The following is a 136,297-nucleotide window of genomic DNA, read 5'->3' as shown; positions in this document are numbered from 1 at the left end:
AAGGAGTCACTCGTCTGCACCCCTTCCATGGGGAGGCCTCGGACCAGCAGCCAGGCCCAGCTGGAGCCCCTAATATGGGGGGCCCAGCCTTCTCAGGGGGCACACGTCCAAAGGCAAGGAGCTCGGTGGGGGCTGTGTGGGTGTGGCCTTCAATCCTGACGGTGTCGCTGCCTAGTCCTGGGGCTTCTCTTGTGTTACACAGCCTTTCAGAGCTTCCGTCCCTTATATGAAATGGGTCACCAAACTGGCCCCATGAGCGAAGATGAAGCTCTGTGCACTCAGTGCCCTGCCCCGTGACTCCGTCACCACGGATCTGACTCTTCCCTCCCTTACAATCACCTTTCTGATGCCACGGCTGGGTCACCTCGTAGGGACTTTGTCTTCTGCCTGGGAGGATCTCCCATCACCCTGGGCCCACAACCTTGGGTTGGGGCCAGCATGCAGACCCCGGGGGACCTTACCTGGCTTTTGCTGGGTGCTGACAGTCAGGTTCTGGTGTAGAAGCACATTCTCGATGCAGCAGCCAACGTTCACGTTGGGGGTCTGCCGGATCCTCAGGACACTGACCACGTCATACAAACCCCGCGCGTTTAGGGAGACGGTGTTATTCTGCAGGGCCTCGTCCAGCACGCTGTTGTCCGTCTTATTGATCCAGTACACGTTTGGCCTGGGATAGCCATCCGTGGACGTGCACGTGAAAATGAGCTCCTTGTCCTCGGGGGTGCTGCTAGGGGTGCTGACCACGGGCATGCTGTAGTTTGCTGCAGGGGAGAAAAACGGGAGGTGAGGGATGCCAGGTTCTGAAAGTCAGAAATGGAGGGGTACCCAGTGCCCAGGGCCAGGTTAGAGGGGAGGTGGCCTGTTGTGCCCCTGACCCTGGTGGAGAGGCAGGACTAGGGCTGTGGTCTGGGCAGTGGGCATTGGCCCTGTTCTGCCCAAGAGTCACTCTCTCCAGCCCCAGTAGGGGAGCTGGAGCCTGGGGGCAGTGACTGGCACCCACTCCCTGCTCCAAAGAGGCTGTCTCATTTGCATCTAGTGACATGGAGAGCTTGCAGTCATCGGAAATGAACACAGTCCATCCCTGAACTAAACAGCGCCCTGAGCATCTTGATTGATTTTTAATTTCCCTCCTAAATTCTGACCTCAACACTGCCTGAGAGCACTCCTTCCTGATTTTATTTTAAAAAATCTACTTGGAGTTGAGCTGGCAAGTTCAAGGCAAGGACACCAAGATTAGGAGAATCTCTGTGAAACAGGGAGCTTGGGGTTACGCAAAACTTTCTTACAAGCTGAATGATGTTTCAGCCAACTCAGCTTCCTGCACAGGTAAGGAGAAGGCTGCTGAGACTGGGATTTTCTCCCTGGGAAAAAAAAGGTGAATGAGCCAGATAAGCGGGCTCGTTTATGCTCGCTCCAGGCTGGAGGCTGCGATGAAGTCGGCCGTCAGCATCCGAGCTCTTACCTGCCACGTGCAGCGAGACCATAACCTCCAGAACCCGCTTGAGGTTCCTGAACACCAGGCAGTTGAACTTCTGCTCATCCTGGGGGGTGATGTTGTGCAGATGCAGAGAGAAGTCGCCCTGCTTCATGCCGTCCAGTGACATCTCGGCCCGGTCCTGGTACTGGTTATTGGCATGGCCCACGGAGCTGTTCCCGGCTAGGTAGAAAGTCACAGTTTTTGGCTTGTTGTTACCAGGAACGCTAATTTGCCAATAAACATGAAGTTCATTTAAATCAAAACTTCTTTCTTCGGTGTGAATGCAGCTGAGCTTGACGTCGCTGCCCACTATGGCTCTGACTTCTTTCTCTTGAGCATCTGTGGTGATTCAAAAAGTACAACATTTGTTTTCTGAAGCTGACTCCTAGCCTGCAAAATTACTCACGGGGGGGGGGGGGGACACACACACACACACACACACGTCTCAAACACTAATTCCGACTCATTTCAGGAGATAAGGGATGTATCCATAAGATACACGTAGGAATGCAACGGTTTGAAAATTCAGAATTTGCGGTCTGCTCCTGTGATGTGCTGTCTAATGTTGATTTCCTGTCACTCTGTAAGAGGCCAGCGCTGGGAGAAGCTGGGGTGGGCACCGGGACCAAGCGGGATTCTGTTGGGAGTTTATAATGAATTCAAATGGGAAAGGTTTTGTAAAAATGTAGACATTTGAAAGAAAACATCAGTTTCTCAACAACAGCTTTATAATGCTGCTCGTCCTGTGCCAAGAAAGGCCCATGTGGTATGTCCAGACTGGCTTTACCATCAGTTTAGACACTTGGACGCCTGCAGGAAAAGTGGCTGGGTGCCCTGCCCTGCACCCTCTGAGTTGAAAGGCTCAGCAGGGCTTCGGTCTCCGCTGCAGCCTGCATCCCTGGTTCCTTGCTCTTCTGGAACCTGACTGGGGTGAAGGAAATAAGGAAGCTCCCAGCTCATCTGGAAAGCAGGGGACTGACACACAAGGGAGGAAGTGTGCTCCACCTACACCTATCCCATGATAAAACAAGAACTACTGTGTCTGGACAAGCGTCCCCTTTGTGGCCTTGGACCCCACACATTACCCGGCCTTGGAGCCCAGCTTTCTCACAGGGGTCCCTGGAAAAACATGAAGGGCCGTGGCAGGGCCCCTGCTGACACCTGCACCTCCTGGTCCCACTCTCCACACTGGGGGGCCTGGAACTGGCCTCCGGACCACGAGGGCTCTGGGACTCACCAGCTTGCAGGCCGCTGAGCAGCAGTAGGAGCAGGCCGGCACTGGAAAGGAACCAGAAAGGCAGGTGAGTCCCACTCCTCCCAGAAGGTGAAGGCTGCTTCTCGTGGGCAGGAGGGGACTATACCCATCGCAAGAAAGTGGACACATCCACTGACAGCCAGCCCACAAGCGAGGCCCCTGCAGCAGGGTTCACCCACCTCCCTGCCCAGAACAGCAAGTCCGGGGGGGGGGGGGCCAGCATCCCCTCCAACCAGCCAGCTCCTGTATTAACAACCCCCCAAAACACTGATGAGAGTGTGATAAAGGGTAGTGGAAGACACTCCCAAGGCCACAGCCTTCGACTCCTTGGTTCCCTAGGCATGCAGGGACAGATTCCAAGAAATTGAAATCAGAAAGAAACACTTTCAGAGTATTTATAGCAAGAGCTGCATTTAATTGGGGGAGAAAGAGAAGATCTAAGATGCCCAATGGTAGTGGGTGAGCTGCAGGACAACCCTCTGGGGAACTAACTCATTCTGAAACCAAACTGGGAGGCTCCTCCCACCTGCTGGGCAGCTGAGCTGCCAGGGGGAAAACTTCCAGACTTTTGAGAGTCCTGGCACCCTTTAGCCTAGCCAACCCCTCCTGCTGGCCTCCCAGGATGTCCTGTGCCCTTTGTTCTGGACAGAGACCCCGCCTCATCCCTGACAGCTCTCATTTGACTCTGCATAAAGACATGTCCCTTGCCACCGGGGGCTCCCCCACACCCCACAGAGGCCACAGCCTGCAGGTGGGCCTGTCCTCTCTCACTGTCCCTGGTGAGGTCACCATTCCTGTTTGTGGGGACAGCTGTGATAACCTGTCTCCAGTCCTGACTCCTCCAAACATCTTTCCCTGAGCCAGAGCAGCCTTCTAAAATACAAAGCTATGAAAACTCCTCTGTGGCCCCCATTTCTCTCCCATGGAGGCCACCCAGCGGGTGCTCCTGAGGCGCCTTGGCTGTGCTCTGGGTCCAGGGCTCCTGAGTGCGCCTGTCAGGGCCTCTTTGGGGCATCTGGGCACATGCTCTGGGCTCCAGCAGGGTACAGTGTGCCCTGGTCCTCTGTACCCCCTCCCTGGGAGGTCTTCTGATCCCTGCTGTCAAACACTAGGGACCACTTCCCCAGGCCCACCATCCCGGCCTGCATCCTGTCACCACCCTGCCTCTTGCCCCAGCCTACCCTCCTTGGGTCAGAGAGGAGAGAAGGCACAGACAGGGCCATGATCCCCAGGTGAGGGTGGTTGGTGGCTGACATTCTAGTACTTTTTTTTCTTTTGAGGAAACAGAACTGTGTAAAACTACCTACATTTCTAACTGGAGAGACTGGGCTGCAGGACCCAGGTGTGGGAAGGCCTTGGGGCTGTGTGGGTGGAAAACCTGGGGACCAGGTGCCTCACCAGTTTATCAAGGTCGTTAACCCTACAACGTGCCCTGAAGGTGGCGTTTTGGCAAAAAGCTAGGCTCAAAGCTGTTCACCCGCAGGCTTCCGGAGGCCAGGAGTGACGGCTGGACCCCAGCAGCTCCACCTTTCCTTTTGGCTCCGCTAATGGCGGAGGGGAAATCCCTGGTGTGTGGGAGGGAGCGGGCACCCGAGGGCTCGGGAGATATCACATCCCCCATTCTTCCACGTCTGGCAATCGTCTGGGAGCGGGGGAGGGGAGTGGGAAGGAGTGGGGGAGAGGAAGTGCGCGCTCTCCTTTCCCTTCCCTTCCCAAGGACCCCGCCCCCCAGCACTCCCACGCGCGGCCGCGGGTCGCGACGCCCGGTCCTCCCCGGGCGGATGCCACCGGCCAGCAGGTAACCGCGCCCGCCGGCCCCGCGCGAGGCCGCCCACGCTTCGCGCGGATCCCGCGTCTGGGCAGCCAAGTGAGCGGGTCCCCGGCCGCGGCCGCCAGGGCGCACGGGATGGGTCCCTCCCCGGCACCCAGCGCCCTGCGGTGGTGCCTCCGCTTCTTCCCCGGCTCCCGTCGGGCCCGACCGACAGCCCCTCACCTTCTCAGCCTCATGGTGGAAGCGAAGACCTCGGGGTGCGGGCGACCTCAGGGCGCAGGAGCCTTCAGGGCGCAGAACAACTCGGAGCGCAAGACGCCTGGCGCGGAAGGAACTCAGCACTGTCCAGAGTGACGACCGCGAGTGCGGCGGCCGGCGGGCTGATTGGGACTCGGCCGGCCCCGCCCCGCCCCCGTCCCGCCCCGCCCCGCCCCCGCCCCGCCCCCGCTCGGGCCCTGCCACCGGGCGGCCGGCTCCTCCGAACGAAACCTCCGCCATTCGCTCCAGAAGGTTAAGCCCTCTTTGGACCCGCGCAAATTGCGCCCCGATGGGCACAGGACCGCACGGGGTGCTGTCGGTGCCCGGGAAGTGGGGAAGAGCATGGTGCCCGGGAGAAGGGCGGCTAGGGGCGCTGTGGGAGGGCTCGCCCGGATGGAGGGGCCTTGGGCGGCTAGGTGATGCCCCGCAGTGTCGCGCAGACCGCCCCTTCGGCCCAAGTGTCCCTGCCCGGCTCCTTCCCTCCCTCCCTCCTCCCTCGGTACCTCCAGCTCTTAGGCGAAGTGAGAGCCCCACATCTGTTCTGGAGCGAGCGAACGAAAGAATGAATGAAGGAAGGAAGGAACGCATGAACGGAAGGACAGAGGGGAGGCAGGCAGGCAGGCTCCGCCGTCCAGCCCAGCCCCAGCTTTTCCCGCCCTGCCTCCCAGCTCTGCTGTCGGACCCCGTGCGGGTCCCGGGCCGCCGGTCGCAACATAGTTGCATATTGAAGGCTCTCGGCAGCCCGCCGCCTGCACCTGCGCTCCGCCGAGCGCGCAGCCCCGACGCCGTTCCCCTGCCTGGGAGGCTCCGCCGAGCGGCGCGCGGTGAACGCGCCTTCTGCCTCCTTCCCCCACCGCGCCCAGCCCTCTGCCCGCACCGGCCAGGCAGATGCCAGTGAGATGAGGGAGGTGGGGCACCGAGGGCATTGGAGGCCCTCCCCAAGAGGCCTCCGGGAAGGGCCTGGGGTCCAAGGCACGCAGCTCAGGCCCGGAGGCCCCAGTCCGCGTGGAGCGGGCGGGAGGGGTGTGTCCTGACGCCTCGGCTGATTCAGAGGCAGAGGCTCGCCCGGGGGTGGGGGTGGGGCCGGTGGAAGGTCAGGGCGGGGCCGGGGGGGGGCTCCCCTGACCCCAGCCACCTTCCGCAGGCTGTCCTTCACCCAACAAAGACTGAGTGCGCAACTGCTGCCGGCCCCGTGGCCCGTGGGACCCAGGATAAAAGCTTTTAAGAAGACGGAATCTCTGCCCCGTGGAAGTTAGCATTCCTGTGGGGACAAGAGCAAACGAGACAAGGGGGAGAAGGGATGGACTGGGACGTGGGACATGAGCTGTCAGGGGACTGGCCGAGCTGGGGGCCAGGGCTGCCGGGAGGGCGGGGGACTTGCGGTCTCAAGCCCCCGGCTCCACCCGTCTGGGTCAGGCTGGGAGACTGGTGTGGAGCATTCAAAGAGACCAAGCTGGGGCCCCCTCCCTCCCAGCCGCGGAGAGTGGGGCCAGGGCGCTTTTCATGTGTCCAGGGAGACAATCTGAATGGGGACAGGGGACGGTAGACAAGGGCAGGAAGGAAAGATTAGATTTGGCTAGGAGAGCAGAGCGTGTGCATAAACCAAGTGGGGTGGTGGGGGGCAGTCTCATAACGCCCCCCCCCCATTCCTGGAGCCAGAAAACCAATTCTGTCCAATGCCACAGCTTGAACAAAAGTAGCGGGGTACACTGCGGGAGGGAGGGGGCGGGGGGAGGGCACCTGGGGCGCCTTATCAACCCCAGTGGAGCTGGAGGAGATGTGACTTTCGTGGCTATGTTTCTTCTCCCCCTGGGCTGGAGTAGCTGTCAGAGGAAGACAGAGTTTGGAGAGGTCCAGCCTCAAGATCGCCCACAGGTGAGGCCGCAGGGCCCGACTGGGTGTGCCCCACCTCCCCCACCTGGTGGCCCAGCCCGCTCCCAAATCCGGGGATGCCTTCTGATTGGACAGGGTGCACTGATAGGCTGTGGCTTTATTCTCTCGCTCCCACGGAATCCCTGCTCTGCCGGACCTCAGGGATGCCGAGTGGGGAGGGGTGGACCCCACAGGCAGTCTCAGGGGCGTTGGAGAGGAGCGGCTCTTGGGAGAGAGGGAACCCCCCTTGTGTAGCTAGGAAAGGAAGTTGCCCTTCACTGCAGCCCACGCACTGCCCCGGGGCAGGTGGGAGGCAGGAGAGTGGGCTTGAAGGGGTGGACAGGCAGAGCCGGGAGGAGCTGAGGCTAGTGAGGGAGGGGCCAAGCTTTGTTTCCTGGGCAGCCCCCCCCAAGACCCAGAAAGCCTAGTACTGTTGCTGCCAGGTTCACCCAGTAGAGGGGCCTGGAGGGGGGGGGGGAATACACTATTCACTGAGCCAGCAGTGAAGTGGCCTGGAGTACAGCTGGGCTGGAAGCGGACATCCAGGGGAACTGGGGCCATGGAGGGAGGGGCGCCCCCAAGAGTGGGGCCAAGACCACCCCAGAAACCTCAGCCTTAGAAGTGCATGCTGGCTTCTCCCAGCTCTATGGTTCCGGAGGTGTGTGACCTCAGGCAGTTACATGACCCCTCCGTGCCTGCGCTTTCCCATTGGCGAAGTGAGGAGAGCTATGAGGTGTTCCTTATAAAGCAGCGGAGTGAGAGCATGGGTTACAACCAGAGTTTTAAGACAAACGGAAAAACAGACCGCAGAGGGGGTGTGGAGAGAGAACCCCCCTGGAGGAACACCTGGGCCAACCTGGGCACCCAGGAGGAGTTGTATTCGTGCCAGGGACTTGAAACTCTGAGCGCAGATGTGGAAGCAAGAAGCTGCACCCTGATGCTGGAGACGCAGGCTCCCCCTCAGCTGCCCCACAGCAGTTGCCCTGGGGTCCCCACAGCTAGGTGCCTGTGACATCTCAGGAATCAGTTGATGCTCAGAGCTTGACTGATCCCTGGTCCCAGGAAGCTCATGTGTTCTCTTAGTGTACCTGTGGGTGCCGTGAGTAATGACCGCAAACTTGGTGGCTCAAAATGACGGAAATACATCCTCTCAGAGTTCTGGGGGCCTGAAGTGTGCACTCAGTGCTCCCCCCTCTCTGCCTCCACGGCATGGCCTCCTCCCCTCCGCGAGGTCATCTCCCTCTGTCCCCCACAAGGACCCCAGTGATCACACTTAGGGCCCACCTGGATAGTCCAGGACAATCTCCCCATCTTGATTCCATCGCATCAGCCAAGCTCTCTTTTTTTCTTTTTAAATATCTTTTTGTTGATTTCAGAGAGAGGAAGGGAGAGGGGGAGAGAGAGAGAAACATCAATGATGAGAGAGGCATCGTTGATGGGCTGTCTCCTGCAGGCTCCCAACTGGGAATCAAGCCCGCAACCCGGGCACGTGCCCTGACTAGGAATCGAACCGCGATCTCCTGGATCCTAGGTCGATGCTCAACCGCTGAGCCATGCCCAGCCGGGCCAAGCTCTTTTTTGCCATGTGAAGTGACATTCACAGGTTCCAGGAATTAGGACAGGGACATCTTTTGGGGGTCATTATTCAAGCCAACCACAGAGGGTCCCAGAAAGGGGCTCTATGGATGGGATTTAAATACTTAGAGATGTTTGGAAGAGAACTGAATGCAGAAAGCTCTTCTGAGTGGCTCTGGGCCCGCTTGGGAGTGGTCTGATGGAAAGTGGACACTGACTAGGCTGGGTCCCACAATGCCAGTCAGCTGGAGAGGAAGCAGCCTGGAGTCGGCCCTCCAGGGCACAGCTGTCACCATGCCCTGTCCCGTCAGTTGCTGCCACAAGCACAGGTTTTTGCAGGCAGCTTGGATTCAGAGCTTGGCTGTCCAAGAAGGTCTTGTCTGTCTGGATGCTCCTATCTCCGCATCCCCACTGTGTTTCTGGGGCTGCCGTGGCCTCAGTTTCATTACAGCTCTTGCTAAATTAGCCCCTGGACATAGGACCTGCGACGTCAGAGCCCAAGATATCCTCCTGTCCAGCAGTAAGAGAAGGTTCACATTGACTCAGTGAAGACTATGTCTGACAGGGCTCCGGAGAAACAAAAGCAACAGACTAATATACATAGAGAGAAAACTTATTTCAAGGAAGTGGCTTGTGGTTACGGAGGGAAGCGTGATAAATCCCAAATCTGCAGGGTGCGTGGCCAGCAGAGACCCCAAGAAGAATTGTTAACTGGAGCCACAGGTGGTGTGCAGGACTCCTCGCGCAGGGGTGGTGGCCTCTGTTCCGGTCAAGCTGCCAGCGGCTTGGATGAGGCCCACTGTCTTGGTCCCCTTAGGCTGCTGTAACAGAGCACCACACACGGGGTGGCTTGTAAGCAACAGAATTGTATTCCTCACGGCTCTGGAGGCTGTAAGTGGGAGGTCAGGGTTCGGAGTCAGCTCCAAAGGCCTTGCCTCCTAACACCTTCATGGTGAGGGTTTGGATTTCTTTTTACTTTTTTTTTTTTTTTTTTTTTTTATTGATTTCAGAGAGAGGAAGGGAGAGGGAGAGAGAGATGGAAACATCAATGAGAGAGTCATTGATCGGCTGCCTCCTGCAGGCCCCCGACTGGGGATCGAGCCCCCAACCCAGGCATGTGCCCTGACCAGGAATCGAACTGAGATCTCCTGGATCCTAGGTCCATGCTCAACCGCTGAGCCACGCTGGCCGGGCAGGAATTAGGACTTCGACATATGAATTTGGAGGGGGGAACACACATTCCGACCATAGAACCCACCCACACTATGGAGGGTGGTCTGTCTGCTTTACCCCAAGTCCACCAATTTAAATGTTAATCTCACCCAAAAAACACCTGCACAGGAACATCCAGAATAATGCTTGAACAAATGTCTGGGCACCCTGACCCAGCCAACAGAGAAAATTAACCATTAAATGTCTCATCTACTTAAAGATATGTATTTTTTAATTTTCAAAAGATCCCATTTTAACCCAACCTTTCTTCCACAAAGCGCCTTACATCCCACTAACAGCTCCGGCGCTGGTCCCGAGGGCCCCTGAGCTCCAGCATCATGCCCGGGACATGCTGAGTGTTTAACGACCTCAGCCCTGGGTTTCGGGCTAATCTGGAAAGATCCCTTTGGGATTCACCCCGTGTGACTGGAATCGGGCTCGAGTCGAAGCTCTCCAGGGTTCGCCCTCCTGGGAGCCCCGGGGGAACGGGAAGTCTACAGGGTCACGCCTCTGTGCATCTGTCTCCTCCGCCCCTCCTCCCTTCACTCACCAAGCTCAACATCCTACACTTTGCAGAGGTTTGGGGCGTCCTGTGCGGCCGTCGTCAGGGTGAGTGGTTTCAGCCCTCGCAGTGAATGGCCGTCACATGACAGCGTCACTTCCTGCATGTGTGTGTGTGGCCAAGGGCAGCCGGCGCTGATGCAACACGTCAGGCCTGCATCTCCCCACACCCCCGCGACCCACAGCATGACACACAGGCCGCGCTTGTACACCAAACACCAAACATGACCAATGTCTCGCACCGTGAGTGTATTTAACTTCTCAAAGGGCACACACACATTTTCAGCAGCACACCGGGCACTTGAACTTCAGGATGCCATCCAGCCAGACGCGGGGCGCTTCACCCCCGCCCTCAGAAGGGCACGGGAAGGGCTGCATTTCCACTCCCCCAGGACAGATAGGTCTGAGGCAATTGTGGGAAATCCAAAGTCAAGCAAGTAAAATAATAATTTAAAGAGGAAAACGGAGACAATCTCAGGAAAGTTATCTTTGTTCTAAGAAAAGTCTTTTTTTCTTTTTTTGTGTGGTATAAATGACTCACTTATGAAGAGGAAGCGAGTTCTGTTGAAAATACTTGAAGTACTCTCTCAGGGGGAGAAAACAGCTCTTGACCAGGGCGGCGGGCCCCGGGGCGGGGGCCTTCGCTCTCCGCCTGTCCTGAGCCAGCAGGGAGAGCTCCTCCTGGGGCACCAGGGCCGAGTGCCGGCTGCGGAGGAGAGAGGAGGAGAGAGGAGGCTCGTCACCAAGGGAGCACCAAGCCCTCCCCCCCACCGAGGAGGACAGTGGGGGGAGCTGGCTGGTGCCAGGCTCTCCAGATTTTTCAGAGGTCTCGCAGGTAAACACCGGGTCCAGCCTGCATGTCTTGAGCACCAGGGGACGAGATGGCCTTGCACCTCCAGCCTCCCTCGGTCCTGTGAGGTGCAGGCAGGATGGTGGAGGGGAGAGGGTCCCAAGGACAGATCCTGGCCCACCTGGGCGGGTCCCCCCTTCAGTGAGAGGAAACCGTCCTGGAGAGACCCCAGGAGAAGGAGGGGTAGGACAGGGCGTGGGCTAAAGGTAGGTCAAACCGAATTGAATGTCATTCCCAAGGAATTATGTCATATCCAAGACAGAGAAGCCTGAGCATGTTCCCAGGGGTCCTGTGGCAGCCTGTGGCAGGTGGGTGCAGAGAGCAAACTTGCAATTTGATGCAACCCGTGGACCTGAAAGCTTCATGGACGCGGCGCCCGGCACTTCCGCCCCATGCCCCCGGGCCCCCACTGCAGTCAGGGAGCACCTTTGGTTTACTTTGGAGGGCCCGGAACGAGGCCCCAGGAACAGGCAGGGCTCCTCCTGGCACTCCCTGTACCACACCCCGGCCGCTCGGCTGGCAGAGGGGTGGCCATGGCGGCCCAGCGGCTGCTGCCCTTCATCTCTGCAGGAGCCTGATGCTAAACCGCCCTTCAAAGAAGCTGCTTCCAGCAATTTCTGGGAACGATGTGGGGGAGGGGAAAGCTGACCGGCAGGGCAGGGCGAGTAGCACACGTAAGCAGCCACCCAGGGAACGGCTGGCCGGGCTTCAGGGAGAACACACCCCGGGAAGCTGCCTCTCTTTAGCTGCACCTAAAACTCATCCAGGGTGTAGGCCTGGAGAGGGGCAGACGCTGGGATGGGGCAGGTGGAAGCCACTGTGGGGAGGAGACAGGACCCAGCTGTCCCTGAAGATGCGGCAGCATGGGTCACATGGGGCTGCACCTGGCGGGGATGTGAGCTGAGGGCAGGGGCACAGTGTCTGATGAGACCGCCAGAGCAGGTGTCCCCGAGGCAGAAAGTCTGCCTGGGGAGCAGGGTTGACAGGACCGGGGGCTGAGCATGTGGGGAGGAGGGTCGGGGGGTGGAGCACAGAGAATGATCATGAGCAGAAACAATCGGGAGAGGGGCCCGCGGCCGAGGACGGGTGTGCGTGAAGGCCTGAGGCCCGGTGTCCGAGGACGGGTGTGCGTGAAGGCCTGAGGCCCGGTGTCCAGCGAGAGGAGTTCTGTACGGCCGGTGCATCGTGGGTGGGTGGTGTGAGTGTGGGCTTGTGTGCGTGTGTCAGTGAGTGGGTGTGAGAGTGTGTGAGTGTGGGTGTGGGCGTGAGAGTGTGCATTGTCTATGTGAGTGTGAGGTTGTGTCAGTGAGCGGGTGAGTGAGGGGGTGAGTATTTGGGTCTGTGTGGGGCGGGCTGTGCTCCCTGAGGCTGGGGACGGGCACCAGGCCCATGGCACACGTGGCCGTGTGGCGGGTGGCTGGGGGTTTGGACTTTTTTCTTTGGATGCAGGGAAGCCCTGCAGAGTCCCGAAGTGAGAACCTCACAAGCACCAGTGCAACAGCTAGGAGAAGGTCCCCACAGTGGAAGGGATGTCCCTGACCTCGAGCGTGCCCAGAATTTTGGGGGTTGCCTCGAAGGCCCACCAGACATAGCCCCTGAGCTGGGCAGAGAGCTGCTGGACATGGCCAAGGTCCCTCATTGCTCCCGGAGGAGTCGAGCGTAGGAAATACCTCCTCACGGCCGGGATGTTGCTCCACACACGCACGGCGTTCCGGACGGCCCTGCCGCCGATGTCCCGGATGGTCACAGGGTCTGTCTGGGGTGGAGACATCAGCTGTGGGTCAGGGTGACCTGGACAGTAACCTCTGTTCCCTGCGGTGCCCACAGGCCTCACCCACTCTAGGAACCATGTGTGGCCCTCAGAGTTCAGTCAATAGCCTCCCCAGACTGACTGTGTCCCCCAATCCACACTGTTTCACATCACATCTTTTTAAAAATAAATCCCTTATGAGAAAAAAAAAAAAGCCAAGCTATTATTTCAAAACTTTTAACTGGTTGATTTTTGCTCCCACGGGTCACATGGCCCAGGACTTCCTGCCGCTCGAGCACCGGGTGGTGTCACTCAGATAAAGAGTCTGTGGTCTTTGAGCCACGGGGTGTTTGTCTCAGGGACCCGAGAGCAGTACCTTTGCTTCACGGCCCTTCTCAGGAGCCAAGTGGCTGCCTGGTCCTGGGGTCACTGTCTCCCTAAAAGGCACTCGAGGGATGAGGGAGGAGAGAGTGGGAGGCAGGACAGACCTTCCACCACTGGGAGGGGAGCCTCAGAAGGGAGAGGTGACCCGGAAATTCAGGACGAGGAGATGGGGACAGATGGGGTAAGGTGGCAAGGAAACAGTTTGCCTTAAGTTTGGATGTGTGTGTGGGGGGTCATCCTGTGAGAGTGGACACCAGGCTCAACCAGGGGCAGGGCTGTGTCTAAGGAGCGAGTGTTGGGAGGGACTTGGGTCAGCCCTGGGCGGGTTGTCACTGAGTCCTGGCTGCTCTAAGGGTCAGGATTCAGATACAGGGAGAGAGAAAACACGGCTGTCAGTGCCCGAGAGTATGTGTGAGGGTGTGTGATTACGTGTGTGGTGTGTGCACTTGCGTGCACTGTGTACAGTGGCGTGTGTGCATGTGTACATGTGCATGGATGGAGAGCGGGCCGGTGCTATATCCTGAGTGTAGCATGTAAGGGGACACTCTCTGAGGCCACCATGAAGGGTCCATGCTCTAGTGGCACAAGGTGACCCTCACAGTCCCTGCAAACTCTGAAAACTGGGGTCTCAGGGGTCAGACTCTAAACCACCTCCCTGATGAAGGCCGAGTGCTCCCTGGGGAGGCCCAGCCGGGCTGGCATCTGGAGCCTGTGCCCTGCACGCACCTCCAGGAAGCGTGTGGCTACGGCACAGTCGTCCTTGGTCAACACCAGGTTGTCCACGAACATCCAGAAGAAGGGCTGTGGGCTGCCGGGCTGGGGCCTCGAGTACTGCAGGACGCGGTGGAACTGGAACAGGAACCACCCTGCGAGGACCGTCCAGTGCATGTGGCTCTGCGTGGTGCAGGGACGTGGGGTGCAAGGGCACGGCTGAGGGGCTCCAGTTGGGGAGAGACCAAGGAAGGACCAGGCTCCATGTGGCCAGCTTGGGCCCCGGCGCTCACTCTTTCCAGGATAGTTCTGTCTCCCCAACAGCAACTGAGCCTCAGGGCCCAAGGCTCACTGTCACCCAAGGTGCAGAACCCAGTGTGCTGGTGTTAAGGGACAGAGGCAGTTAAAATGTGGCAGGGCTGGCAGGTGGAAGGAGCAGGGTCAGAGGGCACAGGGGCCTTGGTGATAGATAAAGTCCACTCTCTAGGATGTGGCAACAGCTCCACAGGGGACAGATGTCAGAAGACACCACATTGTACTCAATGAATATGGACATTTTATGGGTGTCAGTGGTCCCTCAATAAAGCTGTTTTTATAAATGCAGGCAATTTGCAATTCCTGCCCTTCCTGTGGTGGGTTAGTGGGTCATGGGGTGCAGGAACGAGAGGGCCCAGGTATTGGGGCACGGGGGCTCTCTTACCGGGAGGGCGGTCACAGGCCTGGCCGAGGGGAGGCGTGCAGCCATACACAAGGTCAAATGGGCCCCAGCTTTCCACCTGCAGGACATGGGAGGACACGTGCAGATGGGCCTGTCCTAGCAGCAGGCTCCTGTGTGCTGACTGTGGCACCACTCAGGTGGGCAGTGAAGCCACCAGATCAGACCCACCCGTGTCTTTCTCAGGCACCATGGGCCTGGGAGCACTCAGGGCTGGCTCTCATTGTTCAAGGAGAGGCTGGCCCTCCGCAGGTCCCTGGGAACCCAAGTCATTCCTGTGCCAGGTGTCACCCTGCAGATCCGCCCCTAGGAAGGTAGGCACACTGACTCCTGGGATTCATGTGGGTTTTTTGTGTAGCAGGAAAATACAAGATGGTCCCCTGAAAAAACAGCCAGCGGCTCCTGGCTGGATGGACACTAACAGTGAGGCTGTGCCCTTTCCTGGTGGGAGAAGCTGCGACCCAGCACTGGGGCAAGCGAGAGGCCAGCGTCCTCGGGCCCTGAGCCAACCAGAGGAGGCTTCTGGCCCTTTTTCCAGGTGCTGTGAGGAGCTTGAGGCCAAGCTCAGGGTGCCGCTGAGTCATCTGGGAGCACTTCCTCCATGACCACCATTCAGGACTGCAGGAAATAGCCTCAGGGGGAGCCAGGACATTTCTTGGTGGAAGTGTTTGGAAGGTGTTTTCAATCAGCCATTGTTTGTTTTAGGGGAGGTGTAGATTAAACCCCTCTCTGGGCAGCACCCTCACTAGTGGTGGAACCTGCCCCTGGATTGATTTCAACAAGTTGAATGGGAGGTGTGGCCGATCGCTCTGCTCTGGGCTACGGCCAGTGTGGGGACCACAAAAATGTCCCTCTCATCTCTCCTGCTGCAGGGCGAAGTGCCAGCAACTGTGAGGACCAGTGCCCATTCCTGTGAGGCCCGCAGGTGAGCCCCGACGGGGCCAGAGCTGCGCAGCACCTGGGCGCCCCCCTTCCCCGGGGACCCCGCGCACACCTGCTTCATCTTGGCGCCTGGCCGGTCACGCTGTACTTACGTCCCTCCTCACTATATTGGTAACATCGTGAAGATATCTCAGTCTTCCTGAGCCAAAAACATTTTCCAAAAAGCCCAAACTGGTCAGCTCTGGATGGGGGGAAAAAGCACAGGACACGTTGATGTTGAGCCCAACGGAAACCAAAGGCCGGCGGCTGACCAGAAAACTTGGGTGCCGCCGAGGAGCAAGCTTTATCTTTTTAATGCCGAGATGGGGAACTAATGACTCAACGAAGGTATGTGTTGATTATAAGCTAAGCAAGCAAACTCGTCTGAGTATTGGTCTGAGAAAGTCGAGAGATTTGTCGTGAAGCCAGCCTTCCTGGTGGTGATTCACACTCTGGGTTAGGAAATCCATCGGGCAGTGGCATCCACACTGATGTCACCCAGCCAGGGTTTGTCACACAGTGGGTGGGCTGCTGGAGCCCCGTTATGACCTTGGAGAGTCTGTGGCCTGGGGACAGGAAGAGGAGCCCAGGAAGGACCTTACAAATGGGACTCGGGGATGCGCCCTCATGAGGAGATGAAGGCAGGGCGGCCTGACTCCTGGTCCCTTCTGTAAGCTGTTAGCTGTGCGAATGTCAGGCCCCTCGTCCATGACATGGTGCCTGAGGCTGCAGTGACCAGTGCACAGGGCACGAGGAACATGCTGCACGAGACTAAGGGGTATTTTCATGGATTCGCCTCATGTCTGCAAAGCTCAGAAGAATCCATGATTTCCAAAGGCACCAGCAGGTGGGGGTCAGCTTGGGGTCCAGGGAGGCAGGACACCTGGGCAAGGCTGGAGGGCAGCAGGTGACCAGCAGAGCTCACGAGGAGTGAGGGTGCGGGCAACCCTGGGAGGGGTGGGATGGCCCCGCAAGGTGGCCCGGTGTGTGGTGGTATCCGAAGTGGGCTTTGGTGTTTGGTGGCCGTGGGCAGAGAGCCTGGCCGCACAGCCCTCATTAAGGGGACTTTACACCCGCTGTCTTGCTTTCTGCACTTTCTTTCCAAGGCATGTCTTCTGAAGGTGAGCTCCAGGGCTCCTGCACCCTCTCCCCCTGCCCACCCAAATGACCCTCAGCCCCAGATGCCTGGAGTCACCCCAGATGCTCAGCAAGTGGGACACTGGGAACATTCTAAACCCCACCCTCCGCCCAGGTTTGGGCAAGTGCGTCTTCCAGTGAGTTCTCTGGACGTCACTACACTCACCTTTCCCGATGTCTCCAAAAAGGGACAGCACCCGGACTGGCTCTCTCTTCCACACAGGCACAGTCTTATACATCTCCAGGGGGCTCTCCTATTCATAAAAAATAAAATAAAAATAGACGATGTTCTGGGATGTCGTGGTAACAGAGCCAGTGAGTCACACAGAGGCTGCTTTCTGGGCAGCAGGAGCATCTCCCCAGTGAACAGAGGGACACCTGGGACACCCCTGCTGAGGCGCTGGCCCAGCCCTGGCCGCGGTGAAGACCCTGCACACCCCTGGGCCGCCCCCTGCTCTGAACCTGCCCCAGGCCATCTCTAAAAGGAAAGGCAGGCGAGGGGTCTTTCCTGAGCGGGAAGGAGGACAAGTCCATGGGGGGCACGCCCTTGGTATTTCTCAGGGAGACGCTCTCACCTGGGCGTTCTGAATACATGCAGCAGCGGGATTCCCCCCATTCCTCTCCCTGTGTGGGCTCTGGGTGTGGTCCCAAGCCACCGAGCACCCCTGAAAGTTACCAGCAGGAGGCCCTTCCCAGGCCAAGGACTGGACGGAGACCTACTGTGCCAAGAGCCTGTGCCCCATGCTCAGCCACAAGGAAGCCATGCTGGGGACCCAAGAGTGGGAAGACCCATGGACGATGCCTGCCCTTCCCCTCCAAGACACCCAGGAGAGACTATAATCCGTTTGGGAAACAAGCCCCCCAGAGCCTCCTACCCCCAGGAGGCGCCATGTGGTGCGAGCCTGGCTGCCCTGACAGACTCTGTGGGACGCACAGCATGTCACCCCGCTGCACAGCGGGAACACAGCGGCTTCCCTCTGTGCCTGGCGCTGGGCTGGCGTGAACGGCATTTCTGAATAACTTCATTCTCTTTCAAAGCAAAACTGCAACTCGCAAGCATGGCTCACTCCACACTGAGATGACGGTTCCTGCCCCTCGATGGCCCGGAAGAAGGTTCTATAAAGGGTGCATGCGCCTATTCTCCGGAAAGCACCATAAAGACACCTGCCAAGGTTGTCGTAAATGTACAGGCTCCCAGCCCGTGGCAGGGAGGCAGTGGAACGGCACCCCGCCTGTGCGCCCTGTGGGTGCACCCAGCAACGCCATGTGGGAGTCTCCAGAATCCGTTCTGGCACTGCGCCCCTGCTGTCCACTGATGCCTCGCCAAGCTCTCAGCCTAGTTTCCAGGGCAACCACAGCGGATGGAAATAAACTGTGTGGCCACGAGTTTATTCAGGCCGGAAATCCTAAGTCCACGTGTCAGCAGCGCTGGTTCCCTCTGCTGGGTCTCAGAGAGGCTCTGTCCCAGGCCTCTCACCAGCTTCTTGCTGCAACCGGGCAGTCCTTGGGTCCTGGGCTTGTAGATCATCGCTCCAACCCCTCCCCCATTGTCACATGGCCACCCTCCCTCTATGTGTCTTTGTGTCCCCAATCTCCTCTCCTTTCTCTTGTCTGACACCAGCCATGGCATTCTGGGCCCACCCTAATCCAGGAGACCACATCTCAAGATGTTTAACTCAATCACATCTGCAAAGACCTTTTTCTAAAACAGGTCATGTTCTCAGGTACCAGGAGTCAGGATGTGGGCATGATTTGGGGGGACAGAGTTCATCCCACTGTGATGAGCCCCCGGCTCCTGCCTAGCTCCTGGTTCCCGGCCTTGACCCTCAAGAGGCCCTGGACTTGCTGGCTGCCCAGGCTTCTGCTCCCCACTGCTGGCCTGAGAGGTGCAGCTCTGCGGAGCCCCCTGCCACCTGCTACAAACGCCTCATTCCGGGGCTCGAACAAACAAAACCACCTGACAGCAATTAAGAAGCAGACCACCTTGTGGCACCTGCTGTCAAAGAGAAAAGCACATTTGCTTAAAAGCCCCTAACTTCACCATGTGCCGGAGCAGGTGGGCACCCTGCAGCTAGAGACAAGAGAGAACCCACCGGGCCGCGCCAGCGGGCAGCGGGCTGTCCTCTGAGTGTCCCCTTACCGACTCCTGGTCGTAGAAGGCCTTCAGCCGCTCCCGCCACTTCCTGCGCCGCTGCAGCAGCCCGCTTTGGGGTGAGGGCAGGCACAGGAAGCACACCCAGTTACTCACAGCCTGGACCTTCCCCGAGGTTCCCGGCCCCACGAGGGTATCCACGCACTCGAAACAGTAGCACCTAGAGTCAAACAGAAAACCACAGGGACTGAGATGACATTGCTTTGGCCATCAAGTGAAACCACGGGCCGTCTGCAGGCCGAGAGCCTGCCCCTGGCTTTGGAGTGAGCTGTGGGCCACGGAAGCCACAGTGGGGCTCCTGTGCAAAGACAAAGTTGACCCTGTTCATCTGCACAGTGGGAAGGCGAGACTGGATCAGGCAGGGGGACCAGTCCCTCTTAGGGACCTAGAGGGACAGGAACCAAGGCATCTGCAGAAGATAGCAGCTGTTTGTGGGCAATGACAGATTTCAAAGAACCCCCTAAGCAACCTGTCTCCCCCCAACCCTGGAGCCTGTGGAAACAGTTAAGGTCTCCCACCTGGGGAGCAGGCTGGGGAGGGGGAAGCTGTAAATGCAGAGATGGCCCCGGAGGACGTCGGAAGGGGCGGGGACCACCAATGGAGCTCAGGTTGGCAAGCAAGGAGGAAGGAACATGCCCCTGCTGGTCTCCCCCAATCCCCCGCTGTGACCAGCAGCCCCCAAAAGTGCAGTTTCCAGGACTTCCCTACATAATGACTGGGGGAGCAGCTACGCCTTGGCAATAACAATAATAAAATTAAAAATTGGAAACACAAATCTCCTGGCACCCCACCTGCCATACGTCAAGGCTCTACACCAAATGAAATATTCAAGATGGAAATTAAAAACTTTGGAGAAAGTCATCCTTTTAGGGGAAAATCCCCCCCCCCCCGCTCTGGAATGCGTGGCTCAGAAGGGTGGAAATTTCCTAGGCCCCTTGGCCCTCCCCCCCTCGCCTCACCGGGTGCAGTCGGGGTTTTCACAGATGAGCAGCGTCTCTCCCGCGCAGCAGATGGAGCAGTAGGACTGGTAACCATCGTCGTCATACAGGAAGAAGCAGTCCAGGAACTTGTCCTAGGAGAGGGACCAACCAGGGCAGTGTCTTCTGCTCCGGCCGAGGCCTCCACGCCGCCCCTCGGCTCCTGCTTACCTTGCAGGGAGCACACATCCCTCCCTCGAACAGAGGGTGCTGTGCATGCACCTGGAAGCTTCCGCAGCAGATGCACACGTCTAAGGGGGACAGCCAAAGTGCAACGTGTGTCCCGACACCGTCAAAGAGAGCGACAAACTTGGGAATAAATTTAACAAAAGGAGTGCAAGACCAATACACTGAAAACCTCAAAACACTGTTGAAAGAAAGATCTAAATAAACGGGACAGTGTCCCGTGTTCATAGATCAGAGACTGAATATTGTCAAAACGATGGGCCTCCCCAAACTGATCTACACGTTTCCCTCAAAATCCCACCTGACTTTTCGGTGTGTGTAAAAAATGGACAAACTGATCCTAAATGCAGATGGAAATGCAAGGCCTCCAGAATAGGCAAATCCACAGAGAAAACAAGTAAGTTTGTGGTCACCTAACGTGGAAGGTGGGGGGACAAGCAATAGGGAATGACACGGGAATGAGGTTTTTTGGGAGCTAATGAACATGTCCCAACGTTAGATTGTGGCAATGGCTGCACAACCCTGTGACTGTACCAACACCCTGAACTGTGCACCTTCGGGGAAGCCGTGGGGGCTTGGGCCTGGGGGGGGTGGCCATCAGGGCGCCGGCTGGATGGACACCTCTGTGGAGCTGCAGCGGTGGCTCCGGAGCTGGCCGACACTCCCCTCTACCTGGGTGCGGGCACCTTGCGACCACTCACCTTCTATGGCTCGCTGGTTGGCCTTGACTTCATATGCAATCAGATCTGGAAAAGAAAGTTAAGAAGTGGACCCTTCTTCCTTCCACCATCTGTAGCTCAAGCACAACCAAGAAGTGAGTGTCACAAGTTGATCCCCTGAAGTCGCAGCAGCCGGAGGACACCCCTCCCCTAACCCTCCACCTTTCCTGGAAGGTTAAATATCTAAGCTTGGGGGTGGGGGGAGACATCTGAATTAGGTGTGAATAGTCCAGAAACCTGGAAGCTTAGATGATGCCCAGGTCTGGGGTTGGCATCCTAAGTGATGGGTCCAGTACCCAGGTGAGCCCTCACCTCTGTGGAGCTCGGGCGAAGGGGGGGCTGACAGCTCGCTGGAGCCCACCAGGATGACGTCCATGCTGCACTCTGCCTCTGTGTCCGGGGCTGAGCCAGCTGCTTGGTGGCCGGCGCCCGGGAGACAGGACATGCACGAGCAGAGGGGAAAAGTGGCCCCTCAGCCTCTGCCCAGCAAGGGGGACGGAGCCCACCACCCAGCTCAGCCCCCACCCACCGTCCACAGCGACACCCACCCCTAGCGGGAAGACTGGCGGTGAGTGCCAACCCTGAGAGGGAGTGCGGTGTGGCCCTCTGGCAGGGGCCTCTCAGGAGGGGCCCCCCACAAGGTCGGGGGCTAGGGGTGGAGGAGCTGAGGTCCCCCGAAGCCCCTGCCTCCGTCCACCAGCAGCTGTGGGCCCCTCGGCCACCCCCATGCTCCCGCCTCCCACAGTGTCCCCAGACCTGCCGGGCCCTCCAGGCAGGAGGCGGGAGAACAAGGAAGGGCCTGACGGATGTCACAGGGCAGCTGTTCACAGGGCAGCCACCACAGCTCCTCTGCCAGCTGCCCAGCTGGGTGAGGGTCCGAGCTGTCCAGGGGCTCCCGGCTCAGGGTCCGGGGGGAGGAGAGGGCCATGAGACCAGGGGAAGGGGCCTCCCGGAAACCAGCAGGAAACCGCTCAGGTGGGAGGACTGGGGGCCACTGGGTGTGGGCGGCTGAGGAGCACGGGGGGAGGGGGTCCCCCAGATGTGCGGAGGTGGGTGGGCGACCTTCTGTGTGAGGGGTGTTGGGTGGAAGGGTGAGGAGCGCCTGCTGGCCACTCATAGGGGTTGGGGGATAGAAAGTTCCGGAAGGGGGGGAGGAAAGGTGGGGTGGGGTGAAGAGCTCGTGGGGGGCGGGGCCGGCACTCAGGGGCGGAGCTTGCGGGCTCAGTGCTCTGGGCGTGGGTGGGGTCGGTGCTCCAGGAGGAGGGGGCGCTCCACTGGGACTGCGAGCTGGGCGGGGGTGGAGGTGAGAGGGAGCTGGGGCGCGTTTACTGCCCTGGGATGGGCCCAAGGGCCCTCAGGGAGGGGTGGTGGAGGGAGGGGTCGGGGGCTCGGACAGGGGCTGTACTCCTGGGACAGATACGGTGCTGGGCAAAGTGGGGGGAGACCCTGGGGCATAATGTCCTCTGTCCCCGCTAGGGTGTGGGCCGGGCCTGGTGACTCCCAGGGGGACACCTGGCAAACACCTCTCCCTGGTGATCAAGGTCAACATCAGCAGTGGCCGGTAGAGTACCCAGATTAGGATGTGGTGGGAAGGGCACTCCTCTTCTGTGGGTTTCCCACCTCTACCCCTGAGAAAAGCACCGGAAAATTCCTGGAGAGGGACATCCGGCAGCACACCTGCCAGTGCCCCTTAAAACTGCCAAGGTCATCAAAAGCTAAGAAAGTGTGACAAACGCTCACAGCCAAGAGGAGCCTGAGGAGACGGGACAACTAAATGCCCAGTAAGATCCTGCGGCAGAAACAGGACATTAGGGGAAAATGAAGAAAATCTTAGTCAACTGTGGTTTATTTAGTTAGTTAATAATAATGTATCAGTATTGGTTCATTAATTGGAACAAATATATCACTAATGCAAGATGTTAATAAGGGAAACTGTGAGGTTCGTGGTAACTGTATAGCTTTGCAAATCTTTTAAATAAAAAACAGTTCAATTGTTTTTGTTTTTTTAACAATAGACAGTATTATTAACTATAGTCACCATGTGACTTATACATCCCCATGAGCTATTTTATAACTGGAAGCTTGTGCCTTTTGACCACCTGACCCCTCTTACCTCCCTCCCCCATTTCTACCCCTTTGGCAACCACCTATCTGTTCTCTGTATCTAACGAGATCAGGGTTTTTTGTTTTTTGTTTTTGTGGGTTTGTTTGTTTTTTTAAGATTCCACATATAAGTGAGATCACGTGGTATTTGTGTTTCTTTGTCTGCCTTATTTCACTTAGCATCGTGCCCTCAAGTTCCATCCATGTTGCAAATGGCAAGATTTCCTTTTTCACGGCTGAATAACATTCCACTGTATACACATATAGTAATTTCTTTATCCATTCATCCATCTGTGGACACTTAGGTGTTTCCTTCTCTTGGCTACTGTAAATAACGCTGCAATGAATATGGGGGTGCAGATATATTTTCTAGGTAGTGTTTTTGTTTTCTTTAGATAATTACCCAGAAGTGGAATTGCTGGATTTTACGGTACTTCTAGTTTTAAGTTTTTGAGGAACCTCCATATCATTTCCCATCGTGGCTGCACCAATTTACATTCCCAGCAACAGTGCCTGAGGGGTCCCTTTCCCCCACATCCTCACCAACACTTAATTCTTGACTTTTTTTGGTAATAGCCATTCTGGCAGGTGTGAGATGATATCTCATTGTGGTTTTGATTTGCATTTTCCTGATGATGAGTGATGCTGAGCAACTTCTCAGGTGCCTGTTGGCCACCTCTGTCTTCTTTGGAAAAATGTCTATTTACATTTTCTGCCTATTTTTTAATTGGATTGTTTGAGTTTTGGGGTTTTTTTTGCCATGAATTCTTTATATACTTTGGATATTAGCTTCTTATGAGACATATATTTGTAAATATCTTCTCTCAGTAGGTTGCCTTTTCATTTTGTTGATGGTTTCCTTTGCTGCGCAGAACCTTTTTAGTTTGATGTAGTCCCAGATGTTTATTTTTGCTTTTGCTTTTGGTGTAAATCCAATATCATTGCTAAGACCAACGTCAAGGAGTTTACTGCCTATGTTTTTATCTGGGAGTTTTCTTGTTTCAGGTTTATGTTCAAGTGTTTAACCCATTTTGAGTTAATTTTTGTGTGAGGTGTAAGACAGGGCTCTAAGATTCATTCTTTTACATGTGGCTGTCCAATTTCCCCACCACCATTTATTGAAGAAATTTTATTTTCCTGTTGTATATTCCCGCTCCTTTGTCATAAATTGGCCGTGTATGTGTGTGTTCATTTCTGGACTCTCTATTCTGTCCCACTGATCTGTGTTTTTAAGCCAATATCACACTGTTCTAACTACTACAACTTTGTAATGTAGTTTGAAATGAGGGAGTATTATGCCTCCAGCTTTGTTCTTCTTTCTTAAGATTGCTTTGGCTATTTGGGGTCTTTTGTGGTTCCACACAAATTTTAGGATTTTTTTTCTATTTCTGTGAAAAGTGTCATTGGAATTTGATAGGGATTGCATTGAACCTGTAGATTGTTTTGGGTAATATGGACGGTTATAACAATATTAATTCTTTCAATCCATGAGCATGGAATATATATTTAATATATACCTATTTAATATTTATTTAAATATATATGAAATATATACTATATATTTAATATACAATATAATTTATATATATAAATTATTTAGAACATATAGTCAATATATAGTCTAAAGAGTTAATTTGGTTTTTTTTTAAGTGGCGGGAAGAGAATTTTTTTCTTTGTAAGAGTTTATTTGGGCCAAACTGAGGACATATGCCAGGGAGCAATATCTCCATGTTCCAGAGAATGAGTCTTGCAGGGTTTTTTTCTTGATCAAGGTTTTAATTTTTTTATTTATTATTTAAAATCATTTCTTAATTTTTCAGTTATAGTTGACATACCTCATTATATTAGTTTCAGGTGTATACCTGACTGGTTAGACATGACATAACTTGCTAAGGGATCACCCTGATAAATCTCATACTCACCTGACACCGTACATAGCTATTAGAATATTATTGACTATATTCCTTATGCCGTATTTTACATCCCCCATGGCTGTTCAGTAACTACCAGTTTGTACTTCTTAATCCCTTTGCCTTTTCCACCCATCCCCCCAAATCCCCTCCCATCTGGCAACCGTCAAAACGTTCTCTATGAGTCTGTTTCTGCTTTGCTTGTTTATTTTGTTTTTTAGAATCAATTGCTGATAGATATCAATGTATTGCCATCTTATTGTTCATATTTTTTATCTTTCTCCTTTTTCTTCATCTTCTTAAAGAAGACCCTTTACATTTCCTGTGATACTGGTGTGGTGGTGATGGACCCCTAAAGCTAAAGCTTTTACTTGTCTCGGAAGCTCTTTATCTGACCTTCAATTCTACACGATAGCTTTGCTGGGTAAAATAATCTTGCTTGTAGGTTCTTGCTTTTCATTACTTTGAATATTTTGTGCCAATCCTTCTGGCCTTCAAAGTTTCTGTTGAGAAATCAGCTGACAGTCGTATGGGAGCTCCCTTGTAGGTAACTAATTGCTTTTCTCTTGCTGCTTTTAAGATTCTCTCTTTGTCTTAAACCTTTTGCATTTTAATTATGTGTCTTGGTGTGGGCCTCTTTGGGTTCATCTTGTTTGGGACCCTCTGTGCTTCCTGGATTCGTAAGTCTATTTCCTTCATCAGATTACGGAAATTTTCTGTCATTTTTTCCAAATAGATCTTTAATTTCTTGCCCTCTCTCTTCTCCTTTCAGCATCCCCAAGATGCAAATGTTGGAATGCTTGAAGTTGTGCCAGAGGCTCCTTACACCATCCTCATTTTTTAAAATTCTTTTTGCTTTTTGCTTTTCTCATTGGGTGTTTTTTGCTTCCTTATGTTCCAAATTGCTGATTTGAATCTCAGCTTCATCTACTCTACTGTTGATTCCCTGTAAATTATTCTTCATTTCAGTTAGTGTAGCCTTTTTTTTTTTTTCAGATTTCAGAGAGAGGAAGGGAGAGGGAGAGAGAGAACATCAATGATGAGAGAGAATCATTGATTAGCTGCCTCCTGCATGCTCCCTACTGGGGATTAAGCCTCAAACCCAAGCATGTGTCTTAGCCTGGAATAGAACTGTGACCTTCTGGTGTATGGGTTGATGCTCAACCACTGAGCAACACCAGCCAGGCTGTATCCTTCATTTCTGACTGGTCTTTTTTTAATGCTGTTGAAGTTTTCTCTAAGTTCATTGAGCACCTGTAGAACCAGTGTTTTGAATTCTGCATCTAGTAGGTTGCTTATCTCTATTTTGTTTTGTTCTTTTTCTGGAGTTTTGTTCTGATTTTATTTTATTTTATTTTATTTTATTTTATTTTATTTTGGACATGTTCCTTTGTCTTCTCTTTTTGGCAGCCTCCCTTTGTTTCTATGTATTAGGTAGAGCTGCTAGGTCTCCCAAGCTTGGTAGAGTGGCCCAATGTAGTAGGTGTTCTGTAGGGTCCAGTGGCAGAGCCTTTCCAATCACCCAAGCTGGGCACACCTTGGGAGCCCATGTGAACTGTGTACACTGCCCTCTTGTAGTTGAGCCTTGATTGCTGTTGGCATGTAAATGGGAGGGAATTACCCCCAGGCTGATCAGCTGCAAGAACTGGCTCCCACCACTGATCACTGACCTCCGAGCACCGGAGAGGATCAGCTGTACAGGGGCCCACCCCACAGAGCAAGGTTTACTTCAGCAGGGCTCTGGTGCCCACTGAGTCCACCCCTTAAGTGTGTCACTTGTAAAGGAGGTTGGGTGGTAACACTTCAACATGGTCTAGATATATCAACAACCTGTTGACCTCCAAGTGAACATCTTCAGCCAGACCTCCCCTGGGATTCTAGACCTTAAAGCCTCCTTGACATCTCCACATGGTGTCAAAAACAAAAAACTATAGGCCAATATACTTTGTGAATATAGATGCAAAAATTCTTAACAAATTATTAGCTAATCAAATTCAACAATGTATGAACAAATGAAGTTTATACCAGGGATGCAAGGCTGGTTCAGTATTCAGAAGTCAGTCCATGTAATAGACCATATTAAGAGGCTAAAGAAGAAAAATCATGTGATCATATCAATTGATACTGAAAAGCATCTGACAAAATGCAACATCCATTCTTGATAAAAACTCTTATAAATACAGAGATAGAAAGCGACTTCCTAAACTTGATAAAGAGTAACTACAAAAAACCTACAGCTTTCCACATAAGACCGGGAACAAGAGAAGGATGTCCACTCTCACCACTTGTATCTCACCACTGCAATAAGGCAAGAAAAGGGAATAAAAGGCATATAGACTGAAGGAGAACACATGAAACTATTCCTATTGACAGGTCGCATGGTTGTCTTTGTACAAAATCCCAAAGATTTCATAATACTTGCGAATGGATGGACACACAGATCAATGGAACGGAATAAAGAAGCCAGAAATAGATCCACAAAAATAGGCCCGAATGATTTCTTAAATTAATTTTATTGAGGTAATATACAGATAACATAAAATTTGCCATTTTAACCACTTGAAAGTTTAAAATTTGGTAGCAATTGGTACATCACAATGTTGTGTAACCATCACTACTGTCTATTTCCAAGACATTTTCATCATCCCAGTGGGAACCCCATACTCATTAAGGAGCCCCCCTCTATTCACCCTCCCTCAGCTCCTGGAAACCAATAATCTGCTTTTTGTCTCTATCGATTTACCTATTCTGGATATTTCATATAGATCAAATCATACAATATGTGGCCTTTTATGTCTGACTGACTTCATTTAGCATAATGTTTTCAAGGTTCACCCCTGCTGAAGCATGTATTAGAATTTCATCTCTTCTATGGCTGAATATATTTTATTGCATGGTTGGACCACATTTTATTTACCCAAACTAGGTGGATGTTTGGGTTGCCCCCCCCCCCACCGCATCCCTTTAGCTATTGTGATAGTCTGCTGTGAACATGCATGTAAAAGTTTTGAGGGTTTTTGGTTTTTTTTTTTTTTTACATGCTTTCACTTCTTTTGGGTGTACACTTGGGAGTGGAATTGCTGGGTCATATGGTAGCTCTGTGCTAACTTACTGAGGAACCACTGTTAGAGGAGCTAACAGGCTCTCTCCCTTTTGGATGAGAACAGGGCCTAGAGATGACCTACCATGCAGCAGGCACATGGCTGCACTCAGTGCCTCATGGAGAAACTGAGGCTTAGCCCCACCAAGGCAGTGACCCAGCCCCTAGCCCCAGGCCCCTCACCCCTCTGTAGGTCTCGCAGGCCAGCTTCACACACCCAGGCAGCTCCAGGTCAGCTGCAGTAAGGGGCTGTCACGGAAACCCCCACCTGGTGGAAAGTCCGGAATTCTACAAGAGTCTCTTTGCTAATCTCCAAGCAAGTGGCTGGGTGACGCGGGCATAGGTCAGGCTTGGCTGGATGACACAGGTGCACCTGCGAGGGGTTCGTGGCTTTGAAAAAGAGACGTGGGGAATGGTCTTAGAAGTTTTTAATTCCCCTTGAACCACTGTTTTATGGCCAACAGTCCTTCAATGAGCACTCAACCAATTGAAGGGGGAGAGCACCCATGGGTGCAGGGTGCGTCGGCGGATGATGCAGCTCAAAGGGAAGGAACGCTGAGGCCCTTCTGGAGGGACTGGTGGAGGCCATGCTCGCTAGCCACCCCTAAAGCCAAGCTTTCAGGGCACCCCCGGGAATCTGTGAGTCATTAGATGTGACACGGAGTGGCTTTGCTTTCCTGAGGCCAGACCCACACGGCTGAGGAGCCTGGGGACTGGGAGCACTGATTCAGAAGCTTCCTTTGCAAAGGAAAAGTAAAGCCAACAGATGGCTGGCAGGTGCGGCTGGCTGCGGACCGGCACATCTTCCTCAGTTACAGGGGCGTTTCCAGCCCTGCCCCTCTGGAAGCTCCCCCGGCTCCGATTGGCTTCGGGCAGCGCAGCCTCTGCTCTTTTCTCGGGAGAGTTCGGTATAACAGGGACCCAGCGCCCGGCGCTCAGCCCAGGTGTCCGCCCAGGTGTCCGCCCAGGTGTCCCCGGGGCTGGAGGCGCAGCAGGCAGACACGGCCCAGCCACCCCACAAGCCCGGCGGCACCCCGGGGCCACGGGACCCCAGGCGGGGAGAGAGGGCCCCCAGATCCGCGCCCCCCGAGCCCTCGATGGCAGGCGAGGCCCGCGCGGGCGGGGACGCGGCGCTGCGCCGCCTCCTGAGGCTGCACCGCACGGAGATCGCCGTGGCCGTGGACAGCGCCTTCCCGCTGCTGCACGCGCTGGCCGACCACGACGTGGTCCCCGAGGACAAGTTCCAGGTGGGCCCCAACCCCGCCCCGCGCGCCCCGCCCAGGAGCCCGGTGAGTGCGGGGGCGAGGAGTCCAGAGGGGTCCGCCCGCGCCCCTCCAGACGCTTCAGCTTCCAACGCTCCACTCCCAACGCCCCCGGCCTTCCCACGCCCCGCCCATGAGCCAGAGGGACGCCCGGGACTAGAGGTTGGTCCCTGCCCCCAAAGCCCTAGCCCTCTCCAAGCCCCAGCCACCAGCCTAGGGAATGGTCGCCGGGACAAATTCCAGGGGTGCCCCCAACGCAGATCCCCAAAGCCCCCTCTCAGCCCTCCCCAAGCCTATGTCCAAGCCAGGGGCATGGTCTCCCAAGATGAGTTCCAAGCGCACCCCCCCCCACCCCAGCACCCCCATGCCATCCTCAAGCCTTCCTGGAGCGGAGGAATGGACATGGTGCCCAGGTCTCCAGCAGCCTTCTCTGGGCCGGCATCAGCCCTCTAGCCCCACAGTGGGCGGGAGGAGGGGGTGCTGGGGAAGCACAGGGGCCCCCACGCGCTGCTCTTGCTCCAGGAGACCCTGCGCCTGAAGGAGAAGGAGGGGTGCTCTCAGGCCTTCCACGCGCTCCTCTCCTGGCTGCTGACCCGGGACGCGGGTGCCATCCTGGACTTCTGGAGGGTGCTCTTCAAAGACTACAACCTGGAGAGATACGCCCGGCTGCAGCCCATCCTGGACAGCTTCCCCAAAGGTGGGGGACAGCTTCCCCAAAGGTGGGGGCAGAGTCCCAGCCTGTCAGCCTCACTTGCTGGGGGCTGAAGCTCCTGGTTCTTCCACTGAGCCCCAGTGGGACTGTAAGTGGGAAGGGGGGGGGGTTAGGGAGACTCCGGACATCACCCAGCACAACCTCGAGTTCTAAGAGGCAGAGGCCTGAGACCTCCCCCACCTTGCCAGGAGGTCAGTTCTGGGCTTGAGGCCTGGCTCTGCTTCTGCCCACGCCCTGCAGATGTGGACCTCAGTCAGCCCCGGAAGGGGAGGAAGCCCCCGGCCGGCCCCAAGACCACAGTGCCACCGCCCAGACCCCCCACCAAGAGGAAGGCCTTGGAGGAGCCTCGGGCTGCTCAACCAGCAGCCCTATCCCCGAGGGGCACCTCCAGCCCAGGTACACAGTTAGAAGAGCAATTCTGGCTATAGATTCCCCTGGGAGGCCAACCCCCCCGCCTCCCCACTTTCTCCCCAGCTGCCTCTGGGAGCACCTGTCCCACCTAATGAGCTGGAGCCAGCCTAGCAAGGACAGTAGAGGTCCCTTTTGGGTGCTTAGTGGACACACTGGAGGCTGCCCCAGTGCCGTGAAGTAGGCAGTTGGGGGGCGTTTCCTTTTCACTGATGTGACCACCAGAGCCCTGTAAAGCAAGGGAACCCATGGGAGTTGGAAGATCACTCCCTCGCACCCTGCCCTGCCCTCCACCCTTCTCCCGGACTGGCTTGGGAGTGGAGAGCAGGGCCGGCTGCCTCAGCTCCCCCTACAGGCTCCCAGGTGAAGGCCAAACACCCCAAGAAGCAGGAGAGCACCGCAGAGCCACAGCGCCTCCCGCTGGGGAATGGTGAGCAGGCCCCAAGGCCCCTGCTCCTGGGCCAGGGTCAAGGGGTTCCAGTAGGGGGGTGGGGGTGGGCTGTCTTCTGAGGACCCTTCCTGGGAACTAAAACCATGCTGGCCTGACATCTCACCCCCAACCCACATCCAGATCTCGGGTCACCCCTCCTGTGCCTGTCCTTTAGGGCCACCTCAACTCTGCTTCCTCCACAGAGTCCTCCTTGGTCCTTCGGCTGGATTCAGCCTGGCCTTTTTCTATCCCCTCCCTGCCCCAGAACACAGAACCTCAGAGACCCTCTGTGGTCACCTGGTGGGACCTGGGGGCAGGCCCTGGGTACTCTGCGTCCCTCCCAGCACAGCCCAGGGCCATGTTCCAGGGTCCCTGAACATTCCTGCCTGCCATGTTCAGTTGGCTCACACACGCACAGGGCCTGTCTCTGCTCTGACATGAGGGCTGTAGGTGTGTGGAGCCCCCCTAAGGCCTGTCGCCCAGGTGCCTCTTGCTCCCCACTGCCCGCATGGAGGAGGTGCTCAGGGGCCATCTTCCCAACTGATGACCCCCATCTAGTGCTCCCTTCCCCAGGAATTCAGACTATGTCCGCTTCAGTCCAGAGAGCCGTGGCTGTGTCGTCTGGGGATGTCCCAGGAGCCTGCGGGGCTGTGGAGGGAATCCTTATTCAGCAGGTGTTTGAGTCAGGTAGACGGTGCTGGCCCTGGGATCCACGTGCCCCTAACTCTCTGGTGGCCCCAGAGCAGACAGGACTGTGGACGAGGCAGCCAGCGTCCCCCGAGTGGTTCTGCTGGCTCTGCAGAGGTGGGGAGCACCGAGGGCTCCCCACGGGGGAGGGATTCCTGGACAAGCAGGCCAGGGAACTTCTGAGAGGCCGGCGGTCCAGGACCACGCCCTGGATCACCTCCGTCCACTTGGATGGGCTGCTTCTGGGTCCTGGGCCCACATCCTTAGAATGTCCTCGCCTCGCATGTCTGCAGGCAGGCCTGTGTTGTCAGACCCTCTGGGGAGGGGCTGCTCTCTCGAAGGACAGCCTGCAGCACCCCCTTCCTCCACTACTCCTCCCTCCATCTGCTGTGCTGGGCGCCGCTCAGGACAGCCAGGTCCTGGTCTCTCACCAGGGAGGGATCCAAGGGCCCTACAGTAGTTTCTTAGGTCTGTTAGGACAAATTACCACTAACTGGGTGGTTTAAAGCAACAGAAATTCTAAAATCTCGATGTCAGCAAAGTCACTCTTGAGGAGGAGGCTCGAGGGCAGAGTCTGTCCTGCCTCTCCCAGATCCTGGTGGCATTGCGACCCTTGTTCCCTGGCTTGTAGTCTAATCACTCCGGCCTCTGCCTCCATCGCCACAGGGCCTCCTCCCTGTGTACTCTCCTCTTCTCACAAGCACACCAGTCATTGGACGTGAGGTCCAGTGTGAGCCCATTTTCACTACTGACATCTGCAAAGACCCTATTTCCAAACATGGTCCCGTAGTTACATTCCAAGCAGACATGGATTTGGGGGACACACAGCACAGTCCCCCAGCAGAGAACCCTCCTGTGCCTAGGATCCTGGCCCCAGACCTGGCTGGGGCGGTCGGGGAGAAGGAGCCCCCAGTTGCAGAGCTCAGGGCCTCTGCCACCCGCTGGCCACTGGCCTGGGCCTGCAGTGTGGCTGAGCAGGGCCAGCGGGGCAGGCAGCACTGCCAGTCAGCATCTCTTCCCAGGTGGCACCCAGAAGTGCATTCAGGTTGGGGGGGTTTACACTCCCAGCAAGTTTGAAGACCCCGGCGGGGGGAAGAACAAAGCCCGCAGTGGTGGTGGAGGCCTGAAGACCCTGGTCCGAGCAAAGGGGACCCAGGTTGCTGTCCCTGTAAGTGCTGCCCGACCGCCCCTAGGCAGAGCCCTTGGTGCCCCCTGCCCTCCAGTACCCACAGCGGGGGCGGAAGCATCGCTTCTGGGCCAGGAGCTCTGCCTGCAGCTGGGGGCTTCCTGCCTGGGCTTTCTCCCCTGTTGGTGACCCTGTCTTCTCCCTGCAGGCTGGAGGGGATCCCAGGGCAGGCCCACAGGGCAGGGGCCTGGCCCCTCCTACCCTCCTCAGTGAGCCCCAGCTCCACCAGGTAACTCCCAGACAGGGGTGGGGGGTGCCCCTCATCCCCATCACCCCAGGGCTTGCCACTTGTCCAGGGCACTCGCTTCAGTGGCTGCAGGACAAGGCCAAACTCCTGTCCACAGGGTGGAGCTCTTTCTTTTCCAGTGGTCTCTCTTTTCTGATAACACACAATTATAAAAAATCAAATAAGTCAAAGAAAGTGAGTCCTCCTGGGTTTTTAAAACCGTGGTATTTGGTTCAGGTGCCAGCTGCCCTTTGTCTCACAATTGGCCCATGGATGGGGTGGTGGCCCCTGCTGGGAGCCAGGCACCCAAGTGCCAAGCACATCCTTAGGCTCCCAGCTCCGTTTCTTTTTTTCCCCTCTAAGTATATCTTTATTGATTTCAGAGAGAGGAAGGGGGAGGGAGAGAGACAGAAACATCAGTGATGAGAGAGTCATTGACTTGCTGCTTCCTGCCACCCCAGACTGGGGATCAAGCCTGCAACCCGGGCATGTGCCCTGACCAGGAATCGAACCGAGATCTCCTGGATCCTAGGTCGATGCTCAACCACTGAGCCATGCCGGCCGGGCCCAGCTTCGTTTCTTAATGAGACAGAACTAGTCAGGAACACCTCCGGGCCTACCCCTCCTTGCCCTATGAGGAAGGGGCAGCGTGGGGGTGGGCGTGCAGTCTAGGGACTGTCTGGAGCACAGGTGCCCAGGAGCACCCTGGCTTTCTAAAGGTCCTTTCTTCCCAGGAGAGATGGACCCGGCGGGTGCAGGGACTGGAGTCTCAGATATGGAAGGGGTCTTGGGTGGGGCCAGGAGGCAGGCATCACCTGGCATCAGAATGGGCCATGGGACCTGGGTGCCCTAGGGAACCTGTAGTGGAGAGGTCTGGGGGCTCTTGGGGAGGCTGGGCCCGTCGCCTACCCCCAGGGGATGTGGTCTCTGTCTGCATCAGAAGAATGAAGACGAGTGTGCAGTGTGCAGGGACGGCGGGGAGCTCATCTGCTGTGACGGCTGCCCCCGGGCCTTCCACCTGGCCTGCCTGTCCCCACCTCTCCAGGAGATCCCCAGGTGATCTGGCGTGTTGGTCACCTCTGCAGCACCCCCCCCACCCGCCTGGCTTCACAGCCACCACCACCCACTGGCCCCAAGTGGGAGGCACCCAGAAGTCTCTCTGTTCCACGGGTGGGGAGCGAGGCCCACTTTTGAGGGAGCCCTGGTTCAGGTCGCTGGGCAGTGGGGCTGGGGACTGCGCTGCTCCCATTCCACCTGTCCCTGTGGTGAGGGTAAATGTTGGGCATCCTCAGCTCTCCTGCTGACTGGCTGGGCAGGCCCTTCCATTGTGGCTCTGCCCACTTCTTGCCTGGGCCTCAGTTTCCCCATCTGTAAAAAGAAAGGGTGATTTGAAGGAGGCCTCCCCTGAGTTTGGGGGTTTGGGAAACTACCAAACCTTCTGCCTTGCTCTGCATGCCTCTGGCTGGTGACAAAATGAGCAGTGGGACCTGGAGGTGCTCCAGCTGCCTCCAGGGAAGAGCCCAGCAGGACCTGCCCCGGGAGGAGGAGCCACCTGCGGAGACCCCAGTAAGCACAGGCCCACCCACTCCCAGGCCCTCTGTCCACCTGGAGCCCTGCCTGCTGGTCACTCCTGTGGGTCGCGCCTGCCCGGCCATTAAACCCCGTGCCCCCCACCCTGGCCTGGTCACATCCATTCAACTTTCTACTGTGGGGCCTGAGGGGGTGCCAGCTGCTGGACAGCTGCCCTTACAGGGGCCCCATTCCTCAGTTCTCAAACTGCGGGGCCTTGGCTCTGTCTGCCCAACACAGGGGTTGCACTTTGACCACTGATAATGTTCACCCCATAATGTTTTAGTGTCTGTTGCAGCAAAAAAATGAAGGCTATGACATGCCTGGATGGAGATGGAGTGTTTACTCTGACAGTCCTGAGGCCCTGGGCACCCCATCTTTAGGTGGGGAAGGGTGGAGGGCTGAGGATGACCATGGAGCTGGGACTGCACCTGGGCCTTTCCTCCCACCACACCGGCCCCCAGTTCCCAGCAGTCACTAACTCCCTGGATGGCGCTGGGCAAGTTCCTGCAGCCCCTCGGAGCACTGACCCTCTGGTTCCAGGTCATCCTGGGACTGAGGTCCTCAGGAGAGGAGGTGAAGGGACTGCTCAGGGAGCCCCCGGCTGGGCTGGACACTACAGTCACCTACAAGCACCTGCTGAACCCACCTCCAGGGGCCCCCCTGCCGGTACTGGACCCCTCAGCCCTACGCCCCCTACTGTATGTGGGCACCGAGGGGCAGCAGGTGAGGGGGCTAGGCCCTGGGGTCTGGGTGCCTGACTCCAGGGAGCTCAGGGCCTGCAGGGCAGCCTGAAATAGGAGGAGAGTGACCCTCCGACAGTGACTGGAGGGAGAAAGCGGGAGGAGTCTACTGAGGGCTAGGGGGTCAGGGCTCTGGGAGGCCACTGGCAGGAGCAGCCAGATTGGCCATGGGGAGGGCAGGTGGGAAGCAGCCGGAAGGAGGCGCAGGGGCTGGGCGCTATGGGGAGCACCCAGAACAAGGTGGGGGGCTCTGGGGGAGAGGGTTCCTGGAGGGATTCCTGCAGGGGTGAAGCATTCTCTCACTGTTCTTGAACCCCCCCCCCAAAAGAGGCAGGGCAATAAAAGGGTGTGGGAGGGCATTTTGGAGAGTCCCCAGGTTCCCCAGCTCCTCATGCCTCTTTTGGGGCGTCCCATTCCGGGGACCCTTTGAGCAGTCCTGAAGGGGCCCAGGCCCACCGAAGGGGGGGGAGGTCGGGGCACCTCGCTTCCCCGGGCGGCAGCCCAAAGGCGCGAGGCGCCGCTGCCCCCCGGGGCTGGGATCCCCAAGCCGCCCCTCGCCCGCGCGCACCCCACCCCGCGGCGCAGCCCCGGCGGGCTCCCGGGCCGGGGTAGAGGCGCGCGTCCGTCCGCAGGGCCCGGCTGCGGGCGCGCGGTGCGGAGTGTGCGGGGACGGCGCGGACGTGCTGCGCTGCGCCCACTGCGCCGCCGCCTTCCACTGGCGCTGCCACTTTCCCGCGGGCGCCCTGCCAGGGTGAGTGCGACGGCCGGGGGCGGGGGCACGCGGCGGCTGCGGGAGGGACCGCCCCACACCCCACAACCCCGGGCCGGGCGCGCGCAGCCCGCAGCTTGTGCTCCGCTCCTCGCAGGGTCGTCCTGCGCTGCAGATCCTGCTCCGGGGACCCCGCCCCGGCCCCCGCCCCGGCCCCGGCCCCGGGGGAGGGGGCGCCCGCCCCGAGTCCGGCGCGCCTGGCTCCGGGGCCCGCCAAGGTTAGTGCCGCAGTGCGGGGAGGGGTCCCCACGGGGTGGAGAGGTGGAGGGAGCGCGTCCCGAGAGGAAGCTCTGGCGCCAGCCCCGCGGGTTGGCACCGCGCCCCTCGCCACGTGCTCCTTATTTATGTGCGATGTTTTTAAGTCCGCGCCTATTTGGTAACTTAAATGTATCCAAAAGGAAACCCGCCTGAGCGGTGGTCACAGGCTGAACGCGCGGCTGTGCCCTGAGCTCCCCTACCCCCAGCGCCCTTTCCCTGGCCCGGGGGCGCGGGTGGGTGCGTGGGGTGAGGGGCGAGCGGAAAGGAGGCGCCGCGGTGGGGATGAGCACCCCGGAACCTCACCCCTGGCACCCCTCCCCTGTCCGCGAAGGAAGCCCAAACTTGTAGAGGACTTTTACAGAAATGTATCTGAGTCGAAACAGAGGGTAAGCCTGGAAGCAGGACCTCAGCAGACTGAGCAAAACGCTCTGCGGGGTCACGCCCGCAGCTAGTTCCCCGCATTTGGGATTAAGGGGGGAGGTGAGGAGGGTCGCTGGGGTGGGAGGAACCTGGGGAAGCGGGTCCCTGGGCGGTTCTAGCTCTCTGGGGGCGCGCAGGCTTAGGAGGGGCCTGAGCCTGAACGGGGCGTTTCTGGGGTGTGCTAACCGGATGCACAGAGACAGCAGAGGGGCAAAGGAAAGCCTTTTACCTAAAGAAGTCCTAGGCCTGGGTGCGAGCTGCCCGGTTGGGGATTTATGATCAGACAGCCCAGTGAGGTGACTTTCCCTAGAACCCCATTTCCATTGTTAACGTAAGAAATCATTCAAACCTGTGAAGAATTTTTGTGAGTTTATTTGAGCCAAATTATGGCCAGCTGCCGGGGAGCCAATATCTTAACGGGTTGAGATCATGCTCCGGGGAATGGCAGTTTTGCACCTCACTTTATGCGTTACAATCAAAGGGGGAGACGTAAGTGGGTTACACAGAATCCATTGTGATAGATTAGGGGGGTGGGAGAAAGCCAAGCGGGGAAACCTCTGGGATTGGGTAAAAAGTAAAATGATAGACACAGACTTCTTTTACGTGGGTGGGTACCGGATAGTTAACAGTTAACAAGATACCAATAACAATGAGAGGATCCCTGTTCTTGGCACCTGAGGGCAGGTGGGGAAAAGGGAAATTACTTTGTTTTGCAAAGGCCTGTGTTAATCAGATATGTTATCTCAGATGCAAAAGACAACCGACTGGCTTAGTTAAGATGAAAATTAACTAATTTTCCTCTGTTAGGGCAAAATACTGCCTTAGGGCTTGACTACCCACCCAACTGCTTTCAGTTAAAAAGTTTTCATTTCAGACCAGCCTTTGTGGTTATTTTAGGTCTCTGAGATTTTGAGGCCACCATGCATGCCTGCCCTGAGTTTTTCAGGTTTAGTATGTGGCCCCTTTTCATCCACACCGTCCACACCCCACTCCTCCAGCACCCCTGGGTTGGGACCCTTCCCAGCCCCATCCTGCAGCTGGGAGTCCCTGGGGAGAAGTAACTCTCCACCCTCATTTGTCCAGAAGGAAATGCAGCCAAGGCCCTAGCAGCTGAGCAGCAGTCATCCCGGGCTCCCTCGGAACCTGGGGGGGTCCCATGTGTCCCCCAGTCGGGAGCTTCCAGAGAGTGGTGCCTCTTGCCCTGACTGCCCAACATAGAGGCCCTCCTGACCATATCCCTGGCCTGGAGGAACCTGTGGGGGGCCCCAGGATGGTGACAAGTCCCTCTCATATCCAGGCCCATCCTGCTTCCTAGCTGAGCCTCAAGCTCCTTGACACACTGTGTGGGAGATGCCACCCCAGGTGCTGCATCAAGGCCCTGCCCAGGGGGGCCTCATGGGACCACCTGGCAGGGCTCACAACTGCCTGGCCCTGTTCCTGCTGCGGAGCCTCTCTCATGGTCCCCACCCATCTGTACAGTGTGCACCCAGGCCAGCTCACTGCCTCCTCCAGGCAGCCTTGGGGGATTCTCCCACAGGGGGCGCCTCCCTCTGGAATATGCTTCCTTTCTTGAAACCTGGGTGTGTTTTTTTTTCCTCTGGACAGCAAAGATTCTTTTCTTTGTGATGTAAAATGTCATGTCATTTCTGAGTAAAAAGTTGCAGCTCCATTTGTTCCCTAGCCCCCCCATCCTGCACAGTCACGTGACTGTGGCCCCCAGACCCTTTCCTGAAAGTTGCACACCTTGGGGCTGTGCTCTTCCCTCAAGCACCCAGGGCTGGTGGCGCCTGGCGGGGACTGTGTTTATCAGACCCAGCCAGGTGGAAGGGCTGGCATTTGGCTGTTTTGAGCTACAAACCTGGCAATTTCACTTGGTTCCGCTTAGTGTGAACTTCTCGCCTCCAGGCCGGGAGCCTCATTCCCTGCTTGGCCCCTTTTCCAGGGGTATGGTTGGCCCTGGTCATGCTTGTTGGATGTTTGAATGGCTGGCATTGGACCAGGCATTTTTCTCTCTGGGCTTCAGTTTTCCATCAGTGACCAGATTCTCTAAGTCACCTCACATTTCCCAGAGGGCCACCCTCAGCGTGTGGGGCAGGCAGGTCTGGGGGCATGGGGCAGCTAGCTTCTGGAGGTGTAGAGCCCTGGGCAGGCAGCCCCAAGCTCATTCATGCCCACCCTGCCTGTACCCACTGCCCCCTGAAGGAGCTAGGGGTTAGGATTCAGTTCTTGGGGTCCACCTAAAGATGCACTGGCAGCACCCTCACTGCTCTGGCACCTGTCACCCACTCCCAGCCCTTGATGCCTCTATAGGGAGTCCTGTTGCCATGGGGATGTCCCCAGCCCGGGTGTGCAAGTTGAAGTTGGGGTGACCTCCCTTTCCTGGGTTCCAGGCGGGGGACGATTCTACTGGTCACGAGCCCATTCTGCACAGGGATGACCTGGAGTCCCTCCTGAGTGAGGTAATGCATCACTTAGCCTCTGCCTTGTCCTTTGTGGCTCTCCCGAACCCCCACCCCCGAGCCAGCCAGCACCAGAGCCACAAGAGGGGCTAGGGAACGTTGCTCTGGGTGCTCCAAGCACCCCAGGGCAACGTGCTCCAGCATGGCACTGACCCTCTACACACGAGTGCACAAATGCACCAAGGGACCCCAAGCTGCTCCCCCTTCTATCTGGCCCCGAGGCCCTGGTGACTGGACGTGGGGGGCCGGAGGCTTCAGGGCCCCAGCAACAGGGCCATCAAAGCCTGACTTGGAGGCCATGACTTTCCCTTGGGTGGGATGGGTCCCCAGGAGCTCTGTTCTCTGTGGGTCTCTTGCTCTGGCTTTGAACCCAGGCCTCTCTGACCAGAGATGAACAGCCAGGTTTGCTGGGAAGAAAATGTGGCTTTTAGGGGCCTCATCTTCTTCGGACAGGAAGTGAACACCTCCAGCCACTCCCCTACCCAGGTGGCCAGATGTGGGCGGGGTGGGCCACCTGTCCCCGGAGGTTCTGGCCAGGTCCCAGTGCCCTCTTTCTGCTCTGTCCTGCAGCACTCCTTCGACGGCATCCTGCAGTGGGCCATCCAGAGCATGTCCCGCCCGCTGGCCGAGGCGCCCACCTTCCCATCTTGATCCAGGAGGGCCCAGGCCTGGCAGCATGCGAGGAAGAGGGGCTGAGTGAGATCAGCCCCCCATCCCTGCATCAGCGGACCTGTGAGTGCCCACTCCTGCTCATGGTGACTCTGCTCTGAGAGGGACAGAGGGGACAAGCTCCCTCACCCCTGGAGCTGTCCAGGTTAGGGCCAAGAGGAACTGAAAAGCTTGAAGTACTGTCAACGCCGCTTGTGAACACAGCCCATCTTTGTAAACACAAAGCCACCATGTGCACTAAATTAAAGTCACTTTTGTGTGAGGTTAACATGTCCTCCAGTGGCTGGGGTGTGCTTATTTTGGGGGTGGGAACTCCTGCGTTTCTGGTGTCTGAAGTGTAGGCCGAACTGGCTGGATGGGAACTCCCTGAAATGGGAAGAGAAATAAATGCCTGTGAGCAGGAATCACACTGAGAAGTGAACAGCGCTCCACCTGCCCCGGCGTTCCTATGCTGCCCAGGGCCCAGGAGCAAAGTCCAAGTCCCAGGTTGGTCTGGTCCCGCCCACCTCTGCCCCTGCCCCTGCAAGGCTCCTGCCCAGCTCTGTTCTCCAGGGGCCAAGTTCACCCCACCCCAGGGCCTTTGCAGGGCTGCTCCCTCTGCTCAGATTTCCTTCCCTTGGTGCTTCGCAGTCTGTTTCTCAACACTGAGAGCTCAGCTCCAGTGCCGCCTCCTTCATTCAGTCATTCATTCACTCAAGAAACCTGCCTTGTGGCTCAGAAAAGACTATTTCAGACACACACTCAGGGTAGCGAGGCAGGCCTGGCTCTCAGCTCGGTACCTGAACTGGCCTGAGTGCACGCCTCACGCTTCTGTAACTGGAGCTGTTGTCATCTGACTGTGGACTTGGTGCTCCGAGGACAGTTTTGAGAGGCTGCACATCCGTTAATTCTCCCAGGACTCTGAGAGGCCCACGGGAGGTCAGCGGCAGCCCCTCTGTGCCCAGCTGCAGCCCCCCAGCCCCGCATAGAGAGCGAGCTCCACAAAGGAACCCTTTCCCTAAGTGATGACGGCAGCTGCTCCCCAGTCTCAGGGAGGCTCCTGCCTTCTGGCCACGGCCTCCTCTCCATCCCTCCAGGGCACAGTCCCCTTTGTGACTTTTGTGGAGCTACTTGTTCACTGTCCATCTCTGATCCAGACCCTGTCACCAGGGGCAGGTACATGTTGCTGACGGTGCGGAGCCCGGGCTGAGCAAAGCCAGGCACAGGGGCCACTGGCAGACACTTCTAGAATAAGTGAGAAAGACTGAGAGTGAAGCTAACGTCCGTATTCAAGGAACATTTGAAAAATGTTATAGCCACAGACTGGGGTGTTAGCCAGACAATAAGAATGACACACACAAGCCTGGTGGGTAAACATACGTTATTACATTATATTTATTTATATAATACCTATGTGTGCACACACAGTGTGTATATATACATGTAGAGAGAGGTGTGTATAGTCTACCTATGTATAAAGAAAATGTGTGTGTATGTATACATTTATATATACATAAATATAGAAACAAAGACGTATGTACTTTGTCTACTGATTTATAGAAGAAAAACTGTATAGTTAGTATATACAGGGTGGGGCAAATATACAGGGTTAGTATATACAGTGGTGAGTGCTGGAAAGCTTATTCTTGTATATTTATTATTGTATTGTTTTCCATAGGAACAGCTGTAAGCCTCCTTTCGCCCCACTCCGCATATGGAAAGGAGGGAGAATGCATGTAAAGAGCATGTCTGTGTGCACATGCGTGTATGTGTACGCCTGTATACACACGTGTGTATGCCTAGGCGTCGGGCTGCGCTAGGGCCCAGCCGTTTCTAGCCCTGAAGAGCTCTGCTAGGCTGGGTGTGAGCTCAGAGCGCCTGGGAGATTGTGAAGCGGGCCTTGGATAAACGGGCGCCTTCGTCAGGCCGAACGGGTTTAGGACCTTAGAGCTGGCCGCGGTCCCCCGGGGCCGCAGAGCCCGCTAGTGCGGCGCTGGCCCCGCGAGCTGCGGGTTCAGGCGCCCGGGGCCCCGGGGACAGCTGCGGGGCCTGTCCGCGCGGGGGCGCTGGACCCCTCTCGGCGCTCCGCCCGCGTGGGCAGCGGTGACCTCACGCGGGGACGGGGGCGGGGCCGGCCGGGCGGGGGCGGGGCGCGGAGCTTGCGGCTCGGGAGCGGGCGCGGGCGCGGCGCAGGCGGAGAGCGAGCCACCAGCCTCGGCGGCGCCATGGCCACCGTGGACCTGGAGAAGCTGCGGATGTGCGGGGCCGGCAAGGCCATCGGCGTGCTGACCAGCGGCGGCGACGCGCAAGGTGGGCGGGACGCGGGACCTGTCGCGGGGCTGCGGGTGGGGGCGGCCCCCCGTCCCCGGGCCCTTGCGCGCGACCTCGCCACCTTTGGCCGGGACCCGGGGTCAGCGCTCCCGGCCGCGCGGCGCCTCCCGGCCCCGGGCCTCCCCGGGCGCCCGGGCGCTCGCCTACGTGCTGCGCGCCACGGCGTCCGCGCCCCGCCCCGCCCTCGCGCGCCCGCGGAGGTGTGTCTGCGCGCAGCGGTGGCGGGGACGCCGCGCGCGGGGCCGGCGCCCCTCCTGCCGACGCGGAGGCTCCCCGCACGCTTTGCGGGGGGCACCTTTCAGGAGACCCGTTTCCCCAAGGCCGCGCTCGGCCGTGCGGGTCCCCGCACACCTTGAGAGCCAGGCCCTTCCTGCTTCTGAACCGCACGACCTGGGGACACTTTGACTCTCCCAAGCATGGCCTCCAGGGCGGCTCTGACGCCGCGCCCTCCCCCCAGCCTGGCTGGCTGGCAGGGGTGGGGTGGCACACCTACCCAGAACAGCCAGCCTCTCAGTCTAATGTTGAGGCCTAGTGAGGACGAGGGTACCTTGGGGGGGGGTGGTGTGTGCGCTGTCTGGGGCTTGGGGAGTTTCTTTTCGCCCAGACTTGTTCTCATACCTTGTACAGGGGAAGCCCAAGGTGGTGGCCTGCCAGGGTCCTGCTGTTGGGCCTGGCAGAGCTGAGCAAGTGCCCTGCCTGGGGGGTCTGTCCCAGCAGCCCCCATCCTGGCAGCTTGGTCTCGTCCTGACTTCGGTTTTTCAGCGCCTCTGACCTGGGATGGCCAGTTTGGCACCTGCTGTGCTGGGCCATAGGGCTACACCCTGAACCCCAAGAGAGACCTCATGGAGATCAGGAAGCAGGACTGGAAGGGATGCCAGCACCTTCAGGCTGCACAGCTGGGCTTGGTCTGCCTCCCTCCAGGTCGGAGAGCGCAGACGCACACCTCCCCTCCTTGCCGCGGACCTGACTCTCATTCCCCACTCAGGGAAGGCAGAAAGAGTTGCCTCTGTGTCCTGGGCCTCCCTGCCGATTCAGGTTGAACCCTCAGGGCCTGGCTGGCTGGCAGTCAGCGTGCCCTTCTGCATGTCCACAGCGCCTCATGGCCAGAGCGCCTTCTACCTGTTTCTTTCTAGAGTGTGGCCAGTGAGCTCTGGCTGGGGTGAGGGGGCTTAGAGGGTGGCCTTGGGGGAGCATCACCCTGTGAGATTAGACTCTGAGAAAGGACACACCCTGAGAGGGCTGGACCCACCTCGCCAGCCAGGCACAGAGAGGCCCGTGAGGCCCCCAACTCCCATGGCTCGTGTAGGCAGAGCGGTCTCCACCCCAGGCTCCTGTCTGCACAGTGGAGACAACAGCAGCCGAGGGGGGGTTGAAGGGTAAATGGTGTGTGTTTAGATAGGGGTGTAAAGCCTGAGTTGTGGCCCTGCTGCCTCCCACAGAATGGGCAGTGCTTCCTGCTCACGGCTGGAGTGTGACCTGCAGTGCACCTGCTGGCTGACCGCATGCCTTTGTCTACAAGCGTCACCACTCCCCCAGAGCCCTGGCAGCCTCTGCTCCTCTCCTGTGCTCCCTCCAACCTGCAGGCATGGCAGCTGTGGTTTCTGGTTGGAGCTGCACTGAGGAGAGCTGCAGAAACGTGCCCAGGTCAGGGCTCTGCCAATGTGGCGAGGAAGGTGCAGGGCCAGTGGGTACAGTGCAGACCATAGCAGTTTAGGTCAGTAAGTGTGCCCCCCTCTAGCTCCCATCGTGACTCCTGTGACCCAGCTCCAGACGTGGGTGCTCAGGTTACCCTCAGGTGCCCCCATGTCCTTCCAAGTAAAGGCCGACCTCATAGCGACCTGATAGTACCAGGTATCTGCCTTCCTGGGTCCCATGTGTGCCCTCTTCTGTCTGCCCTTCTTTGTTCTTTGTGTGCCCTCCCCCGCCGGTTGGCGCTGGGCTGACAGCAGCTGAGTGAGTGGGAGCCCAGGTGTGCACTCACCTCTCAGGTGCTACAGTCTAGTCTGCTTGTTGGAATGTGTGCAAACCAGCCAAGTTCACAGAGTGGAGGGCCAGACCTGGGGCCTGGCTGAGCCGGTGTTGACCAGCCCTGTGACCTGACTCAAGCACTTCCCTTGGGCCTCGGTTTCCCCTTTTGTAAACAGGCAGGAGGAGGCAAGACAGGCCACCTGGCAGGTTCCTTCCAGTAGCCTGGAAGCGGCCTCCTCTGCCAGCGTGAGGGCCTCTCCTGACCACAGCAAGTGTCAGTATGTAAGGGACAGCAGTTGTTCAAGGATGTCTGAGGACTTCGTACAGAAGTAACCAGAGACTTGTAAAGTAGCCCAGCCCACCCACCATCCCACCATTCCTCGGTCGCCTCCTGTGGGTGCCTCCTCCCGGACCCTAAGGAACAGTCAGGACCCGTCTTTTCCTGGTGGATCAGTAGGACACTGATGTCCTCCTGTATTTGCAGGTGGGGATTTACCTTCCTAACCCCCTGCCCCGTCTTCTGTTTCCCAGCCGGGCTCTGTGTCTACATGACCCCTGGCAATGTAGTGTCGTGCTGAGGCTGGCGTCATCCCGTGATCACCCTCTTCCACGTTTTTTTCCTGGGAGCGGACTGTGATAAAGTCACAAATGCGTCCGCCTCACTTGGTTTGGTTGCATCGGGGGTTTCTTCCAACAGGAAGTCAGGGGATGCGCCTCCCTGGTCGTCTCGGAGGGTTCCGAGTCGCATGCTCCCTCCGCTGGCACACGCAGCTGCTCTCCTGCCCACTCTTCTCACTGGCCCAGGGTTGGTTTTGAGGATGAAAAGCAGATTAAAGGGTCATTAAATGCCTTTTTAAGAAGGCTACTTACAGCCCTGGCCAGTGTGGTTCAGTGGTTACCGTTGGCCCATGCACCGAAGGGTCCTGAGTTCCATTCCCGGTCGAGGGCATGTACCTGGGTTGTGGGTTTGCTCCCTGCCCCAGGTCGAGAAGTGTGTGGGAGGCAACCAGTTGATGAGTCTTTCTCACGTCGATATTCCTCCCTCCTCCCTCCCCCTCTCCCTCCGTCTTTCTCTGAAGAGCAATGGAAAAAAATATCCTGGAGTCAGGATTAACCAAAAAAACCCAAAACACAAGAAAAGCCTACTTAGAGCAGCTGTACAAGATAATCCATGCCCTCAGGCTGCCGTCCCCCTGGCATCCAGCTCTGGGCTGAAGTTCAAGAGTTTGCACTTAATGCTGCTCGGTGTTCTCCTGTGAAGGGCTGAAAGTGTTACCCTAACCCTGGGGTCCCTTGGGTCCACCGGGCTGGCTAGTGAGGTGGCCTTGGCCCCAGGTTGGCCAAGTCAGGGGCGGGTGACTGGAGAGACAGCTGGAATGGACAGTGGCCCTCTCCTCCACCCACTCTCCTTGCCCTGCTCCCAGCTGCTGGCCTCCCCCTGCCTGTCAGAGGTGGGGCTCGGACCTTCAGCCTGCAATGGGCCCAAAGTGGCCTCACCAGCGAGGGTGGCTGGGGGAGGCAGGTCCCCCAGAGTGAACCACCTGCTGCCAGGTCACGGCCACTGGGACGATGGTTGAGGTCGAGAGCGGGAAGCTTTACTCCTGCCCCGTCTTCCTCAGTGCCCCCCACCCACACCACAGGGGGCGCTGCCCTCTTCCTGCCTCACAGAGCTCACCGTTGGGGGCGTGGCCGGGCTGACGGTCCCAGGGCCAGCGGGCACCGTGCTCAGGGCGCTCCCTGAGCTGTCCCCAGGGTTGTGGTCGGGAAGCACAGTGGCGGCTGTAGGGGAGCAGGGATGGGGTGCGGCCTGAAGTGATGGGATGTTTGCACACCCTGGTGTCCGCGCTCAGGCTGAGTCAGGCCCGGTGGGAGTTTCCTGGTTTAACTCTGGGCGGCTTATTTCGACCGCTCAGAAGCTGAAATGACTGGGGTGCACCCTGTGATCTGGGGCTGGGCCCCCCACTCCTGGCTTGGCCGCCGCCCTGAAGAGGGTGGTCTCGGGTCCCGACACCGTGCACCTCCGCTAACGGCGTTGCCCTGACTCCCTCACAGGTATGAATGCCGCCGTCAGGGCCGTGACGCGAATGGGCATCTACGTGGGAGCCAAGGTCTTCCTCATCTACGAGGTAAGGCTGGGCCGGGAGGGAGACGCCTGCCCTGTCCCACCCACAGTGGTCGCTTGTTCAACTTGAGGCTCAGGCCAGAGGGAAGGGAGGGTGACAGGGAGGAGGAATGGGAGGGGGCCAGGCCCCTGCTCTGGGGTGTGGGTGAAGAGCCTTTCCCCCATTTGGGGTCCTGTGGGGTGGGCCATGTCCCTGGGGAGATAGGAGCGCATAAAGCTGCTGTCCTCTGAGGCGGGGACCTCAGCCCAACCTGTCGTCCTCCAGCCTGGTCCCCCTTCAACCCCAGCCCTCCTGTACCCCTTACACACACAAACCCTGGGTGACTCCCCCAGTAACAACAGCAAACAGCCCCCTTTGGAGTTGGTGTCCCCTTTGCCTCCCCCCACCCCCAGTCCGTGTCACATTTGGAGCAGGTGCGCGTGTGCACACACGAATTCCTCTACTGTTTTGTGGTTTTCTGGAGGTGTCGTTACTTTGTTTTCACTTTTTAGGCAAGAAGTAGCGACCCACAGCCTCTCTGCTCTCCATACCTCCCTCCTCGCCCTGTAGGCTGTCCCTGTCCCTGCCCCTGGCCCCAGGCTGGGCCGGGCCACACCCAGCCCTTGGCCGCAGGAAGGAATGAGCAGCAGTTTGTGGGCCTCTGCGTCCTGCAGGGCTCTGACCCCCAGACCAGGACTGGGTGGCTGGGACCCTGCAAAGCCCCAGGTTTTCTTTGGGGGGCAGATGTCCTGAGAGTCTCAGCTGCTGGGCAGGTGGGGCCCATGCCCTGATAATGGTCTAGAATCTTCTGGAGGACGGGAGATTCTCCAGGGGGTGGCCTGGGTTTGTGGCCTCTGGACAGGGAGAGGTGGGTCCAGGCCCTGCCTGAGGCTGTCCACAGGTGACAGACGCATTCCTTCACCTCCTTGACCCTCAGTGTCTCTTCTGTTAAGTAAGGGTGCCAATCCCTTCTTTGTGGGGATGTTAGGGCACAAAAGCCAGTGCAGTGTTGTGAGTTAAAGCACTTTCACAGCCGACACCGAGGAGGGCTCAGTGAGTGGGAATGGTTTTTGTTCACCCGGGAGCCAAAGCTGGACCTATGGGCTCAGAGTTGATATAGGAGAGCTGCCAGCGGTGCACTTGGCCTGCAGCCAGTTCTGGGGCTGCCTGGGGGCCTACTCGGGGGCCTACCCTGGGGATGGGGAAGGGAGAGGTACACAAAGTGGGGGGTGGTGTGCAGAGACATTTTAGAAGGTTCCCAGGCTAGGAGAGGAAGGTTGTATCTGTGAGACTTTTTTAAACTAATTTATTTTTCAATTACAGTTGACTTACAATATTGTATTAGTTTTAGGTGTACAACCCAGTGATTAGACGTTTATATAACTTACCCAGTGATCACCCCAGTGAAGCTAGTAGCCATCTGACACCGTACATAGTTATTACAATATTACTGCCTGCTGAGTCTGCCCTTGAGTGTGTCTCTCGCGGAGGTGGTTGGGTGGTGCCTTGGCGTGGTCCAAAGCTGTCCACTGGGTGCGCTAGCCCTGGGGCATCCTGGGAGGTGCAGGCCAGGGTCAGCTGCTGCTTGTGTCCTGCCGGGAAACACCCAGCATGGGCTAGTAAATAATCTGCACATGGCTGCCACTCGTGCTGGGCTAGGAGGTGCCCAAGTGTGGCCAAGCTGTGAACCAAGGCTGGCTACTGCTAGTGCCCGGCGTGGGGCCACTTCGTGAGAGGTATGGGGCGCCACGGGGCCAGATGCTTGTTTAAGAGATTTTAAGAAAGTCTGCAACATGAGGCAAGACAGGCTGTTTGTATGGAAAAGTCACCGGAAGTGGCTTGGATGGACCCGAAAGTTGGCTGGGGTGGGGTCTCAGGGAATCACCAGGGAGGGGCGAACAGTATTAACCAGGTTATGGAGACTCCGGCATGGTGCTCTCCCGTTGGCTCTGTGGGAGTGGGGTGGGCGCCCGGCAGAGGAGCAATGGCCTCTGCCAGCACGTCTGCCTGGGAGAAAGGTGCCCCTCTAGCTCTCACCCTGATGCCAGACAACTCAGTTCCTCCCTGTGTGTCTCCGGCGCCTGTGGAGCTGCTGGCCCAGCGCAGGAGCTCAGGCGGAGCGCGTCCGAGTAGGTCCTTGCGCCGCTGGCCTTTCAAGAGGAACGCCTGGGACTCCAGCAGCCTCCGTCTCGCTCAGCCACAGTCCCCGCTGGTTTCCACAGCCCGAAGTTATGGGGACTTCTCTTCCCAGCACGGGGTCGCCGGGCGAGGGGATCTGGTATGAGGCTGGGACCCCTCCCTCCTCAGGGACCTCCTAGGCCGGGATATCCCTCCTGATTGTTAACTGCCGCGCCTGGGTGTGGGGCAGTCCTCCTACCGGTCTTGACGTGGCTTCTTTATGTCCTTAGTTGTAGGACTTGTGTTCAGCGCGGTGTCAGGCGGTTCTGAGTGGCGGCTGTCCTGTAGTTCGGCTGTGATTCTGACGTGGTCGTGGGAGGGGGCGAGCACCGCGGTTCCCTGCGCGGCCGCCCTGACCAGAAGCTGCCGTCTCTCCTCTGCGTTCTGAATTCAGCAGAAGTGACAATCTGACTTACAGGCTGCATCAAAAGGAGCCTAAAGCTTTCTCTCTGGCCTCTTAGAAGGGATGTTTTGTGGGGAGCCGCCCCCCCGGGACAGGTCCCACTGCTCTGACACTGCTGTGCTGTGAGGGTAGCCCAGGCCGACCGGGCAGGGGAAGACCGATGTCTCGGCTCCAGCAGAGCTGGGTCTGTGGGACTTTGGTTGGAGCTGGCGCGCCGTGGGGCAGGGCCAGGCTGGCGCTGTGCGCGGGCTCCGTGCCTGGTCCTGGGTTTTGTAGACTGAGACCCGCCTGTTTTGTAGCTGCTTGCTTCTGGCAGTGCCTGCCGTGGATTTTCAGGTCATTTTCCTGTTTTTCTACTAAGAGCTGATGGTGGCAGGGCTGGCTTGTATCCTGGTGGCCACATTCCTGACCGGAGGGTGGAGGAGGGAAGGAGGGAGGGAAGGGAAAGACATAGCAAGGCTTGAGCCGCTCTGAAGGTAGCTTGGTGGTCCCCAGCCTGGGGGGCTCACTCCTCCTGTGGGCCTGAGAACCTTCTCCTAATTCTGATTTCTGACGGAATGGGAACCTGCCCTGCTAACTCGGGCTGGGCTGTGGGGCTGGTGAGGGAACCTGTTAGGTCCTGAGTTGAAGAAACATTCCTCCCTGGGACCTCACTGCGCCCTCTCATGTGTAGTGCCCCACCTCCACCCCCAGGGGTGAGAGCATTTGCCCTACCCGCCTCCAGGGCCTTGCTCGCAGGACCTTACAGACCTGGGTGACAGAACAGGGGTGGGACAGCCCAAAGGAAGGAGGCAGAGGGGGAGTAGCTGCCCTGAGCTAAGCTGGGCTCTAGCTCCAAGCAGGCACAGTGGCTCATCCACTAGTTCACTGGAGAGGCTGGAGGACTGCCTGGAGGAGGCAGCCCTGCTCATCTCAGCACAGTGGTGCTACATCTTTTCACCATTTATGAAATGCACCTGCTCTCTATCCAGACTATATAAAGAATTCCTACTGCTAAGGAAGGAGTAGTCACATGGTAGAGGAAATGGACAGGATACCTGACCAGGCATTTCTCACAGAGGCGGTCCAGATGACCAGTGGCTTATGTCATAGAAAAACAGTATTTGGTCACCAAGGAAATTCAACACACAGCCACCTGTAGGGACCCACATGCAGCCACCGGGGTGAAGACTGGCACAGCCTGGTGCTGTGGGGCAGAGCACCTAGAAGCCCGGCTGCATGGGTGGTGTGTGAGGAAGTTGACAAAGCACAGTGGGGGCCATGTGAGCCGCTGGTGGCTGCTCAGCACCCAGCACTCAGGAGCCCTCTTGCAGGAGACGTGTGTGTTCTTAGCAGCCTTATTTCTAATAGCCTCAAGCTGGAGGCCTCCCACAAGTCCATCATTGGTGGACAGATCATGCCTATGGGGTGCGCATGGAGGCCCTGGGGACAGCAGCAAGCTGAGACACGGCTGTGCACAGCCATGTGGGGTCTTGCAGACACCAGGTTGAACGAAAGCCAGACTCAGAGCAGACACTGCTGTCATTTCTGCATCTGATCGATGTCCTTAGGAGGCAGGACAGTGGGTTCCTCTGGGAGGGAGGGTCCTGGAAGGGCAGAAGGCTGTTGGGGACCAGGCTTCTGTTTCTGATCTGGGCACGGTGACCTGGTGTGGCCTGAGGAACAAGTGGGACACCTGTGATGGACACATTGCTTGTGAGTGACACTCTGTAACAAATAGATTTGCCAGCCCTGCAGAGGGGTTTCCGGAAGGCCCGTCTGGGTGCCCTGGCCTCTTTCCCCCAACAGCCTGTGACTCTTGGCCAACCCCGACTTCACCATCTAAGGCACTGGGGGCCTCTGTTGTCAGGATCCAGGAGCCTGCATCCTGCCGGATGGGGTTTTGGCCAGGCTCCCAGTACCCTGCTTGCAGACGAGGGTTCTGTCCAGCTGCTGTGGGTGCCCATCTCATGCCTGTGCTCTTCGGTTTCAGGGCTACGAGGGCCTCGTGGAAGGAGGCGAGAACATCAAGCCAGCCAATTGGCTCAGCGTCTCTAACATCATCCAGCTGGTAAGGCCTGTGGTGAGCCCTTTCTGCCTGTGAGCATGTGTGTGCGCACAGAGACACACAGACACTTGGAGACACACAGATGCAGATAGAGACAGAAAGAGACAGACACACATAGATGCACACAGAGACACAGCGAGACAGACACATGGAGACCCACAGACACAGATGCACGCAGAGACTATGCACGGAAGCACACCCCGCCCTGTGCAGGCTCGGCTCCAGGCCCACCACGTCACCTGGCTGTGTGGGGTTGTGGCGTTGCAATGGCCCCGGACGTCTCCACTACAAGGGCTCAGTCTGGCCTGTGCACACACACGTGTGCCCTCGTCTGTGTGTGTGTATGTGTGTGCACACCCATGCAGCCCCTTAGTTTTCAGAACCTGCTCATGTCGTTACCTTGTTTGAACTTCCCAAGACTGACAGGTAGTCACTGTCCTCATCGTATATTCCGAGAGAGAGCCAGGGAGGGTGACACCTGCCCAGGCTCTGGAGGAGGCCCTGGACTTCACCCTCTCAGTCCTGCAGGGCCCACCAGTCCCCTGCTGCCCAGTAGCAGGTCCCCTCAGTGTCCTTGTGGGGACACTGCCTTGTCAGCCAAGGCCTCCGTCTCCTTTGCGCAGGGCGGCACTGTCATCGGCAGTGCCCGCTGCAAGGCCTTCACCACGCGGGAAGGACGCCTGGCAGCGGCCTACAACCTGGTCCATCGTGGCATCACCAACTTGTGTGTCATTGGCGGGGATGGCAGCCTCACGGGCGCCAACATCTTCCGCAGCGAGTGGGGCAGTCTGCTGGAGGAGCTGGTGAAGGAAGGTGGGTTAGCAGCCAGAGCCGGCTTGGAGTGGGCGTGGGTGGGGCGCTCAGAGGCCACGGCTCCTGCCTCGCCGTGCTAGGCGGTGGGAATGGGCAGAACGAGGGGAGGCGGGGAGACCCTGCCTGGCCGCTGGCTGGGAGGAGTGGGCCTCGCCCAGCCTGAGGTCACACGATTCCCGGCAGCTGCAGAAGCTGTCCGCTGGGTTTGGCTGGTAGTGACGCCAGTGTTTGAGCTGGAGCCCCTGGAACCCAGCATCAGGGACCCCCAGGCAGGGTGGGCAGCAGTCCCAGCTGACTCACCCCACGCCGTGTGGACAGTCTTGTCTGTGATTGATTGCTGGATGTGGTTTATAGGCTTTGGCATAGTTCGTAGAAGCGTAATCCTTAACATTCGATAACACCCAAGATACCTAGTCCCAAGGTTGCCAGTCGGAAAGTGACCTCATGGTTTCAGTATGTGCTGCTCATGTGGGGCCTGGAAATGAGGGGCACAGCTCACTCTCTAAGACTGCCCTGGAGGCCTCCTGCTTGGGGCGCTGAGGCTACACTTAGCTTTAGGGGTTCAGCGGCCCTCTCACCCCTCAGGAGTCTTGCTGCAGGGCCTGGGTAGGGGGAAGCTGAGCCTTGGGACCTTCCCGGGCTGCTCTCCCAGGTCGCTGGGGGTGAGAGATGAGGTCTCTTGCCCCCTGTCATGGCCAATGGGGCCTCAGCTGCCCCCACTGCTCCTTCCCAGGCAAGATCTCGGAGAGCACGGCTCAGACTTACTCTCACCTGAACATCGCGGGGCTAGTGGGCTCCATTGATAATGACTTCTGTGGCACCGACATGACCATCGGCACGGACTCGGCCCTGCACCGCATCATGGAGGTCATTGATGCCATCACCACCACCGCCCAGAGGTGAGCGAGGCCTCAGCCCCCGCCAGCCCCACCCTGCCACCAGGTGGGCGAGCTGGGGATCCTGTTCTCCTGGCGAGGCTAGAGGCTGCCACTCTCCAGGGTGGGATGGTGCATCCCACAGGGGGGCCATCAGACTGCTGCTGGCTGGTGATGGCCAGGCCCAGGCCAGGTAAATGGCCTTCAGCCTTAGGAGAAGTCAGTGAAATGAAGCCTGGAAACCCAAGGTCACATTTTGCTCTGACACTTGCCCACCTTGGGAGTAGGAAGGGCAGTGTGTCCTTCCTCTACTCAGTGTTTAGCGTGGCCTGGGCACTCCCGGGACAGAGCTGGGCTGTGGGTAGTGTGGCCTGGCCCCTGTGGCTTGGGGGAGGTGGTTCTGCAGGCCTGTGAGGTCGGGCCTCGCAGTTCAGCTCCTGGAGGCCCGACACTGACGCCTTCTGCCTTCTCCGTGTCCACAGCCACCAGAGGACCTTTGTGCTGGAGGTGATGGGGCGGCACTGCGGGTAAGGGGGCTCCCTGGTCAGCTGCGGTGTGTGGGGGCTACAGGGGAGCAGGAGCCAGGGTGTGGCACCTCCATGGCACTGGGCACTGTGGGTGTGAGAGCAGGGGGTGGGGTGGGAGTCCGTCTCTGGGGCTGGATGCAGGGAGGACAAGGGAGGTGAGACTCAGGTGACCCGGGTCTGGGGTCCGGGGTGCTGGGTCCAGCCCTGAGCAGGTGGCCCCTCCCGCTCCAATAGGTACCTGGCCCTGGTGTCCGCCCTGGCCTCGGGGGCCGACTGGCTGTTCATCCCTGAGGCGCCCCCCGAGGACGGCTGGGAGAACTTCATGTGCGAGAGGCTTGGGGAAGTGAGTGGAAGGGTCTTCTCACCTGTGCCGTTTGCCCCGTCCCTGGCCTGAGGGCCCCCTTCTTCCCTGCTGCCCCCCAATTCCCAGGCCTGTGGCTAAGATCCCCCCCACTCTCCCCCCAGCCCCAGGAGGGCCATGGGTCCCTGTTGGCCCCTCCTCACTTGGGGGAGGGCTGGTGGGCGGCGGCTGTGTCAGGGCGCGTGTCTGAGGTTGCTCAGCCCTGGGTGTCTCTGACCCAGACCCGAAGCCGAGGGTCCCGGCTGAACATTATCATCATCGCCGAGGGCGCCATCGACCGCAATGGGAAGCCCATCACCTCCCGCTACGTGAAGGACGTGAGTGCAGGAGGGGCCCCCCAAGCTGCCTGGGTGGTGTGGGTGGGATGGGGTGGGGCCTCGGTGGGTCTGGCTCCCTTTATCTTCTGTCCCCAAGCATTCTTGCTGGGCTCCTTCCTCGCGCACAGGAGGCTCCAGGAGGGCTTCCTCGGTGACAGCCAGATGGGGGGCATGTGCGCTTGGGGCTCCCGGAGATGCTCTGGCCCCGGAGGTCAAGGCCCATCTGGAATTCCATGTCCACAGACTCACACAGAAACATACATAAACATACACCCTGTATACGGAAACACATCCACACTCACACGGAAACACACATGTTCACATACACAGAAACACCATCTACACACTCACATGGAAACCCACACTCGGGTACACAGAAACACATCCACACATTTACATGCTGTGGGCATGAACCCTGAGCTGGCTCTGTGGGACCGTGGGGCACTGACACCCCGGAATCCTCAAGGCCTGGCAGGGAGGGGTGAAGACCGGGGTTTGGGGCCTGTAGGGTGGTGGGGGGAGGGTGGGGGTGGGCAGTGAACCCAAGGACCCACTCATTCTTTCCCCATGAACAGCTGGTGGTCCAGAGGCTGGGCTTTGACACTCGTGTGACTGTGCTGGGCCATGTGCAGAGGGGAGGGACCCCCTCGGCATTTGACCGCATCCTGGTAGGTGGGGTGTTGCTCTGGTCCCTGTGTGTGTGTGTGTGTGTGTGTGTGTGTGGTGAGCGTGCCTGCATGTGTGGTGTGAATGAGCATCCCCTCCTGTGGGTGAGACTCAGTTATGGCCCCTCCGTTTCTCTGTGGGGGTGGGAAACGCAGACCTGGGGACCCATGCCTCCTGGCCAGCCCCTATCCCTGCCCCACGAGTCAGCATCTCCCTACCCTCCTGGCAATGGCTGTGTTAGATCCGTGAAAGGAGGGCAGGGTGAGCAGGGGCAAGGCCTGTGGCTCGGACCTCGTGGGGCCCGATGCCTGGTGGTTCCAAGTCTGGCCTAAAGCCCAGGCACCCCAGTCCTTATGCAGGGGGCAGCCAGGCACTGGGTGGGGGCGTGCTGGATTCTGGCCTGAGAGTGCCATTGTCATTCTGTTTACTGCTGGGTCTCACCTTGCCCCCTGCAAAGTGGGAATCGTGTTGCAGACAAATGGAGACAAGGTCTTGGACCAGGGAGGGCCCATGGGTGGTAATGTGCCTGCATGTTAGGGCTGGTAACCCTGGGGGTTGGGGGCTGGAGACAGCCCGGGCAACTGTGCCTGTGTGAGGCCAAATGATCTGCTCAACCCTCAGTGAGCTGAAGCTGCTGTACTGCACTAAGCCTTACCAGGAGGCAGCCCACAGTCTCCTCAGTCCCCCACAGAGCAGTGGGGACATTGGCCTCACAGAGGGGCCTTTCCCACCTGGCTAGGCACCTCTGCATCCTATGTGAGGCCTTGGGTGTGCTCAGGACAGCCTCCTGAGCGTCCTGAGACAGGGCCCAGCACTGACCCTCCACCAAGCCTCGGCAGCAGAGATGTGCCAGGGTGGTCTGGGGTCTCCTGGGCTTGCAAGAGAGCAGGCTGGCTGCTGTTTCATGGATGCTGGTGGAAGACGCGAAATTCCTGGCTCAGTTGTTAAAGCCAGAGCAGCAGCATTTTGTGCTGGTCCCTGAGCCCAGTTCCCACAGGGTAACACCTGCACACACAGTGTGTCAAGTTACAGGGGAGAAACCTGAGCTCAGGGAACCCCTGTCTTTGCTAATGAGCTACCACCAGTGCTCCTTGGGGGACAGGAACTTTCTTTTATGGCTGTTACTAAAACTAACCTGAGCAGTGGTGACTCGCTCACGAGGTGTGCAGAAAGCCACGGAGTTCCGGGGCACTGTCTGAGGGTGCATCCGGAGGCAGGGGCCCCGCCTGCCACATCCCACGGAGCAGAGCTCAGCGACCTCGGGCCTTGCTTTCTTGCACACCTGTCCCTGCTGGCTGTGCCAGGACCTGCATTTGTGATTTGTGTCCAAGGAGGGCAGTCCCTAAATGAGCTGGCCCAGCCCGTCAGCCCACATCCATCATTTGCTCACATGCCAGGAAAGCCCTGACAAGAAGGGGCCCCAATTGAGATCCCTTGTCATAGTGGAAAGAACCCTGGAAACCTGGTTCTGATCCAGGTTGAGGGACCGTGGGTGAGGCCTGTCACTGCAGCCCGGAGGTCCGGGGCCGGGCCACACTGTCCCAGCAGGGCTGCGCGAGACCCCATGAAGCGGTGCCTGGATGGGCTGTTGTGAGTGGTGGTCATATTAAGTCACTGTTTCTGTCGCCATTTGTTCTGGAAGCTTTGACCAGCGTACGTGTGGGGAGCTCTGAAAGTTGAGGGTTCGCATGTGGAATGGGGCCTGGCTCAGTGCGGCCCCAGAGCAGGGAAGGGCCAGGAGAAAGCGAGTGTGCGCCTGTGCCTGTATGCGTGTGTGCGCACTCCGGGGGGTCGGCTGAGCCCTTCTCTCCCACTCAGAGCAGCAAGATGGGCATGGAGGCGGTGATCGCGCTGCTGGAGGCCACGCCCGACACGCCGGCCTGCGTGGTCAGCCTGTCGGGGAACCAGTCCGTGAGGCTGCCCCTCATGGAGTGCGTGCAGGTGGTGAGTATGTGGCCTCGCCTGCCGAGGGCAGTGCCCTGGGGGCCTCTGTGGCTCTCCCCTGCCCCCAAACCACCTGTCCTTCCAGGCGTCTCAGGGCTGCCAGCGGGCTGTCTGCACAGACCCCTCTCCCAGCCTCACCTCCTCTGTGTTATGTGTCCCGACCATATGGGTGTGTTGCTTCCCCCGTCCCCCCAGGCTCACCTCGGTATCTGAAGCCTGCGATCCTGGGGAGGGGAGTAAGCATGTATGTACCCAATGTGGGGCGAGCTCCGAGAGAGGAGCTAAGCTAAGGTCAGCTCCCCAGAGCCAGTGGCTATGGACCTGCCTTGCAAACTGGGTGGTGGTGGTAGAATTTGGGGCAAAGATGGGAGGGAGGGGGAGGAGGGGTGGCTGGAGCCACTGCGTAAATTCTGGCAGATGGCGTGGGGGTCATTCGACGTGACTGGAGCAGGGGCCCCTGGAAGGGGGCGTGGGAGGTGAGAGCAGAAAGGCTGAGAGGCTGGGTGTGGGGATACTTGCCCTGACTCCACAGGTTTGGGGAACCCTGCAGCTGGGGAAGGCTGGGTGGGTAGGCAGGAGGGAGTGGGAGATTGGGCCTCCCTGATGCTTATCTTGGGAGAACCTCCTGCCCTGACTTCCACCAGCCCTGCTTCTGGGTAGGCTGGGTGTTGGCTGTGGGTCTGGGGACCAGATGGGCCTCAGCCTCTGTTCCCAAGGCCCTGGTGGGGGCTGAGGAGTGAGGGTGGCTGGGGAGGACTATTGGCCAGGCCTGGTGGGGCCTGCTCAGCCTTAGCCAGCTTTCCTGATTGCTGGCCTTGACAGTGACCGCTGCTGAACAGGTCTGGGACAGGCCCACCGAGGCAGGTGGCTGCTGTGTGCTCCAGGCCTCCCCTTTCAGCCTGCGCTTCTTGTTTTCTTTAAGACAAAGGACGTGCAGAAGGCCATGGATGAGAAGAGGTTCGACGAGGCCATCCAGCTCCGTGGCAGGTGAGGGCCTCATGGGCTCGGGGTCCTTGGCAGACTCCTGGCAGCTTGCACACGGCTGAGACCCTTCCTTCCACGTGTGTGTGGCTGAGCAGTCCTCAGTTAGGTGCGGGGCCTCAGTTGGCGCAATGAAAGAGGGGAGGTGGGGTGCACCATGTCCAGCTCCTTCGTGGCTGAACAGTGGGCCATGCGCTGAGCTTAGTTGTGTGTCCATGGGCTGTGGCTGTGGGCTAGGGAGTGGGTTGGGAGTGGGCTGTGGTTTTCGGCTGTGGCCATGGGTTGGAAGTAGGCTGTGGGCTTGGGCTGCATGATGCATGACTGGCTTTCGTTCCAGGAGCTTTGAGAACAATTGGAACATTTATAAGCTGCTTGCACACCAGAAGGTCTCCAAAGAGAAGGTGAGGTCTTGTGAGCAGCAGAGCCCACGGGTTTAGGGTCATTCCATGGGGTCTGCCTGCTGCCACCCACCTGGGGAGCAGGGAGTTTCAGCGGCCCCCCCTCCTGTGTGGGGTCTGAGCTGTGCGTTGTTGCTGGACCAGTGGGTGTCAAACAGCCAGGGTCTGGGCCTGGAGGTTATGGTGGCCAATCGCTTTTTAGACAGTTGCAAGAAATAAAGTCAGGCCTGTAGATTAGCTCAGGAGAAAAGAGAACGGACGTTTATGAGCCATTTAAAGACAGCAAAACCCTAGGAAATGGTTTAGCTGTCTTCAAGATAAGGGTGATGAGAGCAGGATTTGTTACTGAAGTCCTGGAAAGGGTCCCGTTAACAGTGTTGGATGGTGGGGTCCTGGATCTGCTGCCTCTGGAGCCACGGCTGTGGGGGTGGAAGCTGCCTCTTGGTAGAGGCTGTGGTGGTGTTAAATGCCTGTTGCTATTGTCACTGTTGTCACTGTCCTCACCATTTTGAGGAGACCCCTGCAGTGTGTCTGTAGCCTGGGGGTGGTCATCACCCTCTCAGCATCACCTTTTGTGGTCCCTCTCACCGGCCCCCATTTTATTCCGCGCACAGCAGAGTGGTCTGCACACCCGCTTCCAGAACTGGCTGGGGTGTGCCCGCCTCTGGAGCAGTAGGGGATGTTACCAGGACCCACTGGGACCACACTGCCTGGCAAACCCCTGGCCATGTGTGGCCATAGAGCACGTGGCATGAGGCCGGGTTCCAGGGACACAGTGTGCGAGGTGGATGTGAAATAGCCTGTTAGCAATTTCCTACATTGATTCCAGGTGGAGGTGATGATATTTTGGTTGTGTCAGGTTAAATTAACCCGAGAAGTGTTAATTGCTGCTTAATGTGGCTGTTAGGAAACTTATGATAGCAGTGGCCTTTCTCTCTGGTTCTGAACCACTCACCAAGGACTTTGGGGTGCCGGATGCTGACCCCTGAGTGTGGGGTGATTGCCGAGGCTCCAGGCAGGAGTGGACTCTGGCCTGAACCTGCCCTGCTGCCCCCGCAGGGGAATTAGGCCGCAGCAGCCACATCCTGCTAAGCCTGTGGCCAGCCCCAGCAGCGTGTGAGCGGGGCCTGCACTGCAGCCCATTTGCTCTCCCCCAGAAGCTTGTGACATCATGAGGACAGATACTTGTCATTCCTGGAAGAGTCAGGCCGGTGGGAGGACCTGTCATTGACTTGTCTGGTCAGCGGTCTCTCCCCAGCCCCGTGCTCATGTTCCTGTCCCTGTCCCTTCTCTGAAGACCCAGTTCTCCCTGGCCATCCTGAACGTGGGGGCCCCGGCGGCGGGCATGAACGCGGCCGTGCGCTCGGCAGTGCGCTCCGGCATTTCCCAGGGCCACACGGTGTATGTGGTGCATGACGGCTTTGAAGGCCTGGCCAAGGGTCAGGTGGGTGCCGGGCAGCAGGGCGTGCTGGTCACTGGCTGATTTATTTCTCCCACCTCCCAGCTTACAAACAGACCAGGGGCTCATGTGGCAACACGGGGAATGGCCAGTTAAGACCATAAAGAAAACGGATCAGAGGATGAGGGAGGGGGGTAGCTCCCGGGGAGGGGGGCGGTCCACGTTAGCCGCCCAGCCCAAGCACCTGGGACCCTGCTGTTGCCCTGTGGGCATGCTGTCCCTGAGCACAGGCCCGTTACCTGAGGAGGAATCGGCCAGCACCTCTGCCCCGTGTCCCTGCAGGTGCAAGAAGTGGGCTGGCACGATGTGGCCGGCTGGCTGGGACGTGGAGGCTCCATGCTGGGGACCAAGAGGTGAGTGGCTGGCAGCTGGCTGCCGTGGGCAGCTGAGAGATCCAGAGCGTAAGCTCAGCGAGGGGAATGGGGGGCTGCAAGGGGAAACCCAAACTGGGTCCTGGGCTAGGTCCCCCTTCTGGCTGGTGATCTGCCAGAGCGGGCTACAGACCCTCCTGCTTGAGCTTCCTGGCTGAGGGTTCACCTGAAGTCACCTGCATAGGGGAGGCTGCTAGGTGGCCCCACGCCTGCCAAGAGCTCATACAGGCCACAGGGGTGAGGGGCTCCTCCATCACCTGGCAAGGGCCTGGCAAGGGCACTGAGTGGGTGCCTGGCTGTCCCTCACCGGCAGGCCCCACATGCCTCAGGCACTGAGCCTCTGCTGCTCCCTGTAACCAGGAATTGTGCCCGCATAGGGCCTGCATTGTCCCGCAGTCAGGTGCAGGTCAGGCAGTGTGCGCGCTTCCTTCCAGCCTGCTGGTCTGTGCAGACGCTGAGTGTTCATCTCACTGTCTCCCTTGCAGGACGCTGCCCAAGGGCTACATGGAGAAAATCGTGGAAAACATACGCAAGTATAACATCCACGCGCTGCTGGTCATCGGAGGCTTCGAGGTGAGGCCACGGCAGGGGACCAAGGCTGTGGAGGGGACCTGAGAGCATCTCCCTCTCTTTGGGGGCTGAGGTGGCCCTTCCAGAAACCCTGTGTGCAGGGAGGTTATTGGCAGGGTCCAAGGAAAGTGATGCTTGGTTTTGGGAGGGTTTTTACCTCCTCCTGAGGCTTCGTGGTTCAGATTAAAGCTGGCAGCCCAGGCGCTGGGGGCGGGGGCGGAGCAGGGCAGCTCTGGCCCTGAGCCCCTGCCCGCCCCCACAGGCCTATGAGGGGGTGCTGCAGCTGGTGGAGGCCCGCGGCTCCTACGAGGAGCTGTGCATCGTCATGTGCGTCATCCCGGCCACCATCAGCAACAACGTGCCGGGCACGGACTTCAGCCTGGGCTCCGACACTGCCGTCAACGCCGCCATGGAGGTAGGGCCTCATGGTCCAGACTCCAATGACCCAGTTATTTTATTTCCTTTTGCTCAATCTTCTATTTAATGTTGTAATTTCCTTTCATACTCTGAACTGTTTGGGGTAGGGTGATTATTATATGTCGCATTGTCATTAGCATCTGAAGAGCACATGCCACCTGATTCCTTCTTCACAATGACCTACACTGGCAGCAGGGACCCTCCTGTTTACAGATCAGGGAGATTCTCTTAGCAGTGTCCCCGGCCTTCACCATTGTCCCCTGGGGGCAGAATCACTCCTGTTGAGGGCAATTCTGTGTGGCCTGTGGAGAGCTCATGGTGAGGGCTGCAACGCCCTGGGCAGGTGGGCGTGGGAGTGTCGTGGCCTCCTGCCCGCCCTCAGTCAACTTTGGGGAGAGAGCTGGTCTCTGCAGCATAGCGGGTCCCGTGGCCCATTGGGGAGGACCCTGACCACCCCTGGGCCCCCAGAGCTGTGACCGAATCAAGCAGTCGGCCTCAGGAACCAAGCGCCGCGTGTTCATCGTGGAGACGATGGGGGGCTACTGCGGCTACCTGGCCACTGTGACTGGCATCGCCGTGGGGGCTGATGCCGCCTACATCTTCGAGGACCCTTTTAACATCCAGGACTTAAAGGTGAGCTGAGCCCTCAACCTCCTCCTGCTGCGGGGCTGAGTAGGCCCCCTCCTGGCACAGAGCCTGGGCCTGGCCAGGGAGCCACGGCTCAGAGGGCTGGGTGCTCGCTGCCTGAGAGGGGACCTGGCCATGACCCCTGTGCCCCTTTCCTCCCGCAGACTCCCACTCTGTGTTCATGGCCTCATGGTCCAACTGATACCTCTCCACTCCCTCCTGCCACCTGCAGGCCCCCATGCCCCCCAGCAGCTCTTGGCCCCATTGGTTTCATCTATCTGTTAGTCTGGAATATTCCTGCCCAGACAGCCTGCCTCTGGCTGCAGCGGGGGCAGTGCTGGCTTCAGCCCCGACCCTGGCTTACCGTGTCCCCTGCTTCTGCAGGCCAATGTGGAACACATGACGGAGAAGATGAAGACGGAGATCCAGAGGGGCCTGGTGCTGCGGTGAGGCTGCGGGTGGGCCCGGGCGGGCGGGAGGGTCTGCCCCAGCCTTGGAGGGGGCTTCCAGACCCTGGGCAGTGGGTCAGAACAAGGTGGGGGGGCTTGGAGAGGGGTAGGTTGGGTCAGCGTTCCTGAGAGGCCTGTGGCCTAGCCCAGCGGGCTCAGCATCAGGGGAGGCCTGAGGCAGCTCCCACTTCACAGTTTCCCTCTTTCTCTTCCCAGAAATGAGAAATGCCACGAGCACTACACCACGGAGTTTCTGTACAACCTCTACTCCTCCGAGGGGAAGGGCGTTTTCGACTGCAGGACCAATGTCCTGGGCCACCTGCAGCAGGTATGGCATGGGGGAGCGTGGTCCCTGGCCCCCTGCCTGTCTGCACCTGGCGGGGAGCCTAGGACACCGCGGATGAGGACCCTCTCTGTGCACATCTCTGTGGGGCGCCGGGTGTGGTCATTGGCTGCTTCATCCTCGCACCCCTGGGCAAAGTGCTCATTGTCCCATCACCCAGGTGGGGAGACCGTGCTCCTGTCTGCTGGGGCCTCCCCATTGGCTAGGAAGGCGTGGGGCCAGGACCCCTTTGGTCACCTCTACCCACCATGTCCCCACCGTCTCAGCCTCCTAGTGGCCCTGCAAGGAGCTAGAGCTGTGGGGTTTCCCAGCCTGATGTGAGGGCTGTGTGCTCCCCGAGGACTCACCTCTCCTGGGGGGTTCCTTGCTCACTGGAGTGGGACCTGCCTGCCAGATGCATAGGCCCACAGGGGCCACCCCATCTGGTGACAGTTAACCCACTGCCTGGCCTCTGGAAGTGGCTTTTAGGTCAGATTTGAGGTGGAGGTAGGGGCCAGGGGTGCTGCAGGCAGAGGGGATTGGGTGTCAGAAACTGCTTGGAGAGCTCACCGCGGGGCCGGGTTTTGGGACTAGTGGGAACCGGGCCTGCCTCGGCTGGGTCTCCTCCCTACAGGCTGGACTGTAGCCTCACCTACTGTGTTTCAGGGCGGGGCTCCAACCCCATTCGACCGGAACTATGGGACCAAGCTGGGGGTGAAGGCCCTGCTCTGGGTATCTGAGAAGCTTCGGGCCGTCTACCGCAATGGTATGTGGGGTGGCGGTGCGGCTCGGCCTGGCCTTGCCCTCTGCCATGGCCCTGGGGGTGGGCTGCAACACGTGCCTGTGTCTACAGGGAGGGTGTTCGCCAATGCCCCCGACTCTGCCTGTGTGATTGGCCTTCGGAAGAAGGTGGTGGCTTTCAGCCCTGTCACTGAGCTCAAGAAGGACACTGACTTTGAGTGAGTCCCTTGGAACTGAGGGTGGACTGCTGGGCCCAGACCTCCCGGGCGGGCGTGCTGGGACGGGAGAGGTAAGGGGCCAGCTGGACCATCAGATCTGAGTGCACACGCTCCCCATACTGTCCCTGGTGAGTGTGCTGAGCCCGTCCTGGCTGCAGGCCCCGGAGGGACGGGGGACCCTGGACACCACTACTGTGGGCCACTCATGTCAAGGGCCCGGTAGGGTCCAGGGTTCAGAGGAGGGGGTGCGGTCTCAGGTGGGGGCTGTGGCCAAGGTGGTGCCCTGAGCCCTGCCCTGCCCCGCCCTGCCCGCCCTGCCCAGGCACCGCATGCCCCGGGAGCAGTGGTGGCTGAACCTGCGGCTGATGCTGAAGATGCTGGCGCACTACCACATCAGCATGGCTGACTACGTGTCCGGGGAGCTGGAGCACGTCACCCGCCGCACCCTGAGCATTGACAAGGGCTTCTGAGGCTACCCCACCACCCTCTCGGCCGCCCGGCCCCTCTTTGCCCAGTTGCTGCCGCCTGGAGCCTGCGGGCAGGAAGGCAGGTGGTGGGCAGGCTGGTTCCCTCTCAGCTCTGCCCTGGGTTCTCATGGCCCCAGCCTCCAGAACAGAGCACCCTGGGCACCCACCTTCCGTCCCAGGGAGCATGAAGCATCCACTGCCTTTCCTCCTTGGACCCCCACATCGTCCTGAGTCTCTCCCCATGCTGGCCATTTACCCTCACCAACCCTTGGGGTCTAGCATCCTAGTCTTTGTGCCAAGGGGTATGTCCCCAGGGGCCTTGCTGTGACCCTGCTCCTGTGCACTGGACACTAGCTGAGCAGAGCTTGTCATCTTTTATAGAAATAAAATCACCCCAACAGTGGAGTGCTGTCGGTCTCTAGAAAGCTGGGCCCATGGGACTTGGCAGGGAGGTTGGGCTTTCCGGTGGTTGCAAAGGGGTTGGTTCTGGTGCTATCCTCTGGCTCCGGGGCCAGGGGGTCTCAGAGACATGCACTCTGAGCCACACTCACTTCCCAGGGCCAGTAGGCCCCTCTCTGCTGATAGGGGGACTTGAGCCTCCACTGGCCATCCTGAACCTCTCCAGACTGTCCTTAGGGGTGACCTGAGCCCCTCCAGGATGTCCTGAGGGGTGACCTGAGACTCCTCAGCCCTGTCCTAAGAGGTGACAAGCCTGGCTTCCCCCAGGATAAGGCTTTTTAGTCTGGTTCTGGGCTCCAAGTCTGACCTTGAATGGTCCCCCAGCCTTAGCCTGGGCTGGGGTCTCTGAAGCAGAGCCAAGGGTCCTGGGGCAGGTGGCTGATATGAGCGAGATTGCTGGGAGACCCTGGTGGGGGTGGGCATCGAGAAGGGAAGCAGCCAGAAACTTCACCACCACGGGCCATGGCCAATCCTCCAGAAGTTCTGGGGCAGCGAGAGCTTTGATCCACAGCATGGTATGGACGGGCACCCAAAGGGATGAGCTGAACTGGACAACATGGAGGTAAGCTTGGTGGGACCTGTCACTCCTGAGCTTGCTGCACTGCCCAGGTCTCTTCCCACAGCGGCTACCTGGGCACTTAGTCCAGGGCTGCTCAGCCTGGACTCCTGCCCTCAGTGCTGCAGAGGCTCAGGGTGAGGTTCTGGGACTTGTAATGTTTTGTGGGGAGGCCCTGGGCTTGGGAGGTTCACAGGCCACATGGGGCGGGGGTCCTCGGCAGAGGTCTTCTGGCTGGGCCAGGCTCGGTGGCTGTAGGGACAGGGTTGGGCCCTTCATCCCTAAGGCTGCCTTCATGTCCTGACAGACCTTGTCCGGGAGCCTCGGTCACTCTATGAGGACAGCAGGTGTGATGTCCCTGTGCCAGGGGCCCACACCAGCCTCACCTGAGGGCTCCTTGGTGCTCACCTCTGGAGCTGGGCCCTCGGTCTGCTCTGCCTGCTGTGAGTGGGGGCTGTTCTGAGCAGGCTGTGAAGCATCCTGGGTCTGTCCTGTCCTGTGTAAACGGGGGCTAACAGGACACACACAGGGTGTAATGCCAAGCCCTGCAGTGTTCAGGGTCACTTGGGAAGTTCAGCATGGGGACTGTCAGGTGTCCCTGTTGAAGACCAGAGGGTAAACATGCCCCCAGCATGAGGGCTTTGGAGGCCACTGAGTGAGCAGGTGGTGGGGAGTGCGGCCCAGTGAGCTGTCAGGGCCTCTGATCTGGTGGGGGACCCTGGTGGGGGGCGGTGAGGAGCCGAGGGGCTGAGGCGGGCAGCTCACCCTGGGGAGTCCAATTCCAGGGTCCCTGAGTGAGAAGCTCCAGGCTGTGGGGCAGGCGGGAGGGAATTGGTGTGAGCCCTGCGTGGTGAGTGGGGCAAGGGAGGGCGTTCGTAATTCATACAAACACCCCTAGCGTGTTCCATCCAAGGCACAGATTTATTGAGAGCATTGTCCCACAGTGACGAGAAGGGACACGTGAGGGCCCTGCAGCCACCCTTCGCAGACCACCCCACGCAGTGAGCCCTTGGCCCCCACTGCTCAGAGCTCACCTCCTTGTCCTGACAAACTACAGAAGAGCCCACGGATGAGGCACTGCCTCTGCTCGGGCTTCCCTGATCCCGCGTCCGGAGGTCTTCAGCTGCCTGGAAAGAGCTGGCTCCACGGTGCAGCTTCATGAAGGAGCCGTGGTCTTCTGGACGCTGTCCCTCCATCACTGGTGTCACATGCTGCGTCACCTCCTTGGTTCGTGCGGCTCACACACAAGCTGGCGCCCTCAGCTCTCTTGAGGATGTGGACACTCCCCCCGCAGAGGGCAGAAAGGGGCAGAGGGAAGAGCCTGTCTTCTCTCCAGTCGTAGCCATTTCCATAGCAGTGAGAAAGGACTGTCTCTCGTGGCTGGGGGGGGTCACGCTGCTCCCCTTCCACGTGGAGGCTTCCTCGGCTTTGGGGGCACTAGTAAGGCCCCCACTGGATACTGTGCACCACGGCAAGGCTGCGACTCCTCCCAGAGGAAGAACACGTTTCAGATGCAGTTTCCAGAAGGCTGTCCTGCCCCACTCGGCTGCTTCACCTGTGGCCACACCTGGACCCCCCAGACAGCTGCTGTGGGCCTGTCCCAGGCCTCCCACGCAGGGTCCACACAAACCTCTGCGGATGCTCACCCGAGGAGGGAGGCTGTGATTCTGGAAGGCTCCTGTGGCCCAGGAATCCACCCCATGGCCGAGTCAAGCTGACTGGGGAAGATGCGTGAGCAACGGCTCTCACCTTCACAAAGAACGCGAGGCCGTGTCTGTCATTTAGGAAACCTGCTTCCAGGTCAACTTTGGGAAATGTTTATTAGGGAGAAGGGTGGAGTCAAGGTGGGCCTCCCACACTGGAGGGCTTGGGAATGGGGTCTGCCCAGCCAGCGCCAGACGCCCCTCCTGCCCTTACCGGGTGCCATCGGAAGTAAGAGCTCAGCCTTCCAGGGTGGGCTGAGGCTTCCTGAGGACACAGCCCCACGCGCTGGGGCTCAGCCTGGGATCCAGCAGTGGCCATGGCCATCGCTATGGCAATCAGTCTCACCTCCTAGGTGCTCAGGAAGATGCTGGGACTTCAGCACAGGGTCCTGTGGAGGGCCTGGCAGTGAGGGGGTCCCCATTGGGTCACTCCATGTCCTGCAGCTCCTGCTTGTGCAGGGCCTGCAGCCGGCTGACCACAGTCTGGTGCACAGCTTCCAGCCCCTCCGTGTCCAAGTCCCGCAGCAGCAGCAGGATGGCAGTCAGAACGTTGTTCTGGGGGCAGAGAGAGGCAATGGCTGAGTGCCATGCCCAGCAAGGCCAGGCTGCCCACACCACTGCGTGCCCAGAGCCCTGGCCAGCAGCATGCCACGTCACGGGGGATCGGCCTTCCCGGAAACCAACAGGCCACACAGATGGAGACTCGTGCAGCCTTGGGTCCCAGCTCTGGTGTGGCACTCACTACCTGGGGACTCCTCTCATGCTCACATCCTGGAGGCCGAGTGGCTGAGCAACTGGCCCTCAGTCAGTGGCCAAGCAGGAATGAGGAGCATCTGAGCGGCCCAACATGTCATCCTTACGGAGAAGGCTCTGGAGCCACGGGGCCTGCTTCCCAGTCACTGTGAGGTGACATGGCACCGCCCCAGCCAGGACCAGGAGTCACCACATCTGACGATAGGCAGGAGGCCTCTGCACATCAGCAAACCTCAAAGGCTCTCCCTGCAGCCTCAGGCCCCACAGTCTCCACACGCAGGCAGCGGACACACAGGGCGGCTCCCCACCCCCTGGGGCCTGGCTTTGTTAGTCCTTGCAGTGTCTACAGTCCCCCGTCCCACTCCCACCACAATTTCCACACCCTGGGCAGAAGCAGCCATTGGCCACCACGTCACACTCACCCTGTTCTTGCGACTGCTCGCAGCCTCCCTCTGGGAAAAGGAAGGAAACCGGGCCGGGGGCTTCAGGCCGAGCTGTCCCTGGATGCTGTGGTGGGGGATGACGACAGTGCGTGTGGCTGAGCAGCTCAGGCCCCATCTCTGCAGGGCCAGTTCCCAGAGCCTTGGACCACAGTGAGGAAGACGCCTGACAGCAGTTCCCCACCCCCAGTATGAAGGGAAACGCCCACCACGTGACATCACTTCTGGAGGGACAGGAGCACCGCTTGGGAAGGTGGGAAGGTGCTCCAGCACCTATTTCTCTCTGGTTCCCTGGGGGCTGCCTTGCTCTACCCAGGGTCAAGGGTGGGGCTACTAGACACCAGTGATGCATGTGAGAGGCAAGGACAAAGCAGCCCCGCTGGAGACAGCCGTCTCTACAAGATTCACAACAATCAGCTCCCTCAGTGGCTGCTTCCCCTTCCCTGGAGGCTCCTCCAGTGGGCATTCCCTCCACCAGCTGGCCCCCAGGTGCCACTGATCCACTTCACCAAGTCCCACCTCCAGGCCACCCCCGCACAGGGCTGGTCCCGCACTTTCACACACGTGCCTTGAATGCCCTTTTGGCCATTGAGGGCCAGGTGAGAAAGAACCACCCAGGGCAACTCGCTTGCCTCCCTCCCCAGAGAGGGAGTGGCAGCGCGCTGACAGTCCCCAAGAGGGCGAACCCAGGACAGGCCCACTGGCGCACCTCGCCTCCTCCTCGCTGTAGCTCAGCAGGTCTCCTTGGGTCTCGGCGGTGGCATTCAGGGCATAGGACAGCTCAGGCCTGCCGTTCCCCATGCCTTCTCTGCTGGGGGCCGTGACCTCCTCTCCCTCCATCAACGCTCGGGACAGCTCCTCCTCAGTCACAGCTTTGAGGGGAAGGAGGGGCAAAAGCATCAGAGAGGCCTCCATGCACCGTGTCACTCAGCACAGTCTGCTGTAGAGAAAAGTGTGTCTGTCCATGCCAGCAGCCATCCCCAGCCTCTCATGAGCTAGATGCACAGCAGATGGCTAATGACTGCTTGGGAATCTGACTTTCAGCATTTCCCAAAAGCAAATACTCATTTAAAAAACCTCAAATTAAATTTTAAAAAGGAACAGCATACACTGCACTTACTCCATTTGACTTAATTGCCCTGGAGTTTATTTATATTAAAATTGTGCATTTGGGAGAAAATTGTGCACATAAGACAAGGCTCAGGAGCCAGCACATGGAGAATTCCAGACAAGCCAGAAACAGGGCCCAGCCCCTGGGAACAGGAGGAATCCGGAGGCGGGAGCACACGCGCACAGCGCCCTCAGCACAGGGCAGCAGCTTGCCTGTGGGTCAGGAAGGAGGTGCAGGTGGAACCCACACCCCCAGCAGGTAGAGGCCACACCAGGTAAGCCGAAGCTAGGAGCACAGGGGCATTTCTACCAGCAGCGACACCATTCGGCCCACCCAGACCTCCTCACGTGCTTGCCAGGGCACATGGATGAGGGAGTGGGGCAAAGTAGCCTTAACAGAAAAAAAACAGCCCAGTGTGTGCTGACAGTGTGGACAAACGAGTTGTGTGAGGTTAACCCAAGATCCTATGCTCTGCACGTGGGGCTGCACCCCTGTAATGGATCCCAGGGACACTGAAAGAAGCACAAACCCGGGGTTCCTTCTGGGAGACTGGGGGGGGGGCAGAGGAGGGAGGGCCCCCACTGGGGTGGGCTTGGTGAGGACACCTACTCTGGTTGTCCAGCTTCTGCAGATTCGGCAGGTTGCGCAGGACGGTCATGCGGTAGAGGTGGGGGTCGGCCCCGCAGCAGGGGTTCTCGGCCAGCCACAGCACCCGCAGGCGCGGCAGGCCCTTCAGGTAGGAGAGCTCGGCCAGGCTGGCAATGCGGTTCCTCCGCAGGTAGAGCTCGCTCAGCTGCTGGCACTGGCTCATGGGCTCCAGGGTGGACACGCTGTTGACGCTGCAGAGACCGTGCCGTAAGCATCTGTTAGTATTACCTTGTGTCACAGAGAGGGAAACCGAGGCACAGGGGTCTGAACTTTGCCCTGGGCACAGCTGTGAGCCCATTTGCTCATTCATCCCGTGAGAAGGCACCGACCAGAGGCTAGGCCAGGGCTACGGATGCCGTGAGCACAGAGTGGGCAGGATGGGCATCCACCAGGTGACCAAGGAAGGCGCAAAGGATGAGCAGAGGGATAAGTAGGGCGGCCAGCCGTGTGATGAGGAAGTTAAGTCACAGGTCTGCACAGGACCCAGGGCCTATAGTTCCAGAACCTTCTGAACTGCCATACAGGGAGTCTGCCTTCCCTGCAGAGCTCAGATCCCTGTCAGGTTTGACACATGGGGACCTATAGAAAGCTCGCCAGCACCAGAGCAGCAGGGATCCCCAGCATCGGCTGCTACCCTGCATCTAGAGTGGGCAGGAGGGCATTCGGGGCACACCCTCCAAGCTCCCCAGCTGCCTGGAATACGGATGATTTGGTTCACTCAGGGCTTCCTCAGTCTGTTAAAATGCCAGTGACTCAAAAAGACGCACCTTATCAATCAATGACAGAGTATGTGATATAAAGAAACTGGGAGAGTTCCCAGCAGTGATGGAACCAGGTCAGGAAAGGATGGGGCACTAAGGGCTGTTGGGGGCAGATGTGGCCGCAGTGACGGTAGCTGCTCATCACTGGGGGCTGCTCCCACTGACCCGCAGTGGAGGTGGGCAGGGGCGCAGCAGGGGGGAGGCCCAGGTGAAGCTCCAGAAAGGAGGGTGGAGCTGGGGCAGAGCCGAGGAGCCAGCGGCCCTCAGATTTTCCTGGGGAATTTACAGGTTATCTCGGTTCCCCTCCTCTTTCAGGCCCCAGTGACTGAGACAGCAGGCATTCTGGTACCTGAGGGTGATCACTTCCAGGCTGGGCATTTCCCGGCATATGGAGATCTGGGGAAGAAAAGGACATGGCTGTGGACACTGCTGGGCACTGGCTGGCGTCGTGGCATTGCTCCCATGAGCCTGGGTTGGAGCCACAGTCAGCTCCACCCCTTGGGCTTAAGTGGAGTGGCCTCCCCACTCTCCTCCCCTTGCTCTAGCGACACACGAGAGCACGCTTTGTGTTCCACTCCACTCTGCAGCCTAGATAGTCCCTCGGCCTGGAGGAGAAGTGCTCTCTCTAAAACTCAAACAGCCATCAAACACTGCTGGCTGCCAAGATGGAGCAGTCCTAATTTTAGAAGCCCTCTAAGGACACCAGGTAGGGGGACTTCAATGCCCCCCTATGCTGGACAAAGAACCTTTCCTCTTGCTGTCCCTGATGTACAGGAAAAGGAATGAAGCCCCTTCTTGCCAACATGGCTGGGCCAAAAGAGAGACAGAGTTGAAAATGGGTTCTCAGATTGTATTAACACTGTTTATTCAGTGCGAAACAGCAGCAAGGGGCTCAGGCAGGTCCCTCAACCTGTCAGGTTGTTGAGTGGTGCAGAGCCCAGGTATCTAGGTGTCTGCCATTCACCGGGCATGAAGCCAGATGGTCCCTGATCACAGCAAGCTCACCATCTGGTCAAGATGAGTCAGTGCAATGGATTTGTTTTTTGCTACAATGGTGGTGGTTTTTTCCACTAAATATATAGCTCTTCAGCTACCGCACGAGGTGGAATCAACTTTTCTGGATAGCCCAGTGGCTCAGCAGCATTCAAACTTTGTTTTTAAGGAAATGTACAGTACAAGTTACAAAAGCAGGTAAGAACTGAATGGCACTCAAACTCTGTGCAAGTTCGGGGCATTCATTCTAGGACTGAGAGAAAAAGGAAGAAATCTGTTCACAGACCCACAGCTCACTCAGCTCTGTGCACTGTCCTCCCAGGCCCCATCTCTTCCTGCCATTATGGGGGGCATGAAATGGATGTGACCCAGAGGAGGAGGAGCTGAAGTGAGGAACCTCCTCCTTGGTGACATGAAGTCTAGGAGCCCACAGAGACCCCTAGCCGAATGTAAGTCTCAAGTAAACCCAGCCCCCTGATTCCTCCCCAGGCCAGAGCAGGACTGCAGTGGGATCTGCTCCCTCTTCCGTGAGACCCACATGGACACAGGAGCCTTTCAGTGACATGTTTAAAGTGGATGTGTTTTTGGTTTTTTTTTACATCAGTGATTCTACCTTACAACAACTGCTAAATGAACAAAGTACCAAGCCAGGGCCTGCATGAATGGGTGCAGTTCTGCCAATTTAACAATTCCCTTGTGCAAGAGGCTAAAACTCTGGGGATCAGGGATCAGCGTAATACTTACATCTGTGAGGCGGCTGCCCCTGGGGAAAGAAAAGACATATGTACTTTAATTTTGTTAAAGGTTAATACAAAAAAATTAAAAAATAACTCCAAAAATTAACAACAAATGCCTACAAATTTTAAGATCCTATGATTTCAATGACAAAGTAAAAGCTTGTTCAGATAACTGTAAAAGGTGTCAAAAATTGTTTCATGGTTGATTTTCAACAAAACCATACATATATTTGGTGCCTGAGGGCTGCTTCTCAGACTCAGGAGTGGTAGCGGCTGTTCCATTTGGGGGACACAAGATCGACTCCTTCTCAAGGCTGTGGCAGGAGGATCATTTCCCTCGCCAACGTAAACAAACAAGGGAGTCTTTATAAGACGCCAAGTTCAAAGGCTAAACATGCAACTTATGAAACACTTTAGAAAGCCTGAAATAGGGTTGCCGTTTCTCCGTGCTTAGAGAAGGTATGATGACCCCATGCAGAACAGAGAAATGCATGATTGGAAACGAATGACGGGATGTTGTGGCCAGAGTACCAGGTGTGCCAGAGCGAGGAGAAAAGCTTTTTAATGGACAGAGCTCCTACCCTGCAGGCAATCCACTGCGGGAGGAAGGTCTGCTCTTGGCTGAGCTCCCTACTCCCCACCTGAAGTGTCCAGTTCACAGTCACGTGTGAAGCCTCACTCAGTCCCCAGTGGACACCTGTACCTCTTTCAGGAGTTCATGAAGCACTTCTGGTCCTGCCTTGGCCCAGTTAGACCACCCTGCCTTGGAGCCTGCACTAACCCCACAGCACCTATATCCCCTGGTCACCTCCCAGACACTGAGTGACCTGGGGACAGTTCCTCTCCCGCAGGACCAGTTACAGAAATGATTGTTAAATCAGAACTGAAGAGTCCCCTAGAAATGGTTTTAATCACCTTGATCTCCCGCCTCGTTAGCAGACTTGGTTCCCAATGACTGGCAGCGTCAGAAATCAGACCCACTAAAGCCATCTAGAAGCCCCACCGAGTCTGCAAGGTGACTCTAATTGTTCCCAGCCAGGACAGCAGGCGTGGAGCCTGGGTCTGAAACGCCACCACTGGGAAGGGTGGGGTGTGGGGGTGAGAATTCTGGAATGACCTTTGCCAATGGCCACCTGGGCTCGTGGCAGCGCCTCCCCGAGGCCGTGGGCCCTTGGGCCCGGAAGGCCAGCCTGGGACAGGAGCCAGGGAGGCTGGAGGCGCCTCCGCCGTGCCCACCGGCTCCTTCAGCGGCCGTTCTCGGCCCCGCCCCAGGGCGGAGGTGCCAGGAGGGGTGGCCCCCGCCCGGGGAGGCGGTGGCGGGCGGGGTCCCCCTCCAGGGCAGGGGTGCGGGCAGCGGGGAGGCCCCCGGCTTCTGAGTCTCACCAGCAGTTGAGCTTCCTCACGCTGTGCAGCTCCGAGGCCTTGGCCCTGGACAGGACCATCTTGCGCGTCAGCTTCATGGCGATGGGCCCCCGGGACCCCAGCCGCCAGCCGGGCCCAGGACCCGCCAGCCACCGGGGAGGATTTCGGCTCCGCCGCGGCCCGTCTCTAAGGGGCGGGGCCCGCGTCGTCAGGGGCGGGTACGGCGAGCACATTGGCCTCCCGGTGAGGGGCGGGGCGGCGCAAGCGCAGTGGGGCCGCCTGGGTCGCCGCTCCCCGCAGTGGCCCCGCCCTCTCCCGTCCCTCGCGCCGTCGCCGGGTCCTGCGCAGGCGCGGTGTGGGAACGCCGGGCTCTGACGTCATTTCGCGGCGACCGGAGACGCTCACGCTCTTGCGGTTCCGAGTCCCAGCCCCGGGTCCTGCGCTGCAGCCCCGACCTCCGGGCCTCCAGTCCCGAGCCCCGACCTCCGAGCCCCCAGCCCCCAGTCCCCACCCCCAAGCCCCGCGTCCTGAACCCCAGCCCCAGTTTCCAGGCCCCAGCCCCGACCCCGCTCCCGAGCCCCTGCCATCAGCTCAGCTCCCCTCCCAGCCCTGAGCGTGAGAGACGTTCCCTTAACTCTCCTGAATTACAACCATTTACACTGTTGAAATAAGAAAGAACAGCCCTAGGGCTGTCTGTGTGGATGTCCTCTCGCCCCCTTTCAGCATTTAAGGACATGAGGTAGGTGCCACAGACATGGGGCCAGCCCTAGCAGAGACCTAGCAAGTATTGAAACCTTTTAGAAATGAAAGGTTACCTGGGCTGCACGTTACATTAAAACAAGCATTTGGGGTGTCAGATGAGTTAGGGGTGACCACACCAAACTCGGAGACCTCTTTTCCACTAGGCCCCTGTCCTGGCTTTGGCCTGCGGGTCAGAGCTCTCAGGCAGACGCTGGCTTTCCCCGTGGCTTCCTGGGGCCCTGTCCCAGGTTTTGGTGGGAGAGGACGGCTCTTGCGTTGGAAGCTGCAGTCACAGAAGGCCAGGGTGTTGGTGGTGGCCTGCAGGGGCACTGTGGGTCCATCACAGGGAGGAAATAACCCAGGAATATGACGGCCTGGAGGCTGGAGAATGAGGAATGGAGGTGGAGATGAGTGGTTGTTGGGTCAGTGTAAGTTTTGGGAGGATAGGGCGTCTCAGAGCAGCGCGTTCCAAGTTCTTAGCTGGCAAGCGGGCAGAGAACTATCTGACTAATGAGGTTTGAGCGAAGAAAAATACTGACGCTGGGCTCAGCTGCACGTAGAGTGGCGGGAAGCTTCCAGCAGGCCAGGCTGTATGAGCTTGCAGAGGGTCTGTGGCTGTCCCAACTGGGGAACCACGCCAAGTTGACAGGGACAAAGCAGGGGCTGCCAAGAACAGTGGAGAGCACCAAGAGGTGGTGCAGAAGCATCCGGAAAGACTGTTCAAGGTGCAGATAAGGATGCTGCTGGCAGATAGAAGAAAGCAAGAGTGTGTGGGAGTTGGTTCTGGGGGAGACAGAGCAGGCATGTGACAGGATGAATGCCGCTGGGCTGGTGGCCGATGGGAAGAGGGCTTTAGGGCTGTTGGTCCCAGGCTTGACCCCACCTGACTGAGATGGCCCCTCCTCCTTCTACATGGACTGGTGTGGCTCAGGCAAAGGGACGAGTCAGGTTCAGAGCAAGCCATGCCAGGGACGGCTGTGGCCTGGGGCCCAGCTCTCTAGCCTTGCCAGTCATGAGAAGTGGCGTCTGCCCCCTGTCCGTTAACAGTGCCCAGGGGGTGGGCCTCCCCGCGAGAGGGCTGTGCCTGGAGGGTTTTGCTTAGGTGATGGGGTTGAGGGGGAGACATGTGGAGACCTCGTAGGTCAAGGACTTGAATTCAGGGTATGTGATTTTCCGGCACAGGAATCACTAGGGAGCAGGGACGGCTTCCCCTGAGTCCAGTGGCCTGAGCATCTGGCAGGAAACATCTCTTCTCAGCTGAAGTTGGGGAAGGGCTGATATCAGGTCTCACAGAGGTGGGGAGGACACAGATTTGCTCACATGGGCTGGTTGAGAGGGTGGTTGGGTGTGAATTAATTTGAGGTCCTGGTGATTCAGGTGACATTTGTAAAGTGAGGACTCTGCACAGTAAGTGTGCTGGTTTGGGTTGTGTGCTGTTCCTTTCCCAGGACTCCCTGTGTAGCTACAGGTGGACTTGTCCCAAAGAGAAACTGGGCTGCACTTTGGAAGGTGGAAGAGGAGGAGCAGCAGCCGTCACTCCCCGAAGGTCGTCCTGGTCAGATGGAAGAGACGGAGATGGGCAGTGGGGTTTCCCTGTGGCATGTGTTCTTCTCAACAGCGGCCTGCCTGGGGGGACTGCTCAGTGATTCCCTTTCCCAATTTCTCCTTTTGGATGTGTAAAGTCCCTAGCTTCTCCCACAGTTGTGTAAAGTCAAATTACTATATTTTGTATTTCATAATTTTCAGAGGGTTTTGATTCTCTAAATGAACCCTGAGAGACAGAAGTACAACCACACTTCCTTAAATCAAAACAGAAACCTCAGCTCATGTAACGGAGAAGCCAAGGGTATGGCTTAAACGCATGGCTTGATCCAAGGTCTCAATCTTCCTTATCAGGCTGCGCTTCTAACCACCCCAACCCCTCCAATTGCCACATCCTGCTGCTCCAGGACGCACCCTAACAGCGTCAAGTCCAGCGGAAAGAATGGTTCTCTCAGTGAGTCAGGTGCAGGTTTGGGGATTGGCCTGACTTGGGTCCCATGCCAGCTAGAACCTGTGGCTGTGGCTGGTTGCACAGTGCCCAACTGCTGGCCTGAGAGTGGAGAAGACCCAGAGGAACATCCAAGAAGAAGGGGAGACCACGGCTGCTTCTGGGCCTTAGCCAACATGGGAAAGGTGACCACTATACCCTTTCCTTGTGTCCCCTACTCAAACTGCATTATTCCAGTGGAGACTTCCCTCTCCCAGCGGTTGCTCTGGGGCTTCCATTCACAGAATTCCCACGTGGACTGTGCCCTTGGGTTGTCACTGTGGCCCTGATGGTCTCTGCTCTCTTTTTATTTTTTAAAAAATATATCTTTATTGATTTCAGAGGAAAGGAGGGAGAGAGAGAGAAAAAAACATCAATGATGTGAGTCGTCATTGATCAGCTGCCTCCTGCACGCCCCCAACTGGGGATCGAACCCACAACCCAGGCATGTGCCTTGACTGGGAATCCAACCATGATCTCCTGGATCCTAGGCCGACTCTCAACCACTGAGCCATGCCCAGCTGGGCTCTGCTCTCTTTTTAAAAAATAATTTAGCATCTCTAAAGTCCTTGCTGTCTAAATCCAGTTCTAATCCAGCTGAGTCATGAGCTTCGTTTCTGCCAACAACAGGTTCCCAGACCTGCGTGGCTCCCCCAGACCTCCCGAGCAGCATTTCCTATACATGTACCTCTAGCGTCTCCCCCTTACTGGCTCTTTGAAGCACTCGGGACTTCAGGGAAGTGGGAGGTGCTTCCTGTTGCCAGATGACCTGCAGGGTTCTGGGCCCCTGTGCAGTTTTGGTGATGGTGCTGCTCCAGCAGGGGTGACATGGACCCGGGGAAGGGGCCTGCTCTCCTCCCTGCTGCCCAAAGGCATGCCCGTCTGCTGATCACTGGTAGGGGCACAGCCCACCGGCCACCTGGCCTTGGGGAGCACCTGCTTGGCGGGTCATTGCCTGAAGCTGCTGGTCTGCAGAGAGCAGAACTCTGCTCTTTGCAGTGGGGTGGGTCCAACACTCCCAGGGGTTAAAGTACTGGGAAGGGGGTTTCCAGCAGTCATGACCAGGGGTGCTGGTGTTGGGAGAGGGCTCCACTTGGGCCCAGCTGGCAAAGGTGTTCTGACCACACAATGCCCACTCACCTCAGCCCAGGCCCTGCCCTGGGCCTCCTGTTTGCTCTACCCCCAACCCCCACCCAAGGTGGCCTTGTTCAGGCCACAGCATCTCATCTTTCCAACTGTACAGGTGGGTTACCAGTGGCTGTATCATGAACAGCCCCAGACTTGGCAGCTCAGGACAATGGACATTTATCATCTCAGTTTCTGAGGGTCAGCAGTCTGGGAGTGGCCGGGCTACCCACTATGGGCTGGGCTGCCATGTCTGATACCCTGAATGTGGTTTTCCAAGCCCATTCAGGCAGCTGTGCCCAGGAGGTTGTATTCTCACCATGGGGCTCCCAGGATGAGTGATGAGGTGGGTAGGGGGAGAGACAGAGAGAGGGTGGGTTCCCTTTGTGGCCCTCTGGCAGGTTCCTTAGTTGTCCTGAACCACAGCTCTCAGCAAACAGGTTGAGGTTTCCTGCCACATCTGGCCTTGACTGAAGACATGGGGAGGCCAGCATGATGCCTGGCAGGGAGAATGGGCGCAGGGACCTCCTCCAAGGACCTTGAGGCTGGTGCTGTGAGCTCAGGAAGGATGGACATACTTATAGAAGAGAAGAGCGACCTGCATTTACTGATTTCATTCAATGTCCTGAGACGAGGGGTCATTTCCAGCTCCATTCTCATCACTGTCGCTATGGAAAGGCCCCCTGTTAGAGAGTCCTGGGCAGGCATGCAGCAAGGAGTGTCCCAGTAGCTCCACCATGAGCTGGAGTCCATCCACACTCCTGTGCAGCCCCTTTGCTCCCATTTGCTTTTCCATTCCACAGGAAGTCTATTGCAAGAAGATCATTCTGGAATGCAGGCGACCTGTTGACTTCAGAGATTAAGAAAAACAAGGGTGTTCCCCAGCAGGAAGCCCACTTCTCTTGAGCCCTCTCTAGACCAGGAGTCAGCAAAGCAGCCCACAGGCCAGCCCCAGCCATTGCCTGTGTTTGTAAATAAAGTGTTATTGGCACACAGCCACACCCACCTGTGTGCTGCTAATGGCTGCTTTCTGGCTGCAGCCAGACTTGAGCAGTTGGGACCATGGACCTCCAAAGCCTGAATGTTTGCCACCCGGCCTCTTACAGGAAAGTACAGCCTCTGCGCTGGCTCTGGTGCCCCTTGGCCCTCCCGCCCTCTGCCCTGCTCCTGCGTATTACTCATGACCAGAGCATGTCGATGCCACGCGGGCAGATTGCCCATCTTACTAATTGCGGTTTCCCTCTGGCTGCCAGAGCGAGGGGCCTTTTATCTCGGGCAAGATGTCCCTACTGCGAAAAGGCCCTCTGCTTCGCACTGCCTTTATCTGAACTCGAACCAGCCCTCAATCAAGACCAGAGCAGGCTGCTTTGCAGTCGTGCCTTTTATTTTTATGGGAAGGACGTTTCATAATTGCAGTGGTGTCCTGGCAGGCGGAACAAGGCCTTCTTGTGCAATGTGTGGTTCTCCAGAAAAGGAAGGGGACAGCATGGGCACAGATGTTTTGTCAGAAGCCTGTTTCCTGAACCACTTCACCTCAAATGAGGTTCCCATGGGGGCTTGGGAAAGGGTTGGGGAAAAAGCCAGCCCGTGCGCCTGTCCATCTCAGTCTCATGAAATAATAACAGCCCCCAGCATGCTTTCTGTCAGTGAGATGGCCCCCCAGGGAGGGGGAATTGGAGGAGGGTCTGGACGCGGCTGCTAACACCCCGCCGCCCACGCCGGCAGGCCTCAGACCCCTCTCCGGCTCGTGGCAGCAGCAGCAAGCTCTCTCCGGCAGCCGGCGACCAGCTGGTGCTCAGTAGCGCCGGCTCTGCGAGTGCAGCAGTGATGGGCACAGGGCTGTGCCCTGCAGTGTGGTCCAGACGAGGAGCACACCGCGGCTGCCCATTCTGTCCTGTGGTGCTCACTGCTTTGCAGGAGGGGCTCCAGCTGCCTTCGTGCCTCTCAGTGTCTGAATAAATGATCAAGTGCTGCCCTGCACAGGGGCTTGGTGGGTTCTGGCACCTTCCCCACAGCTGCTGATCTCCGGATGGTGGGTTAGTGAGACAGGGGACATCTGCCAGCTCACAGACCCGGGTACTGCTAGCCGGCTCCTTTGGGGAGGGGGGGGCAGGGGAAGGATAGGGGCCTTCAGAGGAGGGTGCTCTGGGTAAGGTCTGGGCACTGGGTCAGCGAACCCAGGGGAGGAAATGGGGGGGCAGCTGGTCAGCCAGGAGTCAGCTGGCAGCCCTCAGGTCCTGATTGGAGAAGCCACAGGACACTTCACTTCCCTAGGCCCTGAGTAGGGCCCGTGGGGAATTCGAGCTGGCAGCCAGGAAGGAGAAGGCAGAGGGCCTCTGTGGGGTGAGAGAATCTTGGTTTGGACCTTTAGGGAAAGCTGGACCAACTTTTCAGGACTCAGTCCCTGCCAGTCCTCCCGACAAGGGGCTACCAGGGGCGGGCACCTGCCATAGTGGAGTGGGGGCCGCTGCAGAGCCTGCGGGGGAGGGGTCGTGGGAGTGGCTCACCCAGCCCTGGGTCTCGTGCCCCTCTCGCTGGCACCCCCTCCCCTTCCCTGCCCTCCCCGCCCCTCTTCGTGGGCTTAGGGCTTGAGGAGAATCGCTTTTAACTGGGAATCTCGCCATGAGCCGCCTGGGAGGCAAACGCCCGCTCGGGCGCCGGCCCGGGGGTCTCGGGGGAGGCCGGACTCCGCAGGCCAGGCGGCGGGGGTAGGCCGGGCTCCGCCGGCGCGTCCTTGGCGCTCCCCGCGGTGCGGGCCGCGCTCTCCAGCCGAGTGACGCAGGGCGCGCTGCGGGCCACGCGGTAGGTGCGGGGCGGGCGCGGGGCGCACGCTCGGCCGGGCTGCGGGCGGCCGTCCTGCACCGCGGGGCGGGCAACGCGGGCACCGGGCGCTCCCGGCAGGTACGCGCTCTGGCGGGCGGACACCACCGGGGTGCGGGGACCGGCTCCGGGCGGCCGCGGCGCGGGCGGGGGAGAGCGCGCCCGGGTCCCGGGGCGCGGGCTGGGGTGCGAGCGCCACGGGTGCGGGGACTTTGGCTGTGGCCAGCAAGGGCTTGACGCGGGGCGTGGCTGGGGCTCTGGGGAGAGTGCGGGCTCGCGGGGCGGGTGCGGCCAGGGCGCCGGGTCGTGGGTGCTGCGGCGGGACGGGCACGGCCTGGCCCGGTGTGCGGTGCCTCCACCCGGGGAGATGAGACTTCGCGGACCTTGGGGCCCGGACGAGACCACAGGACCCACTTCCTTTCCCCGGGTGTGTGGCTGTTTGTAGTCTCGAAATTGCTTCCACAGCCAGGGGTTCAGGGCACCTGGGGAGGCGGCGGCGGCTCCGCCGTTGGAGGAGCAGAGGCGGGCGCACTGCGAGCCACCGGCCGGTGTGCCAGGGCCAGCCCCCCACAAAGCCCGTGGCTCTGTTTCCTGGTGAGTCCTCTCGGCTGAGGAGGGTGGGGTACAAGGAGCCCCTGTCTCTGAGTTCCCACGGTCCTGGGCCCATGTGGCAGCTGCAGAAAGTTGTGCCTGGGAGTTTGCTTCCTTTGGTCTTGGCGCCTGCTCCCGGGGATGGGGTGGGTCACGCCGGGGATGGGTCTTCCAGCCCACCACACCTGGAGCACCGCGCCTGGCACAGGAACCCAGGCCCTGGGCTGAACCCCGCGTGGACTGCCCCTGCCCCGTGCTCTGTTCCTGTGGGTCCCCTCCGGACCTCTGTCCTTCGGAGATTGCTCCTGCAGAGCTCAGATTTAGACACTCCGCACGCCTGGGCCTTGGGTGGCAGCAGCTGCACACCCTCGTCAGGTGCCCTGTGCCAGGTGACATTCATGGGCGTGCATTTTGTATGCCAGGTTCTTCCCGTGTGTCTGTCCATCTGTCATCTGTCATCTGTCGGTCCTCTGGGAAGTCTTTGGTTTCAGCGTGCTCTCAACACTGTGCTGATGGGCAGCTGTCTGGGAAATGAGAGCGTGAACGAGGGCTTCTTAAGTCTTTTAAGACAAGGTCCTTCGTGGCACATACTTACGTCTGCCGCCCGGCCCACTTCATTCCTGCCATCCAGCGGCCTTGTCCTGTGCAGGGCCCACCCTGGACGGGGGTGGGGTGGGGGGCTGGGAACTGTCTCTAGTCCAGGCTCCTGAGAGCAGCTGTCTGTCCGCCTGTGAGATCCCGGTGCCTTCTTGTCCTGTCAGCTGGAAGCCTCTCTGGCTCATCTGCGCCACTCGGCAGCTGGCTGTGGGGCAGGCGGGCTGCTGCATAGGGTAGCAGGTGGCCCTGTGAGGGCCACGCAGGGGTAGGGTGTCACCTCCACGCGAATGCTGGGCCAGGACCCCAGTGGGACTGCCGAGCCTGCACCGGTTGCTGTGGTTCTGTCCCTTAGGGCTGCTTAACAGACACCACAGCAGCTCACACACAGCAGAAGTTTATTCTCACAGCTCTGGAGGCTGGAGGTTCAAGATCAGGTGTTGGCAGGGTTGGTGAGGGCTCGCTTCTGGGGTGCAGACGTCTACTATGACTTCACATGACAGAGGGTGGCAGGGAGCTCTCTGGGGTCTCCTTTATAAGGGCACTGAGCCCATCATGAGGGCTCCATCCTCACGACCTGGTCACCTCTCGAAGGCTCAGCCTCCACATACCATCACCTTGGGGTTAGGGCTTCAATACCTTGAGGGGACAGGTTCAGACCATAGCATTTCACTCCTGTTCCCCCAAAACCCATGTTCTTCTCACATGCAAAATACATTCACTCTGTCCCAGTGGCCCCCAAAGTCTTAACGCATCCCAGCATCAACTCTAAAGTCCAGATTCCCATCTAAACTTTATCTAAATCAGATGTGAGTGAGACTCAGGCAGATTCCTCCCGAGGCACGTTCCTCTCCAGCTGTGAGCTGTGAGCCTGTGAAACCAGATGAGTCACGTGCTTCCAAAACACAGCCATGGGACAGACAAAGGACAGACACTGGGGTGGGGTCCTGCCCAGGCTGGAACTGCAGGTCTGGGTCGCCTGTCCCCATGGCTCCACTGGGCATTGGCCTTGCAATGTCCCTCTGCCTGGGTCACGCTCCCAAAGATCTGGGTGCCCCCATCCTTCAAAACCTGGGTGAAAGGAGCCACCCCCAGGCTTGTGCACTCTTCACACAGCAAGGTAGGCTTTTTCTAGTGTCATCTTCCAAATCTCCCTGCCTCTGCCCATCATCCAGGTCCAAAGCCGCGTCCACATGTACACAGTTTGTCGCAGCAGCAGCCACTCCTGGTCCCAGCATTCTGTATTTTCACGGTGCCTTCATGGGAGGGAAGTGAACCTCCTCTGGGCAGGTCTGGGTCTGGGCGTGAGCCTGGCCAAGGGGCAGGGGGGTCGGGGGGGGATGCAGAGGTGAGGGTTGGCCTGAGCCCTGCATGCCACTGAGAGCGTTTGCCCAAGGTCAGGGGCCAGGTGGCTGCACTGCGAGTGCCCAGCGCAGAGCTGAGCCAGGTGAGGGCTGGGAGGGTCCCTCGCTTCCTGACAGGCCCCTCGCACCTCCCAGAGCATAGCGACCGCATGTAGAAGCTGGATGAGTGGGCGGGGAGGCTGACCATGAGTGACCATTGCGTGTGATGGAAGGTGATGAGGCGGGAAGGACTTCCAGGTGGGAGAGGGAGGTGCTGGGTGGGAGAGTGACTCCATGGATGACATCCTGGGGTGACGCCATGGGGAGACACTGCGGGGTGAGTTGGTAGTGACACTGTGGGACATGACCTCAGGCTTCGTGGCTTCAGGGAAATCGTCGCACGGCTCACTGCGGCCTCGGTGATGGAGACGGCGGTGTCAGCGCCGGGAGCAAAGGATCTGAGGGAAAGAGACTTGTCTTTTTAGGGACTTGTCTCGTGGGTGGACAGCTGTGCCACAATCCGAAACCACTTTGTGCTTAGTAGGCTCTTTTTTCTGTTTGGAAAATGGAAGTGGTGAACAGACGTCAGGAAGTGGGAGACAGGATGTGGTGTGTGCGCCGCACATGACCGGCACCTTCCCTCCTGGCTCCTGGCTCCTGGCTCCTGGCTCCTGGCTCCTGGCTCCTGGCTCCTGGCTCCTGGCTCCTGGCTCCTGGGTGTTGCTGGACGTGCTGAGCAGCAGGGGTGAGGAAGGAGCTCTTTCTCTGGCCCTTTGCAGTGACCTGAGGTTGTCACCATTACGAATGGGGGCCTGAGGCCTGGGGATACGCCTGTGATTCTAAACTGCCCGGGGACCCCAGCTGAGGGACAGAGTTTGGGCACACCCGGAGCCTGGGGGTCCCCTCAGGACACCTGCCTCTCCCCCCTGTGGTCTGTTTCAGCCCCCTCCCTGGTGTGTTTCCAGAACCCTCCGCCTCGCCAGTCCGAGCAGAGCCTGTCCTGGGAGGTGGGAGACTGTGGAGGCTGGAGCAGGGCCCTCAGAATGGAGCCCTCGGTCCCGACGAAAGGTGGCTCCAAGCAGGAGGAGGGTTTTGGGGTACAGTCCAGGAGGGTGACAGACCTGGGCCTGGGCCCCAACCTCCGGCAAAGCAACAGCAACCTCTGCAGAAGCCGGCGGTCGCAGTACCTCTTCAGCAGCTGTGAGAAGGTAGGCTGCCGGGGGCCGGGGGCCCACCAGAGCGCCCCTGGGGACCAGCGACCACAGAGGGGGCACATCCTGCTGGGCAGACTCCTGCCCTGGGGGTTGCAGCCGGGAAAGCCCTGGAGGAGAGAGAACCAGAGAGAGCAGAGGCGCGGGGTCTGTCCCCACATGCCACCCCCCGGGGGTTGCACAGTCACTTCCTGTTCTTGGTCCGATCAGGAAGCCCGGGGTAGACACTGCTGTCCTGGGCAGACTCACGGAAGGTTGTCACCCTGACCTCGTTGTGCAGTGACTTCCTGTCCTCTCTCTGACTAGGCAGCCCCAAGCACAAGTCCTGGGCGGGCTCCGTGGAAGGCCCTGGACGAGACCGTGTGCCCCGAGCACATGTGAATGTCACAGTCCCTGTCAGGTGGGAGCGAGGGCGTCTCAGCCTGCCATCCTGCCAGGACCAGGGCCAGTGTCTAGACCCTCACCTGCCACCTTTCCACCACACCGAGGTGTTCCCAGGAGGGCAGTGCTGACGTGTAGACTGTAAAGTGCTGTACGAATTCAGATCGGGCCCAAGAGGAAGGGCTCGCACAGGCTCCCTCCTCCAGCCGAGTGCACACCTGAGCGCCTTCCAGGCAGCTCCAGCCCGGGTGTGGGGGCTCCGTCTCCCTTTCCCGGGAAGAGCCCCTGAGCTTGTTGGGGACACAGCTGGGCCTCAGGGAGGCCTGGGGTGCGCAGGTGTGGGTACTGTGGTTAGGCGCCCGGGGATCTCCAAGTGCCGTGTTACCCCCAGCAGGAAAACCTCAGCTCCTGGATTCCTGAGAACATCAAGAAGAAGGAATGCATGTACTTCGTGGAAAGCTCCAAGCTGTCGGATGCCGGGTAAGGGCCCCTTTCTCTGTCCCCACACGGAGAGGCTGGTGAGAGCAAGACCGACCAGGGCTTCGGCCGGGGCAGTCCCAGGTCTGCCCAGGCCTGAGGTGCCAGGAGCCTTCCATCTACCCCGCGACCTGGCCGGGGAAGGAGGCTCGCCCCACCCAGCCTTGCAGACACTTAAGGGGACTTGTTCAGGGTCCAAACCTGGCCGCCCTGCAGCAGTGCTTGGCCCTGCGCAGTGGCCCGGGCTCCACGCTGCCCACCTGGAGGGCAGCGCATGCCCCTCGGGAACAGCGTCACCTGGAGAGCTCCTGTGTACCCCTGGGCCTGAGGCAGGTTCTGCCTCTGCTGTGGAGCCCTCCTTGGCCGCTCCCCCGGAGGAGCCTCTTCCTCCCACCACACGCGGTGCAGTTCCCTTTTCTGAGTTCTGACCTCTGACGAAGGCAGAGTCACATTTTACTTCCCGGGACGGGCGAATGGTCAGCATCCAGCTCACATTTGCTGAGCAATAGGGGAGGAGGTGCGTCCTGTGTGGAGAAGACAGGAGAGGATCCTGACCGGGAAACCGACGCGAATGATCACTGTCGTTGCTGAGATGCCGAGATATGCCCAGGGTGTTGTCACGAAAAGTGTCCTGTGGATGTGTGGGCGTTCACACCCTCATTTCTCACACATGGTCCTAGGACAGACTTCGAGTTAGAGAAAGTTGCCACCAACCTCCGGCTGATGGCTTTGTGGTTGGCGACCTTGAATATCCTTGCTGCGTGATCTGAGTTTTAGGACTACCGCATGTCCTGACAATATACTGAGGACTTTGCATTGAGTTCCGCAGCTTTCGTTATTTTAAAATAGGTTTATAAAAATAGCCTTGGAGGGAACTGGTGATACACAAGCTTCCCACATAGGATTCACTGATTTCAAAACGTTTTGAAGACTGTAACCTGGTTTCTAGTTTGTGGGGTTTAGGGGTGCCATGGGTTGGACCCTGGGCCCTTCTTTCCTCTGACCTCTGAACCAGTGGAGAAATGGAGACAGGGGCTGGCGAGGGCTGGGGGGAGGCAGGTTGGATCTGAGGCAGAAATGGGGCTTTGTGCTCCTTTAGTGCTCCTGTCCACTTTCAACAGATCGCGCTCAGTATGCTTTTGGTTCTGAAAAATTCCAGAAGCCCCTTTATTAGCGTGGGGTTCAATGCAAGGACCTGCTACAGGGAGATAACAGAGTGGCCTGTTGGTTCAGGTGTTACCCGAGAAGGTGTGCGTGTTTGTGTGCGTGTGCGTGTTTGTGTGCGTGTGCGTGTGTGTGGGTGTGAGACTGCCTGTAGCAGCTTCATCAGACTACAGAAAGGGCCCGATGGGGGGAAGGTGCTGCCTCCCACGGGGCGCTGGCAGATGTGTTCTCATTTATGCCCATCTAGGCCAAGCATTGGGAACAATTCTCTGGCTAATTTCTGGGTCAGCGGTTTCTGTTCAGTTTCCTGCCACATGTCAGGCTTGGAAACGCCTCATAGATTTAGGCTCTAATCTCATCAGGGGACAATGGTTTAGAGGAGGGAAGGGAGGCAGCGTGTCACAGGCTGCCTGTTAGAAGCGTGAGAATATTAGGGGCAGCCTTGGGCCAGGATGTGAGAGCTCGGGCCCTTGTCCCGGCAGCTCTCTTTGCCTGGGCCATGAGTTGAGGAGGCCACACAAGGTCCTTAGGTGTTCCCTAAGGCCCCTGCAAGTCTGAAAGTTCCTCTGTCTGCTGGAGGGGTAGTAGAGGAGGGTCAGATGGGTCTGTCTGTGCTCACAGCCCCGGACCCATGAGCAGCAGAAACACGGGCAGCAAGGGACCTACTTCATGAGCAGGTGACAGCCTGCGGGGACCAGGTGCACTTGGGCTCGGGGCATGCTGTGGGTCTCAACCCATCCTTGGTTCTCTGCGTGGTTAGTGAATCTGCATTAATAAAGTAACTTTAGAAATTATTACCCATCTGCAAGCTCATTTGGCCTCCACAGCTGTTGCAGGGTTGGGGCAGGGGATGTATTAGCGTTCCCATTTAATGATGGAGAACCTGGAATTCAAAGCACCTAAGATCACACACTTAGTAAGTGGCCAGAAACCCGTTGTCTGTCCGCTGGCCCCGTAGTCTGTCCCCTGTATCATCTGGCTCAGGTTTTAGACTTTCTTTTTCCTTCATTTTTCTTTTTTGTCTCATCTATCTCTAGTCTTTTTGGTCATTTGTTAACTATCAGAAAGTAGGAATCTAAAGTAGATTTCCAGTTAAACGAGGTGTAGTTGGCTGGGTGGCTCAGGGCTGCCTCCTTACTGCCCCCCCGTGGCCGTCACTGACACCGTGGCCGTGGCCGTGCCTGGTTACTGCTGGGTGGGGGTGGGAGTCCTGGCTCTCCACTGCCCCCCCCCCCGCGTCCTCGGGCACCTCGGGTCCTGTGGTGACGGTGGGTCTCTGCAGGAAGGTGGTGTGTGAGTGCGGCTACACGCGCGAGCAGCACTTGGAGGAGGCCATCAGGCCCCACGCCTTCCAGGGCGAGTGGGACCCAAAAAAACACGTGCAGGAGATGCCCACAGATGCTTTTGGTGACATCGTCTTCACGGGCCTGAGCCAGAAGGTGGGAAAGGTTGGTTTCATCGCCCCGCTTCCTTACTGAAGATCAGAGCCCCCCAGCGGTGACCCACAGTGGCCAGATTTCTGGGGTGGGAGGGGGAGGCTGGCTGAAACCCTGGGGCACAGAACCGTCCCAGTGTAAGGGACGGGGCGGGGCTTCGCATCTCTAACGGGACACACGCTGCTCTCGGTGTCCTTGGGTGCCACACAGCAGGCCCGGCTGCAGCCAGCCGAGGGGTGTGAGTAAATCCTCGCTGGGAGGCTCTGGACATTTTGTCAGGCCTGGGAGGGAGCAGAGGAGCATGCTGGGCTCAGGTGCAGGTGCTGGAAGACTGGGGGGAGGAGCTGGGAAGGGACCCCAGACCTGCGGAATCGGGAGCCCACTCACCCACATTTTAACCAGCCGTCTGGAGGCTTCTGTCGCAGCTCCTGGGCACCACTGTCCTGTGGGGTCTAGTGGAACCCTTGGTTCTGTGCTGGGTTCTGGAACCCTGAGTCTCATACTAGTTGAGTGACACCTTTCCCTCAACTCCTCTGAGTGGCTGAGGCCCTGCCCTTGTGGCCAGGGAGGTGGAACTAAGAGGGTCACCAGCCTCAGAGCCACCCTGCCTCAGCACCCTCACGTGTGGGTGCTCTCCAAGCCCCTGGCCCTTTGAGCTGCTCTCAGGCTGATTCCAGGCTGGTTGGGCCTCTAGCTCTACCGGGAGGAGGAGCCCCCGAGAAGTGGGGGGGGGCGGGGGTCCTCTGCAGCATGGGGGCTCAGAGCAAGAGCCAAGTGCCTGGACTAGAGTCTGAGGACAGCTGACCTCATGTGACAGCCAGGGTGTGGGGACCCAGGACAGGGGTGCTGGCGTGAGGAAGGTGGCACAGAGTGAAGAGAAGGAAAGACACCCCAGCGCCACATAAGAGGAGTCGGTGGCAGGCACAGCTCTTACAGCAAGATTGGGCTCAGGATGAGGGGCTCCCAAAACAGAGGAAGGAGAGGGAGCCGTGGCTCCAACCTGGGGAGCTGGGCCAGGGGGTGTGAGGATGAGAGGCTGGCTCCTCGGGCTCCTGCCATTCCCACCGGCCTCTCTCCTGGCCTCTGCCTCCCTCTTTTCTCTCTACCCCTGTCCTGCCTGGGTATGGCCACTTGTACTCACTGGACCTAGAGCCAGGGTGTGAGGTGCCCCCTGCCAGGCCGGGTCTCTCAGGCATGGCCAGGTCTGGGGATTCTGGGGGCTCGGGTGGTGCCTGCTGACCCAGGGGCTCCTCTGCTGTCTCTTGACTCCCCTGCAGTACGTCCGCCTCTCCCAGGACACTCCCTCCAGCGTGACCTACCAACTCATGACCCAGCACTGGGGCCTGGATGTCCCCAACCTCCTCATCTCGGTCACGGGTGGGGCCAAGGACTTCAATATGAAGCCCCGGCTAAAGAGCGTCTTCCGCAGAGGCCTGGTCAAGGTGGCCCAGACCACAGGTAGGACCAGGACACTGGGCCCAGACCACAGGTGGGCCCGGGACACAAGGCCCAGAGCACAGGTGGGCCCGGGACATAAAGCCCTGAGCACAGGTAGGCCCAGGACACGAGGCTCAGATGACAGGTAGGCCTGCGAGCGATGGGTGGGCTGAGGAGACAGGGCCAGGTGAGTGGGTCCCTGCGAGGCAGAGTAGGGCTTGGGACTGGTTGGCCATCAGGAGTCACCGAGGCCGCACCTGGCCAGGTGGAGAAGTCGGGGCAGACTCGCCCCGCCTGGCCTGCCTGCAGCTCTCCCCGCACCCTGCCGCCGCCCGGGCTTACTCAGTGGGCGGACGCGGCTCCACTCAGCCCCCTGCTGGTGATGCCCTGCTGGGCACGGGGAGGAGGCCTGGACACCCTGAGCCTCCACTGCCAGCGGGGAGAGGAGGCCGGAGGCACTGTTAACCCTGGGTGTCAGTGAGGGTTTCTCTGTTAACTAATCTCTGAGACTGACACCTGAAAACGGGCTTGAAAGCCCTGCTGATCCGGGGAGCGAGCGTGGGAAGCACACAGGGCCCTAGGTGTCAGGTGCATGTGCGGCGCCAGGGCGCACACCGGGACCGTGAGTCCACCCGCTCTACACTCCTTTCCTCAGGGGCTTGGATTATCACCGGGGGGTCCCACACCGGCGTGATGAAGCAGGTGGGCGAGGCCGTGCGTGACTTCAGCCTGAGCAGCAGCTACAATGAAGGAGAAGTCGTCACCATCGGGATTGCCACGTGGGGCACCGTGCACAACCGAGAGGGCCTGATCCACCCCGCGGTGAGCTGCTTGGCCGTCCCGGGGTGGGCAGGCTCAGAGGAGGTGCTGTTAGGATGCCATGGGTACCGCAGTGGACAGACCATCATCTGGGCACCAGCCTAAATGCATGGTAGAGGGAAGAGGCTGGACAGAGATGAAGGAGACCTGGGCTCAAGTCCCCCACTCCGCAGACCTGGTGACCCAGGACAAGTAGCTAACTTGGCTGGACTCGTTTCCTCTCTTAAAATTACAGGATAGGTTCATATAAAAGTCCCTGACTTGTCCCCACTGGCCACCTTGATGGCCTCTTGAATGTGAACTGGACTTAGCAGAAGTAGCATGGCCGAGGTCACACCGTGATGAGCACCTGCCATTCTCTGTGGACAACAGGGATGTGTGTGCCGGTCCAGCAGCCACCCCTTCTGGATTCATGTCCCAGGGCTGCCGTCATTAATGATTACAAATGTGCTGGCTTAAAACATCAGAAATGTCTTCTCCCCCAGTTCTGGAGACCAGAACTCTGCGATCAGTATCACTTGGTGAAAATCAAGATGCTGGCAGAGCCTTGATTCCTCCAAAGGCTCTAGGGAGAAGCCATTCCTGCCTCTTCCAGCTCCTGGTGGCTGCCGGCTTTCCTTGGCTTGGGGCCGCGTCACTCCAGTCTCTGCCTCTGTGGTCACATGGCCGCTCCCCTTCTGTGGGCAAATCTCCCTCTGCTTCTCTCTTAGAAGGACACTTATGGTGGCATTTAGGACCCAGCTGGATAATCCAGGGTAATCTTCCCATGTTAAGATCCTTAACTTAGTGAAAAATGCAGAGATTTTTCCGCACATTCACAGGTTCTAGGGAGTATGACATGGCTCTGGGGGTCATTACCAAGCGCCAGGCTCCCATTTCCAGAATTCACGATACAGAACTTCCTGTCCACGTGTGTGACTCTTCCCTGGTCACCCCCAGGGCAGCTTCCCTGCCGAGTACATCATGGATGAGGAAGGCCAGGGTCACCTGACCTGCCTGGACAGCAACCACTCCCACTTCATCCTCGTGGATGACGGGACCCACGGCCGCTATGGGGTAGAGATTTCCCTGAGGTCCAAGCTGGAAAAGTTCATTTCGGAACAGACAAAGGAAAGAGGAGGTGAGGGAGCTCGCTTCTGAGGGTCCCCGGGGTGGAGAGGGCAGCAGGCTGGTCACGGTGACAGGGATCCAGCTGGCCATGGCCAGGACATGCCACAGGTAGGGTGCCTGGGGCGCAGTCAGAACACATTTGGATTTTTTATGCTTGGTCAGGGAGGTCGTCTTCTCATGCTCCATGCAGCCCGGGGTGGAAAGTCAGGGCAGACCCTGGCTTCTCTGCTCATCCTCAGGTCAGAGGTCATCCTGTGGTCACTTGCAAACCTCAGGTCAGAAATAAGAAAGTGTAACATGGGGCCTGACATCCTTTCCCTTATGGGTGGGATGGGACGGATTCTAGGACAGTGGAGGTCCGAACACAAGGTTTTGCACCTGCTGTGAGGAGGGGGGTGGGCGGGACCTGAGCTCGCAGAGGTTCCAGCTCTGTACCTGGGCTCATCGGGCACCTGGAGAGCAGAGGTTTTCAAGCTTCGCTCCTCATCGGAGGCCCTTGGACGGCCTGTCAGTCACCCCCACCCCTGGGCCTACCCCTGGTCTCTGGCCTGGTCTCTGACTCAGGTCTGGGTAGGTGGAGCTTTTTCTAAGCTCCCTGGTAACACTGACTTGCTGGTTGGGAACCGCACTTTGAGCACCCTGCTTTGACCCAGAGTCTGCGGTGGGAGTGCTAGGGCCATGTGAGTGTGTGGGGACAGTGAGACTGTGTCGGCACCTAGAGAGAAGTTTGCTGCCCAGGAAAGATATTTCTAAAGTCTCACAAGACCCCTGGCTGCAGGCAGGATGAAAGGCTCACAGTGGGGACGAACATCTGGGCAGAGGACTGGGGTTTGGTCCCATGCTGTGCTCCTGGGCCACACAGTGTGCTATGCCCACCTGCTTGAGGTGCCCCAAGGCGTCCCCAGACTTGAGGCGCCATGAATGGGCTGCAGAGAAAAGCAGGGAGGTCATATGGCCTGCCAGGCAGAGAAGACCGGCTGGGGGACCCTGAGTGTTGCTCTGCCGCTCACAGCCCTCGCCTTCCTCTCCCACTGAGAAAGGGAGCAGGGGTGACAAGTGGGAGGAGAGGAGCCATCCCAGGCTCTGAATTTGCTCACTTACGGAGATAAAGCAGATGATGTGTGACTCCAGACTGTTAGCCTTTGAAAGCAGCTTGGCACCCAGGGCAGGTCTCCCAACTGATGCTTCCTTGAGCTTAGGCTGGAGCCGCGGGCATCCCAGGTGGAGGCTCTGAGCCCCACGTTCCCTGACTGGGCTCTGTGCTTCATCCTAGGCGTGGCCATCAAGATCCCCATTGTCTGTGTGGTGCTAGAGGGGGGACCTGGCACGCTGCATGTAAGTACTGGCCAGGGGGATGGGGGCCCTAGGGGGTTAGGTCCTGCTGCAGGTGGGACACTGACCCAAAGCGCTGTGACCACCATTCATTGGGCCATTGGCAAGAGAGGGCAAGGAGCTTGTCCCCATGAGATGGAGACAGGGTGGTCCACCACATGGCAGGGCCCACTCCAGGGAAGGGGGGAGGTCCACTAGCTTTGTCCCTGGGCGATTGACCAGTAAGAGGACTCCAGAGGGGACTGCAGCAAGGAGGGAGCAGATGGCCCCCTGCTTCCAGGACCCCGGGGCCGCCGTGGGAGGTTTCTATAGCTCTGCACCCACACTCAGCCCCGTGGGACCAGCAGCTGAACCTAACGCAGGTCCCTCAGTGATTTTAATACGTTGCCCACAGACTGTTATTCAGAACCCACTCTACGGTGGATGGCTCACCTCGTTTGTGAGCCTCTGCTGTAGGAATGTGCATGACATCACAGCCTGCCAATTTGGGGCAGGAGCATAGAAAATGCCACTTATGTTTAGTAATCCAGGAGGTGAAAATGAAACTCTGGGGTGTCCGGGGGAGAGGGAGACACATCTGGTCCCCACTCCCTCCATACTTGGGCTCCTCCTCACGGTTCTCCCACAGACGACACCCAGACTGTGTCTCACACCCAGGGTACAGCATCTGCTCATGTGCAGGCATTGTTCCTCTGGGGTCATGGGCCTTTCCTGAAGTTGAGATCACCCTGGGTCCCCCAGGGTCTTCCCTCGCCACCCCGGTCTCACCCTGGGCTTTAAGGAGGGAGTGAATCTCTGGCCCAGGCAGCGCCCTCTTTCTGGAGATGCTCTCGTGTCCTCTGATTGTGCTGAGCGATGGGCCTGGAGGAGGTGGTGCATCGGGCGTACACCCCTTAGCATCGGGATTGGCCTCCCCTTCCCGCTGAGCAGTGGATGCTGCTGCGCTAATCAGCATTTCAGTGAATTTCCGATAACCCGTTAGCCCTGCCACTGAGCACTGTCGGAGGTTTCCCCATTTCAGGAAGGGGTGAGAGCGGGTGAGGGTTCAGGTCCTGCTCACGGTTGGCCCCTGCCTTGCAGACCATCTACAACGCCATCACCCACGGCACCCCGTGTGTGGTGGTGGAGGGCTCGGGCCGTGTGGCCGACGTCATCGCCCAGGTGGCCAGCCTGCCCATCTCCGAGATCACCATCTCCCTGATTCAGCAGAAGCTTGCTGTGTTCTTCCAGGAGATGTTCGAGACCTTCACCGAGGGCAGGATCGTGGAGTGGACCAAGAAGGTGAGGCAACAGGCGCGCGGGTCACCGGGGGCGGCTGACTCCCAGGTGCCGGGAGCCTGGAAGACAGGACCAGGACACGGGGGACCCAAGACACAGAGGCCGCAGGGGCCTGGGGTGGGCACTGGAGTGATCTGCAGAGGGTGGGGGCAGGCAGAGGGCCCAGGGCAGGCAGACAACCTCACTGTCCTGCCAAGAGAGGGTGTGTCTTGAACCTGTCACCTGCAGAACTTCAGGCCTGGGCTGGGATACTAAGGTTTGAGAGCGCAGCTGTCCCAGGAAGAAGAGCGGCTGGATTGGAGGCCAGGGGGCTGGTTCTATGGCCGGGACGGGGGCAGAGGGGTGGAGAGCCGAGATTAGGGCAGCCAGGGTGCTGCCTGGCGATGGCAGCAGGCGGCAGGCTCTGGCCCAGCCTCAGACCCTGGGGAACTCAAGCATCCCACAAAGCCCGTGGCCAGCTGGGTGAGCTCAGAGGAGAGCTCCCTGCACCCCGATCCTCTGGTCAAGCTAACTGCTGTCTCAGGGCTGGGGGTCAGCCATCCTGAGCTCACATAGTCCCTGTTTCCAGGCAGGATTCTCAGGGGGGTACTCAGCACCTCTCTAATCCTTGTCTCCCCAACAACATGTTGGGGCTGCAAAGCCATCGGGGTCTGTATCTTTTATCCAGTTCCGTGAACGATGAACCGGGCTGTAAAAATTCCTGGAGATTCAGTTTTAAGTGCCTGATGTATACTTTCCAGGGCAAGTCTGTGGAGCAGCTCAGCCCCAACTATGTCTGATTTCAGGCCATATGGGTGGTCCATGCCCACCAGCCAAAGACCACGGGGACACATCGTAGGTGACCAGGTGTGGGGAGGACACTCCCCTGGGGAGCCGTGGTTTGGGGGGGTGCCGAGGGTCTGTGCCGTGCGGGGGCGGAGGCTCGAAGGCAGTGAGCTCACTGCGGAGGGGAGCCGAGGCCCTTCTGTGGGTGTTTCTGGTGGCACAGGGACCTGTCCTTGCCGGTGCCTCTTGTGGTCTCAGGGTGACCTTGTCAGACAGGGGTGTCCTGTGAGAATGCTTTTGCTGTGTGGTCAGGTCAGTTTGTGAAGATGCTAAAGTCCGGCTGTGTCAGCTCCGCTTCCCACGGAGCTGTTAGAAATCGGTGGGCAGGCCCCGGGGCCTTTCCCTGATTAGTTTATAAACTACTCAGGCAGAACTGAATCTCACCCCTGGTCCAGGGGAGCCTGTGCTTTTCCACTCCTCATCGCCAAGTCAAAGCCCCGAGAACGGTACTCATGCAGTGCAGTGTCAGGGGGACCCCTCGCTGTTACTCTGGTTTGAAGGAGGGGACCCCTAGCTTCGTGGTCATGAGCAGTGATTCATTCAGCGAACCCCAGAGTGTGGGTCTGCACTGCAGCGGGTGGCGGGGTGAGATGGCCCATGTGGACACCTGCCACGGGGTCACATCACGGGACTCACCAAGTAGCTGTGTCAGGACACACTTGCCCTCCCTCAGCGCCGCTGTTCTTGTCTGTGAAATAGGGACAGTGGTACTTACTCTTGGAGGACGGGACAGGAACTCCAAAAACAGCGCCGTCTGTCATGTGGACCAAAGGCTGCGAGGCCAGGGATTATTCTGGAATTGATGTGAAAGCTGCACCCTGAGGGGTGGGGAGGGGGGGGCTCTTAGGGGTGGAGGTGGGGTGTTCGAGGGTGCCTTCTAGGTAGGGAGTGGCCCATCCGAAAGCATGAGCAGGGGGAAGGAAGGGAGGCTGGGTGTGGCTGGCCTGGGGGCCTCGGGTGGCATCTGAAGCTTTGGGAGCCACGAAGGACCTGTGGAACATGAACCCTGGTCTCAGGGTGAGGGGGTTATGGGGAGCAGCAACTGGTAGCCGGCAGGAAATGATGTAATAGACACACAGACAAGTGACAGGCACATAGAGAAACAGATAGATCCATAGAAAGGTAAACAGGTAGATAGTGTGGGCAGGTAGGTAGATATGTGGACAGGCAGGGAGCTAGGCAGGTAGGCGGGCAGGTAGGTAGGGCGGGGAGAGAGGTGTGGATTCATGGAGAGATAGGTCAGTGGGTGATTGGATCGGGTGGATGGGTGGATGGGTGGGTGGATAGGTAGGTAGGTAGGTAGCAGGTAGGGTGAGGAATGGCAGGCCCAGGCGGGAGGACCGGCGGAGGTTTTAAGCAACACCGAGCGTTCAGCAGACACTACCTCATGGGCGGGGTGAGCATGCTTTACACTCAGGTTGTGTTTCCTACACCACAGACCACGCGCAGACATCACGTGTTTTGTCCCTAAGCGTCTTCATCTTCACTGTCCGGGGCACAGGGAGTCGAGGTGGTGGTCCTGGCCACCCGGGTGGGCGGGACTCATGCCCGCGGCTCTGGCTCCGTGTCTGGGGCCTCAGTTCTCTGGGTGCCCTTGGAGGAGGCCTCCGTGTCTGAGGACCTCACGTGGGGAATGTCTGTTGCAGATCCAAGACATTGTGCGGAGGCGGCAGCTGCTGACCATCTTCCGGGAAGGCAAGGACGGCCAGCAGGACGTGGACGTGGCCATCTTGCAGGCCTTGCTGAAAGGTGAGGGTCAGGCAAAGCGGGGACCCAGGGAGAGGCCGGAACAAGGGTGCTCAGGACCCTGAGTTCTAGTTGGTCAGACACACTGGTCAGAGAGTGGCTGGCAGGTGGGTGCCCATTGCCAATGTTGGGGTACAGGTGTCTTTCTCAACTTGTCTTTTTAACTGAAATCTGAGTGTGGTCCACACTAATTTATCCCTTTGTGGTCATCATAGTTTTAATAAAAATTTCAGGGTTAAAAGAAAGAAGCTGGGCACTCCTACTTCTGACGCCCCACACTCGGTCAGATGCTTGAACTCTGTTTCCCCTGCAGTAGAGTCAAACTCGGGGTCCTTGTGAACGACAGAGCTCCGGGCAGTCTCCATGGTCTGCCTTCTGCCCTCTGGCCACTCTTTCCGGGCCCACACTTCCCTCTTCTCTCTTCTCCCTCTGCTGGGGAGGTGAGGACTTCCCTGTCCTTCGCTGGCTTCCACATGACTGTGCTGGGCACAGGGCCCCAGGCAGACCCTGACACAGAGCGGGAAGCTTCCACGATAGTGTCCAACGTGGCCTTTATTTCTGTACACCCACTCCATGCCCCTGTCACTGACAAAAGGACCGAGTATTGCCCACAAAACCTCACCTCGCTGATGAGATTGTTAAAACTTAGACTAGAGACTTCTGTTTAAAGGCCTCTGTCTCGGAAGATTTTTGCTGGAACAGAGAAGAGCCTGGAAGAGCTGGTAGAACAGAATCAGAGCCGCTCCCTCCTGGTGGCAACAGACCAATGTGTGGGGCTGGGGTACGGAGCCGCGACTTGCTGCCTATCTGGTGGGTCAGGAGTCTAAGGGTGTCCCCATCACAGACGGGCAGTGGAAGCGTCTGTCTCTTCCCTGTCTTCTCTGAAGTGGCTGAAGGACCAAGAAGAGGGCCACCGAGCAGCTCATGTCTGGGGAAATCCAAGGCTGCTGTGGTCCTCAAAGGCCATGACAAAGGGCCCTTGGGAACACTGAGTCTGACCATCGGTGCACAGCACTAGGAGAGGAAGGACTCTCCTTGTGGCCCAAGATGGGCCCCCAGACATGGGGCACCAAGTTCCGGCAGCCTGTGCTCTCAGTGTGTTGTGACGACATTCGGAGCCAGCAAAGCTAACGCCGTGGCGGTGGCCCCTTCAGTGCAGGCGCTGAGTGCAGGGCTGGGAGCCAGCCTCTGGGCATTGGGGTTTCCATCTCCATCTTGGTGGTGGTTATGCGGTGCCAACGGCAGTAAAAAGCCAGCGAGCTGTGCATTTAAGATTTGTGCCCTGCAGAATTCCGCTGCCCTCAATCAAGGGTGGCTAACCTGCAAGGTGACTTTGGCCTAGCTCTGTGTTGTTACAGGTGTCGGGACTCGGCTTCTCTTTCTGCTGAGCTGGATTCTGTCCTGCGTGGTGGTCTGTCATCCAGCCATCTGTTGACGGACATTGTGGTTGCCTCCAGTTTGGGGTTATTAGGAACACAGCTGTGTGTTTTCATTTCTCTTGGGTCCACCTCTAGGCATGGGTGGCTGGTTCTTTAGGGTGAGTGTATATCTAACTTTAAGAAACTGCCAAGTCGTTTTCCAAAAAATCGTACAGCTTTACCCCTCTGCGGCCTCGCCAGGGTGCGGCATCGTCAGTCTCAGGCCGTAGCCGTCCCAGTGGGTGGGAGGCGACGTCTCCCTGTGGCCCCCTGATGACTAATGATGTGAGCATCTTTTCCTGGGCTTTCTGGACATTCAGACATCATCTTGGTGGCGTGTCTTTCCGATTGTTGGTTCATGTTTACCTGGTTATTTGTCCTTTTACTTTTGCATTGTAAGAGTTTTGATAGATTCTGATACAAATCCTTCCTCAGATGTATGTGCTGGGATATTTTCTCTCAGCTCCTGGTCTGCGTTTATATTTCCTTCAAGGTGTCTTTGAAGAGCAGAGGCTTAATTTTAATGCATTTTAACTTTTAAAAAAATCTTCACTCAAGGATATGTTTTATTAAATTTTTTAAATTTTATTTTAGAGAGAGAGGAAGGGAGAGGGAGAGAGAGAAAAACATCGATGTGAGGGAGAGACGTCGACTGGTTGCCTCCCGTATGCTTCCCAACCGGGATCGAACCCACAACCTAGGTATGTGCCGTGACCAGGAATTGAACTCGCAAACTTTCTGGTGCACAGAATGATGCTCCAACCGAGCCACCAGGCCAGGGCAAATTTTAATGCATTTTAATTTATCAGTTTGCTCCTTTATGGTTTATGTTCTTTGTGCCCCGAGAAATCTTCACCCAGCCCACAGTTGCAAACATTTCCTTCTGTCCATTGTGGCAGCTCTGTGGGCACAGCTCTCATGCTTAAGTCTACGATCCACCTCAGTTGGCTTTGTGTGTGGCGTGAGGTAAGGGTCAGAGTTCTTTCCTTTTCTTCCACAAGCAACAACCTAAAATGTTAAACCAGAAAGAGAGAACATAAACTAGTTGGACAAAATACTTGTACTGACACCCTGGATGAGGTGGTAGTTTTGCAACCGCGACACAAAAGGAAAGTGACCTCTCCATGGTGGTGACATTTGAATGTTCACGTAAAAGTGCCTGCCTTTGGAGACTGGGGACTGTGTGTTTCTAACACTGAGAGGAAAGCTTTTATAAAGGCATGTGCGCGGGTGGGGGTGATGACTTTGCAACAGAGTATGGTACTTATTTTTTTAAATTTATTTTTATTGTTGAGAGTATTACAGATATCCCCCATATTCCCCCTTTTAACCCCTCTACCCAGCTCCGCCCCCTCCCCATGAGTGGATAAAAAGCTGTGGTACATTTGCTCTGTGGAATACTATGCGGCTGTTAAAAAGGGATCTCTTACCCTTTGAGACAACATGGATAGACCTGGAGAGTATTATGCTATGTAAAAGAAGCCAGTCAGAGAAAGACAAATATCACATGAGCACTGTACTTGTTGAATTAAAATTCCTGAGAGCTGAGGCTGGGGACGAGCCTGCCTCTCTGGCTTTGTTAGACCACAGGGATGCTGGTGGCAGCGGCTCTGAGATGCAGGTTGAAGCAGGGGATGCTGGGTTTCTGACCTGCAGCCTCTCGGAGCCATGACTACTTTGGCCACGAGAACTGGGACCACCAGCTGAAACTGGCAGTGGCGTGGAATCGCGTGGATATCGCCCGGAGTGAGATCTTCACAGACGAGCGGCAGTGGAAGGTATGGGCTCTCCAGGCTGCCCTGGGGGCGGTGGGGCATCGCTGGGCCCACCTGAGTCGTGCCACGGGAGCAGGATGGCCTGGGTCAAGATCCGGCCCTTCCCTTGGTGGACGGTGGCCTGGCCCAGTTGCCTTCTCTCCAAATTGGAGACAACAGTCGCTCCTGTCCGGGGGTGTTGAGGCCGGGGTCACGGGAGGCGATGACCAGATGCAGCCCCACCCCCACGTGCGCTCTCTCAGCCTTCAGAGCTGCACCCCATGATGACGGCCGCCCTCATCTCCAACAAGCCCGAGTTTGTGAAGCTGTTCCTGGAGAACGGCCTGCGGCTGAAGGAGTTTGTCACGTGGGACACTCTGCTCTACCTGCACAAGAACCTGGACCCCTCCTGCCTGTTCCACTGCAAGCTGCAGAAGGTGCTTGCGGAGGAGCCCGAGCACGTGGTCTGTGCGCCTGCAGTGCCCGCCGTGCAGATGCACCACGTGGCCCAGGTGCTGCGGGAGCTGCTGGGCGACTCCACGCAGCCGCTGTACCCGCGGCCCCGTTCCAGCGACCGGCCGCGGCTCCTGCTGCCGGTGCCCCACATCAAGCTCAACGTGCGTGCTGGTAACATGGCCCCTGCTCGGCGTGGCCTGTGCGCTGGGCCACTGCCGTGTCCTTTCTAAAAAAAAAAAAAAATTTAGCTTGTATTTGTATTAGAAAAGAAATACACTCCCTGCCTTAGGCTGTTCAGCGGCCACAGCAAAGTACAACAGACTGGAGGTTCCACAGCACAAGTTTATTCTCTCACAGCTCCGGAGGCTGGAAGCTGAGACCGTGGCGCCAGGGGGTTGGTCTAAGAAAGACTTTCCTTCCTGGCTGCAGACGGCCTTTGTTCTGCTTGTGCCACGTAGAGAGAGCGGCCTATGTGTTGCTTCCTCTTATAAGGACTCTAATCCTGTTGGGTCAGGGCCCCACCCGTATGACCTCATTTAAACTCAACCAGCTCCTTAAGACCCTGTCTCACTGGGAGTTGGGGCTTCAACATGTGAATTTGGGAAGGGACATAACTCGGCCCATAACTCTCTCTTTCTAAAAATTTCGAATGAGACGAAAGGTTATGCGAGGTAGATGACCCTCATCAGCCCTGTACCCCCCCGTCCTGCTCACCAGGTGTAATTGTTTTTTGTGTAGTCGGGTCAGAATATTCCGCCCATGCCTGTGTGAGGTGCCAGCATGCGTGTCTCATCCCTGTCTCACGGGAATCCCGCAGCGTCTGTGTTAAGCGCGGCGCTGGTGCACGAGTCAGGGAGTGTTGTCTCCTGATTCATGAAGGTTTCACGAGCGCCTCGGTGCCGAGTTTTGTCAGTTGCCCTTCGAGAAGCTGAACTGCGCTTTGACTTTGGAGAATTATTTTAATAGATTTCCTGATAGTGAAATGTTTTTATTGCTGTTTTGACTTTCACCTTGATTGCAGTGCAAGATGTGTTTAATAGGACGTTGGATTCTGTTTCTAATGTTTTCAGGGTTTTTGCATCAGAATGTTTAAGGCTTTGGCTGTAGTTTTATTTGTCCGGTTCTGGTGCCAATTTTACGTTAGTCTTGTAAAATTCATTGGGAAGCCTTCCTTCTTTCCCTGCTCTGGAACAGTTTATGTGGCTGGAACTCACTGCTTTTTACCAGCTCAGCAGACTCCCCTGTGAGTCCATCAGGGCCTGGAGCCTTTTTGGGTAGTAGCTCTTCTGATAACATCCTCAGTTTCTTTCCTGATAATTTATTTGTTTAGGTTTCCTGTCTGTTGTAAGGTCAGATTGGGTTTTGTTTTTCTTTTCTGCTAGAAAATGACCCACTTCTTTCCAGTTTTCACATCTGTTCATTGTCCCAGGCAAGCTATGCCTGACCCCTGAGAAAGACGAGGCTGTGGCTCAGTTTTACATGTCCATGGTTCTGCTATTCTTGATTCCAGTGTATTTAAGGTACCCGGTGGAAGGTGCTTGAAAAGTGGAAGCTCACACTTAAGCATGTCTGTAATGTAAAAGATAAACTAATTTTTTTAAATAAAGATAAGCCTTCAGAAAATTTCCAAACCCACTTAAAGAAAGTGCAGTTTTGTGTGTGAGACGGAAAATGTGTTCTCTACCTCTGGGAATTGTTCCCGGACTGAGTATGTGTTTGCTTACTGACTGGCGCGGAAGCTTGGTTCCTGTGTCACTATGTAGGTTGAATGTGTCTGCAGCCCAGGTGTCCTCCTGTTCATGGGGAACCTGTGTCTGCTCAGCAGCTCTTTTTCTGCACCGTTTCTCTTTTACAAGACACTGTGTAGATCCCTGAGGAGCTCACAGCCATGACTCTGCTAACGGACTCCATGTTAGAATTTTTATTTGTAGAAAAAGGCTTTGATGCCGTCAGATAGGAGTGAGGAACCCTGAGCTGCCTGGAGTGTAACAGGATCTACAAGTGGTGCAGGAGCTGACTGGTATCTCACTTTCTGGATGTTTCTACGTGTGTCCAGAGTGATAGTTTTAGAATCCCAGTGTTCATGAGAACAGTCTAGGGTGTCGTTGAAAATGCAGGTCACGCCCTGGCCGGTGTGGCTTAGCAGTTGAGCATTGACCTATGAACCAGAGGTCATGGTTCAATTCCTGGTCAGGGCACATGCCCGGGTTGCAGGCTTGATCTCCCGTAGGGGGCGTGTAGGAGGCAGCCGATCAATGATTCTCTCTCATCATTGATGTTTCTGTTTCTCCCTCTCCCTTCCTCTCTCTGAAATCAATAAAAATATTTTTAAAAAGAGGCTCGCCCTTCAGGGACAGAGGTTGAGAAGATGTGGACTGTGCTCAGGACCTTCACCCCACCAGGCCCCCTGGGGAAGCTGATGCTGGTGGGGACCTCAGCGGGGGTTCTGAGTGTGTGCTGCTCACCAGGTGCAGGGAGTGAGTCTCCGGTCTCTCTACAAACGCTCATCAGGCCACATCACCTTCACCATGGACCCAGTCCGCGATCTTCTCATCTGGGCCGTCGTTCAGAACCGCCGGGAGCTGGCAGAAATCATCTGGGCTCAGGTAACCAGATAAGTGGCTGTGGATGGACCAGTGACAGGGCTCCAGCAGAGAACCTGGCCAGCGGGCCCAGGGCCGGCAGCAGGTGGGGTGGCGCACAGCTGTGGAGTGAGGACAGTGGGCGTCACAGCACCTGAAGGGACTCGGGGAGCCCGCTGTTGAGAACAGAGGGCTTGGCTCCAGGCAAGGAAAGAATTTTTCAAAAGGTGAGCCGCACAAACTCCTCTGGTCTATGCAGGGAGGAGGCTGGCCAGGAAGAGCCGGCCTCTGGGGCCCAGGTGGGTTCTGGGGCTCAGCGCGTGAGCTGTGGCCGTTCTGTCCCGTGGAGGCGCAGGGCAGGTTTCATCCTGGAGGGCCGCATCTCTCTCCTTTGGCTGCTGGGGATCCCAGTGGAGACCATCTCTGCCTTAGATGAGGGCAGGTCCCGATGCCCCTGCTCTGAGCCTGGTTCCAGCTGATTCGCCTCTTAAAGGAAAAGTAAAATTTTATAATTTTTTTCAGAGAGGCCCCTGTTTTAGTACTGGCATTTCCAAACTGCTCTTGAGGAGTTGGCTCCCTCCCCAGTGTCCCCAGCAGCGAGGCATTGGCGGGGGTTCTGGGAGGTTCTCTCCTGGGGGCATGGTGGGTCAGCGGCTGGGCCGGGCCTGACTGTGGCCTCGGGGTGCTCTGTGGGACTCAGACTCAGGCTCGGGCACCAGCCCCTTGTGCTGGGCCAATGCAGCTCCTAGACCCAGCACCTCCGGGCTGTGCTTTGAGAGCCTTCCTTGAGATTTTCTTAGTCCCACTCTGGTGCTTCGCACTGGCGGTGCCACTGAGGCAGGGAGCCCTGAGCCGGGACGGAGAGTCCCATGGGCCTGGGCTGCTTCTCCCCATTGGTGCTCTCTGACCCTCAGCCCCACACCCGGGGCTGACCAGGTGCTCCGGGAACTCTGGGCCTCGTGCCAGCGGGGCTGTGCTAAAGCCCTGGGGCCAGGCTGTGTTTTGGGTGGGCAAGCGGGCCTTCTGGCAAGCAGACCGCTCCCACTGCCAGTACTGGGCGAACATGGTGCTGCGGTTGACCCCAGTGGTTTGCATCGAGGGGCCGCAACAAGTAGTGCCCAGCGGCCCATGCTGTTCAGGGTCCCTGCTTCCACCGCCGCTGGGCAGTGTGTCGGGCTCCTGGGCAGGACCATGCGGGTCCTCACTGTGGCTCCCCCGCCCCAGAGCCAGGACTGCATCGCTGCGGCCTTGGCCTGCACCAAGATCCTCAAGGAGCTCTCCAAAGAGGAGGAAGACACAGACAGCTCTGAGGACATGCTGGCACTCGCCGACCAGTTCGAGCACAGGGCCATTGGTGAGCTCCGTGGGGCTGTGGCCTCCGGCTCGCCCAGCTCCCCGGGTCCCCCTGGGGTCCTCGCCTTGGTTTCAGACCCGCTCCTGTCCAGGCTATGCCATCTGGAGGGGCTCTCTGACCCTGTCCCCATCGTCAGTGACGAGGACACTGCTGCTGTGACCTAGATCTTCTGCCTCCGCCAGGGGTCTTCACCGAGTGCTACCGGAAGGACGAAGAGAGAGCACAGAAGCTGCTCATCCGTGTGTCAGAGGCCTGGGGGAGGACCACCTGCCTGCAGCTGGCCCTGGAGGCCAAGGACATGAAGTTCGTGTCCCACGGGGGCATCCAGGTGACCTTCTGAGGACCTGCTTCCAGACATAGCCACCCACGGTGCTGTCGGGGGGATGCAGCCTCCACTCGAGTAGATGGCACATGTGTTCACAAGTTTCAGGTCCTTGGGGCCCAGGGACGGTGCCTGACAGTCAGTCACGTGCTGCAGACCCCGCTGGCCCTCCCTCCTCCCTGTTTACAGAGGAGAAAATCAATGCTAAGTGAGAGCGGGTGGTGGGTCATGAGGGCCATCGGTCACCTCCACACGGAGTGTTCCTGCCTGGGAACCCCCCTCCAGCGGTCCCCCAGGAGGCCCTAGGAGCCAAGCGTCAGTCTCCTACCTGGGCCCTTGGGGAGAGGGTGGCGTGCTGTGGGCAGGGAGGTCCTCCACGTGCATTGGTGCCTGTGAAACAGCATTTCCTTGAGCGTGGCTCTGTGCTGTCACCGTGTCCATGGAGTGTTGTGTCATGCCGTGCTGGGACACGGTGGGGAGAAGTCCTGTCTCCCCCCCCCCCCCCCACGATGCTCAGAGGGGCCAGCTGGTGAGAGCCAGGGAAGATGGGCCCTGAGCCAGAAGCCCGGATGTGACACCCCTCTTCCCCGTTACCTTTGGGAGAGCCCAGCCTGTCCCACCTGGAGCCTCTCAGTTGGCAGGTGGTGGGGCCTGCCCTGTGCCACCCACTGAATTGCATGGTTGAGGGGCCCGGAGGGTGCTGTGCTTAGCGTGTGGACTCACCCTCAGGGGTGGGGCACAGGGTGGCCGAGGTCAGGGTGGGGTGCGGGGCCCACTGTCCTGAAGCTGGCCTCCTGTCTGCAGGCCTTCCTGACCAAGGTGTGGTGGGGCCAGCTGTCTGTGGACAACGGGCTCTGGCGGGTGATCCTGTGCATGCTGGTCTTTCCGCTGCTCTCCACTGGCCTCGTCTCCTTCAGGTGCCGCTGGTTGCGGGGCTGCGGGGCTGCAGGCAAGGCCCAGGGGCTCAGGACCTTTCATCCCAAATGCCCTTGCAGGGGGCAAGTTGCATGTATCCTCAGAGCGTGACTGGATCCTAGAATGGTGGGGATGCATCTGGGCAGGAGGCAGAGGGAGGGGCCCCACTTGTGTGAAGTCCCCACCCTGCTCGAACACCTATTGTCCCCAAGCATTCACCTTCCCTGAGCATCCATCTGCCCTGAGCTCCCACCTGCCCCGAGTGCTCTGGTGGCCTGAGGATTTGTCATGGCCCTGGCGGAACCAGGCTGCAGGCTCTGTGGGGTCCTTGCTCTGCGGGGTGTCTGGTGGGACCCTCTGTTGTAGCTGCATGTGTGGGCATAGGGGGGTGCCTCCATTCCCTGCCACATGGTGTGAGCACATGCGGGCACCCCCAAGCACACGGGCTTGGTTCCCGTTGGCCGGGCCCCTCACAGCCTCGCTGTCACCCAGGGACCGGAGGCTGCGTGCGGTGCGGGGCCTGGCGCGGGTCCGCGCCTTCTTCAACGCGCCAGTGGTCGTCTTCCACCTGAACATCCTGTCCTACTTCTCCTTCCTCTGCCTCTTCGCCTACGTGCTCATGGTGGACTTCCAGCCCTCGCCCTCCTGGTGCGAGCGCCTCATCTACCTCTGGCTCTTCTCCCTGGTCTGCGAGGAGTTGCGGCAGGTACGTCCCGCCCTTCCTCGCAGCCCTCGGGGACCCCGTCCACCGGTCCCCTCCCACCTGCCACAGGCTCGGTCGCTGTCTCACGTGGCCCGTGGCCCATTTTGCTCACACCGTGTAACCGCCACAGCCCGTCAGGACCTGGAGCAGTGGCAGGAGGTGCGGGCAGGTGGTGTGGCCGCCCTGTCTGCGGCCTCCCCCCTGAACTCCTCCCCCCACAGCCTCCTGCAGCCACGAGGGGCCAAGCTCCAGCCTCACGGGGTGGCCCCAGGACTGAGGGCACGCCCCTCTCCCTGAGTCAGTCTGGTGGTCCCGTGAAGAGACCTGGTTGTTCCCATGGGGCCACCTGCCTCACCCTGCAGCCGCCTAGGTCTGGGCTCTGGTACCCAGAGGGGCGCAGGGGGCCCCTGACAGGCTCCCATGGTCGCTCCAGAGGCTACCCCTCTTCTTGGAGCTGCTGCAGGAAGCTGGAGGGCGGGGTGAGCCGGCTCCAGGCAGTGGGGCAGGGCTGGGCTCAGGGCAGCCCGAGGAGGTGGTGACCCGCGGTGGCGGAAACCCCTCCCCTCCCCAGCTAGCCTTGCTCTCCAGGAAGGAGCCGGTGTTTTGCATGGGGTAAGGCTAGAGTGACAGCAGGCCAGGCCTCCCCTAACGCGTCCCCTCGCAGCTCCTCTACCACCCCGACGAGTATGGGCTGGTGAAGATGGCGCTCCTGTACTTCAGTGATTTCTGGAACAAGCTGGACATCGCCGCCATCCTGCTCTTCATAGCAGGGCTGACCTGCAGGTGGGCGTGAGACGCTCTCTCCCCTCGGGGAGCCCACAGGGTTCGGGACTGGGATCAAAACCGGCCACCTCGCGGGCTCAGCTACCTCTGTCACCCTGCCCACCCTGGGGACTGTGGGAGCAGAGGATGGCTCCTCATGTGCACAGGTGGGGTGGCTCCATTCTGCTGTGCCCTTGGCCTCTCCATTGCCCATGAAGGCCACGTGTGTCTGCCACCGTGCCACGGCCCACTTTCTCCGTCCTGCACAGCCTGGCTACCTGCCGAGGCTGGACTTCCAGAGCTTTCTGGAGAATGCCCCCCACACCTCCACTGGGGACTCTGCCCCCCGAGCTCACACCTAATTTTCAGTACCTTGGGGCCCAGGAGTCACCAGAGCCCTTTGCCTCCAGGGCACAGATGGGTTTGGGCAGGTGGGCGTGTGGCTGGGGACAGGCCCTGGGAGCAGCAAGCTGAGGTGCCCGCCTCTGCCCCGGGCCAGGCTGATCCCGGGACTGCTGTACCCCGGGCGCATCGTCCTGTCTCTGGACTTCATCATGTTCTGCCTCCGGCTGATGCATATATTCACCGTCAGTAAGACCCTGGGGCCCAAGATAATCATCGTGAAGCGGATGGTAAGGGGCGAGGGGCCCTGGCGCAGGTTGCAAGTGAGGTGCACCAGGGCTTAAGCACACCCCTCAGTTCCCACGTCCCTGCTTTGCTCCTGGGCTCCCGCCTCCTGTCTCAGGTCTTTTCCTGTATGTCACCCCTTCCAGGCACCCTGATCTGCACAGTGCATTCCTGGTCCCTGTTACAGCTCCTTTTGCTCCCCTCTGTGGGCCACGGTCACATCCAGCCCCTCCTACACATTGCGGGGTGCTCAGGACCCCACTGGGACACGGGGGCAGCCCCAGGGCTGTGTCCCCGGAGCTCCTGGCTCCAAGCACCTGCACAGTGTCCGCCGCACCCCCCTCCACTGCAGGGGCGCAGCCGGGAGGGCGGGGTCCGCCTGCGCCGGGGAGGGGCGCGAGCCGCTGCAGCCGGTGCCCTGTCCCCGCAGATGAAGGACGTCTTCTTCTTCCTCTTCCTGCTGGCCGTGTGGGTTGTGTCCTTCGGGGTGGCCAAGCAGGCCATCCTCATTCACAACGAGAGCCGCGTGGACTGGATCTTCCGGGGGGTCGTGTACCAGTCGTACCTCACCATCTTCGGGCAGATCCCAGCCTACATCGACGGTAGGCCGGGGCCCCGGCGGCTTGGCAAAGGGGCCCCCACTCCAGCGGGGGCCCTGCGAGCCCCGGGATGAGGAGGGGGCCCTGGGCGCTTCCCACCTGCTCGCGCTGCCCGGGCGGGAGCTCCCAGAGTTCCCCCGGAAGAGGGCAGGTGCACACGCTGTCCAGTGGGGGGCATCAGCTGGGGCGGCGGCCGCTGAGCTGTCCTCAAGCTCCGCCCGAGATCTGGGTGGGCTGAGCGTGGGGCGCTGGGGCACCAGCGACACCACCTCCCCGACATTGGTGCTTCCCCCAGTCAGACGTGGCTTCCCCCTGCCCTAGGTGGAGAGAACGCTTTGCATACTGAGTTTTTTCTTTATTTACTAATTTCAGAATCTAAAATTTAGTATCTACTTTTAGAATATTTGCAGCCCCCCCAAAAGACGCCCACTATGAATTAGCAGTCACCACCCATTCCCTCCTCCGCTCAGCCACCGGCAACCTCTGTTCCACGTTCCGTCTCTACGGAGAGAACGTCCTTTGTGGACACTGCGTATAAATTGGCTAATGTGATACGTAGTCAGTCTTTTGTGTCTTGCTTCTACTGAGCAGAATGTTTTCAAGATTCGTCCATATCATAGCCTGTATCAATATTTCATTCCTTTTTTGTGACTAAATAATATTCCATTGTGTGGATAGACCACCTTTTGTGTCTTCCTAAGTGAGTGAACACTCGAGTTGTTTCCACCTTTTGGCTGCTATGGACAATGTACCTATGAATAGTTATTTGTGAGTTTTGGGGTGGACATATTTTTATTTCTCCCGGATATATACCTACCAGTGAAACTGCTGGGTTAGATGGTACCCCATGCTTGACTTTTTGAGAAAACTCCATTCCACAGCAGCTGCGCCATGTTTATCCCACCAGCAGCTCACGAGGGGTCCAGTTTCTCCGCATCTCCACCTGCACTTGTTACTGGCTGGTGCCTTTTTTTGCTTCTAGCCATTCCAGTGGGGTGAAGTTCAGTTCGTCAGTCTTTTTTTATCATTTGTGCTTTTGGTGTCATATCTAAAAACCCACTGCCTAACCCAAGTCTGTGAAGATTTATGCCTGTGTTGTTATTGTTAGAGTTTTATAGCTTTAGCTCTTACTTGGGACCTTTGATCTACTTAAATTATTTTTGTATGTAGTGTTCTTTGGCATGCAGAGATCCAGTTATTTCTGGATATTTGTTGAAAAAATTATTCTTTCCCTGTCAAATTATCGTGGCATCTTTGTTAAAATCAATCAACCATTAATGTAAGAGTTTATCTCTAGGCTCTCAATTCTGTTCCATTGATCGGTATGTCTGACCTCGTGCCAGTACCACACTGTCTTGGTTACTGTAGCTTTGTAGTAGGTTTTAAATTCCAAAAGTCTGAGTCCTTCAACTTTGTTCTTTTTCAAGACTGTTTTGGGTCCCTTGGATCCACATGAATTTGTGGATCAGCTGATCCATTTTTCAAACAAACAAACAAACAAACAAACAAACAAACAAGGCATCTGGGATTTTGATTGTGAACATGGAATGTCTTTCCACTTATTTAGATCTTAATTTCTTTCAATAACATTTTGTAGTTTTCAGCGTATAAGTTGTACTACTTTTATTAAATTTATTCCTAAGTGTTTTACTCTTTTTCATACTATTGTAAATAGAATTGTTTTATTAATTTTGTTTGGGATCGTTTACTGCTACTGTATAGAAGTATACCATATTTTGTATCCTGAGGCCTTGCCCAACTTCTTTTTAGTGCCAGTAGATTTTTTAATGAATTCCTTGGGATTTGCTCTATAGAAGATCATGTCATCTGCAAACAGAGAGACCTTTACTTGTCCTTTCCAATCTGGATGCCTTTTATTTATTTTTCTTGCCTAATTATCCTGCTAGAATCTCTGGTACAATGTTGAATAGAAGGATCTTAGGAGGTGGGAAGCTTTCAGTCTTTCACTATTAAGTATGATGTGGTGGGTTTTCTGTAAATGTCCTTGATCTTGTTCAAGAAGTGCCCCTCTATTCTGGTTTCTTGAGGGTTTTTATTATGAAAGGCTGTTAGATTTTGTCAAATGCTTTTCCCGTATCTATTGAAGTGTTCATATGGCTTCTGTTCTTTATGCTATTAATACGGTGGCATTATATTAATTGATTTTCAGATGTTAAACCAGCTGTGCATTCCTGGGATGTGTCTCACTTGGTCACAGTGTATAATTCTCTTTATATGTTGCTGGGCTCAGTTTCCTTTAAACAGGATTTTTGCATTTATATCCACAAAGGGTATTAGTCTGTAGTTTTCTTGTAATGTTTTGCCTTCTTTTGGTATCAGGTGATGCTGGCCTCACAGAGTGACTTAGGAAGTATTCCCTCCTTTTTTATATTTTGGAAAAGTGTGTGAAATACTGGTTTTAATTCTTCTTTAAACATTTGGTAGATTTTCCCAGTGAAGCCATCTGGGCGTGAACTTTTAAAATTACTAATTCAATCTTTTTACCTGTTATAGGTCTATTTGTACTTTCTATTTCTTCTCCAGTCACTTTTGGAGGTTTACGTCTCTCTAGGAATTTGTCTGTTTTTCTGTTACCGAATTTGTTAGCATACCGTTTTTTGTAGTATTTCTTTATACTACAAAAAGAAAGATTGGTAGTAATGTTCCCTCTTTCGTTTATGGTTTTAGTAACTTGAGCCATTTCTTTTTCCCCCCTTGATCAGTATAGATAAAGGGTTGTAATTCTATCGATCATTTTCAAGAACCAGATTTTGGGTTTATTCATTTTCTTTGTTTTTTAAAAACACATGTATTTTATTTTATTTATTTGCTTTCTGATCTTTCTTACTTTCTCCCGCTTGCTTTGGGTTTAGCCAGCTTTTCTCTTTTTAGCTCACTGAAGTGGAAGGCTGTGTTATTAGTTCAAGCTTTTCTTTTTAGTGTAGGTATTTGTCACTGTTACAGTGAGTCTCCATCTCAGAAAACTAGTAACACTTTCAAAAAATATAATTACCACACAGTGCATACTCGTTGAAAAATTTTTAAATTTAAGGTAAGTATAAAGAAAAATGTGCTCCCTAATCTTACACCCCAGAGTTAACCGCGGTTAACGACTTGGTATGTTTCCTTAGGCCTGTCTCGCGCACGAGCTGAATCCCAGTGATGTTTTGTTATCTGGCCTCCCTTCTCTGCCGGTGTGGGGGCTGCGTTTGGTCTGTGGTCACCTGCTTGCCTCTCAGTGCATCGCCTCTGCAGCATTTTGTCGTCTCCTGTCTCTTTCTCTTTTCAATAGTTGTTCGTTTTTCCCTGTTGAATTCTCTCCACTGCATGGGGCTCTCAGGCTGGGAACCTGTGTGTCAGCAATGACAGCAGCCTTCCTGGAGCCGGCCCCTGCCCGGGGCCTCGGAAAGGGCTGGTGGGGACGGCTGGGTCCTGGGCAGGATCACGTGCCAGCCTGGAGAGGAGGCTGGTTCCTGGGGCTTCCCTTGGCAGCCACACTCCCCTGCCCTCAGAGGATGCTTGGGGGTGGATGACCACCTCTTTTTGGGCTTTAGGGCTGAGCTGCCAGCTGAGGTCACCCAGATGCGCAGGTGTCCAGGCCTTGTGACTGCATGGTTTTCTTTGCCCCCTGCCCCACCCCCATGCTAGGTGTGGACTTCAACCCGGACCAGTGTAGCCCCAATGGCACCGACCCCTACAAGCCCAAGTGCCCTGAGAGCGATGCCACCCGACGCCAGCCCATCTTCCCCGAGTGGCTGACGGTCATCCTGCTCTGCCTGTATCTGCTCTTCACGAACATCCTGCTGCTCAACCTGCTCATCGCCATGTTCAAGTGAGCGCTGTGGGGGGCTCGCTCAGGCCGCACAGCTCACTGTCCTCCTGTCACCGCCGCCAACGGTGTGGGTGGAGCCTGAGCCCAGACCCGAGACCCTGGTGCTCTGGGGCGTCTTGTTCAACCCAGGCTGGAACGTACCAGCCACTCTCCCTGGTCACTGCTGCATCTGTCCAGGGCTCTGCTGTCGCGGGACCAGCGGCTCTGGTCATTTCAGCCCATGGACCATGCTGCAGGAGGCCGTGGGGGGCTGGGGGTGGGCAAAGTCTCACTGTTCCCTGCTCCTGGGGTCCGTGGTGCTGTAGGAGTGGACTCCAGGTTCATGGTCAAGGAATCTCTGGGAGTCTCATGGAGAAGTCGGCCTCCCTGTAGGGGCTGGGGCACAGCCACATGCAGGGGGGCAGCGGGATTCGCATGCAGGGCTCTTGGGAAATACATTCAGCTTCGCTCAGCCTCTGTCCTCTCGGAGAAAATACTATTTTGCAGGTTGTCTGTGTGCATGAAATAGGATCCTGAGGGTGGGAGCTTTCTGTGCAGGCCTCCCTCCCACTTTGCAGATGAGGGAACCAGCTAGACAGGCAGTGGCCTGCCTGAGGTCACTCCTCAATGTGGAGAAACGCATGTCAGCACTTAGTAAAATGCTGCTCTCCCGGGCCCACGGGACCTGTGGCCCTTGTGAAAATCTGTACATTACTGGTTTGGGTGGGTGCCTCTCTCGTCCCCTTTTACCAGCTAACTTGCTGAGGTCGCCACTTTTTGATTTACTGTGACAGACCCTGGAACTCTGATACAGAGGTCAGAGGGGACCACCGGGCAGGGTTCTGTCCCTGTAGCGAGTAAACCAAGTGTGTTTCTGCCCTGCTGGCCTCCCCGGGGCCTCTGGCCTCCGGATCCGCCAGGCCCACCTGCAGGACTGCGGGCATGCAGAGAACAGAGATGCCAGCCTGTTGAAGACATGGTCCCTCTGTTTGTCAGGTCCAACCGATACACTCCTTTTAGAGTTCAATGCCAGGACATGTCCATCTCCCCTCACGCGTGTGCTTTGTTTTATCACCGACCGGGCGTGTAAGCGCCACGTGCAGGTGCCCCTTCTTCCTTCCCACCGCGGCTCTCAGGCTCGGAATCTGGGTCCGGCTAGTCAGTTGCCTTTTTCTGCCTCTAGAATCTCCCTCCTGGGACGTGTGTCTGTCTATGGGCGGCCCCCGGCCCCCAGGGCAGGGAGTGGGTGGGTAGGCGCTCTGGCCGTCCGTCCGTTGCCATTCTCGCGTAACCAGCATGCTCCTCGCCTCCCTCCAGCTACACGTTCCAGCAGGTGCAGGAGCACACGGACCAGATCTGGAAGTTCCAGCGCCATGACCTGATCGAGGAGTACCAGGGCCGGCCCCCCGCGCCCCCCCCCTTCATCCTGCTCAGCCACCTGCATCTCTTCATCAAGAGGGTCATCCTGAAGATTCCCGCCAAGCGGCACAAGCAGCTCAGTAAGCCGGGCCCTCCCAAGTATGTGTGCTCTCAGCAGTCTCGGGGACCAGGGGTGGGCCCAGGGGGGCGCTGTGGTGGCTCCTTCTAGAACCCTGGAAGCTTGGGGAGGAGGCAGACAGTCCAGTCCCCTTGGGGCTGGGCGTGGCTGAGCTCCTGCCACTGCTCAGGGGGCAGAGCCCCTCAGGAGGGCCCTCGAGTGGGCCGGAGCCTCCTCACGTGTCCTCCGCGCACAGAGTCTGGGTCCCTCCATCTGCCCCCCAGAAAACAGGCTGGAGAAGAATGAAGAGGCGGCGCTCCTGGCCTGGGAGATGTACCTGAAGGAGAACTACCTGCAGAACCAGCAGGCTCAGCAGAAGCAGAGGCCGGAGCAGAAGATCCAAGACATTAGCAACAGGTCCGGAGGCCCAGGCGGCCCCCTCGGTGAAACGACGCAGCCCCATTCAGTTCTAAGACATACTAGAGACATAGCCCACCTGGGGGAGGCCCAGCAACTGGTCACCTGGGACGGGAGACCTCAGTGCCATGGCCCCAGCAATGCTACCAACACGGGGCCCGTGTCTTCCAGCTGACCCACAGCCCTCCCTCTGGGTCCTGGGAAGGCCGCCTGTGCTGTGGGTGAGGCTGACCCTGGAAGGCAGGGGCAGGTGGGCTGGCAGAGGGGCAGGTGGGCCCCTGCAGGAGGCCAACTGGAGGACTGGGAGGGCGGACAGTGAGCGGCTCCCGCAGGGCTGGGGTAGCCCGCCCAGCGCTCAGGCCCACTCAGCACCGTCCTCAGCTCCTCCCACCCCACTTCCTTCCAGGGTTTGAGGTTGGTGTTGGGGGAGAAATCTCTCAGCTCCCTTCTCTCCACCCCACCCCTCAGCCCTGTGGGTACTGGAGGACCTGGCTGCCCTGGACACAGACATGGAAGAGTTGGGTCCTGCTGTTTGTGTGTGTCTCACTGTGGGCCAGGAGAAGGGAGGGGACATGGGGACATGTAGCTCTGGCAGCTCCTGCACCCGGCACAGAGGTTCCCGCAGGCCATGAAGAGGGTGTCCTTGGGGAGCAGCCAAGAGGGTGGGCTCCCTACCTCTCCTTAGAGATGGCGTCTGCCTTTCTCCACCTCTCTCAGCTCACCTGTGAAATGGTGACAGCGACAGTACCCGTGGCCTGGAGTGGCTTCCAGAGCACAGGGGAGCATGTGTGAGGCCTGAGCACTGCCTGAGCTGAGACTGCCGGGCACCCATCCGCACTGGCTGTGTGTGTGGCTTTATGGCACATGGCACATGAGTGATGACGATGGTGCTCCCACAGGGCACCTTCTCTCCCTGGGTCCACTCCCTGGGTGAGGGATCCGAGGCCCAGAGGCAGCACGGTCCCCTGCTGAGCCGACCCTCCTGCACCCACACCCTGGGGCACCGGTGTGTTGGTGATGGGGTGGGGCCTCGGACAAGCTCCATCTGCAACTGGAGACAGTCCCGGCTCATCATAGTGACTGAGTCACGCAGCCAAACACACACTGTCGCCTTCTCCCCAGTAGCCAAGCAGCATATTCACCAGGCTGGCTGGGACGGGCACGGGAAATTAAGCAATACATAACAAGGGCGAAAGTTACCTCCCAGCCTTCAGTGGATATTGTCTTCCCTTTCCCTAGATAACCGTTCAGAGTGGGCTGCAGCCCAGCTCAGCATTCAGTGCTGATAAAATGGTTGCCCACGTTATCACAGACCAGTCTATGGTTGGCACCACAGGAGACAGGACGTGAAGACACCTGGCCATAGACAGGGGCTGGGTGGATTGGGCTTGGAATTATTATTATTATTATTTTGTTATTCCTCACCTGAGGGTATTTTTTCCATTGCTTTTCAGAGAGCATTTAGGAGGGAGGGAGGGAGGGAGGGAGGGAGGGAGGGAGGGAGGGAGGGAGGGAGGGAGAGAGAGAAACGTTGATGTGATAGAGAGACATCGATTGGTTGCCTCCTTCACGCGACTCAGCCAGGGGTGGGGAGTGAACCCTCAACCCAGGTACATGCCCTTGACCAGACACGAATCTGCAATCCTTCGGTCCGCAGGCCAGTGCTCTAAACACAGAGCCACACCGGCCAGGGTACCATGGAGTTATTTTAACCATAAACACAGCCAGCCAAAGTTGGGTGAGATTCCCACGTTATAGCAAATCCGAGCAGTCATTCCCCAAATGACAGCACTGCCCCTCGTCCCTGCAAACCCCAGTGGTGCCCAGCGGTAGTTTGCTGGTGAGGGGCTCAGGCATGTGCGCACTCACGCCTGCCTCTCTCGCCCAGGATGCTCTGTGAGTGGTCAGTGGTGGCGGGAGCCTGGGGCATCCGCTGGCTGAGGTATTTCTGTCCTTGGGCACTGGGCAGCATCCGGTCTATACAGCAACGTGAACTGTAAATACTTTCAAATTAAGCAGAAGATGCCTGAAATTAAGGCTGGCGGAGCCTGGGCTGTTTCCTCCTATCCCCGCGGGCTCAGCTGTGCACTCTTTCAGGGTGGATTCCATGGTCGACCTGCTGGAAATGGACCGTCTGAAGGGCTCGGGCTCCATGGAGCAGAGATTGGCCTCCCTGGAGAAGCAGGTGGGCCTCGGGCTGGGGCCTGCATTCGTGGGCACAGATCTGATGGGCCTGGCTGGTCCCTATGCCATGTGATGGCTTTGAGAAGGAGTACACTGGGGAACAACCCAGAGAAGGAGTTTGCCGGGGCACCTACTGGGAAGAGGCTCCTTTTTTGTCCCCTGGAAAATCCCATCAGGGTTCCCTGGCCGAGCTCCAGCACCCTGCACTGCGAGGCACCACTCTCGTGCCCGCCTCTGGCCTCCTGCGACCTGTCCCGAGTCAGTTGCGGGTGCCCTCAGCCCTCCTGGCAGAGCCCTGCTCGTTTCCTCGGCTGCTTAGGGAGCAGGCAGCCAGAGGGGCGGGCCTGCTGTGTGGGGCAGGAGTTGACCAAATCTGTTTGGGACATAATTTCCAGGTGGCCCAGACAACCAGAGCGCTGCACTGGATCATAAAGACCCTGAGAGGCGGCGGCTTTGGCTCGGAGGGGGACGCCCCTGTCCTAGGTGAGTGGGTGGCCGTGTGCTTTTGAGTCCAGGGACGGGAGGAGAGGCAGCGGGAGGGCTCTTGCTGGGCCTGGAGGACGGCTGTCGCACAGTGCGAGTGCGGCCGAGTCTCCCCTGACCTGACCAGGTTGGGGACTTTCCAGGAGGAGGCCTGGCCCAGGGGGTCCCGTCCTTCTGTGCATCATACTCCAGAGGGGGGCAGCTCCAGGCGATACCTGAGACCCAGCCACATGGCCTGGGTGACAGAAAGCAAAGCCTCTGTTCCCGAATTTGTGACCAGCTAGAAACCAAGCATGAGGAGCCCTCCTGGGGCTGCTGGCCCCCAAGGAACAGAGGTGCCTCCTTCATTACACGGTTTTCCTGAGGGCTTGAGTCCAGCTAGTTACCAAGACCCCCACTAGTAGCTGCACACGGAGCGTGCCGGCGGGGGGCATGCTGCCGGACCCTGACCCCTGTCCTCCCAGGGCCACGGTGCTGGGGGCCCCTGGGAGGATGTCCCTTCAGGGCTGGTGTTCGGCCTAGGCTAGGGGAAGGGGAGGCAGCCCAGTTTGGGGAAAGGACTGTAGAGGATGCCCTGTTCTATGGGCCAGATGCCTGGGCCTGGCGAGCTTTGCCCACGCTCGAGTGGCTGTTCCCAGCATCCCAGAAGGTCTCGGAGGGGCAGGACCCAGAGCTGGACAGCAGGCAGAAGGAGGAGGACCTGGGTGACACCCACCACGTGAATGCCCGGCACCTCCTCTACCCCAACTCCCCCATCATGCGTTTCCCCGTGCCCAACGAGAAGGTGCCCTGGGAGGTGAGTGCCGGTCCTGGCTGCATCCCTGCCAGCCTGGGGTGGCCGGTGTTCTGGGAGGGAGCTGTCTTGCCCTGAACCCTCAGATATAGCCGGGCACCGGGGTGGGCTGGCCCACTGTGGCCTCACCGGGACACAGTGGACTAATGAGGACACTGAGTCGTGCAGGTCCACACAGCTAGAGGTGGCGGAGCTGAGACCTGAGCCCAGAGCGATCGGTGGGCCTCTGATCCACACAGAGCGCCGACTGCCCATCACCTCTAGTGACCCCACTTGTCCCAGGTCCCACTGTTCCCAGTGCATGATCAGTGCCCCTTTCAGAGTGCCAGGTGGGTGAAAGCATTGGAGAGAGAGGGAGGGAGAGCAAGGGAGACATAGGTGATGGCATCCACCCCACCCCCAGACTTTGTGTCTGGCCTTTCTGGAACATTCCGGGCTGTTGCTCCCCTCGCCTCCTCCCGTCCCTGTCAGTGGGAATCCTCACCTCTCAAGTCCAGCATAGACCCCACCCGACCTGGGGAGGTTCCCCCAGACCGCCCGTTCCGGGGCCAGCCCCAGGCGTAGGGTCCGCCCCAGCTCAGGGCTGCCATGGGCGCCTTGGGGTGGCCTTGGGGTCCCTGGCTGTGAGCACTTAGAGGAGAAGCGCTGCCTGCAGTTGTCTAGGTGTCGGCCTTGAGCTTTGGGGGGCTGACAGTCTGAGGAGAGCCCCTTGTTTTGTGCAGACAGAGTTCCTCATCTACAATCCTCCCTTTTACTCGGCTGAGAGGAAGGACAAGGACTTGGTGGACCCCTTGGGAAAGTGAGTGGGCTCCTTCTCGGCCCTCCCACCCCTTTCTCACACCCCCCCCCCCCGGGTGGAGGGCAAGGGGCCGGCCGGGTGCTCCAGGGTGGCCGCCAGGACCCCCCCAGGGCGAGGGGCTGCTTCCTGCCTGGACAGGTTGCTGTGCTGTTCCCAAGGGCTGGGAACATGCTGGGAGGGGCATGTGGCCGGGGGTGCCTGCCGCCCTGGGAGGGGCCTCCTGTCCTCTGCTGGGTGCCTGTCCGAGGTGTGGTCGCCCCAGCGCTCTGCCCCCACCTTCTCGCCTTCTCTGATCGGGACCTGACTGCTCGTTTCCTCCCAGCGCCCTGGACCCTCTGACCGGGGTCACCTACAATGCCGTGGATGGGCCCAGGGACCGCCGGAGCTTCCACGGCAGCTACATGGTTCAGGATGGGTTCCCTCTGTGAGTGCGGCCCTGTCCTGCCCACATTGCCGCCCTCATTGGGGCCTTTGGGGTTTTGCTTCTGGGATCAGGTTTCCTCTCTCGGGCAAACCAGGCAGCGGGAGCTTGGCGAAGGCTGACCATATGCCAGCCTGTGCCAGTCCCGAGCTCCTGGGGCAAAGGAGCCACCTGCCCTGGGCCTGAGGAGGAGGAAGGGACTGGCTGGGGTCCATCAGAATCAGAGGGGGACAGATGGCCAGGGACATGGGGAACCCCAAGGAGTAGGCGGAGCAAGGGGCCTGAGGGAGGGGGCAGTGGCGGGCCCCCTGGAATGTTCTGGGAAGGGGTGCCAGGATCTAGAGGACGGGCTAGACTCATGGGCTGGGACAGCAGGTCAGACGCGGATGATGAATTTCTCCGTGCTGTTTTAGTGGTGGATTCACATGAACCAACTCCAGTGTCCAGAATTTGTTATTCCTAAGAGGACCTGGCAGGGCGAAAGGAGGCGGTCCTGCCGGGCGGGGAACACTATCCCCGTGTTAGTGTCCTGGGCTCGGGGAGCAGAGACGAGCCCATGTGCTTGGGACCAGTCTTCCCCCTCGGGATCCAAGCTGGTGTCTGTGGCCACAGCCATTGGATGCCTCTGGGTGCCTGGTCCTGAACCTGCACTGCCCTCCCCCCCCAGACGGGGTGTGGCACGATGGGGCAGTCCTGTGCTCTCTGGGGGACACGAAGGCCACTTTAACCCCTTCTGCATCTACAGTGGGGCCAGACTTTTGCTCCCAACTGACCCCATAGTAACCTGAGGCCCCCACCTTGGGTTCCCAATGGACTGGTTCTCCGAGTGGCAGGTGGCAGGCTGAACAGACCCCTCTCCATCCCAGGAACCCCATGGGCCGCACAGGGCTGAGAGGGCGCGGGGGCCTCAGATGCTTTGGACCCAACCACACACTGCAGCCTGTGGTCACTCGGTGAGTATGCCAGTGACAATGACATGAAGTCACCCATTCATCTGAGGGACTCACCTCTGGGCCCCGCCCCATGTGCCCAGATTGCCCAGGGGACAGCTCTTATTTGGTACATGGTGGCAGCCTCCAGGTAGGGTCTGGGTAAACAAGATGCACCCCAAAACACAGGGCAGGAAGGTCTGTGCCCCCCTGGAAAAGCCCAGGCCCATTCCCTATCCCCACAGAGGCTCCCTTCCCTGCGGTCCCCTCCCTTAGAGCCCTGTGGGAGGAGAGCCAAAGTAACCAGGGCACCCTACCCCACATAAACTGAAAATACGGGGAACTCATAGGTGTGGACCAGGCAGGTCCCTAAAAAATATTCTCCCAGGAGCTGGCCGCCCTAGTGCTCCCAGTGGTCATGCGAGTGGGGAGGGCACCCTGATGGTTCTGACCGGAGCAGGTCCTCAGGAAGGGGGACAGGGCTGGGCCCCAGGGAGACGGCTTGGCCTGTGGTGCTGGCAGTGGGCTGACAGGCCCCGGGGGGAGGTGTGAGCTGGGTCCCTCTGCAGGTGGAGGAGGAACCAGGACGGAGCCATTTGCTGGCGGAGCATAAAGAAAGTGCTGGAGGTGCTGGTGGTGGAGGACGAACTCTCAGAATGCTGCGGCTTGCCTGGGGTGAGCCACCCGGCCGTCTGTCCATCCCTCGGTCATTTGTCCTTCTGCCATTCCATCCACTGGCTGAACGGCACCCACCTGTGGCCTCTGCCCTGGGCTGTTCTGGGTTCTGTCCCTGGTTCTTATGACAAAGCCAGGTACTGGGAATGTTCTGGAAGACCTGGTGCCGCAGGTCTTCAGGCCCCAACGCAGATTCCGGGGTGCTGGGCAGCTCTGGCCCCTGCAGCCGTGAACCCTGCAGCCATGAACCCTGCAGCTAGTGGGGGGGGGGGCTGCAGGGTTCCTCTAAGTCCGAGGCAGAATGGACATGGCATGGGCTGTGAGAGACTTTGAATAACATACAGGGTGCCCTAGATACAGGGGTTGGGGTGGGGCCGTGTCCATAGGCAGGTGGCCTTAGGAATGGCTGGAACCCAGGGTGGGGAGCAGAGGTAAGAGATGGGGTCTGAGGAACGCGAACAGTAAAAACACGGCCCGGGTGGTGGCCAGCTGGTGGAGGTCAGGGCGCTGGCACCTCCCAGGAGCTGAGAAGCACTGGCGCCCGCGTGCACCCCTCCAAGGCTGTGCCTTTGGCCTCACAGCCCTGCTGTGGAGCCGGCTGATGCGGGCAGTGGGCTCTGGGCAGTGTCACTCTGGCCCTGAGACAGGCTGCCAGACGCTTGTCGGCCTACGGCTCTGGGGGTCTGGCTGGCTGCCCAGCAGGGCTTGTGGCCAGTGGAGGTGGGTCCCTGGATGGCCTTGGGGACCAGCGTCCGCCTCCCTCTCTGCTCAGGGCTCCTGTGAACCGGGAGAGACGCTGCCTCGGAAGCTGAAGCAGGTCCTCCAGAGGGAGTTCTGGCCTGGCTTCGAGAACCTGCTGATGCAGGGCACGGAGGTAGGTGGTCCTGCTGTGTGTCCTGAGCCCCCGCAGTGCGCTGGCCGTGAGGGCTGCAGGGTGAGCCGGGGACACAGGAACCGCTCCGTCCTGCATCTCCAAGCTCCCGGTGGGGCCAGGGCACGTGGCCGCAGCTTGGGGCCTCCTCGCCTTCCCTCTCTGTCCCGATTGTCCTCTCTCTAAATCAAGGGGGCAGGCCTGGGGTCCGGCCTGTCTTCCCACACTCACCGTTGCCCTGAGCACAGCTGGCTCTCAGGAGGACCCTCAGCATCGGTGCCTCCCAGGGCAGAGGGGTTTGGGGATGCCAGTCCCCGGCTGCCAAGCCCTGTCGGGGACATGAAGCTGGGTCCCCACACGTTTGTCAGGCCTGCTTGCCTTATTGAATCCTTTCTGAATTACAAAAGCAACACGTGTTTGCTATGACACCCAAGGGCAGCAGGGTAGACAGTGAACATCGAGGCCGCCTCTACCCCAGCCTGGTGCGCAGGGCGCAGGCGCCTGGTCACTTCCTCTCGCGCTGTGTGGCGTGGCCCTGGCTCTGCCCGCGCTCAGGCTCACACACGCTCCCCCAGCAAGAGGCCCCGGGTCAGGCTCAGGCTCAGGCTCGCACAGGCTCCCTCAGCAGGAGGCCCTGGCTCAGGCCCCGGCTCAGGCTCAGGCTCAGGCTCAGGCTCAGGCTCAGGCTCAGGCTCAGGCTCGCACAGGCTCCCTCAGCAGGAGGCCCCGGCTCAGGCTCAGGCTCAGGCTCAGGCTCAGGCTCAGGCTCAGGCTCAGGCTCAGGCTCAGGCTCGCACAGGCTCCCTCAGCAGGAGGCCCCGGCTCAGGCCCCGGCTCAGGCTCAGGCTCAAGGCTCAGGCTCAAGGCTCAGGCTCAGGCTCAGGCTCAGGCTCAGGCTTGCACAGGCTCCCTCAGCAGGAGGCCCCGGCTCAGGCCCCGGCTCAGGCTCAGGCTCAGGCTCAGGCTTAGGCTCAGGCTCAGGCTCGCACAGGCTCCCTCAGCAGGAGGCCCCAGCTCAGGCCCCGGCTCAGGCTCAGGCTCAGGCTCAGGCTCAGGCTCAGGCTCAGGCTCAGGCTCAGGCTCAGGCTTGCACAGGCTCCCTCAGCAGGAGGCCCCGGCTCAGGCCCCGGCTCAGGCTCAGGCTCAGGCTCAGGCCCCGGCTCAGGCTCAGGCTCAGGCTCAGGCTCAGGCTCAGGCTCAGGCTCAGGCTCAGGCTCAGGCTCAGGCTCGCACAGTCTCCCTCAGCAGGAGGCCCTGGCTCAGGCCCCGGCTCAGGCTCAGGCTCAAGGCTCAGGCTCAAGGCTCAGGCTCAGGCTCAGGCTCAGGCTTAGGCTCAGGCTCGCACAGGCTCCCTCAGCAGGAGGCCCTGGCTCAGGCCCCGGCTCAGGCTCAGGCTCAGGCTCAAGGCTCAGGCTCGCACACGCTCCCTCAGCAAGAGGCCGCGCCGCCTCCTTTCTCTCCTCCTTGCTGTCCACGTCATTGGCCTTGGTCATATTTTTAGGTCCACATTTACAAATTTCCCTCTTTCTCAAGACTGTATAATGTTCTGTAGACTGTATGTATTTTGTGCCGTGATTTGTTTAAACAGTCCTCTAGGTGGCATCTAAGCTGCCCCCGTCCTGTTCCTGCCAAATGTGCGGATGTAACCGGTGATTGCTAGAAATTTCAGTTTTAACCTGCAAACCTGGCAGGTCCACATGGCTTGTCCCATGTCCCACGGTTTGTCCCTCTGGGACACTGCCATCTCCCTTTTCCTTACTTTGTAAAAATAATTAGTTTATTGATCGAGGTGATATTCGAACAGCATAAAATTAACCATTTTAAAGCAAACAGTTCAGTGGCATTTAGTCCACTGTCGGTGTTGTGTGACCGTCACCTCTATCTAATTCCAAAACATTTCCCCTCACCCCAAAAGGAGACGCTGCACCCCATCTGCAGTCACTTCTTCTCCTCCGCCAGCCCCGGGCCACCACTGATCTGCTCTCTGTCTCTGGGTTCGCCTGTTCTGGACGTTTATCTTAAGTGGAGCGCACAGCCCGTGGCCTTTAGTGTCTGGCGTCTTTCACTTGTCTGATGTTTTCAAGGTCCGCCTTCATTTTTAATCCCTCTGTGGACAGTCCAGGTGGGTCTGGATGCCAGGCAGAGGCCAGGAGGGAGATGAGGGAGCCTGTGGGCCCCACAGTGTGCTGGTCAAGGCTGAAGCAGTGTAGGGAAGCAGCTGGACAGACAGGGAGAGAGCCAGGCCAGGGGCTTGCGTGCTGTGGGCAGCTGTGCTCAGCATGTCCCAGGCCCGGACAGGGCTTGGGGACAGCGAGGTCCCTTGCTCTAGAAGAAAGCTGGCAGGGCTTAGGGTCCGATGGGTGGACCGGCTCACCCTGTGCTGCCTCCCAGGTGTACAAAGGCTACGTGGACGACCCTCGGAACACGGACAACGCCTGGATCGAGACAGTGGCCATCAGCATCCACTTCCCAGACCAGACAGACGTGGAGCTGAAGAGGCTGAACTCTGTATGGGGCTCGGGTTGGGGGAGGTGTGGGGCCTGCAGGGAGGGGGCTGATGGGCTCTGGGGCCAGGGCCAGAGCTGGCCAGGGACCCTGAGATGGGGCCCCCCTTTGGCCCCCAGCTTGCAGCGGGGGAGGCTGGTTTATATACCTTTTGGGGATATTGTCCCCTGTACTCACATGTCCCTAATCCAGAACTGGGACCAACAGGTCCAGGGCATAAACCCAGGACCTTATCTGCAGGACAGAACACTTCAGCGTAAACTGCCTGCCCTGTTTTCACTCGAGGGCTTTCAGGGCCCTGTGGATGTTTTCTGAGTTGGGCCTGAAGTAGGCGGTTTTGATCCCCTGTGATGAAAGCCCAGGCGAGACCACAGCAAGGCCCAGAGATGGGGGGGCATGTGACACTTGGGGTGCTGGATGGAGGCGCAGCTCCAGGTCAGCATTGCCTCTGTCCTTGCAGCACCTGCATGCCTGCGACCCAGGGGTGTCCGTCCGATGGCAGGTCGTGGACAAGCGCATCCCACTACACGCCAACCACAAGGCCATTCTCCAGAAGGTGGCTACTCTGTTTGGGGCTTACTACTGACCGCAGGCTCAGGCAGGGCTGGTCAGTCCCCGGCCCCTGGAGACTTCGGCTGCACGGATGCAGCTGTGGACCTCGGCAGACGAGGGCACTGGGTGATGTGGTTTGGGGATCTGCCACCCCTCACTGCCAACTTGAATCACCTACCAGACGAGTTTGTAACCAGAAGGCGGTGGCCAGGCGCCCTGAGAGGGGAGCCAAGGCAGGGGACAGGCTGGCTCTGGTCACACTGCATTTCCTCAGGGTTGTGGTGGCCACGGGACCCCACCAGCCATCACTGCCTCTCCTGAGCCGGCAGGTGGCAGGTCCAGGGACTGGGTCTCCTGGCAGCTTTGGCTCTGGCCAGAGTCAAGTCCTTCCTGCTGATGCTGTCGTGAGGAGCAGGTCCCCCACCAGAGGTGCATCGGCCTGAGGCTTGTGTTTCCTAGAGAGTTGGGGTTCCCCTGTGGCCCCCTTCTCAGGCTTTGCCTTCAAGATTGCCTCCACCATAACCTGACTCGGACCTTCCCCTGGCCTGGGCGGGCACCGTGGGAACCCCAGTCCACAGCTGGGTCACCATCAAAGCTGAGTAGGGGCAGGAGGCCGGTGAGTGCAGGCCTTCCCCAGAGACACAGAGGGTCCCTGCCTGTGCCGGCCTCAGGGTCCCCCCACAGGGCTCTCCTGCACACGGCACTCCCTCTGTGCCCAGGGAGGGTGGGCAGTGGGTGTGGGTGGGGGCACCCTCTTTAGTGTCAGCAAGTCACAAACCATCAGCATAAACCATCAGGAGCACCAGGAATGTTGGGAAACTGGACGTTACATCTGCTGTCCCATAGCACCTGGCCGGCTCTTCTGTGCTTCCTGCAAATAAAAATACAGACGGGCGGTGGTCGGGGCTGTGTCTTGGCCGCTGAAACCTCTGCCAACCCAGGGCCAAGCTTCCCGTGGCCCGAGGGCACCTCCTGTGGCCGTCTCCCCATGGCCACACTGCAGGCGCCTGAGGTCCAAACTCACGATCTGCCCCCAGCCCCCCACTCCCTCTTCTCCATTCTCCCCGGCCCAGGCCCCAGCATTGTCCTTGAGCCCCCCAAGCTGCGACTCAGCGTCCCTGTGCCCTTGCCCTGGCTCCCCCCACCCTGCAGGCTCTCAGACGCCGTGGGGCCTGGGTTTTTATCTAGAATCATATACCCAGCCAAACTAGAATTCGGGTGGCAGCACCAAATAAAGATATTTTAGACTAGTAAGGACACGGAAAGTGTGTTACTCACGTGTCCTTTCTGAAAGAATTTCCTAAAAATGAACTTTGGAAACTCAAACACACCGACTCAGCTCCGGCTGCTGTCACAGAAAACGGCCGGCAGGGTGGCTCAGACCACAGCCACTGATGCTCTCACAGTCCTGGGGGCTCAGACAGGGTGCCAGCAGGTTGGATGCCAGCAGGGCTGGTTTCTGGTGAGGCCGCTGTCCCCGTGTCCTCACACAGCCTTCCTCGTGCGCTCTCCTCTCATAAGGACACTGCTCCTACCCCTTCATGACCTCATCTAACCTCAGTCACTTCCTCGGCGGGCCCGCCTCGAATTCAGCCACGCTGGGGGTCAGGCCTCAACATAAGGACGTTTCGGAGGGACGCGGATACTCGGCCACTGCGCCGCACGTCCGCGCACAGACCGAGCTCCGTGGTCAGCAAAGGAATCGCTAACGTGGCTAAGTCTTGGCACTGCTGAGGCATAACCGAAAAAGAAAGCTTCCTGCCAGCTGAGAATGGCGGTCCCGCCTGGCCCACGGGCCGCAGAAGAGAGGACGCTGACCGCTGGCCGCTGGCCGCTGCCCCGCGTGGTGGCCTGTCCTGCAGGCCTGGGCGGCCACCGGGGCAGGAACGGGGGCACCGAAACATCCCAGGGTTAAAGGGAGCAAGAACGGGATCGGGAAGGGGAAATGCCAGTAGAGGCCGGTTGAATGGCATGAAGTGGTGGGAGGGAGTCACAGGACATCGGGGGCTGTGACACGTCAGCCGAGATTGTCATGCTGAGATAAAAAATAACAGCCAATTCCTCTCGTTCTCTATTTTTCTTTATCACCTAAGAGGCAGTAGCTGGCAACGCAGGGAAATCGCTCTGGGCAAATGCTTGCAAAGAGGAGAGCAAGTGTGTAAAGCAGACCAGTCGGGCTTGGGGCTCAAACCTGCTCCGTTAGGGGCAAAGGGAAGTATTTGGCAGAGGTAGAAATTCATGAAGAAGGTACCACATTTATAGGTTTTTAAATATAAGAAGCAAAATTAATAGAAATTCAATGGAGAAACTGACAAATTCATAGTAATCTACTTTCAGAAATCAAAGAATCCAGAAGCAGAAGGAAAATTGGGCAGAATTTGAATTACGCAATTAACATGACTGAGGTGACTCTGCCTGTGTATTTGTGCAGTGTGTGTATATGTGTGAGTGTGAGTGTGTGTGTGTGCAGGGAGAGCCTGCAGAGGGGACAGGCCTGGAAATCCCCAGGACAAACACTAGAGGAGGTAAAGGCAGGGCTCTGCTCTCTGCAGGGAAACTCGGCAGCCAGGGGGGCAGTTGGTTCTGAAGGGGCCTGGGGCAGGTCCCGGGGGCTGGGCGCAAGCAGAGAGCCACTGCTCAGCCCCTGTGCTCTTGGGAAGTGGGGAAAGGGAACCACTGCGGGCCTTCTTTTAGGTTTTTGGTCTGGGTTTTCAAGAGCAGACAGAGAGAACCAGGAATTCCAGGAGATCCAGGAATTCAAAGAGATTTAGGAATTTTCTGAATGTAGGGGGAAGCTCAGTGTGGCCAAAGCTGCTGGGGACAATTTTGCCAAAGGCCGCCCATCCATGAAGTTTCTTTGGCCAGCGTGGGGTCCCCAGCTTTGCCTTTTTGCCTCCCATGTGATGAGTGGGTTCCCGGCCAGCTGCCCTTGTCCTGTCTCTGTGCTGGCTGCGAGAGGACTGACTTCCACAGTGCCCAGCAGGCCTGGGGTTCTGCCTGAGGGTCCCTATAGGCAGGTGGGGCCGGTGCGGAGGCCGGGGCAGCAGAGGGCTGAGCCAGGGAGACCGGAAGGGCAGCGAGGGAGAGCAGCCGGCACAGGCCTGGACAGCTGGCTGTGGCCCAAGGAAGGGCCCACCCAGACCACTGCTCGGTCTCTGAGGGGAGGGCAGGGTTTGGGCCTCACCGGATGTTTTGTTCGTCTGCTTGATTTCATCTGGCCCTGGTGATGCTGCAGGCTCGGCCCCTCTCTACTCCCCAGAGAGAAGCACTCAGACCTCACCCTGCAAAGCAGCCTCCCTGATGGAGAGGCAGTTAACCAGCCACAGCGCTGCGTTCGATCCCTGGGGCCACGGAGCCCTGTTCTGGGTGCATAAATAGGTGAGATAATCAGCCCAATTACAGTAATAAGGGCGGCCCAGCGGGCAGACCACATGGCCGGGACGGCATTAGAAGGCTTCTGGTGTGTTTGGGAACATTAGCTCATGGGCCGAGCGGACAGTGAGCCAGGCAGGCTCTCACAGGGCCCCGTGGCCCGGGCCTGGCCCACGGCCAGAGCCTCCGGTGGAAGCTCTGACACCATCGCTGGTGAGGCAGGGCACAGAACCGAGGACCGGAGGACAGCTCAACACGGACACGGCTCTTCTCGAGCGCCGGAACTGATCGATCGGCACGCATCGATGTCGGAACACGTGGTCGGCCCTGTGCACAGTGCACCTGCTCGGCACGGTGCTCGGGGCACAGTCAGGAGCTCACGTTTGCGACCGCACACATTTTGAATGTGAGCAGCTTGATGGATTCTTTTACTTATGTTAACGAGCAGCACCCAGATCAAGATACAGAACACCCGGCCCCAGGAGCCCCCTCACGCCCCATCCCCATCCTGCCCTCCACGGTCCACAGGTGTTGCCTGTTCTTGAACTTCCCATAAACAGAAACGCACAGTGTGAGTGCTGCGCATCTGGCCCCTCCCACTCACCTGCACCCACACTGTAGTTTTCTTGGTGGTCACCACATAATTGGTTTAATTTAAATATCAAAAATAGTCCATAATTTGGGGGCTCCCTTTGGCACCTCTTCAATTGCCCAAACAATAGCATGCCAACAGCTTCCCGGCGCACAATATTTTAATCTCTTTAAAAGGTAGTTGGCTGTTGAAGGCAGAAACGATAATGTATTGCGGGGGTTCCTCCACGGGGAGGTAAACTGACCCCAGCATGGCCCCGAGGGGCCGGCACGTGGCCGCAGGGCGCTCACACTGGTGGAGTGGTCGAGGGTGACCTGGCGAAGGACTGCGATGAGAAACGGCGGCCGGACGCTGTCCCCTAAAGCAGGCACTGAAATGACACAGTGACAGTCACAGACAGGAGACAACTAAGGAGGGAAAATTCAATCCAAAGGAAGCCAGGAAAGGAGGGCAAGAGCCAGAAGGGGAAGGAACAGAGGCTGACAGACTGAAGCCTAACTGCCCCGATTATCCGTTCAAATGGGAGCTATGGAAGCAGGACGCCGTCCCGGTCAAACGCTGTAACCTAAACTGCCGGCCTTCCTCACGCCCCGGGCTTCTCCATTACTGCCCTGTCCGCTCCAGGGTCCCACCTGCGTTTAGCTGGCCCTCCTTCGTCCATTGTCCTTTCCAGCACGTGGCAGTGACTCAGGCCCTTCTCGTCTTCTGCTACCCCTTCGGTTTCGAAGAGCACCGATCATTCGCTTCCCCAAGACCTTTCAGTGTGAGTGTGTCGGGAGCGTTCTCGCGATTGCAGATTGTGCATTTGGGGCAAGAACACCGCGGAAGTAATGCTGTGCCTTTCTCAGTCCGCTGTATCAAGTGGCTGCAGGATGTCTGTCTGTCTTATTACTGACGATATTAACCTTGGTCACAAAGTAATGTGGTTTCTCCACTGAAAAGCTATTATTTCCCCTTTGTAGTTAATAAACACATTAAGGAAGACACTTGGATGCTTTGGAAATCCTGAAAAAAACTAAGATGCTTGAGGTTAAAAGTAAAAGGATGGAAGAAGGTAGCTGTGGTAACCTCAGGAACAGACAGCTGGAATGGCTGTTAGTGTCAGACAAAGCGGAGTTCAAGACAAAGAATCTGGGTATAAGAAGGGTCATTTCACAATGATAAGATGGCCACTTAATCAAGGGGGCAATCTGAATATAGGGTTTCAAAATGCACAAGCAAAAAACAGAACTGCAAGGAGAAACAGATAAATCTACAATCATAGTCAGAGACTTCAACACCCCTTTTTCAGTAGGTAACAGAGCAAGTGGACAGAAAGTCACAATATAGAACAATTGAATATCACACCATCAGCTGACTTGACCTCATTGACATTTCACTGAACAACAGTAGAATTCACATTTAGGTGCACACATAACAATTATTAACACAGGCCATAGTCTGGGCCATTAAATCAGTCTTAACAAATTTAAAAGGGTCCAAAACATATAAAGTATGTTCTCTGACAACAATAGATTTAAATTAATCAAAAACAGAAAGATCTCTGGAAAATACCCACATATCTGAAAACAAAATAACACACTTCTAAATCCATGCATAAAAAAATGAAATCAAAAGGCAAATCAGAAAATATTTTTAACTTAATGATTATGAAAATACAACATAACAGGATTTCTGGGATGCATCTAAAGCAGGACTTAGAGGGAAATTTATAGCCTGTACTAAAGAAGAAGTCCTCAAATTAGTGACCTAGCTTCCACCTTAAGAAACCAGGAAGAGAAAATTAAACCCAATGTAAGCAAAATAAAGAATACAGATCATAGTGGAAGTTGATTGAAAATGGAAAACAATAGAGAAATCAATGAAACAAAAAATTGGTTCTTTGAGAATATCAATAAAATTGACAAACTTCTACCCTGACTGACCAGTGAAAGAAAAGAGAGAAGACACAATATCAGGAATGAGAAAGGTGACATCATTTTACATGGAAAGATTAATAACAGAATATTATGAACAACTTTATGCTGATAAATTCCAACAATTCCTTAAGAGATACAAACTACCAACATTCAATCAAGGAAAAAAATAACCTCAGAAGCTCCATGTCTACTAAATAATTTAACAACATATAAAATGATACTATACCATGTCAGTTTGAGTTAGGCAAAGATTTCTTGTGATTTATCCCAAGTACACAAGGTTGACTTAACACTTGAAAATCAATCAGTATAATCTACCATATTAACAGATTTAAGAAAAAAGATTTTCAACAGATACAGAAAACATTTCACAAAGTCCAATATCCATTTCTGATAGAAACTCTCAAAAACTAATGATAGAGGACACTTCCTCACACTGACAAGGACAGCTACAAAAATCTTACAGCCATCATTGTTCTTAATGATGAAAGACTGAATGCTTTCCCCCTGAGATCAGGAGCAACGATATCTGCTCCCACCCTTGGTCAGTATTAAACTAGAGTCTCTAGTCAATGTAATTGGGCATGAAAATGAATTTAAAATACATCCAGACTGGAGAGAAAGAAGTCATAATCATTTTATTCACAGAGAAGGCGACTGTATATGTAGAAAATCCTAAGGTGTCTATTAAAAAGTTACTAGCACTAATAAGTGAGTTTAGCAAAGTTAAGATCAGAATACAAGAATCAATTTTGCTTCTATATATTAGTCATTAAAAACCAGAAACTGAAACAAAAATGCCATTTACAATAAATAAAACTTCAGAGATAAAGTTGACAAAGGATGTGCAAAATCTGTAAACCAGAAACTACAAAACACAGATGAAAGAAATAAAAGAAGCTCTAAATAAATGAAAAGATATACCAAGTTCATGGATTGGAGACTCAATATTGTCAAGATGATGTTAATTTTCTCAAACTGACCCCTAAAGTCAATGCAATCCCAAACTAAATCCCACTAGGCTTTTTTAGTAGAAGTTGGCAAGATGAGGAAAAGCAAAGGGTCTTGAATGACAAGAAAAACTTTATGAAAGAACAAAGTTGGAAAATTTACACCTCCTGATTTCAAGAATTATTATAAAGCCCCAGCAATGAACACAGCTTGGAACATTTGCATAAAAATAGGCAAATTGACCAACTGAACACAGAGCGTACAGAAGTAGACTCATACTTATATGGATCACTGATTTCTAACAAAGGTGCAAAGGTAATTCAGTAGAGAAAGAATAATTTTTTCAGCAAACAGTCCTGGAACACTTGATATCCATATGCACAAAAAATAAACGTGGAATAATATTTCACACCATATTTCAAAACTAATTCAAATTGGATATTAAAACCAAATGCAAAACCTAAACTATAAAATCCTTGTGAGTTTGATTTGGCAAAGATTTCTTACATACGACACAAAAAGCATGATCCATATAAGAAAAAACTGTTAAGTTGGACTTCCATCAAAATTTAAAACTTCTCTTTGAAAAGCTTTTAAGAGCATGGAAAGACAATCCACAGACTCACAGAAAATATTTACAAATCTGGTAAAAGACTTGTATCCAGAATATATAAAGAACTCTCAAAATGCAATAAGAAAATAATTCCCCCTGCTCGTGCGGCTCAGCTATTGAGCATTGACCTAGGATCCAGGAGATCGCAGTTCGATTTCCGGTCAGGGCACATGGCCAGGTTGCGGGCTCCATCTCCAGTAGGGGGTGTGCAGGAAGCAGCCGATCAATGACTCTCATCATTAATGTTTCTCTCTCTCTCTCCCTCTCCCCTCCTCTCTCTGAAATCAATAAAGACATATTTTAGAAAAAAAGACAATTCCATGAAAGGTGGGTAAAACAGAGCTCTTCCCTAAAGAAGAGAGATGGCAAATAAACAGATGAAACGATGCTCCCCATCGTTAGTCACCGGGGAAGTACAAATGAAGACCACGTTGAGATTCCACTGCACACCTACTAGAATGTCTGAAATGACAAGGCTGACCATGCCAAGAGCCGGGGAGGGTGTGAGCCTGCACTCTGGGCAGCAACGGAAAGCCCTGCCATCATTCTGTCAGTTTCTTCCAAATTAAACATACAGCCACGGGTGACCCAGCCATTCCACTCCTAGATATTTACCCCAGAGAAAGAAGTATTTGCCCAAAGGTTGTACACAATGTTTGTATCGCTTTATTTGTCATAGGCGACACCTGGAAGCCACGCGAATGTCCCTGAACAGGCACAGGGACGTGCAAACCGGAACATTCATGGGAAGGATGACCAGTCAGCACTAAGGGGAACAACTTGATAAACACGGGTGAACGCAAGGTAATCGTGCTGCGTGGGAAAGCTGGGCACGAAGGTACGTGCCTGTGAGTCCGTTTGCGTGAAGTATGGGAAATGCCGGCTGAGCCAGTGGCAGGGCAGTGCCTGCCCCGCGATGGGGGTGCGGCGGGGAGGGAGTGCCAAGGGGGGGCTGGGGTGTGGACTGCGTGGATCGCCGCGGTGGTTTCAAGAGTGGGCGCACGTGTCAAAACTCACCAAATTTAAATATGTCAATTAGACCACAACAAGGCTGCTTTTAAAAGGCCTAGGGCGGCGCGGGCCTAGCTTGGATGCCCGCCCCTCCCCTTCCCCACTCTCCAGGCCAACAGGCGCGGACCCGACCACTAGAGGGCGGGGTGGAGTAAGAGCCCTGGGGCAGGAGGGGACTCGGGTGGGCGGAGACCTAATCGCACCAACCAGCTCTCGGGGACGCTGCGAGGGGCGCACAGCCCGGGCTTCGCGCCCACCCGCGGGTCTCCAGGCCCCCCGCGCCCCGATGCCCGCGCCGGGAGGGGACCCGCCTCCCGCGCCTATTGGGGTGGGCCCGGGGGGCGGGGCTCGGAGTGCTCCCAGGCCCGCCCGCCCTCAGGCCCCGCCCCCGCCCCCAGCCCCGAGACACACCCATCCAGAAGCCCACTGGCCACGCCCAAGACCCGCCCCAGGCCCCGCCCCCCGAGCCCCCCGCCCCCGTCATCCTGGCCCCGCCCCAGGCCCCGCCCGCGGAGCGGCGGCGGAGCCCAGCAGACGTGGGCGCGGGCCTCGGGGGCGCGGGCGCGCCGGGGTGTGGCCCGGGCAGGGCTCGCGCCCCTGAGATCCTCGCTCGGAGCAGCCTCGGCCCGCGGCCCCGCAGGTAAAGCCCCCGCCCCTCCCGGGAGTGCGGACACCGAGTCCCTGTCCGTTGCTCACGCGTGGCTCCCAGGGTCCTAGGGGTCCCGGGGGTCCTGGGGGTCCCGGGGTCCCGCGGCCCGAGCCCCGCCGCCCAGGCCCCGCGCGGCCCCGCCACTGCTGCACGCGGCGCGCGCCCGGGGCTGGCTTTTCTCTCTTCCCATTTTCCTTCCTTTTCGAGCATAATTAAAATAAAAGGCGCCGACTCCAGGGCAGGTGCGGGGTGGCTGTTCCTATCAGCGCCCACAGAGAGGCGCTTTCTTTATTTTTGTAATTTTTAAGGGTTGTCAAAATCCGCAAAGTGAGCTTCCTCCGGCGGCTGGGCCCCGAGTGATGGGCGCCCCGCTGGCTCCCAGGGGCCGCGGAGGGGATGGGGAGGCGCTGCATCCGGTCTTCCTGGGGCTTCCTGGGTCCCAGCCTCGGGCCGGGAGCGGGCGCACCCCAGGCTGCCGTCTCCCGGTGCTGCCCAGGCCCCTGGCCCCCGGGTGTGTAGAGGGTGTGTCCAGGGTAGGCGACAGGGTTGTCCCACCATTTTGATGGGAAGCCTCCCCCCAACCCCTGGTCAGCAGAACCTGCCCTTGCTCCTCTGGTGGCATCGGGAGTCCCCCAAAATAAGTTACAGAGACCCCCACCGGTCAGAGGCTTCCATTTGCCTGGGTTATCTCCCAAAAGTCAAAGTGTGCCCGGGGTCCAGAGCTGAACAGCTGTGGACGTGCTGTTTGCTCCTGTGTTAGAGCTGAAAGAGATCCCTGTTTTCCCCGGCAGGCCAGGACCAGAAGTTCATGTCTGTACCCGAGGGTCACTCCGGCAGCAGCGGCCAGGGGAGTGGGGAAGAGCGTAGACCCACAGCACTGAGCCAGAGGAGCCTGCGGTCTGTGTCTGTCCCCAGGTGCGGTCAGGATGGGCCCCAAGGGCAAGCAGAGCCTCTGGCCCGGGCCGGCCCCCGTGGGAGGGCCATGCCTCCTCCTCTTCCTCTGCCTGCGCTTGGGCACCTCCTGCCCGCAGAGCTGCCGGTGCCCCGACCACGATGGGGCCGTGGCCGTCCACTGTAGTGCAAGCGGCTTGCAGGAGATCCCCAAGGACATCCCCGCCAACGCCGTGTTCCTGAAGCTCGATGCCAACAAAATCGCCCGCGTCCCCAACGGAGCCTTCCAGCACCTGAGCCAGCTGAGAGAGCTGGACTTGTCTCAGAACGCCATCGAGACCATTGGCCCTGCCGCCTTCTCCGGCCTGGCCGGGGGCCTGCGGCTGCTGGACCTGTCCCACAACCGCATCCGCAGGATCCCCAAGGACGCCCTGGGCAAGCTCAGCGCCAAGATCCGCCTGTCCCACAACCCCCTGCACTGCGAGTGTGCCCTGCAGGAGGCCCTGTGGGAGCTGAAGCTGGACCCCGACTCGGTGGACGAGATCGCCTGCCACACCTCAGTTCAGGAGGAGTACGTGGGGAAGCCGCTGATCCAGGCCCTGGACGCTGGCGTCAGCTTCTGCAGCACCCACCACAAGACCACCGACGTGGCCATGCTGGTCACCATGTTTGGCTGGTTTGCCATGGTGATCACCTACATTGTGTACTATGTGCGCCAGAACCAGGAGGATGCCAGGAGGCACCTGGAGTACCTAAAATCTCTGCCCAGCACCCCAGTGTCTAAGGACCCCCTCAGCCCTGCACCCTAGTGCCCACTGAGTGCCATCACTCTGTGGCAGGTGGTGACTGACTCGTGCTTTGAGATTCCCCCAGCCAGGTGGCAGTCACAGCTCCTTCTGTGCAGTGCACAATCTGGCCAAACACTTCCCTGAATTGCACTGAGTCACTCAGCACCCTTGGAGTCAGGCAGTGTCACCATCAGACCCTCCAGCGGAGGAAGAGACTGGAGCTTAGAGAATGGACTGACTTGCCCTTGGTGACACAGTCAGGAAACGATCCAATTGGGACTTAAAATCAGGCCTATTACGATATCCCTTCTACTCTGCGAGCCTCTCCCCGTGGTGCCCACGGGAGCGAATGCATTCAGAAAAGGAAGGACTTGTGTCCGTGAGTGTGAGTGTCCCTGGTGGGGAGGTTTAGGGTGCAGATTCATCTGTGGAGGTCACAGGTGACCCTACACTGAGGACCTGACTCACCACTGTCCCCCTGGTATGTCCTGAGCACATTTGACCACAGGACTCTTTCCAGAGCAAAGTTGTAGAGGCCAGGTTTTCCAGAAAGTGCAGTGAATGAAAGGCGTTACTCACACTAACCTCTGACCAACCGTGTTCGTTCTCAGAGTGTTGGTGAGGAGTCACACTTGTACCCAAATTTCAGCCGAGTGAGAGGGGAAAACCCCGAAACCTGATACCAAAACACCATGGAGAGAGACGGGAGAACACGTCCTGCCTGCCCGATTCCCACAGTTCTGTGTGGTCCGTGGGAAGGCCCGTCACCTCTGGTCGCCACCGTGCCTTGCTTTTCTACTCACAACACCTAAAGCAGCTCCTGTCAAAGGACAGGACTGATGCTTGATGTTTCAAGGCCAGTAAGCGGGACTCCTCTTTTTCTCCAACCTCCAACAACAGGTCCCCTCTCCACCTTTGCTGCCTGGGCTCTCAGAGCTAACCGAGTGCTCGATTTTCTCACCTATATAACTTCATGTCCAGGGTAGACGTTACCTCCACCTATATGACTCTGGCTCATCTTTCCAGTTTTATCTGTCGCTGTCTTTTGTATGAGCACTTATATTTTACACTACTTCCGATGTTGTCGGGGGAAGCAAATAGGGATACATTGCTATGAACTGCAGGTACAAAGGACAGAAGCCTCGTCGAGCAGAAGCTCAGAGACGATGAACATGGCGGGTTTGTACTTGGAAAGTACCGAGTGACTGGAGGTGGGAAACGGATGTGGGGTCACATTTACGCGTTGATCCGGAGACCCAGCGGCTGCACCAGAGACCCACAAGGCTCGTCCAGACAGGGCTGTGATTTCTCAGTCACGGTGCATTAAAAAGAAACCAACAGGTTCCAAATGCCCTCCCACACCCTAAGGCGCTGCGCCTGTGTTCACGGGGTGGGGACGGGGGGCGCAGCACATGCCTCGTGAACAGAGGGGCTCTTCTCTGCCAACCGCCCAGACCAGGAGCATGGGCATGGGAGGCGGGCTCCTTGGGTGATTTGGGTCCCCTTCCCCATCCCCATGTGCACATGGTGGGGACAGGGGTCCCACCACACCACCCAGTGGGCCTCCCTGATGGGTGTTACCCTGAGTTGGGAGAGAGCGGAACAAGGCCCAAGGTAGAGGGAGAGTGTCAGGGTCCTGCCATGACCTCGTGTCCTGTGGGTGTCGGTGACCTCAGCACTTTGGGGGGCCCTCTCCTTGCTGCTAGGGACTCCATTTGCTCTTGTGCCAAAGTCAGCCCAGAGCCTGGACACCACCACAGGTGGCCCTTAATGGGGCACATGGAGAGTAGGTGGGGCTTTTCCCCTCCCTGCCCCTTTGCTGGCCCCCAGCCTAAGGCTACCTTCCCCTTGGTGTGGACCCTGCGGGGATGGGGGGTGACAGGGACCTGGAGCTCTAGAGGGCCCTCTCCCTCTCATCCTGAGCCCAGTCGGGCTGCCCATCCTCCTGGCCTTTGGGGATTCCTTGCCCCTTATGGAGTCTCCCAGGGGAGGACACCTCCCTCGGAGGAAGACGATCAGGACCTCAGCTCCAAGACCCCCAGCTCTTTCCTGCCCATGGGAGCTCCCAACCCTGGTGCCTGAGAACCCTTTTGGGGTACAGCCCTCTCCTCTTTTCTGCTCTCCCGCCTCCTCCCCTCTTTTAGCCTCTCCTCCCCTCCCTTCCTCTCCTTTCCCTCCCCTCCTCTTCCCTCCCCTCTCCTTTAGATGACACCCTGCCTGAACCCACTGCATTCTTTGCTGCCGTATGTGACTTTGGACCCCTGGATGCCCCTGTGAGCCCTCGGGCTGACTCAGCCCTCACCACTCCCCACTGCACCACTGGATCCAGCATTTGACCCCATCTTAAATCTGCAGAGCTCAAGGTCAAGCTGGCACCATCAAGGGGACCAGTGTTAACAATGGCGGTGACAGTCAGAGGGCAGTGGGGTCAGTGGCCCCTGCTGTCTTTGCCATCCAGGTAACAGGCCCTTCCTTCACAGGGCCTAGGGGTCCAGGTGGGACTACTTTGGGGTTCCTCATGGGGCAGAGGGGCGTAGTGAGCAGGTAGGCCCCATCAATTGCCCCACCTCGGGGTGGGGGTGGTCCTCTCTTCCTTTCCACAGGAGTTGGGGGGCTCTTGCTTCTAAGGAGGCCTCAGGGCCAGAGGGGAGGGGAGAGGCAGTGAGGGGCTCAAGGGCCCTCCCCTCAGGGACCTGGTTTCCCTGCCTAGAAGCTCATGACTCCCGGTCCCTTGGCACCCCGGCCTCACCAGCCTCACCATGGATGCTCCTCATAGAACCCAGAGCCCCACCCCTGGCCCCAACCCTAGGAGGGCCTGTCCCATGCTCACAGCCTCCTGACACCCCAGCCTTCCCTTCTCGTTGGGTTTTAGGCCCCCAGTGGCCCACCCAGGCTCTCCCTTGGGTGGCCCAGCAGTGGAAGATGAACTAAAGCACTCCTGGGCCCCTGCCGGGGCGCCGGGCACCGGCCCGCCTGCTGGCTTGCCGCCCTCACTGCGCTCCCAGGCGTTCCCCGGCTCCGGTGCAGCGGGTCCTCAAGGAGCGTTTGCAAGAGACTTTGATCCTGGACTGAGTCACCCGGGGAGGCAGGGCTGCTGGGTGGTAAGGTGGAATGTTCTGGGCTCGAGGCAGCCCCGGCCATGGCAGGAGCCTGGAGTGGCTCCTGCAGTCGTCCTCGGGGACGTTCCTTCTATAG

The 136,297-nt window shown here is 57.8% G+C and overlaps 7 protein-coding genes across 10 annotated transcripts in view; 4 read left to right on the top strand and 3 right to left on the bottom strand.

The window, feature by feature from the left end:
• Window positions 1-4,870, bottom strand: part of ICOSLG (inducible T cell costimulator ligand) — a 9,165-nt gene extending 4,295 nt beyond the window's left edge. Inside the window, exons 1-4 of the mRNA XM_081138659.1 lie at window positions 4,726-4,870; window positions 2,715-2,755; window positions 1,463-1,816; window positions 462-761 (exon numbers count right to left, since the gene is read on the bottom strand). Coding sequence (XP_080994785.1) covers window positions 462-761; window positions 1,463-1,816; window positions 2,715-2,755; window positions 4,726-4,739 — 709 coding nt within the window. The 5' untranslated portion in view covers window positions 4,740-4,870. The remainder of the gene's footprint in view (window positions 1-461; window positions 762-1,462; window positions 1,817-2,714; window positions 2,756-4,725) is intronic.
• A 5,652-nt stretch (window positions 4,871-10,522) lies between these two features.
• On the bottom strand, window positions 10,523-21,437 carry DNMT3L (DNA methyltransferase 3 like; the record flags this gene model as incomplete). The annotated part of the gene is given in 14 exon segments (XM_081138826.1): window positions 10,523-10,548; window positions 10,551-10,687; window positions 12,502-12,587; window positions 13,692-13,831; window positions 14,377-14,452; window positions 15,426-15,514; window positions 16,616-16,703; window positions 18,590-18,761; window positions 19,561-19,673; window positions 19,750-19,829; window positions 20,466-20,510; window positions 20,796-20,957; window positions 21,032-21,045; window positions 21,134-21,437. Coding segments are annotated over 14 exon segments (1,506 nt in total). The 5' UTR covers window positions 21,412-21,437.
• Window positions 21,438-28,693: 7,256 nt separating this feature from the next.
• AIRE (autoimmune regulator) lies at window positions 28,694-39,557 on the top strand (the record flags this gene model as incomplete). Its single annotated transcript, XM_081139021.1, has 14 exons — window positions 28,694-28,843; window positions 29,381-29,555; window positions 29,811-29,966; window positions 30,334-30,408; window positions 30,982-31,095; window positions 32,118-32,263; window positions 32,430-32,510; window positions 33,448-33,563; window positions 33,989-34,073; window positions 34,620-34,802; window positions 35,452-35,570; window positions 35,686-35,806; window positions 38,663-38,725; window positions 39,296-39,557. 14 exons carry the CDS (start codon window positions 28,694-28,696, stop codon window positions 39,374-39,376), a joined length of 1,665 nt encoding a protein of 554 aa, XP_080995147.1. The 3' UTR covers window positions 39,377-39,557.
• A 1,959-nt stretch (window positions 39,558-41,516) lies between these two features.
• On the top strand, window positions 41,517-63,330 carry PFKL (phosphofructokinase, liver type). Of its 2 annotated transcripts, none has more exons than XM_081139020.1 (22): window positions 41,517-41,683; window positions 45,725-45,798; window positions 50,328-50,405; window positions 51,026-51,215; window positions 51,949-52,114; window positions 52,573-52,617; window positions 52,852-52,960; window positions 53,200-53,295; window positions 53,871-53,963; window positions 55,780-55,905; window positions 56,828-56,892; window positions 57,224-57,287; window positions 58,582-58,728; window positions 59,026-59,096; window positions 59,600-59,687; window positions 59,947-60,099; window positions 60,570-60,734; window positions 61,113-61,174; window positions 61,394-61,505; window positions 62,166-62,265; window positions 62,353-62,458; window positions 62,781-63,330. In XM_081139020.1, exons 1-22 carry the CDS (start codon window positions 41,599-41,601, stop codon window positions 62,926-62,928), a joined length of 2,343 nt encoding a protein of 780 aa, XP_080995146.1. In that variant the 5' UTR covers window positions 41,517-41,598; the 3' UTR covers window positions 62,929-63,330. The 2 variants fall into 2 exon arrangements, 1 of the variants encoding a protein (XP_080995146.1); XR_013998926.1 differs by having other exon boundaries at window positions 41,521-41,683; window positions 61,394-61,491; window positions 62,220-62,265.
• A 1,512-nt stretch (window positions 63,331-64,842) lies between these two features.
• CFAP410 (cilia and flagella associated protein 410) lies at window positions 64,843-72,652 on the bottom strand. Of its 2 annotated transcripts, none has more exons than XM_081139226.1 (7): window positions 72,470-72,652; window positions 71,094-71,112; window positions 69,706-69,752; window positions 68,557-68,786; window positions 67,546-67,708; window positions 66,819-66,978; window positions 64,843-66,198 (listed from the first exon to the last, which is right to left on the bottom strand). In XM_081139226.1, exons 1-7 carry the CDS (start codon window positions 72,544-72,546, stop codon window positions 66,070-66,072), a joined length of 825 nt encoding a protein of 274 aa, XP_080995352.1. In that variant the 5' UTR covers window positions 72,547-72,652; the 3' UTR covers window positions 64,843-66,069. The 2 variants fall into 2 exon arrangements, with proteins under 2 accessions (XP_080995352.1, XP_080995353.1); XM_081139227.1 differs by having other exon boundaries at window positions 66,819-66,903.
• Window positions 72,653-75,282: 2,630 nt separating this feature from the next.
• Window positions 75,283-123,572, top strand: TRPM2 (transient receptor potential cation channel subfamily M member 2). 2 transcript variants are annotated; one of them, XM_081138264.1, is made up of 34 exons: window positions 75,283-75,364; window positions 82,657-82,899; window positions 83,675-83,763; window positions 86,207-86,363; window positions 87,638-87,818; window positions 88,453-88,619; window positions 89,556-89,736; window positions 91,000-91,061; window positions 92,139-92,339; window positions 94,808-94,910; window positions 97,982-98,103; window positions 98,343-98,696; window positions 101,004-101,141; window positions 102,342-102,471; window positions 102,654-102,799; window positions 103,598-103,710; window positions 104,201-104,414; window positions 105,076-105,194; window positions 105,673-105,805; window positions 106,231-106,402; window positions 110,048-110,231; window positions 111,528-111,709; window positions 111,972-112,104; window positions 114,202-114,289; window positions 114,684-114,771; window positions 114,915-115,106; window positions 115,410-115,567; window positions 116,287-116,363; window positions 116,686-116,787; window positions 117,651-117,737; window positions 118,283-118,388; window positions 119,161-119,262; window positions 121,651-121,767; window positions 122,225-123,572. In XM_081138264.1, exons 1-34 carry the CDS (start codon window positions 75,356-75,358, stop codon window positions 122,348-122,350), a joined length of 4,776 nt encoding a protein of 1,591 aa, XP_080994390.1. In that variant the 5' UTR covers window positions 75,283-75,355; the 3' UTR covers window positions 122,351-123,572. The 2 variants fall into 2 exon arrangements, with proteins under 2 accessions (XP_080994390.1, XP_080994391.1); XM_081138265.1 differs by lacking the exon at window positions 75,283-75,364 and adding an exon at window positions 78,627-78,686 and having other exon boundaries at window positions 86,207-86,372.
• Window positions 123,573-131,322: 7,750 nt separating this feature from the next.
• LRRC3 (leucine rich repeat containing 3) lies at window positions 131,323-134,448 on the top strand. The gene is made up of 2 exons (XM_081138459.1): window positions 131,323-131,414; window positions 132,215-134,448. The coding sequence occupies exon 2, from the start codon at window positions 132,350-132,352 to the stop codon at window positions 133,121-133,123; it is 774 nt and encodes a 257-aa protein (XP_080994585.1). The 5' UTR covers window positions 131,323-131,414; window positions 132,215-132,349; the 3' UTR covers window positions 133,124-134,448.
• The last annotated feature ends 1,849 nt before the right edge of the window (window positions 134,449-136,297 follow it).

The sequence above is a fragment of the Miniopterus schreibersii genome (genome assembly GCF_964146895.1).
Source record: "Miniopterus schreibersii genome assembly, chromosome: 5".
NCBI classification, from domain to species: Eukaryota; Metazoa; Chordata; class Mammalia; order Chiroptera; family Miniopteridae; genus Miniopterus; species Miniopterus schreibersii.
This window is presented reverse-complemented; position numbering and strand designations above follow the sequence as displayed.

Excerpts from the sequence above, each read along its gene's own strand:
- CFAP410 (XM_081139226.1), bottom strand. The coding sequence starts at position 72,546 with ATGAAGCTGACGCGCAAGATGGTCCTGTCCAGGGCCAAGGCCTCGGAG. Across the intron at positions 67,709-68,556 it reads GCAGAAGCTGGACAACCAGA|CTGTGACTGAGGAGGAGCTG; the intron begins GTAGGTGTCCTC and ends TTCCCCTCAAAG. Across the intron at positions 66,199-66,818 it reads CGAGCAGTCGCAAGAACAGG|AACAACGTTCTGACTGCCAT; the intron begins GTGAGTGTGACG and ends CTCTGCCCCCAG.
- LRRC3 (XM_081138459.1), top strand. The coding sequence starts at position 132,350 with ATGGGCCCCAAGGGCAAGCAGAGCCTCTGGCCCGGGCCGGCCCCCGTG.
- TRPM2 (XM_081138264.1), top strand. Across the intron at positions 87,819-88,452 it reads CAAGGTGGCCCAGACCACAG|GGGCTTGGATTATCACCGGG; the intron begins GTAGGACCAGGA and ends TCCTTTCCTCAG. Across the intron at positions 121,768-122,224 it reads AGCTGAAGAGGCTGAACTCT|CACCTGCATGCCTGCGACCC; the intron begins GTATGGGGCTCG and ends CTGTCCTTGCAG.
- PFKL (XM_081139020.1), top strand. The coding sequence starts at position 41,599 with ATGGCCACCGTGGACCTGGAGAAGCTGCGGATGTGCGGGGCCGGCAAG. Across the intron at positions 52,961-53,199 it reads TGTGCGAGAGGCTTGGGGAA|ACCCGAAGCCGAGGGTCCCG; the intron begins GTGAGTGGAAGG and ends TCTCTGACCCAG. Across the intron at positions 59,097-59,599 it reads TCCATGCTGGGGACCAAGAG|GACGCTGCCCAAGGGCTACA; the intron begins GTGAGTGGCTGG and ends TCTCCCTTGCAG.